We start from the raw sequence: 144,179 nt of genomic DNA, 5'->3' as shown, positions 1-144,179 counted from the left end.
ACCGAGACAGTGGTCAGTGTTTCTGAGAGTTTTCAGTGATAGGTTTCCTTGTTGAGGAAAAAAAGTTTCAAGAAAGCAAAAAACAAAACCTCCAAAATTACAACGGCGAAGTCAGCACAGCATGGATTCAAAACATTTCAGTACTTGAAGCAAGCCTTAGATTGACCTCTCTCAGCACTCTCATTTTTTTTGATGATGAAACTAATTGTTTAAATAACTTTTCAACTGCTATAGTCAGAACCAGAATCCTAACCTTCCAAATTTTCTCTTTCTGTTGTACTTATCTCCTTTAGTACATATCATTTGACTTTCTGAAAACTGAGGGAAAGCAAAGGAATTTTGTGGCCATATTCATTAAAAAAATCATTGCTTCAAGACAAAGAGAGCTAGGTATTAAAATGAAATAGTTTATTTTGGCAGAGTTCAAATAGAGACGCATTCCCCAAAGAGCTATGACAGAGACATTGCTTCCTTTGGAAATTTTCAGCTTGACTTTCTAATCACTGGATGATGCCAATGGCTTCACTTACTCTAGTTTAACATAAAGGTAGAAGAAACAACTATGATATTAAGATCATATCTGTGGTTGATGTATGTTCTATTCCTGCCTAGAGGTTTTGGGGGGCAATCTTTGCCACCATATCCAAAAAGCATGCCTAAGAATGCAGCAAAAATTAGAGGAAACAGAACCAAGAGATGGAAAGAGAGAGACTAAAGCCTGACACTATGAAGCGTCTGGATCCAGCCATGCCTGAAGCTAGTGATACACCTGAAATTTTGGCTTATATAAATCAATAACTCCCCCTTTTTGCTTAAGTTGGGTTTTTGCAAACCACAACCAAGAGTCTCAACTTTCCAGCTAATGAATAAGCTAAACTGGTTATTTGAGAAAAGATCTGGACCTTGATGGGTATAGTGTCAAGCTCCTAAGTTGGGTAGTTTCATACACATTTCTTACAACATTTCTAACTGCATCATAAAAGTTCAGGTAATAGGTCCCAAGTAAACATTTATAACCAAGATCTCTCTCTCTTCAGTTTGTATTTAGACAAAAATAGATCTGTAGTTTGAGCATTGTAAATTGATATTTTACTTAAAAAATGACAGTGTTTTCTAGTGTATAATAAAATCTTGATCTCCTTCATGTAAACGTTGGGCATTTGTCAAAACTTTCACTTGAGGAAAAGCTGTTCTGTTCCAAAATTGAAATTGATTCTCCATTAAGAAAGGAAAGCACAGAGATTGAAATTGTAGACTTTTAGTACTGGAAGAGTAACCTTAGAGATGGGCCCAAGACTCAATTTACAGGTAACATTAAAACTCAGAGGATTTAGGTGACTTGACCTCAGCTGTAAAGATAGTTTAGCTGCAGAGCTGACACTAAAGTTTCCATGCACTTTCTATTGCTCTGACTTTCTCAGCCTGATGGACTTGTTTGTCTATTGCTGGGAGTTACTTTCTATTTACTGGGTTGCCTAGGGTCAAAAACTTCTCGTGTTTAGATGATATTGGACTGCAGCACAACTCACTGACAGCTGCAGAAGTAATTTAGTTTATGCCCACATTCCCTAAATGCAAGCAAAGGTATAGTCTCGGCATTTCAGTCCCAGCAGAACTTAGGAATGTAATTAGAAAATAGAAGTTTAAGCCAGGCAAGAAGAATTAAATTAACTGGAACAAATACAATAAACAGAATCAAATCTTTTGTCTCAGCACCTGGTTACAAAATGAAGCATGGGGATCAATGACAAAAGCCACACTTTCTTGGTAGCCTTAGTGCTAAGAGTGGGATTGGGGGCAGATTTGATCATTCCATTTCTTTGGATGATTTTTATTCACATCACGTAGGCTTCCTGGCAAGTGCTCTGCAGTTACGTGCAATTAAATGTAATCACTTATTGACATAAAGGGGGTTTGATGGAAAAAAAATTGTATATTGACAACTTTTGCTTCTTTTTTATACTGGTTGTAGTGTACACAGAACAAAATTCTTTAAAATTTAACATCGAAATTATAAAATGTCTTGATGTGAAGTTCATAAAGCTGAACATCCTTTTTTCTTAAGCAAAGGCAGATATTTTGTGTAGATGGATATCTCTTTTCTGTGTTCTAGGCATTTACTTTCATTTTTGATACCCTTTTAAGTGCTACATGAGGCACCTGGCCCTGGAGTGAAAAGAGGAGATTAAAAACACGTTGGGGAATCTTAATTCCCTCTGAATCACTTTTTCCCTTTTAAAAAAAGAGACTTGGTCTTGAATGAAATATGGAATATCTACCTTATGAGTAATCTGTTCTCTTCTCCCCTCTTCTACTACCCCAGAGTTCCTGGGCTCACTGATAGATGGGTAGTGATTAAAAATTCTCATCATGCCCATGTGCTGTGTGCCCTCTCCTTTGTCATTCGGCAGTTGGATATCAAAGCTGTAGCATCTATGTTCTTTGAAGACTAAGCAGGTTGGACATGCAATTTAGATGAAAAACAATTACTCTGGGTTAGCTTGCTTTTGGCAAGAGTGTATAAAGGCTCATCTCACTGATGGGAAACAAAAGCTGCACTTCATCTTCATGAATTTCAAATGAGAGAGAGAGAGGCAAGGAAACGGCGAGTTTTCTGGCAGGAGCTTTTCTGCATAACCTTTTTCTGACTACTTGGTTTCTTTCTTGATAGAATACCCTTAGCATCGGTTTGGATAATAATGCATTTCTCTCCCATGCACAGATGGTGCAAGTGATCATGTGTTTCTACTGGTGGGGAGACTTTGAAAGACACACAAAAAAAGACTAAACAGCTGACATACACACTGTGACATTTTTTGAACTTTTGAAAGGGAGAGAATTAATGGACATGTTGCACTGATACCTTTTGTTATGAATGTGTTTGGTGTTGAGAAAACAAGCCAACAAAAGGCCTACTTGTGAATCATCTATGCTTGGTTAGGTTAGATCTGAAGAAAAAAACAGCTTATCTTTAGGGGCTCAGTTTAAATCTTCATTGAGAGCTACCCTGGATCTTCAACTTCTGAATAATGTATTGCACATTTCTTGTGGTGACATGAGTTCTTGGCCTTGACCGTAGAAGACAGAGCATACTGAGCCAAGTGGGGCTGTTGCTGAGGGAGGACCAAAGCTTCTCTTAGGAGGCCCACACTTGCTGGTAATATTACCCAGTTAAAGAACACAAAGGAAACATCAAAGGCAGTACAGAAAGGGAGTAAGTCACCAAGCTCAGCAGGCATCCTGAGTGTCTGTATGAATGTGTGTGTGAGGCAGAAGCAGGACAGGCTTCCTGGGCTTGGGACCTGTGCAGTCACATAGTGCCCTGTGTTTGCTTTCATGCTCTTTTTTACTCGCTTGGAATTACTAATAATTTTTTAACAAGGAGCCCCTCATTTTCAATTTACATGGGCTCACGTATTATGTAACTGGTCCTAAGGAGAAGAGAGACTTTATTATGGAGGATGGAGGTTGAGAAGTGTTTCCGGGTGGATCTGATGGCTGCCTGCAGTCAGAACTTCCAGGCATGACACTGGGTACAGCTTTCCTAGTGTAAGCAATGGTGCCAAGTGTTCCTTCCCTTGAGGGGTGTGTGCAGCTGCAGGAAGGGCAGGCTGGGTGAATGGGCGCCCTCTGGAGGCGGCTCTGTATGAGAGGCAGCGTGCTCCAGGTGAGTTAGTGTCTCTGCACCTGTTCGCCTCAGCATGTCACATCCTTGGATTCAAATGCTGTACAGTGTCTGAGCTTAATACTACCCAAGTGACTTCAAAAGAAGGCATGTTTTGTAGACTCATGGCTAACATGGAAAATTTGTATTTTTTTATAGAGAGCATAGCCAGTTTAGGCTAAGAACAGAGTTCTATACCTGTGTGGCATTTTTGGTTTTAAGTTAATTTGCAGTTTTGCCTTATAACCTCTGGTCAAATTCTAGTCCCTAAGCTGGTTAATGTTGGCAGTTTGGTAAAATTCTACTGAATTTCTCAACTTCAAATGCATTCTGTAAGTGAATAAGTGAATATGTTTCTGTAGACTGGATGAGATATACTTTAGGGTATTTTTGAGAAACAATACAGCATGGAGCAAATATTTTGAAGTGAGACAGACCTGGGGCTGAACTCTGGCTCTGTCACTTAAGAGCTGCAGGCTTTTAGGAAAATCATTTTATTTCATTAAGACTCTGTTTCCTCAACAGTAAAATGGGGCTAAAAATACTTATTACCTTTCAGGGTTCTTTAGCTATTGTTAGGCATTGAAGCATGTCTCCCACAAAAGTCATGTTCAGGTTGTAACCCCTGTCCTGTGAGTGTGAACCCATTTGTAAATTGGACCTTTGAAGATGTTATTAGCTAAGGTGCGCCCATATTTAATGAGGGTGGGCCTAACCCAATATGGCTGAAGTCCTTATAAGCCAAGGAAATGGGATATGAAAAGAAAGTCACGGGGTGGAGCTGGAAGCCAGAAGGCAAGGGGAACTGGATGAGAAAGCAGAGAACATTGACATGTGATGGAAAAGCCAAGGAACCCAAAGACTGTGGGCCAGACAGAAACTACTGACCCTGGAGGAAGCAAGCCTTCTAGCATAAGAAACCAAGAGCCAATAAATTTCTGTTGTTAAACCAGCCCACTTTGTGATATTTGTCATAGCAGTCTGGAAAATAAGACAAGTATTAAATGAAATAATACAGTGATGAGAACAGTTCCTGGCATGTGGTGAAAGTTATTTATAACTAAATACATTTAGTTATTTAGAGTAACTGGTTATCATTCTCTCATCCTAATCTCAGCCCTCTGATATGGACTAAACATACTATTCAAAGCCCATTTTCATATTAAGATTTCACCCTAAATGATTTAGGAAAGAAAGGAGAATAAGCAGAAAAGTATAAACTAACTTTATCTAATTTTTAAGGCTATTTCTTAATAAAATATTTCTCCCTTTCCTATATAAAGTCTGTGGCTTCCTCTCCAATGGGCTTAGAATTAGATCTATATGGTGTGTAGCTCTAAAGATTTCTGATTTTGAATTTGAATGCTTCTCTTTATATGATACAGCTTTCCAAATGTCCATATATAGTATCAGCTCCTAATGCAAATTACAAGAATGTTATTATTTTTAAAGGCGACAAGAAAGTGATCAAGCTAATCTAAAACCCACAACAACAAAATAATATTAAAATAGTTTCCATTTATGGAGCATTTTGTTCACCCCTAAATAGTAACCACAGCAATTACAACTTTACTGCCATGTCTCTCCCTCGGAAGAGTCCCTATTTCATCGTTAACATCACAGCTGTGAAATTGAAACCTCTGGTTTGTATTATATGAATGAGATCTGAGTGTTTGGTGGGGTTTTATAAATACAGGGTGTTTATAAATTCCTTTTGCCATTTTAAAATTTAATAACTTGTTGTACATGAATAGAAGCAAACTGCAAGCATCTCTTGCAGACCTATTTTATAGAGTTTTTAACACCATATGATTCAAATATCTAGACTTCAGCTAGCCACCATCTTTGGTGATGCATTGTTCATTTTGATTTTCCAAGCCATTGAAAACATTCTCCATTTGGTGCTGAATGATTTCATGAACTGCATCTGTGAGCACAATCCTGAATTTATTCAAAGTGTGTGGTATTGATGAGGAGGCAGGTTTATGTAAGTCCCATAAAAATAGTCTGAGAAGAACAGGTGTGATAGAAGGTAGTTCATTCAGGTTTGCTGACACATTTTCTTAAAAAGATGTCTTAGTTTCCCAGCTGTTAAAAACACACACAGTGGGTTGGCTTAAATAACAGGAATTTATTGGCCTATGGTTCTGAGACTAGAAGTCCACAATTGAGGTGTCAGGAAGCCTATGCTCTGTCCTCAGAGACTGTGGTCTTCTGGGGCTGGCTGATGGGCAATCCTTGGGTTCCTTATCACATGACAATGTTTTCTTTCTCTTCTGGGTTCCCTTGACTTCCAGCTTCTGGCTCCTCTCTGTGGCTTTCTCTCACTACTACTGGCTTTCTTATGCTTATAAAGGACTCCGATAATCCAGATTCAGACCCAACCTCATCCAGTTAGTTGGGCCAACTGAAAATAATATCTTCAAGGGATCCTATTTACCACAGCTTCACACCTGCCAGAATGTGGACCAAGACGAGGGACATGTCCAAACTGGGGTCCACAATTCAATCCACGAAGACATCATGGATAGGCCATTAATCAACTGAAATAAAATCATGCAAGAAGAAAGTAGAACAAAAAATAGTGAAATATTTCATAATTTAGGGGAAAATTTTGTAACGTCTCAAATTAGCACCACATAAACTATATATTTTACACAAAAGGATCAATTCACTCACACTTTCCTGAGAGCAGACATTGAATAAAATGCACATTAATATTAAAATATTTCTATTATGAAAATTTTAAATTGCTACTTTGTTAAATCCGCTGATACATATATATCTATATACTCCCATCTTTATAAACAGGTACACATGTTTCATATCACTGCATAGATATAGTAACAATATTTTTCTGCCTTCCAAGGCACACACATTTTTTGAATGAATAAATCATTCAAATGAGTCAAGTGATTGGTATGCTGACTGTATTAAGAGAGAGAAACTTCTATTGCTTTTAGAAAGTACATCTCTCTTTCACAGGATTCTTCTCTTCCTGGAAACTCCTGGTTAAACCTAAGGGAAAAGAATTCAAAGTAAATGAAAATTTTACTGGAAGAGTTCTAGTTCCAGTATGGTGGTTGTCTGTAGTGGTGGGGGGTAGCAATTAAGAGAACACTTTGCTTTATGTTCCGTATTTCTTTGAACTCTGTTTACTTGTTTTGCTACTTCGTTATTTTTTCCAGGGATTTTAGATAGGCTTTCATCTAATTTCATCACACCTTTTTGTGTCTTTTAAAAATAGGGCTCTAAGCTATATTGAGTGATTCACACTAGGGTGTGAATGAACATTTGGGAGGCACATGATTTAGAAGAAAGAGGTCAGCTTCACAGTCAGAAAGATCTAGGTTTTTGTCCTGCCAACGTTCTTTAGCACCATGTGACTCTCAGGCAAGTGTATAAAATTCTCTGTCTTAGTTTCTTAATCTGAAAAGGAGGATGCTAAGATGAGAAGTGATGTTCAAAGCACCTAGTATGCTAGATGGAATGACTTGGTAGACAGTAGCTAACAATACTAATTACAAACAGGTTTTTTCAGAACCATCTAGACCTCCTTTTCTGCACACAGTTTTTATAAAGCCAGAGTACCCAAATGCTTATGAATTGTACTTCCACTCCTTTCTACAAAGTGGATTTTGAAATGTTATGGTCACAGAAATCCATATCCTACATAATAAAGTTATTTTCAACAATAACCTGCTGACCTTTCTTTGGTTTTGCTTCTAACAGAAAAAAAAAGACATTTTTAGGCTTTGGAATACAGCATGATACTTAATTTAGTAGTTACTTTTACCAATCAGTATGGATATTGTGTTGCTGTTTTTTTAGGAGAGCAATTTCCACTATAGAAGAGTATTTCCATAGATTTCTTACATTATAAACATGTAGAATACAGTTATATTTCATTGCTTGTAATCAAGCTTTTGTTTAGCTTAAATGAGCAGAACTTGCATTCCTGCTATTCCCAAATGCTGTGCTTTCTTTTGGATAGAGACTTTAGAGAATCTCCGTACTTAGAGATTAGAACACAACATGGCTTATTTCTTCCCTAAAAGCGATTCTGAGATCTAAATCTCTTTTTGATTATCCCAAATTTCTGCTTAACCAAGAATTTTAATAAGCAGAGATCAAACCTTTCTATATGGATGAGGCTGTCAGCTATAATTAAACAAAATGCCTGGAGTTTGCTGGTAGAACAGACAAGACAATGAATTTGTGATGAGAAAATTTTGTCAAACCAAACAATACCTACTGGCGACACTCACTTTTGCTCAGAATCTCCTATGGCTATGGCATATATCCACTTTTCTATAAATCTTGTCTTCAAAGAGACTGAAAATTCTTTTTGTATTGATTTTTCCTGTTTGACTTTGCTTAATAAAACTAATGTGCAGCTGTTGAGAATAAACATAGAAAGGGGCATTGGAAATGTGGCATTTGTCTAATTTCTAGCATAATAGGCTAATACTTCTGAAAAGAAAATAGATTCAGAAAAATGATATGGAACATACGCTAGGATAAATCACTGAGTCTGAATTCATCTTGAGCTTGAAATCTTTGAACCTGAGAGTAATCACTGGACATCCAGAAGAGCTGTCTGGTTCTGACACATTACTTCTTCTTTCAATAAAAACCAGATATGGGCTGGTGCTAGCTTTCAGCCCCATGGTAACTAGAATGAGGCTGACATCAGGTGACATTTCACCTATTTATCATACCAGCTACATGGGTAACTAAATACTCTACCACCGCCTCCAACATTTTGACACAATGCAATTACTTTGCTTTCCACAGACGACATTTGTTTGTTTGAAAAGGTTACTGCTAAAAGTACCATCTTCAGATAAAATGTGCTCAGATTTGTATTTTAGATGTATTTCACAGCTGCACTTTTATAAATAGGTTGGAAAATAGCTAGATACTGATTTATGTTTGACAGCTAGTTTTAGTTGTATTCAGAATTTCTGCAAGGATACTTTGACTTGCTCCCTTGAGTCTTCACAGCTCACAAAAACTCCAAACAGCATTAAAGACAAGAGGAAAAAAATCTTTAACACAATATGTTCAAATCTCTGTGGATTATCTTGCTCAGATTTTCCAAACTAGTTATGAATAGTTACTTCAGTTGTTTGAATCACTGCAGTGAAAAGTAAAAGGCCCATTCTGTGCTTAAATTAGAGATGAAAATGTGCAGGTCAAAGTGCTAATATCCATGGCAAGTGTGTATGTGTATGATATTTGTTTTTCCTGTTGGTTAAGAACATGGATTCTGGAGACTGACTGCCTATTCTCTAAAAGGGGTCTGCAGGGAATGTTGAGAGTAAGTTGCTTAACTTCTTTGATTTCCATTTTGTTATTTGTATAATATGCATGATAATAATACCTACTTCATGTGGTGTTATGAAGATTGAATGAGATTTTACACATCAAGCATTTAGCTTGACTTATAAGGGGGTCTGTGATAAATATTAGTTGTTATTATATATATGTATGTAAATGCATAAATAAACAATATATAGTACAAATAGAAACTGATAAATTATGTTCAGTGTCCTTCTTATATCTTATCACTGTCCCTGTCATTGATTATATGAAAGTTGCTGTATTACCAAATATGTGTTGAATATCTTGTAACATTTTAAACTAGCCTTTTAGTCAAAGATATAAAGAAAATAAATGAAGCTGGATGCTTAAATTTTTTGGATTATCTCCCTTTCTCTCATTTTACCCTTAAATATTTTCAAATCTTTTGTAGGTCTAGAGAGTTTTTAAGTTTCTGAAATGATCCATCTAGAGTCTTTCAGATATGTTAACGTAATTGGTGGCATGTGGGTTTTTCTATGTGGTGATTCCTTATGGGTATCAGTGTGAACAAAAACTCAGTAAAGGAAGTAATGCAACATCTTTGTTTTTTCTACTTATGGGGAAAGAGCTGACTTTTTTTTTCCCAATAAGTTTTGCTCCTCCAGTATTTCTTGTAGATTTCAATAAATGATTCTTTTCCACCATTCCTTCCCATGCCAAGTGTTTGACCCTCATTTCCCCAAGTTCTTGTGTTTTTGTGTGTCAGCACTTGTTTGGAGAATGGTGATGTGAAGAGAGATGAGTACAGGAAAGTCTGGGACTAGTTGCCCTTTCCCCATAAAAATGAAAAATGTTATTCCGTATTCTTTTTCCCCTAAAACTTCAAACTTGACTCTTGTTTTAGGCTGTGTGTTTCACTCCACTTGCCTCTTTGTGTTCTCAGGAGTGAGCAGTGCCAACTTTTCCTGTTTTGTTTTTTTTTTTAAACTTATGATTACAGCTTTATTATAGTAAAAAGACACAAATAAGAAGCCAAAAGAAGAGGTGCAGAGGGTAAGGTCTGGGAGGGTCTCAAATGCAAGCTTCTGTGTCCTCTGCACATGGAGTCAGAATGTGTCACCTTCCCAGGACAGTGATGTATCTTCTCGATCATGATAGCTCACCTGGGCTTCAAATGTCTGGAGAATTTTTCCCAATGGTTGCCGGTTGGGAAATGGAAGTCAACGATCTGCTGACTTTTCCTTTTTACAATTTTCATTTTAAAGATCCAATTACCTCAAATCCTTTTCTTGAGTATTGCAGTGGGTCTGCACACTTGATAATTCTCTCAACTCTAATGTTCATCATTATCACTACTTGAAATCACCTCTTGCACAACCTATGCCAGAGACAGCACGTGAAGCGTAGAGACAGCTCCTCCCACTCCTCGCAGGAGGAAATGGCTCATGTCAGCCAAGAGCTGAGCTTCAAGAGCATAATGAATGTTATATTCTCATGTTTGGTGGCTTTTTCCAGGTCTGTTATTTTATATTTAGCTGTGGTATCACCAATCACAGTAGCACAGCTATTCTGCTCTACAGGAGGAAAGTTCATTACTCAACGAGTCTACAGGTTCAAAAGTCTTAAATCTTCTCTCTGGGACCATTCCTTGTCACTCTCTGTGATTGCCAAAAGCCACTCAGTAGTTTTCTGTATTCTCTTTTTGATGTACTGTTGTCAAATCTCTGATAAATTTACAATTCCCTGTACTTGGGATTCAGCAATGAGAACAAGTGTCAATTTTCCTGATGATGTTTTAAAGGATCACTCTTTGATCCCCATTGACAGGTGTAATGCTGGTATAATAAAGATAATATTAAAATAATAATAATAACAGCTACCATTGGCAAGTGTCTGCCCTGTGCCAGACACTATTGCAATTATTTTATGTATCATATAACCTTTGAGATGCACAAAAGCCTTGCAAGATAAGAGTTACTATTCCCACTTCACTGAGGTTAGCTGAAGCTCAGAGAGCTGAAGATTCTTGTTTAATATGGCATACCTACTAAAGAGGAGGTAAAGCTTCCTTGTGACTAAATCCTCTTTTTCCCCTGCAGAGAAGATTAGCTGCTGAGATGCTCCAGTGTGTTTTGAGTGTCTGGTACATTTTGTTTTCTGGAGGAAATGCCTATTGATGGAGATGCCAAAGGAAGGGCAGACACACTCAGAGATTGCATGAGTTTGTGTTGGCCAGACTTTCTGCCTCTTAGCTGGTTAGGGTCATCTATGAGTGTGCAGTTCTTAGGGGAGGATGTGAAATGAGCTGCCAGGCAAACAGGATTTCTTGATTTCCCCATTCTCTGCTCATCACAAGGGCCTGGGTTACATTTGGAGAGGAGGTAGTTGGATGATTTATTTTTCTAAGCCCTCAGGGAACCTCACCTCACACTCAGTACACCTCACAGGTATGTTTTAGGGAGTGTGGAGTGAATGCTGGGAGTTCTAATACTTCCAGGATGGAGTATACAGGGTAACGATTGGCAGATTAAAATCAATTTCTGCCAAGTAGTTATTGAGCTCCAACTAGATATCTGAAGTTCTGTTTCATGAAGGAATGCCCATAAGCAGTTAAATTGAGTACACTGCCTGCCCTCTGGTGAAACTCACAACAGGCCCACGTACATGCACACACTGATAGTATCCCCTCACCCCCAAACACCATCCCCACCATACATGAGCACATTCCTCTGTACCTCCCAACCCTTTTTCCAAACTATTACCTAACCATGGAATTATGTGTCCAAATGAGTTAGAAAATTTGCTGTTGGAAAATCCAAGGAGGAAAAGGTGGCTGCTGTTTTGAGTGGTTGGGCATGCTTTAGAGAAGAGATGCAATATGAACCAGGTCATAGAGGATGGATATGATTTGTGTGGACAGAAAGGTGGGGGAGGGGGTTTATCAGGAAGAAGAAACTTGTGGAACAAAGTCTCAGAGTCCAGAATTGGGACAGTTGGGAATGTGTTGGTGTTCATAAGGAAGGTTTGTGCTGGAGAGGAGAAGGAAGAACATACAGTAGAAGGCCTTTGATTCTGGGCTGAGGAGGTTGGACTGTACCTTGAAAGCAGTGGGGAGCTTTGGAGCAGATAAATGACACAGTCAATCCATGAAATCTGTAAATTGATCAACCTGCATTTACTGAGGGGCTTTTATGGCAAGGGGCAGTATTGCATTGGGCTCTGGGGATGGAAAGATGAACATAGCATCATCTACGCCATCAATGATCCACCACTTTAGAGGAGACAAGGTACATATAAATAAGCTTAAAATGTAAAAAATGCCATAATTGGGTGTAATGGAATTCCAGAGGCAGGAGCAAAAATTTGGCCTAGAAAATAAGGGTAGATTCAAAGGATGCATAGGTTATTTTTGAGCTGCTACTTGGAAAAGAAGAGGCAGGAAGTCCATGGAAAAGGAACAATTTGAGCAAAGAGAATGACATGTAGATATGGAAGGATGACAGTGAGTTATTTTGGAGGAAAGTTCTTGGCATAAGGAATAAGTTGGGTTGACTTCATAGTATTAAAGGTCTTCATAGATACCTCAAGGAATCTGAACTTTATTTTGTGGGAAACAGACTTTTTTCTTTTTTGGGAGTCATGGGAGGGATCACTTCAGAATCATTCCAGAGAACAGATTGGAGGTGGTAGAATCTAGTGTTGGAGAGACCAGTTAGGAGGCTGTTAAAATAGACCAGGCCAGAGGTAAAGGACATGGACTAAGGTATGGGCAGTGACTGGGGTTTTCAGACTAATTTCACAGAAGGGTGAAAACAAAGATTAGGGTAGGGCACCAGATAGCCAAGCTAATATAAGGGCAATGGTCCTGAAATTATGCTTGTTTTGTAGAGGCAGAACAGGAGATTGGTCAAAAGTTCCTCCCATCCCAGATGCACTTCCCTTTATGATATGATTTTTTAAAAATATTTTTTATTGAGATTGTTCACATACCATACAACAATCCAAAGATCCAAAGTATACAATCAATTGCCCATGATACCATCATACAGCAGTGCATCCATCACCGCAATTAATTTTTTTTCAAGTTTTAGAACATTTTCATTACTCCAGAAAAGAAATAAAGACAAAAAAAAAAAAAAAAAAAAAGAAACTCAAATCCTCCCATACCCCTAACCACCCCCCTCCATTATTGATTCATAGTTTTGGTATAGTACATTTCTTACTGTTGATGAAAGAATGTTAAAATACTACTAACTGTAGTAAATAGTTTGCAGTAGGTATCTATTTTTTCCTATATGCCTCTTTATTATTAACTTCTAGTTATAGTATCATACATTTGTTCTAGTTTGTGAGAGAGATTTCTAATACTTGCACAGTTAGTCATGGACATTGTCCACCACAAGATTCACTTTTTTATACATTCCCATCTTTTGACCTCCAACTTTCCTTCTGGTTACATATGTGACTCTGAGCTTACCCTTTCCATGAACTTCACACACCTTTCAGCACTGTTAGTTATTCTCACAACATGTTACCATTACCTCTGTCCATTTCCAAATGTTTAAGTTCCCCCTAGTTGTACATTCTGCTCATAACAAGCAACTGCTCCCCATTCTTTAGCCTGATTCTATATACTGGTAACTTGTATTTCATGTCTATGAGTTTACATATTGTAATTAGTTCATATCAGTGAGACCATACAATATTTGTCTTTATGTGTGTGTCTTACTTCACTCAATATAGTGCCCTCAAGGTTTCTTTATCAACCCATTTTTTTTAATGGTTTTGTTCACACATCATACATTCTGTCCTAAGTAAACAATTGTTGGTTCCCTGTATAGTCATATATTTATGTTTTCAGCAACATTGCCACTATCTATATAAGGACATCTCCATTTCTTCCACAAAGAAGGAGGAGGAGTCAAAGAAGGCAGAGATACAAAAGAAATAGAAAAGAGAGAGTAAATAAAAAAACACATGGCAGCTAGAAAGCAACATAAGGAAAGATAGCATTAACCTAAAGTAGAATAAAGAGTCAGACAACATCACCAATGCCAGAAGTCCCATACCTTTCCCCTATTCCAACCCCCCCCACCATATGCATTTAGCTTTGGTATATTGCCTTTGTTAAATTAAAGGAAGCATAATACAATGTTTCTGTTAATTATAGTCTCTAGTTTGCATTGATTGTATTTCCCCCCCCCAATCTCACCCTATTTTTAACACCTTACAATGTTGACATTCATTTGTTCTACCTCATGTAAAAACATATTTGTACCTTTTATTACAATTGTTGAGCATCCTAGGTTTCACTGAGCTATACAGTCCCAGTCTTTATCTTTAGTCTTTCATTCTGGTGTCCCACATGCTCCTAACCTTCCTCTTTCAACCATACTCACAGTCATCTTTGTTCAGTGTACTTACATTGCTGTGCTACTATCTCTCCAAATTGTTTTCCAAACCTCTCACTTCTATCTTGTCCTTTCTGTCTGCAGTGCTTCCTTTACTGTTACCTGTAGAGCAGGTATCTTGTTCACAAACTCTGTCATTGTCTGTTTGTCAGAGAATATTTTGAACTCTCCCTCATACTTGAAGGACACTTTTGCCAGATATAGGATTCTTGGTTGGTAGTTTTTCTCTTTCAGTATCTTAAATATATCACCCCACTTCCTTCTTGCCTCCATGGTTTCTATTGATAAATCCTCACATAGTCTTATCAAGCTTCCTTTGTATGTGATGGATCGCTTTTCTCTTGCTGCTTTCAGAATTTTCTCTTTATCTTTGATGTTTGATAATCTGATTATTAATTGTCTTGGCATAGGCCTATTCAGATCTATTCTGTTTGGGGCACGCTGTGCTTCTTGGATCCATAATTTTATGTCTTTCGTAAGAGATGGGAAATTTTCATTGATGATTTCCTCTATTATTGTTTCTGCCCCTTTTCCCTTCTCTTCTCCTTCTGGGACACCAATGACATGTACATTCTTGCTTTTTGTTTTGTCCTTAAGTTCCCAGAGATGTTGCTTGTATTTTTCCATTCTTTTCTCCATCTGTTCTTTTGTGTGTAGGCTTTCAGGTGCCTTGTCCTCCAGTTCCTGAGTGTTGTCTTCTGCCTCTTGAGATCTGCTGTTGTATGTTTCCATTGTGTCTCTCATCTCTTGTGTGGTGCCTTTCATTTCCATAGATTCTGCCAGTTGGTTTTTCGAACTTCAATTTCTACCTTACGTACTCCCAGTGTTTTCATTATACAGTGCATCTCTTTTGCCATATCTTCCCTAAACTTTTTAAATTGATTTAGTATTAGTTGCTTAAATTCCTGTATCTCAGTTGAAGTGTGAGTTTGTTCCTTTGACTGGGCCATAACATCATTTTTCTTTGTGTAGATTGTAGATTTCTGTTCTCTAGGCATGGTTTCCTTGGTTAACCCAATCAGGTTTTCCCAGACCAAAATGGGCTCCAGTTCCAGAAGGATGAAATATTCAGTATCCAGTTTCCCTGAGGATGTGTCTTAGAAAACTGGTACACCCTGTGAGGCCTTGGGTCACTGTGCTGTTTTGCCCAGCAGGTGGTGCCTGTCAGCCTGTAACTCCAGACTAGTGTGAGGAGGTGTGACCTGTGGCTGTTTTCCCCCAGGCTCTGGGGTCTGGTTCTGAATGGAAGGTGGGTAGTAGAGCTGGGCCCCACCTCTTTCCTCTTAAGGAAGATAGATCCCTTAGGGAGAGGTCATTAGCATTTCAATGGTCTCTCTCTGCCTGTGCTATCTCCACCCTTGTCTGGGTCAGAGTGCTGGGAACTGAAAATGGCTGAGGCTATCTCCACTGAGTTGAAACAGGGACAGAGAGCCCCTTTCAGGGCCAGTCTGTGGACACCCTCTGGCTCTCCAAGGCCAGTCATCACCAGAAGCCTCTGTCTGCTTGTTGGGGATTGGTAGCTTGCATTGAGCAGTCCATGTTTGCTAATTAAAACCCCAGTTGGAGCTCAACTGAGCTGTATTCACTTGCTTGGAGAGAGCTGCTCTCTAGCACCATGAGGCTTTGCAGCTCCAGCCATGGGGGGAGGGGGCTCCTGGCCTGGATCTGCAGTTTTTACTTACAGATTTTATGCTGCGATCTCGGGCATTCCTCCCAATTCAGGTTGGTGTATGATGAGTGGACTGTCATGTTTTCTTCCTACAATTATTTGGGATTATTTACTAGTTGTTCCTGGTTGTTTATTAATTGTTCCAGGGGGACTCCTCTCTATGCCACCATCTTGGGACCTCCCTGTGATATGATTTTGTTGCTCCTTCCATCTGGAGGTAGAATCTATTTCTATACCTCCTTGAATCTGAGTAGCCCTTGTTGTTTGTTTTGACCAAAAGAATATGGTGAAATAATTGTGAGTTCTGGAGCTTAGCCTCAAGAAGTCTTACAGTTGGTCTTCTCATTCCTGAAACATTTCCCTGAGGCTATCTGTTATGGTGAAACCTTGGATGAAAGACCAGGTGGAGAGAGAGGCCCAGCTGTGCCCAAATGTGGCTCAGTGAATTTGTCCAGGTGAGAGAAGCTAAAGCATAGACTCATGAAAATTAATAAAACCCTGTTGTTTTAAGATACTAAGATTTAGAGTAGGTTTTGAAAATGTAGTAGTAGATAACTGGTGTATATATATAGTTATATTGAATTCTCAAGGGTGAGAAGACAGAGTAGATGAGGCTGGTCTACAAGAAACAGATGTTACAGCCTGTTCTCACTGTTAGGAGACTTTGCTTAAAGCCTATAGCCTAAATATCTAAGTAAGTAACAGGTTCAGCTTCACTAACACCCCCATTCCCCAACCCTGCTTTACCCCCCCCCCAGGGAAGTTGTAAGAAGAGGACCAATTTCTATGGCAACTATTTGATACCCACCTGGCCTCCTCTCTGTAAGTCTGGTCTGGAGTGGGGCTCAGTGCCATGATATCCTCAAGCAGAGGAGCTTGAGCAGGGCACGTACCTCAGCTCCCTGAACTGGGGATTCGGACCTATAGAGGCTTGAGAAATTCTGTTTTAGCCAACATCCTCAAACAGTCAGTGAGCATCTGAATAGTGACCACTAAAGTTAGAAGGCCAATTTGATTAATTTCTTGGACCCAGGACGGTTGACTAACTTGGAGGCTGATTGGAGGCTTCATTGGGCACTCAGCCACTGGAGTTGGCAGCAGTGAAACAGAGTCACAGGGATCAGGAAGCCTCCTCCTAGATGGGTGCAAATGTCTCCTATGACCTGGGACCAAACTGAGGAGCCCGAAACTGATGTCATGTCTGAAGGGCAGTAATTAGAGAAAACACAAACATGTTCATGTGCTTGGGTGGATGCAGCAAAAAAGGAGAAGGTAAAGGACATTATACTGTGAGTATTCAGGGCAATTGTTCTTCCCCTGTAGAAATCAGTTTTCTGGGCATAAGTGTAATGGCTGATGTTGCTTGTTTTGAAAGACATAAGTTCAAAGAATTGCTTTGGAGATGAGGGGAAGAAAGTAAAGATAAATCCACATTTTATACTATGGGAGAATGAATAAATGGCAAGAGATTCGAGTTTGGGAATGGTGAAGTAGATGGCAATCTTGAGTTTCAGACAGGTTGTGTTTGATATGCCTAAGGGACATCCAGGTCTGTAACCACAGTCTTGGAAGGCCTTAGCACATAGATGATCATTACAATCATAGAAGTGGATACAATCACTCAAGGAAAGAAGATTGGAATGATATAACACAGGATAGAACCCGGTGAACACCAAAGTATAAGGAATAGGATGAGGGGAAGCCAAAGCAGATGGAGGAAAATAAAGATCTAAGGGGAGGATGAGTTGAGAGTGTCATCTCAAAAGCCTGCATAGGGATTTTCCAGGAGAGCTTGGTTATTAGTGTTAAAAGAAGCACTAAGATCCCAAAGGGCAAGGATGGGATTTCTGCTGTTGGTTTTGACAAATAGAAGGACACGGACAGTTTCAGTAGGGAGAACCTCGGTAGAGTAGGGTAGTGTGAGTAGAAGTCAGTAGGCAATGGCTTGAAAAGTGAGAGGGAGTTGAGAGAATGAAGATGCTGAAGACTACACTCTCCAAATGTATGAATGGTAAAGGGAAAGAGATAGTTATGGTGGTAGCTGGAGGGGGTGATATGATTAAGAGAATAGGTTATTATTATTATCATTATTATTGTTTTTAGAATAAAGAGAAAGCAAAGCATGTTTTACATTAGTGGGAAAGAATGAGTGAGAGGGATAGTTCAATAAAACAGCCAAAAGAATACTTAATGGAACAAGTTGTTTTAGAAACGATGACTTAGAAAGATTGGTGTGGCAGTGGCATGCAGACTGGGCTAAAGTTTGGAAGTCACAAGAAATCAGGAGATGATTTGGGGAGTTTTTACAGGCAGCAGTTTAGATATCAGGGTACTGCAGCCTGAAGAGAAATGGAAATAAAGGGCAGTGATATGTATCAATGATGCTTCAGGAAAAGAAAGAGCAAGTCTTAGTATTTGATTAAAGACTGAGATGCAAATAAAATCAAAGAAGTCCCCAAGTTTGGCTTGGGTGCTCTTGTACATTTAATATACTGGAGCCATCCTACCACACTCCCTAAAACACTGCAGGCTCACTGAATCCACTTGCCCAGTGCCTCTGACAGTGACCCTGCAGGAGCTTTCTTTGAACTGTGTCCTTTTGTATTAGGATCAGTATTATGTGATCTCCCAAAACTAATTGCTCTGATTGCTGTGCATGTCTTCTGTCATCTTTCCTCCCACGAGTGTGCAGCCATTGAAAATAAGCTGAGCCTTTAGGGGAAGAAAGACACAAAAAGGCCGTGTCTGCAGGGGCTAAATGACCTGTCAGGATAAGAACCTTGAGCCATCACACAGTGTACCTGTTCACATAATCATTTTGTTGTCAAAGCTGCATTTTCACGTTCTTCCTTTTGCTCTTGCTTCAAACTTATTTTTGGAGCATTTTAGTGACCTTGAACATGAAATGAAATGGTGGTGCCACTTCTCAAAGGAAATGAGTTTAAGATGCTGGTTCATGAGAGACAGAATCATCAGTCAGTTTCCCAAGGACTTCACCTTCATCCGTTTTTCAAAGAGAAAAGCACTCCATCAGGTTCCTTTCTCTCTCCTCTTCCCACTGCCTTCCTGCACACCGGTAGATTTTTTTTTTCTTCTGAGACTTGTGGTGCAGATGTGCCATCTGTAGTCCAATAATGTGGTAACTTTTCCTCCCCCTTTCCCCCTTTCCCTCTGTACTTCCCTGCAATGTCACCAATTTGCATCATCGTATTGCTGTAATGAAGAAAAAAATGAAGAAATGCGCGCACAAAATGCTAGCTCGATTGTTGCTCACAAGTTTGGTACATGTTCGACAAATCTTTGTTTTTATAGAAGAATATGAATGTTGCATGTAGTTTGAAGGCAATAGTAATTTTTTCCTTTGTTACGTAGGGAAGAGGCAGAGAGGGGGGTGTAGGGAACAGATGCGGGTGATTGTGTTTTTTGATGATGGAGCTATGCAATCTCCTCCCCTCCTTGACACACACGTACATATCAACCATCCATGGATGGGGAAACAGTTTTTGTTGCCCATGATTTTGAATCTTATTTTATGGATATTTGAAGCTTTTCCTAAATAGTCATTCAGGCTACCATGACAAGAAATAGAATAAGACTTTGGGTTGCACAGGATAAAGAGAGTGTAGATGGGAAGCTGGTGATGCTGAACAGTAAGTAACGGAGAAGGAGGCTGAATGACTGGGACTCAGAGCTGCGATTAAATGGTACTAAGTGGCCTGGGACAGAGACCGCAATGAGGGAAAGGGCTGGTTTGAGTGCCCAGGAGCCGAGTAGGGTATAAGAAGACCCATTTTAGCTGGCAGTCAGTCTTCATGTGAGTGGAAACTTTGTTCTACCTGCTCTAGGTAAGCTCATTTGCAGCAATCCCAGAAGTAGTTTAAGGGCATGACTTGGGCCCCTAAATTTAACTCATCCAATCTATGGATGCTCAGTGAAGATACTCCCCTGTTGTGCCACAGGAAAAACTGAAGGACCCAGGTGAGCCCTGCACTCCTTGCGGGAGGAGGCCTGCAGTTAGAGAGTTTTCCAAGCCATATCTCTGGGCAGTGGAGACCACTGTTACATTCTGTAAACACATGTATGTAGTGTGAGTCTTTACCATGCTGTGCCTACTTCTGCAATATCTTTTCTTCTTTTGTTCTGGGTGTCCTAGTTCAAGAGTCATCTTTTCTGGCAGAACTACTGCTCCCTCCTCTCTGTTTCCAACTTTGCTTATCCTTTCCTTACTATTGTATGTGAAAGGAGGCTCTCGGCTTGAGGGCAGGGACCAGGTGTTATCTTTGCATACTTGGTGCCTAATGCAGAGCCTGGCACACAGAAGCACTGCAGTGGATGGTGCTGAGATATTTATCGTGTTATTCACTGCTCCTCCATTTGTCATTCTGGACTTCTCTACCACCTCTCCCCACCTTGCTGATTTCACTTTCTACTTCACCCTTTCACAGACACAACATTTCAGCTCCATTAGACTTCTCCTGCTCTCTAACACTTTCTCCTCTTTAATACCCGCTCTCCTCCTGAAACATGCTCCCCTCCCCCACCATGGTTTCCCCTGCCTCTTCAAAACCAAATCCATTCTCAAGTTCCAGCTCAGACTGAAATGGCTTCCCCTTGTACTTCTCCCTTACACTTCTCCTTACACTTAGGACTCTATGCCACCTCTGCTCCTTGCCCCGCTATAAACTTCAGGAACTGGCCCAACCCACAACTCCAATGTCATCTCATACTACTGTCCACCTCCTTAAAATGCTCAAGCCTTACCATTCTTCTTTCTGCTTTCTAGGCTCTCTACCCCCTGGGCCTCTGCACATGCTATTCGGTCTAACTGTAAAGCTCATCTCTGAGATCTTTGCATGGCCTTGTTGCATCTCATTTCCCAGACTCAGGTCAAAGGCCACCTCGTCCTAGAGTCTTTCCTAATCAAACTATATAATGTTGCCTCACACCCCACCCCAGCCATTACCAAATCATCTATTTTAGTTTCTTCATAGTATTTGTCACTATCTGAAATTGTCTTGTAAATTTTATTGATTGTCTTGTTCATTATCTTCCTTACTAAAACAGAAGCTCCACGAGGTTTCAGTTTTGTTCCTGCGTGGATCCTCAGGAAGGAACATGGGGAGGGACGGCCATAATGGCCTGGAACTGAGAGGCCCTTCTCCAAGTTTGCTGGGTGGAATAGCCCCTGGAATTCTTATAAGAAGTCTCAGCATCTGCAGATTTTCTGCCAAATCTGGAGAGAAGATGCCAATGTAGATTTAATTTCATTTAGAAAAATAAATAAATTTAATGCTTTTTTGTTAAAAAATTCCCTGGAGTTAGGGAAAGTTGGAGACTACCTAGAAGAATGTCTGGCACATAGTAGGCACTCAGTAAATACCTGGCACATAGTAGGCACTCATTACCTCTATAATGCCTGGCATTATAGGGGCTATTAGTGAGTCTCTATAGCCCTTGTGGACTATATAGCTAATGCTGGCCATTAACCTTCATAATTATAATAAGTAGAAACTTATTCTATTTTCAAAATTTAGATACTAGAAAATATAGCACCAATATCCTTATAGTGTACTTTAAATATTAAATTTAGTGATGATTTGATTCCTAAACCCTCAAACATAAGAAAAAAATTGGTTTCTTCTTCTGTGTAGTCTCTTCAATTTGCATAGTAGAATGTATAACATTCTATTGTAATGATTTACATTTATGACTGTTGGTCTACATCCTGGTATGTTTGCTCACATTTCATCATGTATTTCTCATTTGCAACAGACATCACACTTGGGATTGTTCATGCAATTGTTTAACTTACCTCCTTTGATATACTCTAAGTAAGCTTTATTATGGCATAGATTGCATGTCTTATACAATCAGTGAGGTTATCCTATTTTTCTATTTACTACTTTTTGTTCCCATTTCTTAGTTGCATTATTTCTACTATGTTAAGCATGCAATATGTATAGTAATATTCCACCCTCACACCCATCTTTGTTTTAATCTTAGATCTACAATTAAATATATTAAGAATTCACTATCAGCCCTTCTGCCAAAGTTTCCCCAGTCATTTCTTAGTTGGATTAAATTCATCCTCTAGTAGACATTTCAATATGAGATCTAACTAAAGTATTCCTAAATTCTTGTGTGTTTAATATTGTTGTTCTCTAGCCTTGATCTTTGAAGACTAGCTTGACAGGATATTAAATCTTTGTTCTAAATTTTCTTTGAGTTTCTTAAAAATACCGCTTCTTTGTTTTCACCTTGTTTTTGTATGTTGTTTTTGAAGAATCTGTTAGCAGTTTAATTTTCTTACCCTTGTAAGATATTTGCTCTTTCTGCCTAGATGCCCTGAGGATTTTTCTTTATCTTTAAGTCTAGTGGTTTTATCAGAATATGTCTCGGTGTTGATCATTTGTTTCAATTTTTCTGGACCTTTACAATATATAGATTCAGATCTTCTTTTATTTCCAAAAAGATTTCTTGGATTTTAATTACAAATATTAGTTCTATTCTATTGTTTTGTGTTTCGTCTTCAGAGACTCTGACTATCCATATGTTGAATCTCATTGCCTATGCTCCATTGCAACCGCTTTCTCTATCTCATCTTTCTTTTCTCATTTTCACTCTTTTGGTTTCCTGACTGCCTTTCTTCAGTGTCCCTTATTAAATTTTCATTTGAATCTATTTTCCTTTGGGCATGTTGTAACTTAGTCTTCATTTCTGATATGCTTTTGTTTTTTGTTTCCTTTCATTTCTATTATGAAGTCAATCAATTCTTGTTTCATTTCTCTAATTTTTTGGGTTTCTTTCTGTTTTTAATTTTATAATTTCTGATTCAAGTTATTTTTTCATAACCCCCAATGCACTATTGAGGATGTTTAATTCAATTTGGAGTGTTTTGCTTCCTTCTGCTTAATGGCTGTTTTTTGAGAGAATTTTCATCAGCTGAAGTGCTGTCATTCCCATTGTATCTTTTCTTATGAAATGTTTCTCTGTTGAAGATCACTGCATATCTTGCTTATGTCTATGCATTTCATGGACAGAGTTGGTGGTTTAGGATTGTTTACAAGATTTTTGGTTTGAGAGTGCCCTATCTGTCCACTGTGGTGAAAAGCACTTTCTCTAATGAAAGGCTTTTTGGGTGGTGGTGGGGAGGTGGGGAAGGGGTAGGGAAAGGGTAGAGTCTCTTTAGATGTTGTTGGTCCTCTTTTCTCAAATGGGTGGAATTTTTACCTCCCAGGAAACATTTGGCATTGTCTGAAGACATTTTGATTGTTATGGCGGGGGTTTACTACTGTTTTCTAGTGAGTAGGAGGCCAGGGATGCTACTAAACATTCTATAATATACTAGGCAGCCACCCCACCCACCACTTCCCCAACAAAGAGTTACTGGTCCCAAAGGTTACTAACACTGAGGTTGAGAAAACTTTCCTTAGGGGACGCTAAAATTTCCCCATTTCTTCTTATTTTTCACTTTATCATTCAGATACCAAAGAATACCTCTCTTTTTCTATTTTAATTTTTCCTCCAAGTGTGGTGCTTTTCTGAGGTCTCTACTACAAATCTCATGCACTTATTATAAATCCCTTCTCTATAATCAGAGCTCTGATTTTATAGGACTCTTTTCATATATTTTCATGTTTAGTGGGGACTATCTCTTGCTGGGGGTGATTGTCGGTTAATCTCACACAATTTCCCCTTCCTTTTCTCTTCCACACAAGTGTTCCAAATCCACCAGCTCTCCACAAGTGCTGAAGGCAGGAGATGGAGGGATAGCTTTGCTGGAAACTGGTATTTATTTTTCAATAACAAGTAATTTGATGTCTACAATATTCTTTGTCTTCTAGTTATGCTGAAAGCATGAGATTTGAAAGACCTCATTTGTTCTTCTGATTGATAGGTATAATTTTTGGAGGATGTGCAGAGAGATTTAGATTGAAGTAGCTGCCATTATTTTGATTATCCAGAAGTCCATAATTCTCTTTAAAAATTTTTTTGACTCAACAATAAGAACTGGAGATTTAGAAATTTCCAAGCAATTAAATTTCTTTTCTGTTGTTGATTTCTAACTTAGTTGCACTGCAGTCAGAGAATGTGATCTGAAGATTGGCAATTCTTGAAAATTTGCTGAGCCCTTATATAACCCAGGGCATAGTTGGTTTTGTAAATGGAATATATGTTATTGAATTTAAATTTCTTTTGCATTTATGTCTTGTGAATTTTGAAAATACATTAACATTTTTTTCTTTGATCAGTGTCATCTTCAATCAGAGGGTTTAAAAAATAATTATTCAAAAATCACAAAATTATTTAATTTAATTTAAGTATAAAAGCAATTTAAATAATAAAAGTATCAAATGATGTTTTTGAATATTTATAGTATTTATATGCCTGAGACTTGTGTGTGTTTGTATGCTCTCATGTACATCTATGTGTTTATGTGTGTGAATGTGTATGCATATGTATATGTATGTATATGAATGCTTATATGTATTGGTAGGATATACATGTGTGTTTGTGTATGTGTCTGTGCGTGTGTATATGTATCTGATTGATTTCAAAAGTCATAAGCTGGTGCATACATTCTTTACTTCATAGGATGCCCCAGTGATTCACACAAATTAAAAATCACCAGTTTGGCTTTTAAATTTACTACCCTTGATGAATCGCAAAGAAGAGTGGACCACACGCATGTTTGCTAAAGGACACAAGTCAGATTACTTATCTTATTAAAAAAACACATTTTTGGTGAATGACAGATACAAATATCTCTCTTTGAAGAATTTACTTAATTCAATATCTTCTAACTTTAGAAAGAAGCAATGCGGGAAAAGCTGGGGCACACCTGATGAAGGAAACCTACTTGTATTTCATAGTTCAGATAGGCTAATGTGTAAATGTAATACCTATTGAACATATTTGGTTTTATGAAATAAATTATTCTTGCTCCACATGTCAAGACACAGAAAGATGTGTCATCTTAAAAACGATATGATTGGTCTCTTTCTAACAATATGTATAATCTATGTCTCAAATTTATGAGACTTGGATGTTCAAGGCCGTATTTGTCAAGGACATCTATGGCAGGGCGATGAAAGCAGCTCACATGAGAGGATGGAGATAAATAATTCTGAAAGATTTCTTAAAATTTTGAACAAATATTTAGTTAGTTTTTCATGTTGACTCTAAGTGAAACTTGATTTTACTTTTCCAGTATAATTTTTGAGTGGGGGTATTTTAGAAAAGAAGCTTCTTTTTTTAAAACAGAAACTTCAGTTTCTCAGAAAATTCCTTCTTCCCTTTGAAATTCTATGAAGGCTGTTGCTTCCCAAAGCATTACAAACTAGCTTCTTTTAGACTCTTTCCTTTTTTCAGTAGCAAGGTGCAAAATTCATTTTTTAAGAATATAATCATAGGTAGATCTCTCCATGAAATTATTGAGAAACTGTTTCCTCTCACTCCCTTCTATTCTTTCCTTCCTTTTCTCTCTATCTGCTGTGTGTGTGTGTGTGTGCGTGCATCCCTCAAGAATAGCCATTATAAAAATAACAAACTATCAAAAAACCCCACAACCTATAAGAACACTAGTAAATGTGTTAATTTATTTTATGTAGCCAGAATGAGGGCAATGGAGCTGCTACAATTGACAGTTATTGTGTAACATTGGTAAAATTCATTATCTGTGGGATGTTTTCTATATTGCAGATAAATTTACTATGAGCTGATCCTGCATAGTCAGGCATGTGAAGAAAATGTAGCAGCAATTTAGAAAGGGAAATGGCCTGGGATGATAGCCCAGCTGGAAGTAAAGATGTTCCTGTGTTGAAGTTCAGTGCAGTCAAAAGGATTTAGCAGCCAGATTATCAAGGTAATAGCTGGAGGGTTTAATCACTGGCTTGGACATTTCTGCTGCTGTGATGATGCAAGTCAGAGTGATAATGTAACAATCATAATCCCTTGGATGAGGTAGGTTTGAATTCGACAGCTTCACATTAACTAGGCAAATTCAAGACCCAGTGTTCAGGATAGAAGTGCTGTGATGTTCTAAGAGGTTTGAGGGGTCAGGGATGGTGAGTGGAGGGCAAAAAGTTAACTATGGGAACATCTACTTCTGTCAGTTGTAGGACTTGAAGTACTAGAGTATTTCTCTGGAGTGCTCAAGTTTTATTGAAAATTTCTAATGAACTTGAAATCTCCAGTGTCTTAGTATTCAAGGTATTAGATATGCTAGACAATTCTAGAAGTATAATTTGTCATCGCTCGTATATTAGAAGCTAAAATTATTTTTTTGTAACCTCAAGTTGGCATGGAAGAATGGAATAAGCTTTGGACTTGGAGTCATACGATGTAATTTCCAGACCTGTACCTGCTACTTCAAGATCTCTGGACTGGGACAAATTGTTTTTCTTCTATCTGCCTTAGTTTTTGTCTATAAAATGGCACTATTGCAACTAAGAAATTAAAATTTAATAAATTATTACGATTACTGAATCATTAAATAGATATTTCTTTTTACTTTCTAGTATATTAGACTAGCCAGAGGGAAATAACTGAAATACCTGATCTGTAATCTAGCTGCCTTGATCTTTGATAGTGATTGTATAATTATATAGTCTTTATCTTGTGATTGTAAAACACTGTGACTGGCTACCACTTATACCCCCTTATCCTGGTTTTTCAACTTTAGAGTCATGATCACTAAAGACAGCTCCTAATGTTTATTAATGAAAGGACTTGAGTCAGCCCAGAACCAACCCACCCCAATGCCAAATCATCTCTAACCTTGACATCTCGAGCCATTGTACTTGTTATCCTAAAACCTGCCCATCTTTTGGTACTATAGACCATCAGAGTTACTGCAATTCAGAGAGACAGATTTTTAGACCAATAGGCCATCTGATTTCCTGATTCCCACCTAGCAATAAACTCATCTAGCTATAAACTCTTTGAAACACCAGTGTCTCAGGAATTGGTCATTGGAGAGCACTGGGCAGAGAACCTACCACTTTTGATCGGTGTTGCTATTGCCCTGGTCCCTGCCTTCTCTAGGGGAGGCTGTGAAAATCAAAGGATATGCTCTTCTTGAGAGAGTTTTGTAAAAAAACAATACACAAAAGGGAAATTTTCCTCCTCTCATTTTCCTTTATTTCACTTTTGCCTTTTCATCCTTACTGTAATGAGTTTGACGATTGATTTTGATGATTTGTGTCAGTGATCCAAGCCAGCTTAATTCCATTTTTGGGAGTCCACATAACACATTTTAAAACAAGCTATTATTACTATTATTATCATCTACCTCTTTGAAGTTCTAGAGACTGTTATTTTAGCTCTTGAAAATATTCAGAAGAAAATTTTCTGCTAACTGGTGATTAAATAACATAGTTAAATTTGATTTATATGTTAATAGCTTGTATTTTGCCTCTAAACTAAAAGTATTAAGAATCTAATTTATGTTATCTATATATGCCAATATGAGAAAAAGAAAAAGAAAAGGACACCACTCCTGTGGTTTGCTCAGATGTGGAGAAAATATATATTTTACTGTTGTCTCCCTTCCCTTCCATACTTGCTGTGGTGGATGAAGCATTGTCTAAGAATTTTATCTGGGTAGGCTAAAGAAAATGGTAATTTCAGCATTCTGGCTGGTTCTTCCTCTGTAAGGATGGAAATCCAGGACAGATGGCTAAATTATTTAGCAACACATTTCAATGACTTTTCTGGTTATGAGGGTCAAGTCCTGTTCTCCCCCATCTTGACCTTAGCTGGAAGGAAAGACTTGACAGAAAAAGACTAAAGTACTCTGTGAAATTTTAGTGTCCTCCTGAAGGGGTGGGATAAGGATATTTAGGGTCCCTGGAACTAAGAGAAGTGGCATGGGGAAAAGGCCACTGATGATGGTAGTGGGACAGGGGCCAACAATTTGTCAGCCAGCAGAGATCTATGGAGAAGAGCAGCCAGGGGAAAATTCACATGGGCAGGAATCACCAAATAACCTTTAAGAATGGTTAAGATGTTGCTTTATGCTGTTCTATAACTTCCTCTCTTACTCCAAAACCCTCAGGAGTTGTCTGTTAAACCTAACAGTGGTGCTTTAGGGAGTAAGGAAAGGGTTAATCACATGGAGATGAGTGCAGGATTTCCTATGGTTTAGCGCACAGGGCTCAAGATATTAAATTGTATATTAAAGAAAAGTGAAAACCCGGAAGACTGAACTAGGGTTCATCCAGATTATAGTAGTGTTAGGAAAAACTGTGAAAGACTTATTAGAAATGAGCACAAAATTACTGAGCCATGCAAAAGTTCGTGTTCATAGTAAAGCAAATGGTCTCTGTTCAGTGAGACATAAATGCATTTCAACAGGTGAGTAGTGATACAGTTGTTGTTCTTTTTTCCCCCAGATGATTTTAAACATTACATATTTTTTCATTTTTATGTATTAATTTATTTTTTATGCATTTTTATTGAGATATATTCACATACCATACAATCATCCAAAGTGCACAATCACTTGTTCACAGTATCATCACATAGTTATGCATTCATCACCACAATCAATTTTTTGAACATTTTCATTACTCTAAAAAATAAGAATGAGAATAAAAGTAAAAATAAAAGTAAAAAAGAACACCCAAAACATCTCATATCCTTTTTCCCCCTATTACTCATTTATTTTTTGTTCCCCTTTTTTTTACTCATTTGTCCATACAGTAGATAAAGGGAGTGTGAGCCACAAGGTTTTCACATTCACACAGTCACACCATATAAGTTACATAGTTATATGATTGTATTCAAGCATCAAGGATAATAGATCACAGTTCAACAGTTTTAGGTGTTTCCTTCTAGCTATTCTAGTACACTAAAAACTAAAAAGGGATATCTATATGATATGTAAGAATAACCTCCAGAATGACCTCTTGACTCCAAGATCTCTTAGCCACTGAAACTTTATTTTGTTTCATTTCTCTTCATCCTTTTGTTAAGGAAGGTTTTCTCAATCCCACAATGCTAGGTCCACGCTCATCCCTGGGAGTCATGCTCCACATTGCCAGGGAGATTTATACCCCTGGGAGTAATGTCCCATGTAGGGGGGAGGGCAGTGAGTTTACCAGCCAAGTGGGCTTAGAGAGGCAGGCCACATTTGAGCAACAAAAGAGTTTCTCTGGGGGTGACTCTTAGGCACCATTATAAGTAGGCTTAGCCTTTCCTTTGCAGTAACAAGCTTCATGAGGGCAAGTCCCAAGATAGAGGACTTGGCCTACTACAATGGTAGTCCCCAGTGCTTGTGAGAATATCAGGAATTCTTCAAGTGGGAAGTTTAATGTTTCCACATTTTCCCACAGGCCCTAAAGGGGACTTTGCAAATATTTTTTATTCTGTGCCCAAATTACTCTGGGATGTATCAGGGTTTCATGCTACCCTGTACAAACCAACCAGATCTCACCCCCTTTTTGAGGTTCTATGTAATTATGCTGTTTAAATAAACTGACCATACAAGTTAAATTATATAGCATGCTACAGAAAGTATAGATTTTGCACCAAATAAACATCTCTTCCTTTGGTCTCACCTAGAAATTGACATTTTAAAACACAGTCAATATCAGCTTTTTTTCTTTAGTCTGGTTTACCTTAGTTCGAATCAAGTACCTTTCATTCACACCACTAATTGGAGTCTGATCTCTTTTTCAGCTTTTATAACATTTGCTGTGTGGAGTAATGCTGACATTTGTAGTTGCCAAACTCTGGATCTGAGTCTGAGGTGACACACAGATACCTAAAGTTACAGGGACCAACTAGCTCAGCAACTCAGAATTTAGAGATTACCGTTACAACTCATGAATAGATGTGACTGTTTTAAGAGCTCACATTCTAGCAACCTTTACCATAAACCTTCCCCTGATACCCTGTGCTCTCAGATTCAATTCTCAGAGTTTGCACATTATAGTTAGTCTGTATTAGTGAGGCGTTATAATGTTTGTCTTTTTGATTCTGGCTGATTCCACTCAACATCCTGTCTTTAAGGTCCATTTAACCTAGGTGCATACCTCACAACTTTATTTCTTCTTGTTGCCACTTGGTATTCCATTGTATGTATACTCCACAGTTCACCATTACGTTTATCAGTCAATGTACCCTTAGGCCACCAACATCCATTGCAAATTGTGAATATGGCTGCCATAAACACCAGTGTGCAATGTCCACTCATGTCCCTGCTCTCAGTTCTTCCAAGTATATACCCAGTAATGGGGTTTTGGGACCATATGGCAGCCCCATAGCTGCCCTCCTGCTGGGCTGCACCATTCTACTTCCCTACCAACAGGAAATAGTTACATCCCTCTCACCACATATCCCTCTGTTTATTTTTTTTTTACCAGTTTTATTCACACACCATACAATCCACCCTAAGTAAACAATCAATGATTCCCAGTGTAATCATATAATTATGCATTCACCACCACAATCTGTATGAGGACATTTCCATCTCTTCCCTAAAGAAAGAGGAAAAGGAGAAAAAAAGAAGACTAAACATACAAAAGATAGAAGAAAAATAAAAATAAAATACAATTAAAAGGTCAGACAACCTCACCACCACCAAGAACCCCATATCACTCCCTTATATCCCCTTCTTATTGACATTTAGCTTTGGTATATTGCCTTTATTACAATTAATGGAAGCATCTTACAATGTTACTGTTAACTATAGACTCTAGTTTGCATTGATTGTATTTTTTCCCCGATACCATCCAATTATCAACACCTTGCAATGTTGACATTATTGGTTCCCCATCATTTAAAAACATTCTTATATTTGTATGTTTAATCACCATCATTGACCACTCTAGTTTTTGCTAAGTTATATAGTCCCAGTCTTTATCTTCTATCTTTCCTTCTGGTGTCATACCTGCCCTTAAACTTTCTCTTTCAACCATATTCACACTCATCTTTGTTCAGAGTACTTATAATATTGGGTTACCTTCACACACTATTATGCTATCCATTCCATTTCTGGATCTATACAATCAATCCTGTTGAACCTTCTGTACTCCTTCAGCACCAAATGCCCAATCTCTAACCTCTTTCTTTCTTCTGATAACCTATGTGCTCAACTCTCAAATTTCATTCATCAATGTTAGTCCATATTAGTGAGACTATATTGTATCTGTCCTTTTGTTTCTAGCTAATTTCACTCAATGTAATGTCTACTGTCTATCATTTTGTCTTTTGGATTTTATGTCATATCTCATATTATTTTTATTTTTTCCTCTCTCTTTCTTTTTACCCTTACTGATAGTCTTTGTTTCTACACTCTTCACTAAACCTCTCTCTCCTGTCTTTTCCTATCTGCCTGCAGTGCTCCTTTTAGTATTTCTTGTAGAGCAGGTATCTTGTTCACAAACTCTCTCAGTGTCTATTTGTCTGAAAATATTTTAAACCCTCCATTTTTGAAGGACAGTTTTGCCAGGTATAGAATTCTTCATTGGCATTTTTTCTCTTTCAGTATCTTAAATATATCATATTATTGCCGTCTCACCTTCATGGTTTCTACTGAGAAATCCACATGTAGTCTTATCAAGCTTCTTTTGTATGTGATGAATCACTTTACTCTTGTTGCTTTCAGAATTCTCTCTTTGTCTTTGGCATTTGATAGTCTGATTATTAAGTGTCTTGAAGTTGGTCTACTTGTATCTATTCTGTTTGGGGTATGCTGTGCTTCTTGGGTCTGTAATTTTATGTCTTTCATAACAGATGGGAAATTTTCAGTGATTATTTCTTCCAATACCTTTTTGCTCCCTTTCGCCTCTCTTCTCCTTCTGGGACACCCATGACATGTATAGCCATGTACTTCATGTTGTCATTCATTTCCCTCAGACATTGCTCATATTTTCCATTCTTTTCCCTATCTGTTCTGTTGTTGTATAGGATTTCAGATGTCCTATCCTCTAGTTCATGAATCCTTTCTTCTGCCTCTTCAAATCTCCTGTTGTTTGTCTCCATTGTGTTTTTCATCTCTTCTATTGTGCCTTTCATTCCCATTAGTTATGCTGATTTTTTTCAAACTTTTGAGTTCTTCCTTAAGTTCCTCCAATGTCTTCTTTATAGCCTTCATCTCTTTTGCCATTTCTTCCCTCAACTCACTGATTTCATTTTTGAATTGATTTAGGAGATTTGATTAATAATTAGTTCTTTCAATTCCTGTATTTCAGTTGAAGTGTAAGTTTGTTCCTTTGACTGGGCCATATCTTTGTTTTTCCTAGTGTGATTTAAAATTTTTTGTTGTCTAGGCTTCTTAGGCATCTGGTTTTCTTGATTAACCCAATCAGATTTTCCAAAATCAAATGTGCCTAGGCCTCAGGAGGAGACTGTATTCAGTATCACGTTACCCTGAGCTGAGACCCAGCAGATTGTCAGACGTTCCTGTGAAACCTCTAGATTCTGTCCTTTTCCTATCCTGCCCAGCAGGTGGTGTTTGCCAGCCCACAGGTCCCCACCAGCATAAAGAGGTGTGGTATATTTAATTCTCAGTGGATCCTATCCTGGCCAGGGATCCACGGGGTCAGAAGCCAAGCTTAGGCTGTTTCTTTTTTATTCCCCCTCCCCAGGCCCTGGGGTTTGAGTTCTCTGAGGAAGAGCCACCACTTGAGCTGGGCCATGTCCCCCCACCTTTTCTTAGGGAAGATAAGCCCTTTGGGGAATTGTCTCCTACACTTGAGTTTTTCCTTTGACTCTCTGACTATCTTAACTCCACCCTTGCCTGGGTTAGTGCTGACAATTGAAAATGCCTGAGGATTTCTCTCATGAGCTACTTAGAATGAGAGAGAAAAAAAGGAAAAAAGCAAGATGTTCCCTTTTCAGAGCCAGTCCCCAGCCCTCCACATTACCAGGCTAGAACTGGAGTTTGTACTCGATTCTGTGCCCTTTTCTTGGGGCACAGCCCTTTTCCAGTATTCTATGCTCAGTGGACTCCAAAAGCCTCTGTTTTAATTTATTTATGCATTTTTTTTCCATCAGCCCTGCCTCCTTTCTGCAAGGATAAACCTCTGTGTTCCTTTCCTGCTTGCTCCAGTTTTATCTGTGCTCATAGCATGTATTCAGTAGTCCAAATTTGTTAATTAAAACTGTAAAAAATTGGAGCTTAGTTGAGCTACATTCCCTTGCTCCCAACAGGGACTGCTTCTTCTTCCCATAGTGAAGTTTTGCAGCTCAGCCTGCCATGCCGCTGCGAGAGGGTGCCAGGTCTGCAGTTTGGGGAGCTTTACTTACAGTTCTATGCTGTGATCTCAGCTGTTCCAGCCCTTCAGTACTGGTGTATGATGTTGTTCAGTTGTGGATGTCCCCCCATCAGTTGTTCCAGACTATTTTCTAGTTGTTCCTGGCTATTTACTAGTTGCTCTAGGGGACTAACTAAATTTTGCACCTCCCTATGCTACAATCTTGCCCTGCCACCAAACATTACATTTTCTTGCCCTTAGATATTGACCAATTTTGCATCTATTAGCAAATTGATTTCAGCATACCTGATTGCCTATATACATGTGTCCTTTGAATAGCCCATTTGAACTGGTTTTAACATTTTCCAGATTCCTCATTAATTAATGAGTTAAATAAAGTCGTTTTAAATTTGTATGAGAGGATTTTATCTTTTTAAAAACTATCCTTTAACACAAGTTTCCACAGAGCTGATGTGAACAAACTGCTCCTTCTGATGACTAAATTCCTGACTGCTTCTTTCCTAACTTCTGTAGTATCACATTCCTCTCCCTTGTGGAAGACACTGAATGATTTCTACTTTTAATCCTCCCTCATGAATTAGTGCTCACTGACTATACCCCCACTTTCTCAGTCTTCAAAAGGCCAAAGGAACAGGGATTAGCCACTCAATGCCCTACTCTGAAAAAAAGAGGTTGAAAGTGTGACCCAGCCTGGGGCTACACAAAAAATATAGTGCTCCTGATTTCCACTCCTTTCTTCTATTTGAGAAAGTTATTGTTTGTGGGGAAAGATGTAGACTGAATTATTAAAAACATACAAGAATTATACTACTCAACAGCTATTATGAATGCAACTGATTGGGTTCCAATCAGTGATAAAATTAAGCAGTTAAAAAAATAGAGGTTTCAGGAAAATAGCATGAAATTGACAGGGTTGTGGAAACATAGAGATACACCTATGGATTCACAAAGAGTTTCCCATTAGAGATATTGTCTTTTTCTCCTTCCAACTGTTTGATTTAATGTTATGTTGTCCAGAGATAAAGGAATCTGGAACATATAATTTCCTCCCAGAAGTAGGTGAGAGATCACATCTAAGGATTATTCTTTGTTTGGGAATGTTAATATCTTGTTAAGATGAATGGGCTCTCATCTTCACATAGCTAGCATAATAGTCCTTGTCTTTCATCTGTGAATTGTAAAAAAATGGATTCATTTCTCCTTCCTGTTAGCTAAAATGCTTCTCAGAAAATTCTGGATTCCCCAATTGATATTATTAACTATTTCAACTGTAACTACAAGACTTTTAGATAGTACAGCCTTTATTAATCCATACCTATTTCACATTCTTGTAATTTTCCTCCAGGAAAATTATTTCTTTCGGTTTTCCTTTTCTCTACTAAATTCATAATTAAAATATACTTACATCATGATTTCTTCTTTGTATAATGTAAACTCTGCTTTGCTATTTTTATAACCAAAGTAATCTTGCTTTTTAAATCAAAGCAATGTATCAAAAATGACACAAATCATTGTAGAAAATTTAGAAAATATAGATGAAAAAGAATTACCCCTCCCCTATAACTCCATTCTTCCCTCAGAAATAAGCACTATTAAATGTCTCTGATATTTCATTTCAGATCTTTTTCTATGTACAAATGTGGGTGTAATATATTTTATGCATATAAACATGTGTGTTTCAAAATATATGATCTTGCTCTTTTTAAAACTTTTTTTTCCCACCAAAAAGAATTTAATGAAATCTTCCCTTGTACATACAGAATGTTCTGGAGCATATTCTGAACCATGGGTTCTGGAGTTGGAGTGGTTCAAATCCTGGTTCTATTTGTGTGGCTTTCAGAAGTTACCTGCTCTTACTAAGACTCATTTATTTCATCTATAAAATGGATTTAAAATTAAGTGCCTGATTATAGGTTTGTTGTGATAATTAAAGTATGATTAAACTACCCAACACATAAAAGCATTAAATGAATTTTAACTATTATAATTTCCCTGTCATCAAAAATATCTGTATTTTGACCAGTCTTACAGGTTTGATTAGAAATTGAATTGGGGATGAGGAGATGGGGACAGAGGAGTTTGTTTTTCTTTCATTACCTTTAGAGATACTCTTAAAAACGTTTTTGATAATCTGATGCTGTAACAAAAATATCATGTATAGTTTTCTCGATGCCGTTATCCTGTTTTAGGGGGCTCTGATTCACTTACCTGCAAGGTTAAGGGTTCTAATCTCTAAATGATTGTTTATAGCTGGGAGTGAGCTACCTTTATTATTGGATCAGAGTAACTCTAGCATTTAGGAGACAAAAGAACTTTTGTGGTTGGCAGCTGTGGAAATTTAATTTTGGCTGAATGGGGCCATTAATGATTAACAAAAGAACTATATGCTTGAGTTCTTCTTAATAGCTAGGCTCCCTACTGGGTTTCCAGAGATGCAAAAGTCATGGCAAATTAAATCACATCTAATTCAAAGCAATATTTATTGCAAACTGGTCATACAATTGATTTTTAATCCTACGCCATTTCTCTATTGCAGCAAGGAGATGTTAAGCATGGCAGGTAGCACATTTCTGGAATTTGATCAATTTTTGGTGGTAAAATCAGCCTTGCTCTTTGATTATGTTGCCAGAAATACTTAAGGCTCTTTTTACAGAAAGATTATTTTGTACTTATATTTTGTTTTCTCTTTGGGCCTATATTTATGGTAACTTTACATTTGATTCAGAAGTTGGAATTTGTTAAAGCACAGAGAACTAATTTTTTATGCCTTAATTGAATCTGCCAACTCAAGTTTAATGCTTTAAAGGTGAAAACTACATGGGAATAAAGTACAGATTAAGAGTAAAAACTGCAGGTTTTTAAACGAACAAAAGTGACATATATCATATATGGACATTTGGAAGATAAATGGAAAATCTTTTATAATTATAATTGATAAGTCACTACTTTCATATAGGATGGCTTATTTTTGTGGCACTGAGTCTAATTCTTTTCCTTATATCAAAGGGAGGTTTCATTTGCAACATTACTGTGCCAAAATGAAAATAGAGAACACTCTGTGCAGGTTAGTGTTTTGTTCTACTATACCACAACCCTTCTTTTATGAATTATGAAGATTCAGTTGATGTAAATTTTGAAATGTGATGACATTTTGCATAAAAAAAGTAAAATTATATTTTATTAAAATCCTTCAATTCTAGCATGTTTATGGATGCCACCGAAGATGTCAATTCCACTGTCCTGTGTACCTTGTCTGAAAAATGAGAAGCTCAGGTTTTTGTGACTTCCCATGCAATGTTGTTGAGATGCTTCCTTTTAGTCAAAAATCAAATAATGGTTTTCAAGAGTAGCCATGACAGAATTTTCTGTCTATGGATTTTTTCCAGAGTTCAGCATTGGTAGATTGAATTGTGTACTTCCATTTAGGTATGTTCTTAACCAAATTGGCATTTCTGGTGTTGTGAGCCAATTGTAAATGGGGTATCTTGAAGATGTTATGGCTACTTAAGGTGTGGCCCAACTGAATGAGGTTGGGTTTTCATCCGGATTACTGGAGTCCTTTATAAACAGAAGAAATTCAGATTTAGGTAGAGAAATCCATGAGAGGAGTCCAAAGCTAGAAGTCAATGGAAGTCGAAGAGAAAGGAGAGGACACTTCCCTGTGATGCGAGGCAGATACCAGCCAAGGAAACTCAAGAATCACCTGCAGCTAGCACCAGAATGTTCGACTTTCAGGAGAAAAGATTGCCTTGTTGACAGCTCGATTTTAGACTTTCCCTAGCCTCAAAACCATGAGCTAGTACTTCAGTTGTTTAAGCCAACTCACTGTGTAGTGTTTGTGATAGCAACTCAGGAAAACGAAGACATCAACTATTAGCATTTTATTTATCATGTTATAAGTTAGTAATATACTGATAAGTCATCTTTCACCACTCTTCATTTTTATGTCTACTGTACATATATATTTATTTATATTCAGGGAAAGCATCATGGCAGAGTTCACTGCTGCGGAAGTCACAGACATGCCTAGTGGTGATTTCCCAGCCCTCGCCTACACCCACTTCCTTTTCTATTCTCTGCAGATGTTTCAATATGCTTTCATTCCACAGCCCCGGGGAGACATTTGGGCTAACCTACCGGCCTGACCTTACCTTGAACCTGAAACCAGGAACGGGCAGGAATTCTCAGGGCCCCTTCCCCGTGGGCTGATTAAATACGTCACACTCAAACAGCACAGGGTCTCTCCCCTTAAACGTGAGGTAGGACATGTGGAGCTGCCATCACCGACACTGACCCGAGCAGGTCTTCCTCGGGGACTGATGATGAGAGCTCATCCCTTGCTGTTTTGGACCCTTTGTGCCATGTAAGTAATGAAGTGCTCATTTGCTCAGTTTGTGCCTGAGGCTGTGTTCCCAGGACACACCAAATAGCAACTTTGCTCCACATATGTATGTTTCTCTGTAATTGAGTTTTCTGGTGCAAACACTGTATTAATAACTGAAAATTAGAATTTAAAACCTTGATAAATAACAATCTCCTACATTCTGAATAATACATAAATAAGTATACTAGTTGTAGGATCTTAAGATTTCACTTTAAATATATCATAAAGTCAAGTTTAGAGGTAAGCTCTTTTGTTTGTTGCTTTACTTGTGATTATCCTTCCTCCAGATGACAAACTAAATGTTTAATATAATTTATTGATGCATTGAATTATTCTATGTATTCCGAAAACACATTCCAATGTGCCATACAATTTTACTTGCTAAGAAAGCATATTTTCCCCTGAGATTTATCCTTGTATACTGTATTAAGTGTATCAAAAACTAAGTGTGAATGGAACTGTGCTGTCAGTGAAACTTGTATTCATATTCAAACTTAGCCTTTTATTAGTTCTTATCACTCAACAAGTTATTACCTGGTTTAACAGGGTCTTTGATTCCTCATTGGTAAAAACGGGGCATGTGCGGATTACAGCATCATGTACAGATGGAGGCATAGAGAAAAACCTCAGTATGTGCTGGCTTCCTTTCTATAAGCCAAGTAAAAAGAAGAATAGAGTCCAAGTGGGCCTGGAAACACAAGGCTTTCTGGCATCAGATCCTAGCTCATTCTCCTTCACCAAGCACTTTGGGAGTCGAGGACTGAGATGCACACTCTGCTACTGGAAGAAAGTGTGAACACATCCTTATCTTCTCCATTGAAGGTCTTTATTTTGGGGGTCATGAATCTGTTTGAAAATCTTATGGATGCTATAGATACACTCTAAAGAAAAGAATGCACGTATAGGCACACCCTCTTCTGCATTCACCTTTTTGACATTCATAATCTCTCTAGGGGATTCATGATACAAGGTGAAAAAGTCCCCTTCTAGAATTTCATAGGGTGCTACTTGTAAAAACAAAAAATAAACATAGCCAAACAGACATCAAACAAGTGCTGTAATAAAATTCACATTTAACACAGTAATGGTTATTAGAAGTTGATGAATGAAGAGATCACCTTGGGACTTTTCTGTATGAACACAGGAATTTTGCCTGTGAACTTAAATTTACATATTTGCCTCATAGTATTGTGTGAAGTGAGTAGGAACGAATTGTTTTTAGAACCAGCATTTATTATGTTCTGGGCACAGTGATAGGTGCTTTACATTCATTGTCTCGAAAGATGGATCTATTTTGACAAGAGGGTGGCAGGAGGGCCATTTGGACTTTCTCTCATTCTCATTCTTTAAGGACCCCAATTCAGACTTCTGACGTTATCTCCAAATTAAGTTATATGTACAGATGCAGCGACATACCAACAGGATCTAAGAACACACTCATCAAGCAATTTTAAATTTGTGGTCCATTATTAGATTATATAACCTATAGTGTAATTTGGGTGAATATTTAAAAATAAACCCTGAAATTTTCATATGAGTAGCAAAATTATATAAATGTATTATGTGTATGTGTACATATATATGTATATTTTGCAGGTGTTAGTTCATCAAGTATAAATTTTTAAAACATCCCACAATTTTTGAAATCATATTTTCATATTTCCCCCTTACTTCAAATCTCAGAAACTGGCGGTAGCTTTCCTTGAGCTCAGAGAGGCCGTCCCCGCCAAGCTCCTTGCGGTGCGGTGGGACTCACTAGATCACCTCAGCAAGGTTCAGGAGACCTGGTGGTCTTACCGGAGCCTGGCTGACACCAGAGGTGAGCTCCAGTATAGGCTTGTTTTCTTGCCTCAATAAAGAATTCAGGGACGAGAGGAAGAGTAGCAAGCAGTCAAGTTTTATTTGAAAAGGCCAGCACACGTGGAGAACAGCAGAGGTTGGTAAGAAGGAACGCATGCTGGAGAGGTCAGCCCGGGTGTGCCCGAGAGAGGGACGCACCGGGTGGAGCTATGTCCAGGTTTTACATTTTAGTCCGTTGTTGTGCTTCAGGCTCGGGTTGGGGGTGGAAATTCCCATTCTCCCCCGACCCTGGCTTAACCCCTCCTTTCTCCCTCTACCTGGCTATCTCAGCTGATTCTGAGAAACAGGGTTTGGTCCTCCTTTTGCTCGACCCCTCCTTCTTGCTCTCCATCTGGCTGACTATGGCTTGATGCTGACCCACCGTTTGAATGGACCATACCCCTGGCCTGCCCAGAGTGCCCTATTCTAGCCTGTCTCAGGGTTGGCCTCAGCAGATTGATTTCTAATGAGCTCCTCAAGGAATTGTGATAAAGACAAAAGTCTGGGAACCACTGGACTAAGAAGAAAGCAAGGGCTTGAGGACGTCATAGGGAAGATTTTTGGTTTTCCCAGGTTGCAAACTTCTAGAGTCACTATGCCTCTGAGATCCCTCTGAGATCCCTGCAGAGGTTTCATTTTAGACAGCATCATAGTTATGAAGGCCTTGGCTTCAACGAGCACCTGAAATACTCAACTGATTTTTGCTAAGTAGAGAGATAGTGTGGCTCCTTTGCCCGCCTCTGCAATGGGAAGTAGAACTCATCGCTCAATTCTGAATCCTGTGTCTGAACAACTTACTACTTGGTTCATGCCTTAGTTGGCACATTTACGGAAAGGGAGACCATTGTTTGAAGAGAAAAAATGTCTACAAATGATCAAAAGAACTGAAGGAACTAGATTAGATCATAAAGAATGAATTAAAGCAGCCACAAGTCCCCACCTAACAGGGCCGATTGAAACTTGAAAAAGAACTGAAGATTGAGTGCTGAGGGTCACCCAGTCCATCTTATAAGGCAGGAAAAATTAAATGTTGTGCTCTGGGCTATTGTCGTTGTTCCAGGATGACTATCCTTAAACAGTAGCTGGAGAATAAGCAGGTGTAGAAAATTGCTTAGAGCAGTGTCTCTGCCTGAAAGTTAATAATTTAAAGGCAACCGCTAGTGTTATGAGAAGTCTAGGCACAAGGAAAGCTAATGTTTATTAACTTTGACAGTTTAAAGGATGCAAAAAATAGTCAACTAGTCCAAACCTTAACTTTTCCTTCCTTTTGTCTTTGTGTTTAGTGTTTAGGTATGTTACTGTGATGTGAGTTTTGTTAGGTGTATTACAGCCTTTTTTCGCTTACCAAGAGAAGCCACCACAAAGCAGTCATAACAAAGAGTGAACTCTTTGTTTTAGAAATATTTACCTGGGAACTGTACTAATTTATTAACTGTGAACTCTTCTTTGTTCTCTCTTTTAGAGATGACTCCTGTTGTTTTCCTCTGTACTCTTTCATCACTATTTGACTCTTTGCACTGTTTGTTGACCATTGAAACATCCTATTAAAAATTATGGTGTGTGGGAGTCTTTTAAAAAAATTATTGACATAACAATAAGGATAATCTTTCCTTTGACATATGATTTCCTTTTCTGCCCCACAGAGGCTTTTGTAGCTATAATTTTAATCAGCCTTTGTTTTATATATCTGCATATTCATCAGAGATCAAATTTTCTTTCCTCAAGTCCTTTATTTAAAGGTACCAGTCCCATTACTTCCTTTTAATATAGACAGCATTAAAAAATACATGTTCACACCAGAAAGATAAAATATATAGAAAATTTACTTAGGTAAAAAGAGGGAGAATAAAACATTGCATATACATCCAGTGACAATTACTGTTGGATTTTTAGTTTATTACATTACAGAGTATTAATGTATGTATATGTACCACATATAAAATACAAAATTGGATTACACTGTACTCTTTTACTCCTGTTTCTACATAACTCTTTTCACATTAAGAAATATACTTCCAATATCATTTTTAATGTTTGAAGGATATTTCATAGTAGGCTGTACCATAATTTACTTAACTAATCCCTACAAATTCTGTTGGATATCTAGTTTGTTGCCAATCTTTCTCTATTTTAAACAATGCTAAAACATTCCTATAACTCAATCTTGACATAAACCAGTCTCATTTTTAGATCATCTATAAATTTCCACCACTCTCTATTTCTGAAATATATTATCCATTTTTAATTTGTTACTGTTTTCACAGGTTTAGTATTAGACTTCAATTAAAAAAATTTGACAAACATGTTAATTTTTACTATATGCAAGTGTTTTAGCTTTCCTTCATATGGAAGACTCAGGCATATTTCTTCTTGATTAAACCCATGGGTGCTGTGGAACTGATCAGTAATACTTTCTACATAAAAATAGACATTCAAGCATGTGCGCTCTTTATTGCTTGCACTCATCAGCTCTAAATAACAACCCTTGATGATTACCTGGAAGGTTTTAGCACAACTCACAACACACTTTTACTTCTTCGTCAGTGCAGTAAGTGGAGAAAAGTGAGAGAAGGAAAAGTCCAGGAAATAGTCTGCCCACCTGCTTCTGGCTTGGGAGACCTTAGCCCTCCCGGGGTAGAAGTTCTTCAGCAAGAGACAACCAGGGCTCAAGACTCTCTTCTAGTGACTGCCCTCTTTCTGTTGTGATAAAGCAGTTTCTCCTATGGGGCATTAGGGATTTGGTCAATACCTCATTAATTAGGAAAGATGTGCCTGGGTGGTTTTCTTATTTTAAATGCACTTATATTTAATCTGTCCTGTATCAAACCTTCAAACTTTAAATCCTTTGTTTACCCTATCAGTTATTGCCTTACCCCAACATCATATCCTTCTTATAAGCCATTAAAATGAATACACTTTAAAATTCAATTTATGCCAATTGACAATTTAAATCATTTCTCCAAAGTAATTTATTTACAATTAATAAAATAATTTATTAAAACTAATGGCTCAAATATTTTAGAAAACTAGAAAACATTTTTCTAGGGAGATAATGGTCCTTTAAGGGGGGGTTTTAAATATCATCTGGGATTTCAATGTACTCTGCTCAAGTTTTCCAAGTAGGTAAGAGATTCTTCTTGTTCTTGAAGATCTTACAGTTTAGAGGGGTGTGATTGTTAGGTTCATGTGTCAACTTAGCCAGGTGATAGTACCCAGCTGTCTGGTAAAGCAAACACTGGCGTAACAATTGCTGTGAGGATGTTTGTGGCTGGTTAATAAACCTACAGGCTGGTTTATTTAAATCATCAGTCAATTGACTGCAGCTGTGACTGATGACTCAACAAAGGGCGTGTCTTCCACAATGAGAGAATGCAATTGGCTGGATTTAATCCAATTAATCAGTTGAAGACTTATAAGTGAGACAGATAGAGGACCTTCACTTCTTCGACAGCCCAGCAAAGCATTTCCTGAGGAGTTCGTCAAAGTTGCTGGTTCATTTCCTGAGGAGTTCATCAAACATGTTCCTTGAAGATCCCAGTTCATTTCCTGATGAGTTTGTCGAAGTTGCTGGTTTGTATCCTGAGGAGTTCATCGAACATCTTCCTTGGAGTTGACAGTTTGCTGACTACTCTACAGAATTTGGACTTGTGCATACTCACAGTGGCGTGAGTCACTTTTATAAATTTTATAGTTGTAGACTTCTCTCATTGATTCTGTTTCCCTAGAGAACCCTAACTAATACAACTTGGTACCAGAAGTGGGGTGGTTCTTGAGAAACAGAATCTTAAAATGGGCTTTTACAATTTGTTTTCTACTCTGATTAGATTCAAAGGCACTAATGACTCTATTTCCAGTAATCAAGAGGGCACTGACAGTCCATGGCATGAGTTGACAAAGGAGATATGCAAAATAGCACCATTTGATTCTCCTAATCATACTCTAGTATGAAGCAAGGCTCTGGGTGACAGTGATTTCGACACCTTCATAGAGTTTTGCAGAATTAAGAGGTATGATGTTGGCTGGCTGCTCTTAGATACATTGGATAAAGTTGTAAGGGAAAGAGATGAGCTAAAGTCTTTAAATTTAAAACTTAAATGCCGTATGACTGATGTAAAGGTTTCTATGTGTGCCCTGAAAGAAAATCTTATTTCCTATCCCGCAGACTTGACATTTCTGAAAACCAGACACAGACTCACTGTGTGAGTAGCAGATTTACAACATAAACTAAAATCTCAACCTCTCAGGGTGTCTGCTGTTAAAGTAAAGGCATTGATTAGAAAAGAATGGGATCCCAAAACTTGGGATGGGTACATTTGGATTGACAATAATGGCAGTGAGGACATTGGAACCCTGGATTCTGCTGAGTCATTATTAGATTTACCTGTAGAAGACTGTCCTGAGGAAACAGCTTCCCCACCTCCAGTATGCCCTAAGGAGCTTGCTATCCAAACTCCACCTAAAGAGATTAGCCCTTTAGTGCCTGCTAATCCTGTAAGTTAACAGATCCAGAGCCCCTTGAATGAAGAGAAGGCTGAGTACCCTTGAGGAAGGACACTGTTAACACTGCCAAAAATTTATACTGTTAATCTTCCTCCCAGCCTTCCCCAGGGGGACCTACAGCCTTTTACCAGGGTAACTGCATTGGGGAAAAGGAAATGATCAGATATTTCATGGATTATTAGACACTGGTTCAGAAGTGACATTAATTCCAGGAGACCCAACACATCACTCTTGTCCACCAGTCAGTGTTGGGGCTTAGGGAGGTTAGGTGATTGATGGAGTTTTAGCTCAGGTCTGTCTCACAGTGGCTCCAGTGGGTCCCTGGACCTGTTCTGGGGCTTATTTCCCCAGTGCCAGAATGCATAATTGGAATAGACATCCTCAGCAACTGGCAGAATCCTCACATTGGTTCCCTGACAAGTGGAGTGAGGGCTACTATGGTGGGAAAGGCCAAGTGAAAGCCACTAGAGCTGCCCCTGCCTAGCAAAATAGTGAACTAGAAGCAATACTGGATTCCTGGAGGGATTGCAGAGATTAATGCCACTCTTGAGGACTTGAAGGATGCAGGGGTGGTGATTCCTACCACATCCCCATTCAACTCTCCTGTTTGGCCAGTGCAGAAAACAGATGGGTCTTGGAGGATGACAGTGGATTTCATAAGCTTAACCAAGTGGTGACTCCAATTGCAGCTGCTGTTCCAGATGTGGTATCATTGCTTGAGCAAATCATCACATCCTCTGGTACCTAGTATGCAGCTATTGATCTGGCAAATGCTTTTTTCTCAATTGCTGTTAGTAAGGACCATCAGAAACAGTTTTCATTCAGCTGGCAAGGCCAGCAGTTTACATTCACTGCTACCTCAGGGTTATATCAACTCTCCAGCCCTATGTCATAATATTGTCTGCAGGGATCTTGATCATTTCTCCCATAGCCAGGATTCATGGGTCCAGGAATCAAGGGGTGGAAACAGGAGTGGCACCACTCACTATCACTCCTAGTGATCTACTAGGTAAATTTTTGCTTCCTGTCCCTGCAAGCTTAAGCTCTGCTGGTCTACAAGTCTTTGTTCCAAAAGGAGGAGTGCTTCCACCAGGAAACACAACAATAATCCCATTGAACTGGAAGTTAAGACTGCCACCTGGCCACTTTGGGCTTCTTATGCCTCTGAATCAACAGGCAAGGAAGGTGATTACTGTACTGGCTGGGGCAATTGATCCTGACTATCAAGGGGAAATAGCACTGCAACTATACAATGGAAGTAAAGAAGAGTTTTCCTGGAATAAGGAGATTCCCTAGGATGTGTCTTAGTACTACCATGCCCTGTGATTAAAGTCAATGGATAACTGCAGCAACCCAATCCAGGCAGGACTACCAGTCACCAAGAAACTTCAGGAATGAAGGTTTGGGTCACCCCACCAGGCAAAGAACCACAGCCAGCTGAAGTGCTTGCTGAGGGTAAAGGGAACATGGAATGGGTAGTGGAGGAAGGTAGTGATAAATATGAACTATGGCCATGTGACCAGTTACAGAAACGAGGACTATTATTACAGCATGAATATTTCCTCCTTGTTTTGTTATGATTATGTTTGTATTTGTCTGTAAAGCAAATATCTTTGCTTTCTTCTCTGTCTTATCCCCTTATCACATGGCATAAGCTGTACTGTTCATTTTGCTGTATTTAAGCTAAAGGAAATCAATTTTAAGAGTTAATGTCACCCAAGGACTTGCACCCTATTCTGGAGAGATTTAGTGCGTTTTCAGTTGTATGCTGCATGGCAGAGTATTGTTAGGTGAAATATATGTCTGTTATTGTTCTCTACTTAGAGATAAAGTATGGTTTTAGGTGATGTGTATAACTGCAAAGTTGACAAGGGTTGGACTCTGATGGTTAGGTTCATGTGCCAACTTGGCCAGGTGATGGTACCCAGCTGTCTGGTCAAGCAAGCACTGGCCTAAGCATTGCTGTGAGGATGTTTGTGGCTGGTTAATAAACCAATAGGCTGGTTTATTAAATCATCTGTCAATTGGCTGCAGCTGTGACTGATGACTCAACAAAGGGCGTGTCTTCCACAATGAGAGAATGCAATTGGCTGGATTTAATCCAATCAATCAGTTGAAGACTTTTAAGCAAGACAGATAGAGGACCTTCACTTCTTCTTCAGCTGCCCAGTGAAGTGTTTCCTGAGGAGTTCGTTGAAGTTGCCAGTTTGTTTCCTGAGGAGTTCATCAAACATCTTTATTGGAGTTGCCAGTTTACTGACTGCCCTATGGAATTTGGACTCATGCATACCCACAGTTGTTTGAGTCACTTCTATAAATCTTATATTCATAGATATCTCTCATTGATTCTGTTTCCCCAGAAAACCCTAATTAATACATGGTACAAAGCAAATATAAAGACATACGAGCAGTCAGAGTGAGAGGGCACATCAATTTTGGAGATCAGAAAAACTTCCATGAAAGAGGAGACATTTCTATTGTACTTGAAGACATGGATAAAGTTCAGTTTATTGGGCTAAAGGAGGAGGGCATAGTCATAGGTTTGTGTGTGATCAAAGGCAAGGAAGTGGAGATCTGCTAGGTGTGCTCAGGAAACTGTGAATCACTCACTTTTTCCAGGGGGCAATGTCATCATGCCTTGAAAGTCAAACTAAGATATTTACATTTGGTTATTGAGGCAGTGGGTAGGAGGAAAGATATATACATACATATATATATATATATATATATATATATATGTGTGTGTGTATATACACACACACACACTCACCCATACACATACATACACTGAAGTTATGCGATTGGGCTATAATTGAAAAAGATATGGTGATTGGAATGACTAGAATGGGGATGCAAGTTGAAATGGTTTTTTAAGAGGGCCTGAACTAGAACTTTGGCAGTAGGAATCTTTCCTGGAGGGACATCAAAGGTAGAGCCTGTGGCATCAATTAACTGAATACCTGGCAATGAAAGGTCAAATACTTGGGGACTGGGAAAATGATAGTATCATTAACAGAGATAAGGAGGTAAGAAGGAAGAGGAACAAAGCAAAGAAAGATGATTTTCTTGAGGAAATGCTGGGGAGAGGGGTTGGTGGTAGGCAAAGACAGGGGAAGAGTTAAGAAAGAGATACACAGGGAGAAAACAAGGGAAGCTGGGCAAATTATCAACATCCATTGAAGGGAAGTTGAAGGGTTAATGTATTCATTTAGTAAATATTTATTCAACCTACCATGTTCTTATATGGCACCAGGCAATGGGATAAAAGAATGAGCACAACAGACATTGTCTCTGCCTCATGAGCCTGGAATGGGGGAGATACATATTTATCAAATAATCCCAGTTATTTAAATACAAGCTCTGGACCAGTGCTAGGAAGGAAACATACCGAGGACAAAGAGAGAGTATAACAGGGAATCTGATGTACTGTGGTGGAGTGGTGTTAAGGAAGACATCAGTGAGAAGAGGAGCTGAGTGCTGAAACATGTTAAAATGGCAAAGGGGTGGGGACAGAGGAAAAAGGGCAAGAGGCTGAGGGGACAGCTTAACAACAAATTTAAGAGCCCTGATTGGGGGATTGGTGGGATATGGAGGCATGGTTAGACACGGCCCATTGCCAGAGCCCAAAGAAATCCAGACTTAAGAAGTCTGCCTTCCTTTGTATTTTTAGGTGGATTAAAAAGGCAGATTATGGGTGTGAGTGGTAGGGAGAAACCAGTGCACATGGAAGGAAAATTGAAAATTTTAGGAGTTATCTTGCTTTATGTTAAATTAATAAATACAAACTGGTGATTGTTAACTCTAAGCAGCTGTTTTATTTTACCAAATATCCTGAAGTATATGTTTCTTGGGGACTAATTTTCTGACCTGCAGCTTTTAGTGGGAGTGCCTTACTTTATGCAGTGGTTTTATTTCTGGAGAATTGTGGCTAATTCATGTTTTTGATAATTGACTCATTTAAAACACAGCAAGAAGTATGCTTTTTAAGGGAAACCTATGGTGCATCCTTTTTATAATCTTTTTTGGAAAACAAATAAGCTTTGTAAATCTCTCTTTAGTGGAAAGGAAAGATGGCACAACAATGCTGAGCAACATACATATTCATATATACTTGGTATTCAATAAATAGTGAGTAAGGCCCTTTGGAAACAAGAGCAGCTTCCCTTCAAATTCTCTGATCTGTAAATATTTTAGTAGAGAATCCCAATCTCTTCTTCATATTTCTTGTTTTTAACAAACTCTTCAACATAAACATTCTCTGGTTTCATTTTAATTGGAGATCACAACTTCTCAAGAATTCTAAGGCAGTAGTTTCAGGGGAATGGTGCAAGTGTCTGTATTTTAAAAGACGTGCGCTTTTCTTTCTTCATGTTCTTCTGTGAGTAGCTGCTCAGGAAAAGAAATTCTGTCTTTGAGGAAAGAGGCAGCATCTATCTTGATTACTTATTCTCAGGGAACTGATGTAATAGCGCTACTGCAACACAATTCTGCGTTGTGGAATTGTATTGTTGGGGCTTCCAGGGTGACACTTTGCAGACGTTACCCTGAATTATTCTGATGCTTTTTAATTCTTTAAGTGTTTACTTCTAGGTCTCCTTGATGTGGAATTTACTGAGAAAAGAGGAAGTTTTTCCAATTGTTCATCTTTCTCGGAGAAATCATAGACTTCTAAGAGAGTTCTGTCTAGTCTAGGGTTTGGCATGACAGATATTTATGTTTAATGCAGAATAAAACACAAAATACACTTAACCTTTATTCAGTCTGCATTATAAATTTTATGTGCTTTCAGTTACAGTGAATTATATTAATAACTTGTTATTGTAAAAATGTCAAGAGTATTTTCTGTCTCTTGGAATGATTATTTATCTGCAAAATGTGTAGGGTTTATTTTAACACTCTTGACAAGGAGAAGAAAAATACACCTTTTTAGTGAAATGTTTGCTTTTCAAACAGTCTTTTTTAGATTAGTAAAAAAAATTTAAAGATGACACAGGGAAATATCTAAATAATACATACAATCTGAAATATCCCTTTCCTCCCTTTGAACATACAGTGGACAGAGAAGACCTGATTTATTCTCTTTATTTACAGCTGCATTATCACATTGATTTTATTGTCTGTAAGCAGGTTTGTTATTTAAAAAGAAGAAATGAAATGCTTGAAACATGTATGGAAGGAAGAAAAAAGCCTCAGTGTCTTGTCCATCCATGCCCATCTGAGAGTACATTCTTCCTAGCACAACTCAGTCAAATATTAGATTAGACATTCTGGGATATCTTAATTGATTCTTGACCTGGATGTGAATGCTATGAGGAATTAAAGTGAAAAGTTGCACTTATGTCAGAGTTTAGCATGCTGGCAAATTTTTATGAGCACCTACAGTGTAATGTTTGCTGGATGCCGTGTGTGTGTGTGTGTGTGTGTGTGTGTGTGTGTGTGTGTGAATGTGTAGTGCTGGTAATTCATTCAGTATTCCAGGCTCATGTCAGCAGAACAATCTTTGGTTGTCTCATATAGATGGAACAATGACACCACTGAAAAAAAATACCATTTATTCCTGCCATCTGGGGGTCAGGTTCTAGATTACTGCAACAACTCTCTGAGTTGTCTCTCTATCTTCAGGCCTTCCCCTACCCAACTCTTCCTGCATATTGCTGCCAGATTCCTGTTTCTAAGACAACATTTTGTTGATTCTTCTCTCAAGAACCTGTAACTGCTTTCTAATGCCTATGATGGTGAAGTACATTTATTCCTGCATTCAGAGCTTCTATGACCTTGTTTTGCCTTATTAATCCAACATGGTCTCCATGTATTAAAAAATAAACCCTTTTGACCAGCTGGGAAATCTCTCTAGTTCACTGGTCTTCCTCTGCCCATATACCTTACATGCATTCTTTTTTTTAAATTCAATTTTATTGAGATATATTCATATACCATACAATCATCCAAAGTGTACAAACAATTGGTCACAGTACCATCATATAGTTGTGCATTACTTGTGCCAGAAAAAATGAAAATAAGAATAAAAAATAAAATCAAAGAAGAATACCCAAAACACCCCCCCACCCTACTTTTCATTTAGTTTTTTGTCCCCATTATTATACTCATCCATCCATACACTGGATAAAGGGAGTGCAATCCACAGGGTTTTCACAATCATACTGTCACCCCTTGTAAGCTATGTTGCTATACAATCATCTTCAAGAGTCAAGGCTACTGGATTGCAGTTTGATAGTTTCAGGTATTTACTTCTAGCTATTCCACAAATGCATTAAAACCTGAAAAGGGTAATCTATATAGTGCATAAGAATGCTCACCAGAGTGACTTCTCAACTCCATTTGGAATCTCTCAGCCACTGAAACTTTATTTCGTTTCATATTGCATCCCCCCTTTGGTCAAGAAGATGTTCTCAATCCCACAATGTTGGGTCCAGATTCCTCCTCAGGAGTCATATCCCACATTGCCAGGGTGATTTGCACCCCTGGGAGTCAGATCCCACATAGGGAGGAGGTCAGTGAGTTCACCTGCCAAGTTGGCTTAGCTAGAGAGAGAGGGCCACATCTGAGCAACAAAGAGGTATTCAGGGGAAGACTCTTAGGCACAATTATAAGCAGGTTTAGCCTCTCCTTTTCAGTGACAAGCTTCATAAGGGCAAGTCCTGTGATAAAAGGCTGGCACATCAAACTGCAAGTCCTCAATGTTTGTGAGCACATCAGCAACAATCCAGGTGAGGAAGCCCAACACCTCTGCATTTTCCCCCAGCTCCTCAGGGGGGCCCTGCATATATATTTTTGTTCTCTATCCAAATTAGTTTGGGATGTGTTTACATGCATTCTTAATTTCTTTCGTTGCACATCTTTCCTTTTACTTTTCCCTTAACACTGAGTAGCTCCTTTGTCTGTCCAACTTCTCACCAGTGAAGACACATCTCTTAGTGGGTGGGTATGAATACCTCTTACTATGGTGAGATCGAGATTTTGTTTGCTGGTTTAGCTACCTTGTATTAAATAGCCAATGAATTATGTTGCTGCTACATTTGTATATAAAAACTAGATGAGTTATCCTTAAACCCAAGTAGAAAAGCAAATGAAAGGGGAACCAAGGGTAGGAGCTGAAAGAAAATTGAGATAGACAAGTGGGAGTTTTTTGAGAATGTTTGCTCTTGGAAAAAGGAGACGGAAGCCTAATGCACGCTTTTTGAACATTAGGACTGGTCAAGGTATATGGCTCTCTGTCACAAAGGATTCCCAGGGAGAGCTCATCTGCAGATCACAGCAGAGAGGTACAAGGCATGTGTGAGCATTTATACCGGTCTTTAGTCATCCATAGTCCCATGATTCTTCCCTCCAACCCCCAACATCAGGGGCTCAGTACTATCTGCCGAAATTAGAGAGAGTTGAAATGTTTAGATAATCTAGAGCTGGGGCTGGATGATATAATGGGAAATTTAGGTAAATGGTACCTTGATGGGTGCTTACATCTCAAGCTTTGATTCAACCTTTGTAGGTCCAGGAGCTCCACTTGCTCAACAAGGTATCCAGAAGCGGATAGTCTTCCAGATACTAACTCACACTATCCAAACTCACAAGAGGCAGCTTTGTGAATCAGAATGTCGGCTTGTTAATTTCCAGTGGTGGATATTCCTTTCCAGGGACCAGAATGCTCCCACTGACCATTTGGGCTCTCCCGAGAACCTGGAAATCTGAGTGAAGGACTGGGGGTTGCCTGAGCACAGAATCAGAGAAAGTGCAGTAGGCCGTCTTGTACAGTAGATCACTCAGCCCAAGAAAAAGTCTGGTTAACTAAAAGAAATTAATAATATTAATGTGAAGAGAGGAATTGAAACATGTGTACCCTCCCCCACTAGAATTAGGAAGAAGCAATTTGGCTTGTAGAATACTTGATGATGAAACTTAGGAAAGAGGTCAAAGAAACATAATAAGGCCATCAAGTATTACTTTTCAAAGTAATAGGAGTAATATTAATCTCCCATGGGAACAGATAGGTTTGTTTTTTTTTCTTTTTTTTTTTTTAATTCAGTTTTATTGATATATATTCACAAACCATACAGTCATCCATGGTATACAACCAACTGTTCACAGTATGATCATATAGTTATGCATTCATCACCACAATCTATTTCTGAACATTTTCCTTACATCAGAAAGAATCAGAATAAGAATAAAAAATAAAAGTGAAAAGAGAATACCCAAACCATCCCCCCATCCCACCCTATTTGTCATTTAGTTTTTACTCCCATTTTTCTACTGATTTTTTTTCAATTTTTAAACTTTTGTTTATCAAAAAATTAAACAGGCAAACAACAACCAAAAAAAACCCCACAACATTTCAAACAAAGCAATGGATTAAGGAAAACAAATAACCTAAAATAACTACTTTGCTTCCAATATGTTCCTACCATACCCCAAGAAAATTAATAAACCATGTCCAAACAGAGGAGTAAGAAAAACAAATAATCTAAAATAACTACATTGCTTCCAACATGTTCCTACCATACCCCAAGAAAATTAACAACCCCTAAGAAAACAAAGGAATAAGAGAAAAAAAAAACCTAAAATAACTCTATTGCTTCCAACATGATCTTACTATATCCAAGAAAGTTTACAAACCATAATCATTCCTGAGCATTCCCATAACATTGAGATTACCCTCCATAGTTTATCTGTTCTTATTAGATTATCATTCCCCCTCCACTAATTGGTATCTCTAGGTCCCGTACATTCTACAGTATAAAACATTGTACATTTTTCACAGAATTCACATTAGTGGTAACATACAATATCTCTCTTTTTGTGCCTGGCTTATTTTGCTCAGCATTATGTCTTTTATTTTTTTATTTATTTATTTTTTTAATCTTCATTTTATTGAGATATATTCATATACCACGCAGTCATACAAAACAAATCATACTTTCGATTGTTCACAGTACCATTACATAGTTGTACATTCATCACCCAAATCAATCCCTGACACCTTCATTAGCACACACACAAGAATAGCAAGAATAATAATTAGAGTGAAAAAGAGCAATTGAAGTAAAAAAGAACACTGGGTACCTTTGTCTGTTTGTTTCCTTCCCCTATTTTTCTACTCATCCACCCATAAACTAGACAAAGTGGAGTGTGGTCCTTATGGCTTTCCCAATCCCCTTGTCACCCCTCATAAGCTACATTTTTATACAACTGTCTTCGAGATTCATGGGTTCTGGGTTGTAGTTTGATAGTTTCAGGTATCCACCACCAGCTACCTCAATTCTTTAGAACCTAAAAAGGGTTGTCTAAAGTGTGCGTAACAGTGCCCACCAGAGTGACCTCTCGGCTCCTTTTGGATTCTCTGTGCCACTGAAGCTTATTTCATTTCCTTTCACATCCCCCTTTTGGTCAAGAAGATGTTCTCCGTCTCACGATGCCAGGTCTACATTCCTCCCCGGGAGTCGTATTCCACGTTGCCAGGGAGATTCACTCCCCTGGGTGTCTGATCCCACGTAGGGGGGAGGGCAGTGATTTCACCTTTCAAGTTGGCTTAGCTAGAGAGACAGGGCCACATCTGAGCAACAAAGAGGCATTCGGGAGGAGGCTCTTAGGCACAACCATAGGAAGGCCTAGCCTCTCCTTTGCAGCAACCGTCTTCCCAAGGGTAAAACCTGTGGTAGAGGGCTCAACCCATCAAACCACCAGTCCCCTATGTCTGTGGTCATGTTAGCAACCATGGAGGTGGGGTAGGCGAATACCCCTGCATTCTCCACAGGCTCCTCAAGGGGGCACTGCATCTTTTTTTTTTTTCCTTGTTTTTTTTTTTTTTTTTAACTTTCCCTTCTTTTTTAAATCAACTGTATGAAAAAAAAGTTAAGAAGAAAACAAACATACAATAAAAGAACATTTTAAAGAGACCATAACAAGGGAGTAAGAAAAAGACAACTAACCTAAGATAACTGCTTAACTTCCAACATGTTCCTACTTTACCCCAAGAAAGTTACCTAATATAGCAACATTTCTGTGAACTTGCTCCTACTATATCCATCAGAAATTAACAGACCATAGTCATTCCTGGGCATCCCCAGAACATTAAATAGCTTATCTGTTCTTCTTGGATTATTGTTCCCCCTTCCTTAATTGCTCTCTATTGCTAGTTCCCCTACATTCTACATTATAAGCCATTTGTTTTACATTTTTCAAAGTTCACATTAGTGGTAGCATATAATATTTCTCTTTTTGTGCCTGGCTTATTTCGCTCAGCATTATGTCTTCAAGGTTCATCCATGTTGTCATATGTTTCATGAGATCGTTCCTTCTTACTGCCGCGTAGTATTCCATCGTGTGTATATACCACATTTTATTTATCCACTCATCTGTTGAAGGACATTTGGGTTGTTTCCATCTTTTGGCAATTGTGAATAATGCTGCTATGAACATTGGCGTGCAGATATCTGTTCGTGTCACTGCTTTCCGATCTTCCGGGTATATACCGAGAAGTGCAATCGCTGGGTCGAATGGTAACTTTATAACTAGTTTTCTAAGGAACTGTTTGTTTTCTACAGACTGTCTTCCAGAGTGGCTGAACCATTATACAGTCCCACCAACAGTGAATAAGAGTTCCAATTTCTCCACATCCCCTCCAGCATTTGTAGTTTCCTGTTTGTTTAATGGCAGCCATTCTAACCGGTGTTAGATGGTATCTCATTGTGGTCTTAATTTGCATCTCTCTAATAGCTAGTGAAGCTGAGATAGGTTTGTTTTTAAAAGATGTTTGTGAGTGTGGTGTTGAAATGTTTTTGATTTTAGATCCTTCTGGAGAAGCAGCTGCAGCTTCTCCTCTCTGTGGACACTGAGCTAGACATTCCTCACCTTCTGTAGAGTTTCGCTGCACAAAGACCACTGATATTCAGAGCCTGGAGTTGAGGAATTGCAAGACAGAAGAACAGAGAGAGGGACACTCACACAGGAGGAGTGGCCAGTCCCGGGGAATGGGGAGTGGGGTGGCTACTCCCAATGGTCGCATGGTGGGTGGGTGAAAGGCTGCAGGAAGTAATGGAGCAAGAGGAGAGGTAGAGAACGAGTATGGTGCAAGTGGAATGTCCTTGAAAGATAGGGGGAGCACATCTTTCAAGCCCATCCCTGGAGACCTTGCCCCTGTTGGTATTAAGAGAAGCAAGTAACTAACCAGAGGCAAATGCCTGATTTTCCGCTTCCTTTACCCCAGCCATCTCCCACTGGACACTGGACTCTATGTGACTTTGGAACAGTCCCTGAAAGTGTTTCCTTTAAGAACTGTTTAAAACTACCCAGGTCCAGACTGTGCTTGCTGTTGAGAAACTGTGGTAAGACTGAACAGATAGAAAAAGGTTTTTGAAGCTTCAACTTCAAACTGGTTTTAAAAAAAGGTTTTTATATAATAAATGTTTTTATATAATAAAACAGTCCATTGGTCAAATGCAACTTTAGGGAGCTCAAATTTCTTGCCATAATCCAGTCTCTTACCCTCTTTGGACTCATCTTCCCTCCATGTGGTCTGAACATGGGGTTCCTTATAGGTTATTATTTACCCTATTTCAAATCCAGTGTAAAAAAATGTATCACTTCTTGATGGTTCCACCTCTGGTTCTAGGATTCTTGTTTATGGGACCATGCCTGGTCACCTACACTCACCCCTAAAAATCACTACAGGTAGGGAGCTTGATTTTTGGATGGGGCAGACTTGCTTAACTGGTAACATGGGCTGAAAGCAGGGAAGGATGGTTTCCAAAGGGAAAGTCAGTTACTTGAAGACTGAGCAGTGAATGTGGGACAGGAGAAAACACCACTGTCCATTGGACTCCTCTCCACTGACATCGATGGTTACAGCATTGCTCTTAGTGTAGATTACTTGGCAGAAGACTCATCTAGCTGCAGATAAGGCAGAACTACAGAGTTATTCAGATGAAGTTTCCCAAATTTTCCATCCCCACAGGATTGCTAGGAACAACCTTTATGGGACAGGAAAAAAGTGTTACAGCAGTAATACATGTCTTACTTGTGCAACCATGTCATGCCAGTACTATCCTAAGCATTTTAAATTATATAATTAATTTCTTCGAATAACATTATGTGTTAGGGACTGTTCTCATACTCATTTTAGAGATAAGAAAAGAGGCTAAAAGACCAGCAATGATACAGCTGGGAAATGTCTTTATTTTCTCCTGAGCACTTTAACTACCTCTATTGTTTATCTATTTACTTGTGGATTGTCTGTCTCCTTCACTAGAACATAAGCTCCACGAAGGAAAGGACCTTATCTCTCTTGTTCACCACTGACTTCCTGGTGCCCAGAACATTGCCTGTAAAACAGGAGGTCAATGAACTCTCCTGAATACTTGACAAAATAAGGACTTTCAAATACCTTCTCAGAAAAGAAGTGAAAATTAAATGCATTAGACATAACTTTTATTTCTCATTCCACCAGATTCCACCCTTTCTTGAGCTTAACATTTCTCTTTGATATCTATGCTAATTCTACCCGCCAACTACATTTCTCACTAACTCCAGTGTAGTTGCTTGTTTGGTATCTGACATGTGTATCTGTCTTTGCCTTTTCACCATCCTGACTCATTTGGAAACTTTTGCCTCCTTCTCTTGTCTTACTTGTCTGAATGTGCTCCAATAAAGAAGCACAAGTTGATGAATCCTGTAATATTGAAATAATATCCCGACTCCTTTATAAAATCTCAACCATCAAAGGGTGGACCATCCTCTGAAAAGTCCAAGTAAACTTTCTTTATGCAAAACATTGAAGGGATCATGAACAGTCTTTGTAGAGTTTTGGTGGGGCAGATACTTGTTATCAGGTATTTAAAGAATTGAAATGAAAAAGATTAGATTTTCATGTGGCTCAAAAGTACAGAACTCAAATCAGGGGATGGAAGCTTTTGGGAAGCAAACTTTAGTTCAATTACAAAATAATTTTCAAATAATCACAACTTCCCCAAATGGAGTAGGCTGCTAGGAGAGTGAGTTTATCATCACTGGAGGCAGTTCAGCATGGTATGGGGGAGACTCAAGAATCACGTATGTACAATCTGTAGGTGTCCTCACTGTAGTGGGTCTTTCCCTGATGGTGGAGACTTTGGACAGGGCTGAGATGTGTTAGATTATGCATAGATGTAACATTAACTTTAATATTAAAATTGAGAAGTAGAGTGAAGAATGAGTACCAAAGAAGGAGAAAGTAAGAGGAAGAGTGAGAGCATAAAAGTGCAAGCATGAGAGAGAGGAAGGGCAGAAGGGTGGTGTTCTGGTTTACTAATGCCGCCATTCTGCAAAACACCAGAAATGGATTGGCTTTTATAAAAGGGTTTATTTGGTAACAAAGTTTGCAGTCTGAAGGCCATGAAAATGTCCAAACAAAGGCATCAACAATAGGATACCTTCATTGATGGTGTCTGGAAAACCTCTGCTAGCTGGGAAGGCACGTGGCTGGTGTCTGCTTGCTCCTAGGTTGTGTTTCAAAATGGCCTTCTCCCAGGACATTTCTCTCTAGGTGTCTGGGGGTGTTCTCTTAGTTTCTCCCAGGCAAACTCTGGAGTAGCACAAGTCTACTGTCTTCAAAATGTCTCTATTGGCTGCAGTTAACATTAGGTGTCCACAACTCCTAGCATGTCTAAGCATCAGCATCTAGAAGTGTCTGGGCCTGTGTGGCTCTCTTTTAAAGTACTCCAGTGATTTAGTTAAGACCCACGCTGAAAGGGCTGGGCCACACACCTCCTTGGAAATAATCTAATCAAAGGTGTTATCTACAGTTGGGTGGATCACATCTCCATGGAAACAGCCCAATCCAAAGATTCCAACCTAATCAACACTAATCTGTTGGCCCCCACAAGACTGCATTAAAGAGCATGGCATTTTGGGGGACATAATACATTCAAACCAGCAGAGGTGGAGAAAAAGATGGGGGAGGGGGTGGTGGATACAGAAACAGAACGATCACTTCGGCATTTAGCTTTTTTCTTCATTCATAGAAGATGTACATTCTTTGCATCCACTATGGAGCCATTGTTACAGTTATTGTGGGAAAATGCAATTCCCCCCAAATACGGGAAATAAAACCTAATTTCTAGGCTTCTTCTTTTGCAATCAGTAACACCTGGAAGAGAGACATGATTTGTGACATGAGCAACGTGGTAACCGTGTCGGCTCAGTAGGCCAGATTCTAGCTTGTGTTGTATCTTGTAATATTTAATACTTAGCTCCAGAGCACTTTATAATCATTAACTGATGTTCACAGCAACCCTGACAGGTAAGCAGAGCCATTCCCAATTTAAAGAGGAAACAATGGAAGTGATTTAAGATTCAAGGAGTAAAGTTTCAGGGCTACAAACAGAAGCTTAAATGACTTGGCTGTTAGTTTTATTCTTGAGCTCTTTGATGAACACTTTTCAACCAGTGATTCTTGAATTGGCATTGGTGCAAGGATGTGACTCTCTGTGAGTCTGGGCGTGTCTGCCATTGCCTTCAAACTGCTGACAATGTCCTGGTAGCAGGAAGACTCCCAAATTTTTTTGAAGGTCCTGAGGATGCCATCATCCACTTTGTCCTGATGTTGATTACTCATTCAGAAACTTAATCCTGTGGTCTTTGGCCTATGATGCATTTCTTTGGAATTCTACAGTCTCAGTCTGAATATACTTGTGGGTATAGAGCTGTATGTATGTGTGCATGTGTATACACTGTCTTATCATTCTGCTTTAACTCTGCTTGTGCTTCATTGCTTACCACTTTCAAAGAAAAACTGAACTTTTTTCACTGTATCATTCTACTATCAACCTTCAGAATATTAACAAGAGAAAATTATTTTTCCTGGGAACAATATTGCTGTGCATCCTGACATTTTTGGCAAGGCATTTTCTACTCATAATGGGAAGTTTTGATAAAGCGAATTATCTTTTGTGCAGACTTGTTTTCCTTTGTATTTCTTGATGCCTACCATTCTCCAAGTTTTCCATTAAATTACTATTTTCTCCATATTACTTTACAAGTTGTAATTGCTTTGTTATCAGAAAGAGAAAGGTAGATTCATTTTATCCTTTCATCACCGAGTGTCTTGGTGAATGAATTTGTAGCGCTCCTCATTACCATATCTTTGTTCTGCTCAGTTTTTAATGATAATTGCCCTTGTCATTTCTTGTAATATAAGCTATAGAAATCTTCTGGTTAAAGAAGAGAGAGACTAACAAGTCAGAATGTATTTTCAAAATGAATTGAAAAGGAAATTTCATGTTTCATTTCAAAGCATTAATTAAATGACAAGGAGCTCATGAAGTGAAATAAACAAAGGATGGACAAATGACATTGATGTAGCAAGTCCAGGAAACAAGCACATGAGCCACATATTTAAGGGAGACAGAACATTATCTATGGGGGGACTAATGACTCACTCTGCCTCCTCTAAATTTATAATCCTTTCAAAGGTTTAAATTCTTTCTTCTTTCTTTTTCACATGGGTGCTCCTCATCTTTTTCTTTTCCTTTAAATGCCAAACTTCCTTCTACTTTTGTACTTCATGATAAGAAAACACACACTTGGGTTTTTGTATTCACGCTGGTTACACTGAAGAAAATGGACTAAGCGAGCACAAGACCAAAGCTCCACACTGGCCCCTTCTGTCAAACGGGGGTACTGCATGCCATACCAATCTCATCGAATATGGTTCAAGCTGTAGGAGTATTTTGGGGAGTAAGAAAGTTACGTACTTTTGTGATGGAGTTACTCTGTGGAAAGGATAAAGAGATCAAGGAGCAGAGAGAGTGAGTTTAATGCCCAAGATCATCACAAGGTGAGTTCCTAAGAAAGTAGAGCTCTGCTTCATTCTTCTTTGGTTTACATTTCTGCCTAACTAAACTCGGCCATTCTTACCAGATACTGGGCTAATCCAATTCCAGGTCTTGCTTTGGTAAAAAGGGAGAAACCTCAGCCTCTGCTACTGTCACCGTTTTGACCCAGGTGAGAACAATTTATAGCCTCCCAATTCAACCAAAATAAAGCTGTAGTTTTCAAAAAAGTGTTTCTTCCCAAATCCAAGAAAGGAGCTTAAAATTTAAAAGAACATAGAATTAGGTACATTTGTAATTTTCTGACCTATACTCCACTCTGTCTGGTTGCAGATGAGATCTGGCTCTCCTGTTTCTAGTATGAGGTAGATTTTTATTTTAACTACTTCCACATTCTAATCCCCATTTAGGATCACCAGTGGAAACCTCCATTTCTACTAGAAACTGCTTCCTGGTTTTCTCACAAGGTATGAGGAAATAAATCATTTGTTTCTTAGTCAGAAAGACATTTTCATGTTTGTCTGTTTAGATTCTTCTTCTGAATCTCAGGTGGTCCTCCCTGCCTGGAAGTAAAGCCCTTTTCCATTAAAAAATGTATTTATCTATACTGTTCTGAATAGATATGTACAGATATAGTGAATAACATTCACTCTTCCATCTCTTATACCTAGCATGGAGACTAATACGTTATCAGGATCTCAGTAAATATTTGTTAAACATATGAATTGAAGATCTGCTTTCTGTTTTCAAGGTAATTGACATCAGATGGAAGAGCTTATATTTAGGGCTGTGCGGCCCTGCAATTCCTATCCTCACACTTGACCTTTTCCCTTAAACTCGCCTCAAGCTTATTAACTAGATGTTTCGGGCTTGTTTGACTTTTTGATGATGCTCAGCTGTCCAAGCAAACATCTGGTGGTAGTTCTCTATAGAGAACATGTGGACCAAGTCAATGCCAACTTTCCCTGTAGCCTGACTGTAATAAATTACTTCCTTGCAGTAACCAGAGGCAGACGCACATCCTGCTCTATGCTTGGTTACGTGTTCCTGTTTCTTGTTTGAGGAATCCCTTCAACTCCCTGCTCATCTGCAAAGCAGAAATGTCTGATGTGTCATGAGCCCAATGGTTGAGCAAGATGTTACATTTCAATCTCCTTGTGCTCTTTCTTGCCCAGATTTTTGCCATTTTTTTTAGGTACTGTGGGGGAAGAATGATCCAAAATCACATTCCTATAGTCTTGTATCTTCAAAACTACTTTTTTTTTTCCACCAAGGGAAGAAAGTAGTTATCATCTCAAAGTTAATGTTTGAAATTGGAATTCAGATATTCTGGTTTCTAATCCACAATACTCTTTTGAAGATTTGGTGACATTCAGGAATATTGAATAGACTCAGTGAAACTTACTATGATATTTAATGATTAATCATTATGACAATTAATTGTATTTTCTCAATCAAGTCTCTCTCCTGTCCTTGATGGCCGAAAACCTCCCAAGAGTTGCCTACTATATTATTGCCACTTCATCCTTGACCACTTTCTCCACACTTTTGCAGTTTGGCTTTTGTATCCATCACTCTACTCAGACATTAACTGTCCTTGAAATTGATAAACTCAATGGCTTTACTAATACTCTGTTTCTGGAGCTTTCGTAGTGTTGGAGGCCAATGCTCCATTTCCCTTCTTTTTGCATCAGAGATATGGCTCTTTCCAGATGACCTCCTCTTACTTTTTTTTTTTTTTTTTTTTAATTATTGGGTAATTCCTTTTTAAAAAAACCTCTATAGAGGTATAAAACATAGTACAATAAAAATATAGTGCTGTTTCATGTGTGGCTTTGGATTTGACCATGTAACCACTCTGTAGAATGAGGGAGAAGTGACAAGGTTCCAGATTCAAGTCTAGACTTCAAGAGGCCTTGCATGTTTCCACTTGCTTTCTTATGCTGCTGCCATCACCAAGCAAAGGACATGCCAATGCTGACCTGCTTGTCCCAGGAGGAGGACAACTACTGTTTTCAGTTTGTTGAATGATTTACCTCTGAAAGTATTTTGCTTGCTGCCATGATGTTGGATATCAGTAAATAAAATATGACCTGTAAACAATATAGCATGGGATACTGTGGAAATAGCATCATTAAAAAATCTATTAAAAATGCAGATACTTTGGCTTCTCCATAGATTCTGAGTCAGTAACTTTGTGGTGGGACCCAGGAATATGAATTTATAAAGAATAGCAGTGATTTGGATATGGGTAGTTTTTAGATCACAGTTTGTGAAATACTGGTTCTGTGCTTTTCTCTGTAATAAACCATGATAAATATATGTGGATATGAGATTTATCTATCATCTGTCCATCACCAATCTATTTCTCCCTCTCATATAGCTCAAACATATTACCTTTTAAACATTCAATTAATATGTTTTAGAAACATATAGCCTGGTGGAGATTTAAGAATCAGATTTAAATGGATCCTTTATAAGGGATGGCTTATTTAAAGGTGCCAGTTCATCAAAGATCTCAACCATTGATGTGCTTCAGATTCTACCCTATCATGGAAAAATCTCTTCTTCTGGGTTACTAATTATTGACCTTTAAGCCATCCCCCAAAAATCAATTTTCTGATTAGCCCTTTCAAACGGATATTGCTGGTTTATGGATAGATAAAATAGAAAGCTGACTAGTTGATGTGACTTAACAGAAGCTTAAGTTCCCTTTGCCCTGAAATATTTGCCTCATTTATTCTGTTGTAAGTCCCAGGAGTCTCACTAGCCCATAGCATTGAAAGTCCCCGATAAAATGTATTTGTTATTTGGGAAGGGGCAACACACTTCCCTTCAATGGTCTTTGATACCTTTAGTTGAAAGAGTTTCTCAGATTTTTAGAAGTCTCCCAATAGGGACTTAGAGAATGGGCAGTTTTGATCACAGAATAGGGGACAAGAAATTATCAGGGGTATAGATCACTTTATAGGACAGTCTTAGCCATAGGTATACCTGGACAAATAGGACAAGGCCAGGACTACGGGAATGGAGATTGGATGGCCCTTTGAATATACTTCTACTTTGCATTTTTCTCCCCCTAGGAAAAGAAGCTTTCATTTATAATAGTGGACTTTCCTGCTCTCTAGTAATAGATGTCTGTGTTCAGCCCAATGGTGCTATATACAGTTTTTAAATGTTGTAAGCTTTAAAAATAAGCAATAGTCTTTAAGTACAATTATTATTTTAATGCTAAAATTAAATAAAGTCTCAATAATTTTTGAGGGAAGTGTGCCTAATTTGCATGTTGATTAAAAAGGATCTATGAAGATCGGGGCAGGAATTGAACAAATAAGCTTTGCATATGTTTGTGCATATGGATCATATATATTTTTTTCTGGTTAGTTTGGAAATAATTTTGTCTGGGAAGGCTTTGGAGTGTCTGGAGGGAGAACTGGTCATTTATAAAGATATCCTTAGTGAATTTCAAATAGCCTCACTTGCTGTGTTTGCCGGCATGCCAGTGCCTATCAGGTGGTATGTGATGAGTAGATGCTTGCCACTTATCTTTCTCTACAAGGATTCAAAACCTGCTTTCCTCAAACCTGCTTTATAATGTTGCACATCTATTTTTGTTAGAATTAAATTCTTTTTACAAGTGCCAGGGGTTATTATTGTCAATCTTCCTCAATCTTGGATATACTATGATTTGTAAGATTTGATTTTTTTTTCCCTTTGTACCTGGGCATTGGAATTATAATCATGTAGTATCTGATAAGAACTGACCAAGTCAATCCTAAGGTTTTCTTCATGAAGTTGGAGGATTTCACTTGTTGTTGTTATTTTTTGGGGGTCACACACCACACACTTTTCCTTGTCACTTGTGATTTTTCATCCCTTTTGGTCACATCATTAGTACCATCTAAAATGTTATATTTCTTTCACAGCCATCAACAAATATAATTAGGATTTTTCTGTAGAAGCTGATCTGATTTTTGAATCTTACTTAAATCACTTTTTATCTACACTGTCAGTTCATTTTTAAAAAGAATCTTAGGAGAGTGTTCAGTTAGGGCCCATGAGCTCCAAGTTTCTTAATAAATAGGATTCAACAGTGATTAAGGTGACATTTTCCAGCAAGTCATCTGGTCCTTGCCAAGTGCTAATCTTTATGTTTATACAGTGTCACTATTTGAAGCTCTTAAGCACGTTAGCCGCCTTCTAAATTTAGGTGTCAGTTTCAACTGTCGTTGAGATATTGCCGCAAGTTTGCCCCTTGACATTATTTCCAAAATGTAGCAAAAGAATATGGAGTTCTCTATTTTGATGGAGAAATAAAGAGGCCAAATATGTTAGCTCTATCGAAGGGGATCTTACCAGGGATTGTTGGCTTTATTGTTGTTTTTATTTTATTAATTTGTGTATGATGGGAAGGGAAGAGGAATGGAATTGGTGTACATTAGCTCTTATTTGATCAGGTCTTATGTAAAAGGCATTTGAACACTAGGAATTATGAATATCAATAATTGATGGTTTATTTTCTAATATTATAATATTAGATAAGGAACAGGCTTTTAAAAAATAGTACGTGTTTTAATGCCCTTGATCCTTCAGGTCTGGGCTGGCAAACTATAGTCCGTGGGCCATTCACTGCCCACAGCCTGTTTTTGGAAATAAAGTTTTATTGGAACACAGCTACACCCATCCATCCATGTCTGCCTATGGCAGCTTTCATGTTAAAATGGCAAAGTTGAGTGTGACTTGCAAAATCTAAAATATTTATATTGGGCCCTTTACAGAAAAAGTGTGCTGACCCCTATTTTAGTTGAATCAAGTGACTTAGTGTTATAACCTTGTTGGGGTGTTTGCCCATTTTGATCACTGTATTTGGAAAATCTGATAAAAAGAGTTTTACCATTTTTTCCACATTTTATGTCTTTGAACATACAATTTATTTCTAGAATAAATTAATTTTCATCCAGGCATTCATTTTTTGAGTCTATGAAGAAGTAGCCATTACTTTGACTATGTTGTGTGTCAGTATCTGAAGGTCCAGAACAGACTACAGAGAGATAATATACAGGCAGATTCTGTGTGTGTTTAAGAGAGAGAGGGAGAAAGGAAGAGAGAGAGTATTCAAGCTGTTTCTCTTGTTTGAATTTCTATCCTTTCTTTTGAGTTATTTACTTTGACTGTTTTATCCCTCAGTCAGTTTCTGGCTAGGTTAAAATCTGCTTTCCATACGTGGCTCTATTCTTGATCTCAGTCAGCATTTGGGAAAATGGAGACAGCTGGTATGTGCTTAATATTTAACTTGTGGTGAGATCGCTTTTATTTGTTTGTTTTTTCCAAATAATGCATGTGCAAGGTAAGAAACAAATTCAGAAGAGCTTATGAATGGACATGAAACTCTCTTCCTCTGGCCCTCGCACTCCCAGGCTCACCCAGTGTCTCCTTTATGTTTAAAAAACTTCTGGTAGTTCTCTAAATAAAATTTGTGAGCTACTCTTTCTTGATTTAATGACCTTGTACAATTTCTATATATTCCCTACTCTGACAGATGAGGATTTGGCTCATTCACCTCCATATTTATTACCTTCTCCTAAACTTTGATAGTTACATTAACATGGTTAGTTCTACTTCTGGTTCTCTTCATAACTTTAGATAATGTATTAATAATTCATTTCTCATTCCCTTTTCTTTAGTCCATAGACTTGATTTTGCTGTGTGTAAGATGAAAACATTAATGCTAATACTCTTTCCTCTGCCTCTTTATGTTTTTCTCTTCCCACCCTTGTTCAATTTGATTTTTGCTTTTACATTGTCAAGGTTGATAACATTTACTTTCTGTTCTGCAACTACAACTGTAATTTCTGTGCTTTATCCTTATGTTTATGGCCTTTGAGGCTAAAAAAAATCAATTTTTATATTATTATGAGTAAATAATTATTTTTACTGGCGAGACATGTAGTGTGTTACAATTGGGTTTCTTTTCTTCTGGATTCCATTACACGTCCCCAGGCCACTCATCAGAGTGAAATGCAATCCTTTCTTTTGTGTCTCTCTGTTTACATTTTATAGGATTCCTGTTAATCAGATGCTGACTGACGTGGATTGATCTTGTATGTCTCTTATCTTTTTGCTCATATTTTCAATTTCTTTGGCCTTTCTGTTCTATTTCTTAAAAGATTCCTCAACTTTATTTTCTATCCATTTGATTGTATTTTAAAAATTTGGCAATTAGTCCTCCTGCTCTTTTACTTGCTCTTTCTGGAGGATACCAGGGTATACAGCACTTCCTGTTTCGGCCCTCACTTCCGGTTCTGGTTTGTGTGACAGCTCCCTTTGCTTCTGTGTATGTCCCGTGCTATCCTATTCCCTTCTCGCTCATCCAGGAATTTGCAAAAATATCTGGTCCATTGATGTCCCGTATGTTCTCCGCAGTTTTACAAATTTACTTCCTTGTGTCCTTTTTAGCTGCCATTTTAATGAGTTTTAAAGGAGGAGCAGCAAAGGCATATGCAGATTCTCCCGTCTTAAACTATATTACTTTAAACTCTCACTGTGATTTTTCTTCCTTTCAGAAGCCCAGTTCAAAATAAATAACCATTGAATTTGCCCATTATATTTTAGTTTCTTGTTCTTTTGAGCAAGCCAAGAATTTTTTCTCCAATATTTGGTTATATATCAGGTTCTTGTAAATGCGAAAAATGTACATTTTCATTTTCACGGTCTATAATTTCTGTCTTGATTCAAGCCAGTTTTATTTTTAACTTCTCTGCATATTTATATATTCTTCAGACTCAAAGTTTTTAAGTTTAAGGTCTTACTTCATTTTTTAACAGGGCATTTTTATTTAACTTTATTTTCTGCTACAAATGAACCATAGATTCCATAAGCCTTCAGCTAATTATATAGTTTCTTATGAACATAACAGGCTCAAGCTGAGATAATTTAAATTCATATTTTCTTTCTCTTTTCTCCTCATTGTGATTTGCTTTTCTAATGAATTTCCATTTTGATCCATTTTTGTATTTACATATAATTTAAGAATTCTTCTCCTCTGAGAAACTTTAAGCACAAAATATTCTTTCTCCTCACTTCCATTTTTGGGTGGCAAGATTTTTGTGAGTGTGGCTATAGAATACCTTTGATTTTTTCTTATTAGATGTCTTCCCCAACTTTTTTTGAAATACCTACAAATGTTTTCAGTTATTTTTCCACTTTGTAGTCCCCTCTATCACATAGGTGCTGACCCAGCTAGAATTATTGATTTATTGAATGAGCTGAACCAGTTGAGAGAGGAAAGACTGCTCTTTTCATCCTATCTTGGAGCAATTTCTTTTGAAATTTTCTTCCCTGACTCTATCTTGGAAGACTCTATAGCTTTTTGGTCATTTCAGCTGTAAAAATAGTCTGATTTTAAAGTGGCTTAAAAAAATCCAATCTAGTTTAATTTATACTTCAATTTTCCACCCAATTAAAAAAAAATTTCTGAGCCTGTATCTGTAGCTAAAGGACCCAGAGGGGAAAAGGGGTGTTGGTCTCTTTTTTTGCATACCTTGCTCTCCATTCCTCTCCCATTTGCTTTGCTCCTGGGCTCTCCCAGGATCAGGTTTGTGGAAAGATTGATTTAGAGAAAGGAGGACAAAGACTGATGTCGCTGGAGCTGCTGTAATCTGGCCACAGATGCCCCTGCTATGACAAGTGTTCAAATGGTAGCTCCCATGTACTCTTGCTAATCTCTGTAAGCCATCCTCATATATCTCTGGCCTGCACTTTATACCTGTGGGTCAGAAGAGGAGACACCTAAAGAGATGTCAACCCACTCCAGTACAGGTGTTGGGGTCACCAACAAAGGCATGACTCATACAGGCTCTGATGGAAAGATGTTTTACTTATGTAGAGAAGAGACAGAGCAAGATGAGCTTCACTAGTGGGTGTTGGTTCCCCATAGCCAGTGGGTCTCAGTCCGTGTCCTCTGCAAGGGGATGTTCTGGGTGCAGCAACCCTCACTTGTATCTGTGTGCCATGGTGGAGGAGCCCTGTTCCCTCCCCTCCAGGGACAGATATACCACTGGGGTGTGAGCTAGATATCATAAAACATGCCCACTAGAGAATATTCACATATGCTCAGAACAATAGGGGCAAGAATGTACCCACAGTCCCCTCATCTACCAGGGGATTGTGCTTCACCCAGCCAGGGGGACACACTTGGTCCTGAGTATAGGATGTATTTGTGGTTCCCAAGGAAAGGCCACACTGTCCCCTACCACAATATCCATAGTTCCTTCCTTGTAGGGAGCTCTTCCCTAGCAGTCACCTTTCTTAGGTGGGATCCTTCAGAGTATTTCATGCTTCTGCAAGAATGAGGCAGACTTCTTACTGATTTCCCCTACCACAGGATTTGTGTTAATTGCTTCCAAAAATATTCTTGCTCTCCACCTCAGTAGTGACATGGGGCTGGCCTCAGATATATTCAGCAAGGAACTGTTACTGAAAGCCAACTCTGCCTACAGAAAACCCAGTTTTTTCTGACTGATTCTCTTGACAACCTTCTTTACTTGGCTTGGAGGTGGAGCACCTCCAGAAGGCAGAGGGACAGCATTAGTGAGCAACACAACCTGTCCGGCGCCGCCCCGCTCGACCCCTGTTCCCCGGCCGGCGAGGGGAGAAACAAGGGATGAGAGAGAGAGAGATGCAGACCACGCAAACTGACCTGGCTGGAAGTCACGACTCGAGCCACACGGCGGTTGCGAGAGCAAGTCTTTTACTGAAGCTAGATAAGCATTCTCTGTTACAGGTTTCCACGTGGGGCAGAGTGCCTCGCGGGAGAGCAGCCTCGATGTGGCCGTCAGGTACGGCTCCTAGTGGGCTGTCTCCCCGAGGTTCGCTTGGGCAAACTCTTAAGTACTCTACTCATAACCAATGATCTAGCGCCGCGCATATGCACTCAATTGGCAGATAGGAATAGTGAGTGTGCACGTCATAAGCGGAAGCAGGATATGGGCGCCATCTTGGCTCATTCGATGGGCGGGGGGACTTTGGAGCAGGTTTACAGTGCATGCGCTATGCCCGTCCCGGGAGACGGCTCTCCACATCTCCCCCTTTATTATTTATATCGACCCAGTGTCCCCAGTGATGAGTGTGCTCCCGTGAACCCAGATGGCTCACAATTTGTTCCGGTGCTTTGGGGAGTCTGGACTAGGTCTCAGCCATTTAGCGGCGGAGCCTCTAGCACCGACCAGAATGCTCACCTCATATGGAGACAGGAGAGTCCGTGAGCTGGAAACAACATGACTCTCCCTGCAGTGCTTTGCCTTGCAACTGGGGGACAAAGGCGGGGGCAGGGATAGCATTAACCAGAGTCGGAGGCGTCACTAGGCGTCCCTATGCATTGGCTAGAGTCAAGTCTGGCCACAACTATGACTCTGCCTTAGGGACCTACCTGAGACAAAAATTATGACTGCTGGCGTCGCCCGTTATACCCGGGACACAGCTGCGCGCTTAGCTACAAACCTCGCTCCCGAGTGCCCCGCCCGAGGCGGCCAGGATGGGGTATGGCCATCAGAATGGTCGCTGTTGGGGGTATCAAAGGTGGAGGACATAGCCATCATAGTGGTAACACGGTACTGCCGCGCTTGAAACAGGCGTTCTAGCAAAGATTTAACAATGACTAATCCCACCAATGGTCCCACCATCAAGAGAATCCAATTAGTCAAATTGGGCCAAGAGAACCAAGAGGTGACTTGGTCCCACAGATTTTTTACAGTCTCGCCCAGTGTGGAAAGGTCGAAACTAACAGGCTTCAATTTCCTAATGTTCTCAAGTCCCTGAAGGTCGGATTTCACTTGGTCGGAGAGATTGGTGAAGTTGGGGAGATAAGTGTCCTTGAGCCACTCGGCGACATCTTGCTGCTCCTCTGTCAAGTTCACCCTAACCGGGGTGACACAAAGCCTCCCGAATAACCATCGGGTATCACACGTCTGCTGGAGAACTCTCCAGAGTCCATCTATTTCTAGTCCAAGTTCATCTATCTCCGCTAGGAGTTTCTGAATGGCCTGGAAATTTAAGTTCAGCATCTGATTGTGGCGGCGTAGCACGTCTCGGGTAAGGTATGCCTCTTGGACGCCTAGACTTAGAGAAGGGGATATTGTTAAGTGAAACAACTTGAGAAACAGGGCCAACCCAGTCGGTTGCCTTGACGGGGAGCCAGACATAACTTGGGCGATACACTAGGATAGCGGGGCGGCGAGGCATCCGGGTCTTTGGAACGGTCGCAGACTGTAGGAGCAAACCCCGGAAGGAAAAGGCACCTTTGAGTCTCATTTTTACTCAAGATCCCTTCACAAGACTGGCGGCTCTTCCCTGTAACGTTAAGAAATTCAAGCAAGACTCCCTTACTTAACTCGCCATTACCAGTTTCACAAGTAGCATTCGCCGCAACTGTGGTGTTGACAACCTTGACAGAGAGGTTAGCAAAAGAGAGGATCAGTGTGTCATTGGTGAGGGGGAAGGACTCGTTGAAGCTTGTGGAGGAAATATTTCTGTCAGAAGGCAGGTGGTGGAGACCTAGAGACAGGGTACGAGTGAAAAACACAGGAGAGGCGGGAGACCCAGCAGAGAATGGGGCCAGGGTCGGGGGATGATGCCACAGGCCCCAAAGACCACTCTCCTGCGCTACCACAGTTCCACTAAAAAAAGAAAAAGGCAGATTAGAAGGATTGCTATAGGAGAGCAAAGAACAGAGTTACCGATCCTCTTTTTGGGCAACCGCGGGGTGGTCAGTCCTACTATTATCGTCTTGTCGGTCGTCGCCATCATCAGCAGGGTCGGAGGCTTGGTCTAATGGTTCAGGTTGTATATTCGTTGGCGTTTCTGACAGCTGTTCCTTGGCTTCTTCAGGTGATGTCACGGTTCTCACCAGTCTTTCCGGAACCCACACTGGTTGACGTCCTGGTTCCTGGGGAAAAACACAAACAGAGCCTCTGGCCCAGCTGAGCACCGGGTCAGGGCCTTTCCACTGCCCCGACAGGACATCCTTCCAACGGACTAGACCTCTATGCTGAGGACTCGGGGTGGTGTGTTGCAGGGCAGGTGTCACTCCCTGTGAATTTTCATTTAAAAAATTGTATGTAAATAAGGCTATAGACAATTGAGCCTTTGGGGACAAGCCGTGACCTATCCCCCCTTTCTGTTTCCTAAGCAGGTCTTTGAGCGACCTGTGCGCTCTCTCGATGATTCCTTGCCCTTGAGGGTTATAGGGGATGCCATGTTTCAATTGGACACCCATGTTGTCACAAAATTTTTGGAAGGATTTACTAGTGTAGGCTGGTCCGTTGTCTGTCTTTAACGTTTTTGGCTTACCCCAAGCCGCCCATGCAGCCAAGCAGTGTGCAACGACGTGGGAGACTCTTTCTCCTGGTTCAGCAGAGGCAAACAAAACTTGGGAATATGTGTCTATCGACACGTGTAAGTACTTGACCTTACCATACTCTGAATGATGAGTGACATCCATCTGCCAAGTATCCCCTGGGGTGAGACCCCTAGGGTTGACCCCAACCGAGGAGACTGCTCTCTGCTCCGCACAATTGCTGCAGGCTCGGACAATATCTCGAGCAGCTGCACGTGGTATGCTGAACCGCTTAGCTAGGGTGCCTGCATTGATGTGAAACTTGGCGTGGAACTCTCGGGCCTGTTGATATGGCACCAGTGTGGGAAAGATGTGTAGCTGTCGAGTGGCCACATCTACGATGTGGTTTCCCTGGGCCATGGGGCCAGGCAAGCCCGTGTGGGCTCTGATATGAGTTATGTAGAAAGGGTGTCGCCTGGCCCATATAACTTCCTGTAATTTGATAAAGAATGTTCTTACTGTAGATGAATACCTAATAGTGCCCACTGTCTCTAGTATCTGTACAGAGTTTACAACATAAGCAGAGTCCGAGACAACATTCAAGGGTTCAGAGAGGCTTTTCAGAACAGTGATGATAACCTGTAGCTCTACCCATTGAGGCCTTTGTGGATGGAAGAGTACTGTTTTGGGAGTGTCCCCCTCGACACAATACGCCCCTGTGCCGGAGCTGGAGCCGTCTGTGTACACAGTGGGGGCATCCGCTAGCGGCTTAGGCGAGGTCACCTTAGGAAAAATCACTGGGTGCCGAGCGACAAACTGCAAGAGGGGAGCTTTAGGGAATTGATTGTTAATGCTTCCGAGAAATGTACACCGGAGGACGGCCCATTGATCGATACATCCAGTGAGTATCTCAAGCTGTTGGGAAGAATAAGGCACTCGGAGATTTCTGGGTTGCTGGCCGAAATGCTGTACCGCTCTTTTAATACACTCCAGGGCTAACTCTGCAACCGCTGTAGGATAATGCTCTAGAACCTTCCGGGGGGAAACCCCAGGGTGGATCCAGAGCAGCGGTCCTTGCTGCCACAGCACTGCAGTGGGCTGTAATTCTGTTGGCAGCACGCAGGCCTCAAAAGGCTCATTGGGGTTTATTCTTTTCAGAGTGGCGCAACTGAGCGCTTGCTCTACCCGGTACAGTGCTTGCCTCGCCTCGGGAGTAAGGTGCCGGGGCGAAGTTATGTTTGAGTCTCCTCTCAACAAGTCAAATAGGGGCACCAACTCAGCGTTGGGTAATTTCAAATACGGGCGGATCCAATTGATATCTCCCAAGAGCCTTTGCAGATCATTCAGAGTACGTATATTGTCTAATCTGAGAGATACCTTCTGGGGGGAGACATGAGTAGGCGTGAGTTTCGCTCCCAGGAAAGTGGTAATGTCAGTCATTTGGATTTTCTCAGGGGCTACTTCCAGGTTAGCTTTTCTAAGGTCACAGACCAAGTGTGACAACACAGTTTCAAGGATTACAGCATCCTTATGGGCTAACAGAATGTCATCCATATAGTGAATGATTTTTACGTGAGGGAATTGTTGCCGGGCGCCAACTAGCTTTGTAGCAACATACAGCTGACACATGGTAGGACTATTAGCCATACCCTGGGGCAGGACCGTCCATTCAAAGCGTTGACAGGGCTCCTCTTGGTTACGAGAGGGCACAGTGAAGGCAAACTTAGGGGTGTCTTCGGGGTGGAGTGGAATAGAAAAGAAGCAATCCCTAAGATCTAAGATGACAACCGACCAGTGCCCTGGCAACGCCGAGAGGAGGGGCAGTCCCATCTGAACGGGTCCCAAAGGCTCCAGGCAATCATTGATAGCCCTTAAATCATGCAGCAGTCTCCATTTTCCAGATTTCTTTTTTATTACGAATATGGGGGTGTTCCACTGTGACGTGGAGGGAGCAATACGGCCCTTTTCTAGTTGTTCTGATACTAGGGCGTGCAACGCTGCAAGTTTTTCCTGTGGCAAGGGCCACTGAGGCACCCACACCGGAGCCTCGGTTTTCCATTTTAGTTTTATAGGTGTGGGTGGGAATCTCTCCTCAGTGGCCCCTATGAAAAACCCAAGCCTCGTCTGTCAGACTTGGGGGCAGCTTGTATAGGCTCCGCACGTCCGTGCAGTGAAGCTCCTAAACCCTTGCCGGGGGTATACCCCATTTCTTTTAGCAGTCGCTTAGAGGTTGGGGAGTAGCCGCTAATTAAAGTAACGTCCATTTGGGTCAGAATGTCTCTTCCCCACAAAGACACAGGCAGGGCTAATACATAAGGCTGGAAACTGCCTTGGTGTCCTTCTTCATCGGCCCAATGAAGGGCAGCTGCACTGAGCATGGGCGCTGAAATTTGGCCTATTCCTCTAATGGGCTCTTCCGCCCTGCTCGTTGGCCAGGTGGGGGGCCATTCTTGTTGTCTTATGATAGACCGATCGGCCCCTGTATCGAGCAGGCCCAAGAAAGATCTGCCTTGCACCTTAATGGTTAGCATAGGTCGAGACTCCAGGGACATATGGAGTCCCTCAAAAATCGCTCCACTGGATCCGAACCCTTTTTCCCCTCTCTGTCTGATTCTGCTTGGAAAGACTGCATGTAAGCTGGGTAAGAGCAGGAGCTGCGCCAGCTTATCACCTTCTGCAATGACTAAGGTGCCCCGCTGAGATTGAACCATAACTTGGGCACGGCCTGTGAAATCTGAATCTACAAGTCCTGGTATAACTGTTAATCCTCTCAGGGCCGTGGATGCTCTCCCCAATATGAGCCCTACAGTACCAGCCGGTAAGGGCCCCTTGAAGGAGGTCCCTACTAACTGGACACCCATGGAGGGGGTTAGTACGAGTCTGGAGGTGGCACAGAGGTCCAGTCCTGCTGAGCCGGGGGACGCACGAATTTGATCGGATCCTGTGTTGTCGAATGGCATGCAAGGGGGTCCGTCGAAAGGGCGGACCCCCTCTTCCCGTTTTTTGGAATCTGCTCGGGGCGGCCAGAGAGGCGTCTACCCTGCGCATCGAAAACCGATTTACAATCTTCTGCGCGGTGGGGGCCTTTGTGGCAACGGCCACACGGCCTGGTTACTGCACCTGGTTCGCCAAACCGTTGAGTGGCAGGGGGCTGACGTCTATTGGGACAATCTCTCTTAAAGTGCCCTGATTGGCCACAGCCATAGCACCCGTTAGACTTTGCCCCTAAGGTTCTCGGGCCTTTTGTAGCCACCTGTAGGGAGCTAGCTAGCATGGCAGCTAGACCTGCATTAGTTAAAGGGCTGCCAGTATCTCTACAGAGCCTGACCCACTCTGTCAAATTTTTTGCTCTGTTTTGTGCCAGGATAACTTTGCACTCCTTGTTGCACTGCTCAAAAATCATTTGCTTAACCACAGTCTCTGCTACTCCTGGATCTGAGAAGATTCTCTCAGCTGCGGTTTGCATCCTGGCTACAAAATCCGCAAATGGTTCTGTGGGGCCTTGGTGTATATTGCTGAGTGAGGCCTGAGCCTCTCCCTTACCTGTTAGCTTTTTCCAGGCACCCACAAAACAGCGGAAGATCTGGGCGTAGACCTCTTGTGGGAAACCCGTTTGGTTCTGGGCATGGGCGCCTCTCCCCAACAGCATGTCAGCATTCCACCCGCCACGTCTCCCCGCCGCATTCCTTGCGGCCTGCTCTTCAGCTAACTCCTCAAACCATGCTTTCCAATCTATGAATCGGCCTGACGGCAAGCAAGCACGGGCTAGCTGAAAAATATCTGCGGGTGTATGATTTAGAGCAGAGAGGTTCTCGATCATGTTCAAGGTATAAGGGGCATTGGGGCCATACTGATGGACGGCCTGCCTCAATTCCCTCAATAGTTTGTAATCATATGATTCGTGCTGATTGCCACCTTGGGGATTGATAATAACCGGGTACATTTCTGAGACTGGCTGCGGCTCAAGTGGCTGGTAGCCACCCAGCATGCCAAAAGGTGTGAAAGGGTTCCATCTCCAGAAATGTCTCCCACCACTACCTAATGGCAAAGGGTCCTGAGGGCCTGTGTACTCGGGCGGGGGGTACGGCAAAGGTTGCCCCTCCCCTGACCGGCCCATCGGGGTTTCCGGGTCTGGCAGCAAAGGATAATTACATTTACTGGGCATGGCCACTAGAGGGAGCTCTCGGCGAGGTCCTTTGGTGGGACCGCCCAAGGCGTCAGTTGGGAGCTGGGGTGTCCCTGGGGGTGCAGCGGTAGACATTGGCGGGGCGGAAGGCCGCACGGGTGTGGCGGGAGGCTCCTCCCACTCAATTAGCGGGGATGCTTCCGCCTCCTCGTCGGTATCGCTATCTGACTCTGAGTCAGAGTCACTGGACTCCGGCGGTTTGCCCTTATAGGAGCCGTCCGCTGACGAAACTGACTGGGTTTCTTGGAGCGCGCACCGTGCTTCTTGCAAGGCAGAGGACGGGCTTAGGCCGGCAGCCGATTCTAGTTCAAGGACCGCACGGACGGTCTCCCATATGGGTACTAGAATCGGGTCCATACACACGCCCGTCTGGCGCGCTCGGTCTATGTCGCGACCGAGCTTCATCCAAGAGGGTAGGCTAAGGCTGCCGGTGCAGGCAAACCAAGGGGCAAAAGTATCAACATCATCAAGAAAACGCTGAAGGGAGCTTTTCCTGACCGAGATACCCCGTTGTTTCAAAAGGTTCTTTAAGGGAGCTAAGAGAGGTGAACTTCCGGACTGCCCCATGATTGCAGTCGGCACTATACTTCAGTCACTCGGAGAGCTCTTCCGAGTCCCCCGGGGTCACCTGAAAACCCACGGGCCCTAACTATCATGTAATAAGACGCACTCACCTTCTCGCATTGATCAGGCGCGGGAAGTCCGCCGTAAGCTCGATGCGCAGCGCTGCTCTCCTCACAGAGGGACCGTCGAGAGCGAGGCAGGAGGAGGAGCTTCCCCGTACGGGCCACCACTTGTCCGGCGCCGCCCCGCTCGACCCCTGTTCCCCGGCCGGCGAGGGGAGAAACAAGGGATGAGAGAGAGAGAGATGCAGACCACGCAAACTGACCTGGCTGGAAGTCACGACTCGAGCCACACGGCGGTTGCGAGAGCAAGTCTTTTACTGAAGCTAGATAAGCATTCTCTGTTACAGGTTTCCACGCGGGGCAGAGTGCCTCGCGGGAGAGCAGCCTCGATGTGGCCGTCAGGTACGGCTCCTAGTGGGCTGTCTCCCCGAGGTTCGCTTGGGCAAACTCTTAAGTACTCTACTCATAACCAATGATCTAGCGCCGCGCATATGCACTCAATTGGCAGATAGGAATAGTGAGTGTGCACGTCATAAGCGGAAGCAGGATATGGGCGCCATCTTGGCTCATTCGATGGGCGGGGGGACTTTGGAGCAGGTTTACAGCGCATGCGCTATGCCCGTCCCGGGAGACGGCTCTCCACAACAACCCTCTTTACTTCTATAAATTCCTTTTAGTAAACAACTTCATGAATCTTCAGCCTTCTCTTATGCGACTGTAGGTTAGAGATGGACACTGATAGACTATTTGTGCCATCTTTAATATGTCTTGTGAGAATTCTCTATCTCTCCTTAGAAAAAGGGGTTCCTCATCACCCATTGTCCTCAGATATGACGCTTCAGCTGAAATTCCAAGATTGCAGGAAAAGTCCTATTTAACATTTTGTTACAGCTCTCTAGTGCTTAACATTCATTTTCACCAATGCTTATCCTTCTTGCCAATCAGATGAGAGGAATACTGAACCGAAGAGAAGGGGAAAAGTAACCTTCCTTCGACAGCAATTCACACCAAAGTGAGCTAATGCATTTGGGCCCGGAGAAAAGAAATACTTGTCAGTTTCTTTTGCACTGTTCTCTTTTGATCTAGCTCCTTTAGTTGAGCATTCTGCTTCTATGTGTTTCTGTGTTTTACTCACACAGACATCCTCAGCACACAGCCAGGTGCATAGTGTGTAACTGGCACTCCATAAATGTTGGTTGAAGTGATTGGCTTACTGTAAAAGGGAGACTAATATGAAATGACCATTTGAATAACACTTCTTAAAGATCCAAATTGAAGTAGTGGAAAGAGTAAAGTTGTACTGAATGCAAGCACTGTGAAGAGGAAAAGAATGTTTATGCACTTCCAGAGAGCAATTCAAAGGATGAGTCGTCTCTCAGTACCCCTCAGTTAGCTCCCCCTAATATTCAAAACTTAGAATAACTCTGAAATTGCTTGAACAGTTAAGATAATCCTGAAAGAAGCAGTTCATAAACTAACAAGGAGTTGGGGTCAGAAAAATACTTTTACCTACCTATTAGGATACTTTGGAGAATCACTTGACATCATATTAAAGTCACAAATCCTTCTTCATTCCACACTTAAAAGGCCCCATATCAGATTCTGTAGGTAGGAAAACTTTCCTTTTGGGGGTTATGTGTATTCTGTTGATGCAAAATTGACAAGATTGGCAGCTGTTTTGGATGGATGTGTGGCAGAATACTATTTTTCATGGTAACATATTTTTGTATTGCCAGTGTGGGATTGACTTTGCAGTAGATTCAAGCAAAAGTGTGTATCGACTCAGGAAATAAGCTGTTATTGAAATTCAACTCTTTGGAGCAGGTACAAACCCAACAGAGAAAATTGCATTCCTTACAGGATATTGGTGTATTCAGTCTGTTCTGGTTTAAAAAGTCTTATTGTGGAAAAAAACAAGTTCTAACAACCTGTTGGGAAAAAAGATCAGAACAAGAAAAAGTGGTGTGGGGAGGGAGACTGGAGGAGCCTCTGACAGCAGTGCTTATGGGGAGGGCAGTGGAACGATGGCTGTTGTGGCAATGCCACTTCCAACCCCCACAGTATCTAAAGGACAGCAGCATAGCAATCTGTTTATGTAAATAAAAAAGTGTCAGTTTTGGAAAGACGTGTACTCAGCATGCTCTTAAAACATCTGCTCTAGTAAAACACTTGAAAATAATCATGCAGGAACAGGAGAAAAACAGCTGTGCATGAATCAATAGACTCCACCATACGTGCGCCTGGAATATATGTGCAATAAAATCTTCAGTAATGGGCCCTTGGGGTATTTGGATCAGTGGACAGACTATTGATTACGTGTAATTTTACTTTGAGCTGTTGTTATTTAGCTGCATGGAATATATTAAGCAGTCCGTGGGAAAGCTTCCACTCATGAATGGGTTACTTAAAGCCTTTTGTATCAAGTACTTCCATAGCAATACTAAGGCAAAAATTACCCTCAAGGGAAGCTTTTGAGGCACCAAGAGGTGGCATGTCGGAGACATAGTGGAGCTGTGGAGGTGAGACTATATCCAAGTTTCCCCTCCCCCCTGCTTTGCTCTACATTGACTCTTGGTTCAATCCTTTTCTTTATCCCTTTCTTTTGTCACCTCCCACCAATATAATCCGATTTTCTTATTTGTAGATGTGGAATGGTTACTTGGGCTCCAAAGTATAGTCCATAAAGATCTAAAATTACCTTTCTTTTCTCATCCTGTCCCAGGAAAGTGGTTGGAGTGAAACAAAAGGGACTTTTGCTTTTCCCAAGCAGTAGAAAATATGATACATAGAAAAAGTAAACACCCATCTATTCTTTCCTCACTGATTCTTTAAAAAGTTTCGTTGTTGAAATATCACTATTAAAATTATTTTTTTAAAAAATTATTAATCTATTGCTTATATACTATGATTGCAGTTACCACTTCAAAAACCATCTGAGATTTTAAAAAAATGGGTCAACTCTCATCCCCCAGATGTTTGTGATTACTGAGAAAGTATGTGAAATGCCTTTTAGCTTTTCCCGCTTTATATTCAAATGGTGAAATGTACCAATTTCTAGGGTTCTCCTGTAAGGTGGAAAGTGCTACAGTAAAGTATTCCATCTAGATGCTATTTTTCTTGTGTTGAAAGAGCATTCCAAAATTTATCAGCCTTTACCAGATTCAATCAGGCAGCCACTCAGAGCTGCTCAAGGGAAAGTTGTGCTTTTCACCACTGACATGTGGAAAAGCAATCAGACACTGAATTATATGGCTGGCTTTCTTTGTCTTCATCTGTTTAAAGTACCCACAGAGCCCCAGTGAAATAACAGTGCTGTGTGTAAAAGCCCCTGGAAAACCTCATTCATCATGAAGTTGGTAGGGAAACCTGAACAAATAGCTGAAGGGCCGTTTTCACAAAAGGCAAGAGCAGACAATGTTTTGATGTTTTCAAGGATCGTGCTGTGAACATGATTTGCTGCCCCCACACCCCCCACTTCCACCTTCCAGACTTTAAACATTTGCACCCTTAGACTTCAGACGAAAGCAGAGTGGGAACTACTCAGAGGGTAAGTGTCACAGCTGTTAAAATAATAGCATGTTCAGGCCTTGATTATCTAGTTTGTGAGCCTCAAATATATCATTAAAAGCAGTTTATGCTCCTCTATGTATCAAGGTCTATGCTGCCAGCAAGGCCAGCGGGTATCATCCAAGACGAGGTGGAAGAGACCAGACCTGTTGGAGCCTGTGGAAGACGGAACAATGCTGGGTTAGAGCAGCCTTCCCCTGGGGGCCTTTACCACTCTGTGGGCTGTTGTTAGTGGTTTAAACATTAGGTTGGCTTTCTTCTGGGGCTCAGCATGACTCTGGCTTACACTCATGTCTCTTCATTTGGTGTTTGTGTTTGGGGGATGTAAAGAAGTGTTAATATTTGCTGAAGCCAAGCATAATTAATACTGTAATTTGGTTTCAGAAAGTTATAAGGCTTTATAAAACCAAAGATGCAGATAATTTGAAGTAATTTTCAAGTGTGTTAGAAATGATCTGTCAGTTTAGCTTGGTTTGGGGAGTGAAAGGGATGCCAGAAAAACTTGAATTTTAAGGAGATATCACTAAATCTCTTCTGCTTAGGGTAAAAATAAAGTTTCTAGAGATCCTGGAGATAAGGTATGTGGCACGCTACAGCTCCCTGTCTTGGCTTTGGAAACCACTTGATACTGGATGTGAAGTGGGGTGGGTGTACGTGCGCGATATGGTGGGGGAGCACTTTCGTGAAATCCATGTTTCTGCACATTAGTGGATTTGATTTCAACTTGGAAATCAGAGGCAGAAAGGCTACTTGCCAAAGAATGATTAGTATGAAAGACTTCCCATTGCCATATCATGCCAGAGAATGAGCAATCACAATTTTAAGATGCGGAGAAGTTAGGGTACAAATGCTCATGGTAGTGAGACTGTTCTAGAGGAGACAGGTAGCATGTTAGTGCCAGACATTTTGCAGAGTGTATTGGAGGGAAGCAAATCTTCTGAGAATCTTAATGAGTGTTTGAACAATATTGGTTACAGAAAGGGGCAGTTTTTTTGCAAAAAATTATGGCTCTGATATATGAGGGAGACATGAAGACAAGGTCAGCATGGGACAGAAAAGCATTTTGCACATAGATGAATATCAGCAACACTTGATAAATTCAAGAAATATAGGATTTCAAACTGATCCAAAAATAGAAACTAAACTATAAGCTGTTGCTAAGCATGAAGGAGTTGGAAGTTGACAGTTGAACGTGATAAGGTAAACTCTGAGTTGAAGTTAATTTTGTAATAAGCAGATAGTTCTCATTTCCATAGTGTGAGTTCAGTCATTCTCAATAAATCCTTTTATTTTTTTCACATAGTCTAGATTAAAGAACTTTCTAACTGTTATAAATACATATCTGTGAACTGGCTTCAGTTAAAATTCTGGGGTTCAGTGCTGCAAAACCAGCTGAGCAGCACCGCTCAAATAGATGTAGTTTGATCAGACTTATTTCCCCAGGGTGTTATATCGTATATTGGTTCTATCATCACTTGCTAGATCTTTGAACTCTTTCTCTTAAGTTGACTCCACCACTACCTGAATTCCTTGTCATGTTCAGTTATCTCAGTACTAATAAATTATAAGGCCCTCAAAAACCAAACACAATCCAAGTGTGATTTTTCTTAAAAACAAAAAAACAAAAAAACAAAAGCAATCTGTAACAAAAATAACATCCAGATGATCAAAATGCCATAAATATATTATGGTGGAGAGGGCATTGAGCTGAAAATTAGGACAGGTAATTCTTATCTCTGCTCTCTTCCTAACTGACTCTTGGTGATTCCTTTAACACTTCTGGGTATTGGTTTCCTCAGCTGGAAAATAATGGGATTGGATAAGATTATTATTCCATTCTATCTAGCTGGAACATTATAGGAATCTGAGAAGAATCTATCATGCTATGGAGGAAATGTTATACACACACACACACACACACATACACACAGATACACAGACACACACCTTCCATTAGTCTGGCTGATTTAAGCAGAAAAGGAATATAATAAAAGAATATTGGGTGGATCACAGAATTGATGAGAGGGTATGAAAACCAGGTTGTGGGCTGTACATTCAGAAAAAAAAATGCCTAAGATTGTGCTATGGAACCTACTTGGTGCACAAACTGCTAAAGAAAACTGCTACTGCCACCTCTGAGTTAAACCTGCAGTTTACCCACTGCTGCTGCTGCCCTAGGAATATGGTCTTCCTCCCTTAACCCTTCTATCAGTGGGAATTCCCCACAGTCCTTGGGTCTTGCACATTGCCTTCCAGCTTAAAGTCTGAGACAGGAGCATCTGGTGGCTGCAGCCTAAGGAGCATAGCATGCCTTTGCTCTACCTGCTAGAGAAGCCCAGCAGTCAGTTTTTGGCATTTTCAGCATCTCTCTGGGATATAGCCCAGTTTTCCATAAGACTCTTATGTGGAAAATCCCCCAAACATAATCAAGAATTCTGGAAAAATGTCCTCTGTATCATTATTCAAATACAGACAAGTAGTCTATTCTATGATATAGAATTTCTCTATTGAAATACTCAAATTCTGCCCATCCCAGACTAAAGCTTTCACAGGTCTATGTGTCTTCTTGTTAAGATTGTTTTCCCTTTATCAGGTGATTAAAGCCATTTTTCTGGGTTTATCTCCAGTTTCTACCCAAACAATCTCTCTCTCCCTCCCTCCCCCTCTTCCTTCTTTCCTCTCTCCCCCCCCTCCTTCCCTGTCTCCCTTCCTCCATCACTCCCTCTCTCTTCTTCACCATTTGCAATAGATTGAATAATGTACCCCAATTTAGACATGTTTTTAATTCATATTCCTGTGGGTGAAACCTATTGTAAAACAGATCTCTTGAAGATGTTAAAGTGTGGTCCAACCGAATGAGGTTGGGTCTTAATCTGGATTACTGGAGGCCTTGAAAAGAGAAAGAAATCAGAAGCGAGAATGACAAAAAGCTACAGGGAACCTGGAAGTCATTGGGAACCTGGAAGAGAAAGGAGAGGACACGTCATGTGACGCGAGGCAGGTTTGCAAGCCAGGGAATCCTAAGGATTGCACTAGCCAGCACCAGAATGCTGCCGGCCCAGGAGGAAGCAAGCCATCTAGCCTCCAAAACCATAAGCCAATGAACTCCCATGGTTTAAGCCAACTTATTGTACTGTAGTTGTCATGGCAGCCCGTCAAGCTAAGACAACATTCTTTGGCATAAACAAGAGAAAATCATTCTTTTTAACAAACTACCAATTCACTTGTAGCTTTTAAGTCTGAATCTTTTTTAAAAAGTTATTTATACATTATCTGCATAGAAATGAACTATTCAGGCATCTGCAGGGATTTAGGAATATTTTATTGACTGTTTTATTACAAGGGCAACTTGGAGAGGATTTGGAGGTGGGAAGGGTGTAGCTAGACAAGGGCATATTGAAAAAAATTGCTTAGATGTAAACTGGGTAGGGTTGAACACGTGAAGGACATAGGGACCAGGAGGTATGTTTGAATAGCCCCTTAAGAGGAACCTCTTTGAAAAAGAGGATGAAGTTTGAATCCTGTTCCATAAGATTGTGAGAATGTTTCTGCATTTTTTAGTCATTAGTTGTGAAGACAGTAATTCAGAGTGATGCGAGTTCCTTAACTCGTGGAATCCATGAGATGTTATTGTTGCATTTCGGGTGAAAAATTACAGTGCTTACATGCAAAATGTGGCTATCTAGCTCAAATGGGAAATTGCTATGAAGGCACAATAAAACAAAGCATAAGCCACCCCCCCCCCATATGACTGAAGAACAGCAATAAGAGGAAATGACTGCTAATAGCATATTGTCAGTGATATAATGTTGCTGCCCTTTGGATGTCAGAACTGGATCCTTTCTGAATTTATTATAATACTCACAGGAGGAAAATGCATGTTCATTACTAGTGCTTAGAGCATCTGGTAGGGTAACCTCTAATTCTGCTTAAGTGGAAATCGACAAAGCAGGTACATGTTATCCTGGTTCTTGTGAATTAGTCCCCGGGGATGGCTCTTCTGATGCAGCATTGCTGAATTACATGCCATCCTCAGAACAAGGTTTGAACATCAAATGGCATTCAATAGTTCAATCTGTGTAAATAAATCTAAGCCATCTGATTCTGACACAAATTGCTTCATTCAGTGAATTGAGTGATTGCTAAGGAATGCCATGGTCTGAACAGTGCTTTATGTATTGACTTTATAGATCTAACCCCCCCTGCCTATACAAGGAGGGAAAAATTAGTGATCATCAGAGGTCCAGATTATATTTTGAACAGATAGTGCTATCTGGTTAGATTACAGACCTTGGAAACAATGGGATGGCTAAACCAGGAAAAAATTCCTTCCTTCAAGTCAATAGTCATTATATAACAACGAGGCTCTGTGTTTCAACATCACCATGGAACAAGGTTGATGGTAGTGAATATTTCATATGTAGAACAGCTGGTTTCTGTTGTGAAAATTGTTTATTTCCTCCATCAGCCAAGACATCAGTAAGACTCCAGAAAAATAGGCTAAATTATTTTATTTCTGTTTTTTTAAAATCATATTTCCTTTATCTGTCATATTTTCTGTATGGTACTAAGGGAATAACCTTCAGGTGGACCCAGTGTAAAAGCATTTCAAATTGCTGACAGCCACCCAGCTGTGTTCAGAAGGTGACTTCTGAAATAATTTAGATGGAAGTGAGTCCCAGAACAGGCTTGCCAACCTTTGTAGAGCCTCAGGTACTTGTTAAACTCAAATTTGCCATTGTTTATGCGCTGGAGGGATATCCCAGTTGTCATAGACAAATGCTATCAAGTTGATTGGGGGAACATGAAGTGGAAAAAAGGAAGGAAAGAGAATTGTTATCTTCAAAAAACATGATAATGAAGGGGAAAATGAGGAAAGGCTAGTGGCAGAGGCTAAGTAGATTTCCCGAGGGCTCAGATGAAATGTCACAGGTCAATCCCACACGCAGGAAACACAGAGAAGTGCTGACCTTTAGGAGGAGGGGGTGGGGAGGTTACCAATACGTTCTTGGTGGCTTTTTGTGCAGTGAATGGTTTGGATCCAGGCTTGATCTGTTTCTGCTACTTCTGCCACCACTAGAACCACTACCACCAACTCGCACTTGTGGAGCATTTAGTCTTGCCAGGTATCATGCCAAAGGATATTTGTATATTATCCAGTACCAAAGATTTCTTCAAAATGTAGTCAGATACTGAAAGTTGCATGGCCTGGTGGCCAGGAGACTCACCTCCTACTTCATTGTTGCTATCAGCCATCAACCAAGGGCAACTTACATAACTTCATAACTATAAAATTAAATAGCAAGACTCAATTCATAAAGTTGTTGTTAGGAATAAATGAAATAATTCTAGCACTTAGCACCACATTGGGCAGATAACAGACTCTCATGCCAAGTTTCTCTCTACTTCTCCAATCTGGTGCCAATTTCTTTTATCTATGAATATTAAATTTTCAAAATTCCTTCCAGCTCTAATATTTAATTAATATAATGTTTTAGTAGAATTTCTGCCCTTACCCTTCATTAGATAATTTTGGAGTTCTTCAATGCAGATGTTGTGTTTGATTTATTATTATATCTTTGTATTTGTTTATAAAAGTGCCTAATGTAATACCTTGTATGTAAGTGGGTACTCAAAACATTTAGAAAGGTAATGGTGTAAATACCAAAACACAGACATTCTTATTGGAAATAAATCTTTTTGGATTGGAAAACATTATATATATATATGTAATTGAGATTGTTCACATACCGTACAATTATCCAAAGATCCAAAGTATACAATCAATTGCCCATGGTACCCTCATACAGCTGTGCATCCATCAATACAACTAATTTTTTTTTCAATTTTTAAAACATTTTCATTACTTCAGAAAAGAAATAAAGACAAAAAAAAAAAAAAAGGAAACTCAAATCCTCCCATACCCCTAACCACGCCCCTCTCCATTATTGATTCATTGTTTTGGTATAGTACGTTTGTTACTGTTGATGAAAGAATGTTAAAATACTACTAACTGTAGTAAATAGTTTGCACCCAACATAGTGCCCTCAAGGTTTCTTCATCAACCCATTTCTTTTAAGATTGTTTTGTTCACACACCATACACTCCGTCCTAAGTAAACAATGATTGGTTCCCTGTATAGTCACGTATTTATGTATTCAGCATCATCCTCACTATCTATATAAGAACATCTCCATTTCTTCCACAAAGAAGGAGGAAGAGTCAAAGAAAGCAGAGAGACAAAGAGAAAGAAAAAAGAGAGAGAGAGAAACAAAACAAAACAAAATACATGACAGCTAGATGGCAACAAAAGGAAAGATAGCAGTAAACTAAAGTAGAATAAAGAGTCAGACAACATCATCAATGCCAGGAGTCCCACACCCTTCCCCTATTCATGCCCTGCCCCACATGCATTTAGCTTCGGTATATTGCCTGTTATGTTAAAGGAAGCATAATACAATGTTTCTGTAAATTATAGTCTCTAGTTTGCATTGATTGTATTTCCCCCCAATTTTCCCCCCTATTTTTAACACCTTGCAAGGTTGACATTTATTTGTCGTCCGTCATGTAAAAACATATATGTACCTTTTATCACAATTGTTGAGCACTCTAGGTTTCACTGAGTTATATAGTCCCAGTCTTTATCTTTCCTCTTTCCTTCTGGTGTCCCACATGCTCCTAACCTTCTTCTTTCAACTATACTCACAGTCATCTTTGTTCAGTGTACTTACATTGCTGTGCTACTATCTCTCAAAGGAAAGCATTTTTATGAAGCAAAATATCATGGACAACCAAATATTCTGAGTGGGATATTTTGAAGCCATAGTTTCAGGAGTCAAGTGAGCATTTATAACATAATAAAAGGTAGCATTGCTTGGCATGTTTTCTCTTCTGATAAAAAGTTTCTTTTCTGGAACATAAAGGATTAGTTTGGTTTGGGGCACAGAACATCAAGAGGAGCTCAGTGAGGGTCTATGTGCAATACTTACTTTGAAAAAATTCGTCTTTCCTAAAGCAAATAAATATTCAAGTCATACATCACCTTTGCAAGGTGGACTGAAAGGCAGATGGTCTGAAACAAGCAAGCTCTTCTTTTTTTCCCTAAAGTAACACTTTCCTAGAAATAATGCTTTCAAATACATCTCATAAGAAGTTTTTCTTTGTCATCTTTTATATCTAGACTTGGGTATGCATGTACAAATTCTCCAAAGAGTAAAATCAGATCTACTGAGTGGACAAAGATTATAAAGAAGACAAATTTTTGTACCTCTTTGTCTTTAATACTTTTTACACTTTTGGAAGGAGGCCTTAATTCTCTAACTATTCCCTCCTGGTGGGTAGTTCTGGTAACTGAAAGCTAAACTGGAGTAGGACAAAATTCTGAATATCATAGACCACTTCATTACACTTGTTATCCATTGTAAAAACTGGCTGCAGTCACTAGATATAAATTATATTTGCCCTTCTTAATGAGGAAAGGAATATAACTGTAGAAATAATTTTTAAAAACATGGTACTCTGGGCACAGATGCCTTAGGGTTGGATCTAGTCTCTGCATTTACTGTGTGTGGTCTTGGGCAAATTACTTCACCTCTCCATGTTTCTGCTTCCTCATCAATAAAATAGGGAAAATAATAGGACCTATCTTAAAGGATTTCATGAGGATTAAATGAATTAGTATATGTAAAGCATTTGGAAGAGTGCCAGAAAAATAGGTAAAACAATGTTAGTGGTGTTATTCTTGTGTGTGGGTACTAAGTTTGGCTTTTAAATTTCCAATCTTCTTTTTTATTCATAATTATATCAAGATGTCAGTTCAAAAATTGGGGACTATTATGTGCATGCATGTATAATTTTTCTCTTTAGGTGAGTTATCAGGTTTTATTTCAGAAAGTTAAAGTCATTAACTTTGAAATATCCATCAACTAATTCATTTGAGGAAGAGCCAGACCATAAAGAACCATATTCTTCATCAAATGGGAAAATGTACAGTGGGTATGTGTAGTAAATGAACATATTATGGAGTGAGGATATAAAATTAAAAAGTGCATAGGTGGATAACAAAGTTCACCTAAAAGGATTATGATGTGGGAGTTCCAGAACTTTATAGAGGAGGTTTTGTAGGTCTTTAAATACAGTGTTATAGCATTCTCCCCACTGAGGTCTTCTTAATCTATATATACTTCTGTTCAAAATCTGGATGTTCCAAAAGCTAGACTTCCAGTCAATCAAGATAGTAGTGTAAGAGGCTATAGGGCACTATTACCTCACAGAATCCTTCAACAATTATATAAAAATTGGCAGAGCCATCTTCCTCAAGACTCTGGAAAATAGTTAACAGGTTGCAGTAACTGGGCTAATGCCTAACCAAGAAAACATAGCTTAAAAACCTGTAATGGAAGCTTGTGGCACCCTTGCTGGCAACCTCCCCCATCTCTTTCCCAATGTGGTATGGAGTCACCCTGCACTCCTGTTGTAGGTCCCCAGTCCTATTCCGGAGGGACCAGAGTAATCCCTAAGAACACACTGGGATGCCTGTATGTGGGAGCCATTCTATTGAGTGGCAGCCTGAAGGACTGAACCAGGAAACTTGTCTCTGGCTTACTCTCCCAGAACTTGCCTTGCAGGCAGACACAGCTTGCAGACAGTTAAAGCAATGTAAGAAACAATTGAGTCAAAGTGGCCAAGGGCACAGGTTACTGGCTTTAAGACATACAATAAAGCAACTGGGAGGGGGGTGAGTCTATTTCATAGGGAGTAGAGGGAACATTTGGATTACTGTAAACAGGAATTCTCAAGGCCATGAGTGTGAGCCCAAGTTCAGGACAAGATGCAGGCTCAGAAAAGATGGAGAGGATCCTGCACTACATTTTCAACTTGGCTGATCTTCTTTATATGAAGGCTAAACTCTAAATGAGACCAGCAGACAATGTAGAGCTAATTTGCAAAGTCTGTGAAAGGTGTTATTTTGCATTTGTTTGTTTTTGTTAGCTCCTGGTACTCAAGGACTGAAAATGTATAGGAACAGTGTTTGTGTATGCTATTCACTTTAAGTTGGTATTTATAAAATGTGATTGTTACAGTTTAAGAATGTTAAATTTAAACCCGTTAGTAACTACAAAGAACACATTTGAAAAATATACATTGAAGGAAATGAGAAGGTATTCAAAATGGCATACTGCAGAAATCAAATAAATATAAAAGTAAGCAATAATGGAAGAATTGAGGGACCAAAAAGATATAATATTACAAAAACCAAATAGAAAAATGGCAGAAGAAAATACTGCACTATCAGTAGCTACTTTAAATATAAATGGATTAGACTCTTTAGTAAAAAGTCAGAGACTAGTGGAATGGACAAAAAAGCTTGACCCAACTATAGGCTGTATATAAGAGACATCTTAAATTCAAAGAGACAAGTAGGTTGAAAGTGAAAGGATGGAAAAAATATACCATGCAAATAGTAACCAACTCACACTTCCTAATTTTAAAACTCTTTACAAAGCTACAGTAATCAAAACAGCATAATAATGGCACAAGCACAGACACATAGACCAATGGAATCTAATCGAGAGTTCAGAAATAAACACTAACAGTTTGACCAACTGATCTTTGACAAAGGTGCCTAGTCCACTCAGTGGGGAAAGACTAGTCTCTTCAGAAAATCATGCTGGGAAAATTGGATATCCACATGCAAAAGAATGGAGGTGAACCCCTACCTCATACCATATTCAAAAATTAACTCAAAATATAACTATATAGCTTACATGGAGTGACCGTACGATTGTGAAAAACTTGTGGCTCACACTCTTTATCCAGTATATGGACAGATGAGTAGAAAAATGGGGACAAAAAGTAAATGAATAATAAGGGTGAGGTGGGATATGAGATGTTTTGGGTGTTCTTTTTTACTTTATTTTTATTTTTATTATTTTTATTTTTTTGAGTAATAAAAATGTTCAAAAATTGATTATAGTGATGAATGCACAACTATATGATGATACTGTGAACAACTGATTGTACACTTTGGATGACTGTATGGTATGTGAATATATCTCAATAAAATTGCATAAAAAAAACAAAAAAAAATCTTTTGGGTATAAAAGGACTTTATCACGTAAGTGAAAAGACAGCCTACAGAATGGGAGAAAAATATTTGGAAACCACATATCTGATAAGGGTTTAATATCTAGAATATATAAAGAAATCCTACAACGCAACAACAAAAAGAGAAACAAGTAAAGAAAGGGCAAAGGACTTGAATAGACTTTTTTCCAAAGTGTACAAAAGGCCAAGACAGCACATGAAAAGATGCTCAACATCACTAGCTATTAGGGAACTGCAGATCCAAGCCATAATGAGATACCATGTCACACCCACTAGAATAGCTACTAGTAAAAAAACAACAACCCCCCTCCAAAAAAAAAACCACCCCAAAACAAAACATAAAATTGCAAGTGTTACATAGGATGTGTAGAAATAGGAACACTTGTTCATTGTTGGTGGGAATGTAAAATGGTTCAGCCACAGTGGAGGACAGTTTGGCAGTTCCTCACAAAGTTAAGTATAGAATTGTCATATAACTTGGTGATCCCACTTCTAGTTATATACCCCAAAGAACTGAAAACAGGGACTTGAATAGTTATTTGCACACCGATGTTCATAGCAGCATTATTCATAATAGCCCAAAGATGCTAATAAATTACCAGTTTACATGAAAAACAAAAGAGGCCTCTGCCCCTTTACCCTGTTCCAGGGCCTGCCTGCTGGGTAGAGCTGGCCAGGCTGGGATTTGGGGACTGGGCTTGGTGTCACAGGGCCCTGGGTCAGGGGTGGCGGTGCAGTGACCCGAGCCCGAGGCTGCAGTTGGAGGAGATCCACGAGTTGATTGCATGCTACAAGACCCTGGTGAGCGTGCACCATGACCTCATGCAGTTGGCTCAGGAAGGCAGGAGAAGATCTAGCACACCAAGGCCAGGCTGGCTCACTACATGGAGGAGAAGGACAACAAAATCCTGCAGCACAACGAGGAGCTGGTTGGGCTACAGATGTGCTTTGACCCTGCCGGTGGCGTCATCATCTGTGATGGTTGCACAACATTCTGAATGTAAATTAACACCACTGAATTATATATTTGCATGTTTTTAAAAGGAGACATTTTTAGGTTGCATATATATTACTAGAATAAAAATTAAAAAAAAATAAACATAGGACTAAACAACACAAATAGTGAACCCTAATGTAAACTGTGGACTATAGTTAATAGTATAATTATAATAATATTGTTTCATCAATTGTAACAAAGTTCCTACAAGAATGCAAAGTGTGAATGATAGGGAAAATTGCATGTGTGAGGGGGTATACGGAACTCTGTATTTTCTGCATAATTTTTTCTGTAAGCCTACAATTGCTTTAATAAAAAAATTAAAAAAATCTGAATATTCCAAATTTTCTTTTCATAACCATAATGGAAGGTGCGACAGAATGATGAGGAAAGCAACAAGCCACCTATGCTTCAACAATTTTGACAATGGAGGAAAATGCAATCTGCCCTTGTTGATTGGTAGAATTCAGATGCAATTTAGGGCATAAAAACCTTCTTCAAAGAGATATGTTCTTTTTCAAAGTTGGTTTCACTGAAATAAATCAAGTCTATTTTCTTTATAAAAATTGGCAATATATTAGAATGCTTGAATTCAATATTCTGTAATTTATTTTTTTCCTCACTTATAAAAGAACTTGTGTTTCTCTGATGAAGACGTGGCTTTGGTTCATGACTCTCTCTCACTTACTGATTTTAGGACTGTGGGCACGTGGCTAGACCTTACTGAACACCAATTTCAGAATCTGTTAAATAGTGTGCACAGTGGTGCCAACTGACAACCCTGGGGGCAGGACTCAGTGAGATCCCTGCCTGGGAAGAAGTAGACATTCAACAAATGTTAGTGTTATTGTTGGTCTGACCAGCCCTGCCCCAACAGTCTGTCAGTCCTTCTCCCAATCCTACCTAGTTTCCATCTCAAAGTCTACAAAAATAAATTAAGTTGATAGAAAAATAGGAAGTTGAGGGATTTGGTGAATGCACCTGTAATTCTGTTTGCCCATATTACTGTAAGGACGTGTAAGTTTTTAAAAGAGAGAAAAAATAAATCTCTTTTTGAGCTTGCTTACCACATATCCCACTATGTACTCTTGAATGTTTTTCACAGTGGCAGTTACACTAAAGGTAAACAATTGGCAAAGAGAGGTGAGCACTCCTTGGTACTTCAAAGATGAGTGGTTAGCAACAGATATTTACTTATCCTTACATATATTCATATTGTATATCAGTTTCTTGATAACTCTGTGAATTTTTAAAAAAGGAACATTTTAATTTGCTACAGTATTTCATGAAAATCATTATTAGAGCAAAGAGAAAATGCTTTTGGAAGTGATTACACATAGGTTTAATTTTTATTTCTAAAGGAAAATGTGTACATGCAGTTAAAGTAATAAAGGAAAGCTGAATTTCCCTTGAGGTGTACAAGGCTGAATAAAATCTGCTACATTATCCTTCAATCAGCCCCTTAAGATTTTTTAATTGTGTAGACTCCTAATCACAAGGAAAGTAACCTTTGCACAAGCTTTCCTTTGTAGAGAGGATTGGGGGATGGATGGCTACTATCCTTTTCCAGCTCATTTGTAATAACCCTTTCTTATTTCAACATCTCTGTGCAATTCCCCTGTTCCTCCAGCTTTTGAGCATTGACTTGCAAGTTCATTATGCTGTATTACATAGGAAAAAGCAGAGCAATAATAAACAGGCCTTAAACAAGCAGGGGCTCTGTTACTGTAAAATGCCTCTAAGCTAACCCACTCGGAATCCCCACAGTGTGTACAGACAGGGCCTAGCACACTTTGCTACTCAACAACCCCTGACTCAGCATACCTAACTGTGCAGTTCCTCTTTTGTGCACTCCTTCCTCCTATTCCTCCTACTCTTTCTTTCAAGTGTCAGAGTGACATTGCATATGCCACTTTGGAAACATATTGCAAATTGATGCAATATGTAGACCTGATTTCTTTTTTAAAGCTTCAGAGGCAATCAAGGGAGCTAGATAGTATGCTAATGTTACATGATGATTTTATGGCTCTTAAATTTTGATTTTCCATATATCTTGTGAAGAAACTTACACTTAATTGAGATTCATGCAGTTTGCTGGGTTTTGGATGACCTGGGAGCTGAAAGGATGATGAGACTCAATGAACCCACTCCTCCACAGTCCAAAGGAAGCATGGGGCAAAGCAAATTAACCACATAATCCCAGCAAAGAATCTGTGTGAAGAATAGGTTTAGCCTTAGTACTTTTTCTCCATGCCATTAGTCTCTTCCTACAGCTCCATGGGTGAAGTTTGATACTGAAGTGATGTGCCTTTAGAGTTTCTCCCAGTATTGCTTGTAGAGTCAGTAGATGTCAGCTGCATTAGAACAGGACATGTCTTGTTTGTTGAGTCCTTAAACCCAAAGGGAAGTGAGGAGAGCATAGCACAGGAAACAGTTAATGGCAGTTTTTCTTTGTTTTTTTTAAAAAACAGCTTTATTGAGGTATAATAGACATACAATAACTGTAAGCATTTAAAGAGTACAATTTGATAAATTTATATACTATAAATACATATATATGTAACCTGTGAAACTACCACCACAATCAAGATAATGAACACGACAGTATTAGTCAAGGTTCACCAGAGAAACAGAAACAACAATGTGTGTGTATATACTTATATACACATATACATACATACTTACATATATTTATTGTAAGAAATTGGTGCACATTACCATGAGGATTGGTAAGTCCAAATTCTGTAGGGCAGGATGCAAGCTGGAACCTCTGATAAAATGATAGTGAAGTTTAGTCTGAAACCCCCAGGGGAAGCTGTCTGACTAAAGTTGTGGCAGAAAATCTTTCTGGTTCCTGAAATCCTTAGTTCTGGCTTTAAGACCCATAACTGATTGGATGAGGAGACTCCCCACTTTATTGAAGGCAATCTTATTTGTTGATTGTAGATGGAATTGACTGATTATAAATGCATTCTATCTACAAAATACCCTCCTAGTTACAATCAAGCAAGTGGTTAGTTGACCAAAAAACTAGACACCATAACCTAGCCAATCCGACATCTATCACTCTCAAAAGTTTCTTGGTGCCCCTGTAGTCCTTCATTTATCCCCAGACAACATTGATTCCCTTTCTGTCACTATACATTAGTTTGCATTTCCTGGAATCTTATATACTTACTTCTCTTGTAATTTCTTCCTTTACCCACTGGTTGTCCAAGACTGTGTTGCTTAGCCTCCATATATTTGTGAATTTTCTGACCTTCTGCCTATTACTGATTTCCAACTTCATTCATTATGATCAGAGAAAGTGTTGTATATAATATCAATATTTTAAAATTTGTTGAGACTTGTTTTGTGACCCAACATGTGGTCTATCATAGAGAATGATCCATGAGCACTTGGGAAAAATGTGTATCCTGTGAGAGGTAGCGTTCTATAAATGTCTGTCAAATCTAGTTCATTTATCATAGAATTTAACATCTGTTTTCTTATTGATCCTTTGTCTACATGTTCAATACATTGATGAGAGTGGTGTATTGAAGTCACCAACTATTATTGTAGAGGTATTTATTTCTCTCTTCAGGGTTGTCAGTGTTTGCCTCATGTATTTTGGGGCACTCTGGCTCAGTGCATAAATATTTATGATTGTTACTTTTTTCTTGATGAATTGACCCTTTTATTAATATATAGTGTCCCTCTTTGTCTCTTTCAATTGTTTTACATTTGAAGTCTAATTTGTCTGATATTAATATAGCTACTCTCACTTTTTTCTGGTTGTTGTTTGCATGAAATATCTTTTTCCAACCTTTCACTTTCAGCTTATTTTTGTCCTTGTGTCTAAGGTGAGTTTCTTATAGATAGCACATAGATGCATCCTGTTTTTTTAATCCATTCTGCCAGTTCATGTCTTTTTATTGGGGAATTTAATCTATTAACATTTAGTGTTATTATTGTAAGGGCAGTACTTGCTTCTATGATTTTGTCTTTTGAATTTTAAAGGTCATATCTTATTTTTATCTCTCTCTCCTTTTACCCTTCCTGAGAGTCTTCATTCTACACTCTTCTCCCAACCTCTCTCTCCTGTCTTTTCTTGTCAGTCTGTAGCACTCCCTTTAGTATTTCTTGTAGCACAGGTCTCTTATTCACAAACTCTCTTAGTGTCTTTCTGAAAATATTTTAATCTCTCCCTCATTTTTGAAGGAAAGTTTGCCAGATATAGAATTCTTGTTGGCAGTTCTTCTCTTTCAGTATCTTAAATATATCATACAACTACCTTCTCACTTCCATGGTTTCTGTGGAGAAATCTGTACATAATCTTATTAAGCTTCTCTTGTATGTGATGAATCACTTTTCTCTTACTGCTTTCAGAATTCTCTCTTTATCTTTGACATTGGACAATCTGATCAGTAAGTGTCTTGGAGTAGGTCGATTGGGATCTATTCTGTTTGGGATATGCTGCACTTCTTGAATCTATAATTTTATGTCTTTCATAAGAGTTGGAAAATTTTCAGTGATTATTTCTTCTATTATTCTTTTTGCCTCTTTTCCCTTCTCTTCTCATTCTAGGACACCCATAACATGTAAATTCATGCACTTCATGTTGTCATTCAGTTCCCTAAGACCCTGCTCATAATTTTCTGTTCTTTTCCCTATCTTTTCTTCTGTGTGTATGATTTCAAATGTCCTGTCTTCCAGTTCACTGGTCATTTTTTCTGCCTCTTCGAATCTACTGTTGTATGTCTTCATTGTGTTTTTCAGCTCTTCTATTGTGCCTTTCAATCCCATAAGTTCTGCCATTTGTTTTTTCAAGCTTATGAATTCTTCTTTATGGTCATCCAGTGTCTTCTTTATATCCTTCATCTCTTTTACCACATTTTTCTTCAGCTTGTTGATTTGATTTAGGAGATTTGTTTGAACATCTTTAATTAGTTGTTTCAATTCCTGTATCTCAGTTGAAGTGTTAGTTTGTTCCTTTGGCTGGTCCATATTTTCATATTTCCTAGTATGGCTCATAATTTTTAGCTGTCTAAGCATCTGATTTTCTTGATTGGTTCATTCTGGAGCTCATTTTCACTCTTTTACCTAGGGTGTTTTTTTTTTTTTTTTTTTTGTCGGCTTTGTTCTCTGTCTTTGGCATTCAATTAAACTTATTCTAGATGTCTAACACAGCTTCTGTTAAGTTGATCAGAATTTTTCTCCTCTTGTTTTTCTGATTCTTGCCCTGCCTCTATGTAACCATTTTGTGAAAGAGTCTCCCCAGATTTCATCAATACCCATCAGATTTTCCCAGTCCATACAGATCCAGATCTCAGGAGGAGAATGCAATCTGTATGGAGTTTCCCTGAGAACAAGACCCTCCTGTGAGGCCTCTAGACTCCCTTTTCCTATCCTGTCCAGCAAGTGGCACTTGTCAGCCCACAGCTTCCCACCAGTGTAAAGAGGTGTCACAGTGCTTTTAATTCTCCACAGACCCTGTCCCTGCCAGGGACATGGCCGACTCAAGCTGGTTTCTGTTTTCCAGTCCCTGGGGTCTGAGTTCTCTGGAGAAGGGCCACCACTTGAGCTGGGCCCTGCCCCCCCTTTTCTTGGGGAAGTTATGCCCTTTAGGGAATTGTCTCCTCCACTAGATTCATTGCTTTGTCTCTCAGACCTATCTTAGCTCTGCCCTTGCCTGAGTCCAGTGGCCAATTGCAAGTATCTGAGGCTTTCTGTAATGAGCTACTTAGAGTAGTTGTTAAAAAAAAAACAAAAACAAAAAACAAACCTCTTTTCAAGGCCTTTCTCCAGCCCCCAAGTGTTTTGTCAGTCCCAGTATAGACTATTTAAAGAGATGCCCTATAGGCTATTATCTCTTTCACCTGAATATTTACTCTCAGACAACTTTAATTCCACCCTTGCCCGGGTCAGTGCTGAAGCAGGAGCTCTGATGGGCTATTTGAAAGTAAAAAGATAAAGAGAGCAAGAAAAGAAGAAGAAAAAAACCTTTTCAGAGCCAGATTCCCATTACTTATTTCTATATGCCCCTTTTTCTTGGAGCCCAGCCCTTTTCCAGCATTCTGAAAACCTCCAACTCCAAAAGTTTCTGTTTTTTTTCCTATTTTTCTTTTTCTTTCTTCTTCTTCTTCTTCTTCTTTTTTTTTTTTTTTTTCTGTTGTTGTTAGCCCTGCCTTCTCTCTGCCAGACTAATTTCCTCCAGTTTCTTTTGTGCCTACCCTTTGTTCATCTGTGCTTGGAGCTTTTATTCAACAGTCCAAATTTGTTAATTCTGCAGTTGGGGCCAGGTTGAGCCAGCACAGATTGTTTCTTTTTCCCTCAGGAAACCATTTCCAAGACAGTCTGCTGTGCCTGGGGAGTAAGAGTGCCAGCACTCTAGCCAGGGAAATTTATAGATCTTTGCTGTGATCTCAGCCATTCCACCAATTCCAGACTGATGTGCGATGCATGACCAATCACAGAAGTCCCTGAAACAGCAGTTCCATAATGTTCCTGGCTATTTACCAGCTGCCCTAGAGGAGTAACCAAATTCCACACCACACTGCTATGCCATCTTGCTCTGCCCTTCTGGAATTTTATATAATGAATCGAGAATAATACATTCTTTTTTGTTTGGCTTCTTTCACCCAGCATACTTATTTTGAGACTCATCCATGTTCCATATTTGTAATATCAATCATTCATAACATTTATTGCTGAGTAGTATTCATATATATATATACATGCACACACACACATATACACACCACAGTTTGCTTTCTCTTCTCTAACTGATGGAAATTTTGGCTATTTCCATTTTTTTTTAATTTGCTATAAACATTTGTGCAAGTTTTCATATGGACATACATTTTTGTTTTTCTTGGGTAAATACCTAGGAATGGAATGGTTGGACCATATGGTGAAGTACATGATCAATTTTATTTTCTTTTTTTGAGATATAATTCACATATTATAAAATTCACCCTTAAAAATATTAAGTGGATTTAGTAGATACACAAGGGTGTGTAATCATCACAATATCTAATTCCAGAATATTTTCATCATTCCAGAAAGAAACCCTGTACCCATTAAGCAGTTACTCTCCATGTTCCCCTCCTGTGAGTTCCTGGCAATCGATAATCTATTTTCTGTCCCTACGGATTTGCTTATTCTGGACATTTCATATAAATGGAATCATATAATATGTGACTTTGAGTGTTTTGTTTCTTTCACTTACCATAAGTGATCCATGCTGTAGCTTATATTATCACTATGTCCTTTTTTATGGCTGAAAAATACTCCATTTTGTGGATACACCATATTTCATTTATCCATCAGTTGGTGGACATTTGGGTTGTTTCTATTTTTTGTCTCTTATGAACAAGGCTTCTATGAACATTTGAGTGCAATTTTTTGACTTTTCATTTTGAAATATTTTCAAACTTACAGTACAGTTGTTAAAATAATACAATATCTATACAGAGAACTTTAACATACCACCCACCCAAATACCCATATACATCAACTTTTAACATTTGCCACATTTGCCATATCATTCTATCCATCCGTCTGTCCATTTGTCTGTCAGTCCATCCGTTTGTCTATCTATCTATTCATCTAGCTATTTTCTAAGCATTTGAGAGTAGGCTGTTTACATCATACACTTGAACGCTTCATACTTCCCTGTATGTTTCCTGAAAATCAGGGATTTCACTCATGTAACCACTCTAAATGCAATCATAAAGTTCAAGAAATTTAATATTAACATAAAGTTTATAGTCTACATTTCAAATTTTTCATATGTCTAAATAATGTCCTTTTGACATTTCCCCCTCCATTATCATATCTAGTCCAGGATCATGTATTGCATTCAGTTGTTATTGTCTCTTTAGTCTCTCTCTCTCTTATTTTGTAAATGTGGAAACATATATATAACATAAAATTTTCCATCTCAAATACTCCCAAGCATACAACTCAGTGGTGTTGTGGTCACCATGTTGTGCTACCCTCACCACCATCCATAACCAGAACTATCCCATGACCCCAAACAGAAATCCTGCAACCATTTTGCATTAACTCATCATTTCCTACCCTCCCCCACCAACTCTGCTTCTGGTAATCTGTACTCTACTTTCTGACTCTATGAATTTGCACATTCTAGGTATTTCACATAAGTGGAATCAGGCAACATCTGTCCCTTTGTGTGTGACTTATTTCTCTCAACAGTTTTTTTTTCAGGGGTTATCCATGCTGCAGCATGTATCAGAACTTCATTCCTTTTTATGGATAATATTCCATTGTATGTATATACCACATTTTGCTTATCCATTCATCTTTTGATGGGCACTTGGGTTGCCTCCATCTTTTGGCAATTGTGAATAATGCTGCTATGAACACAGAAACCTCTCCCAAAGAAAACTCTAGTTATACAGGGCTACACTAGTGAATTCTAGCAACCAATTAATAAATAATACCAACCTCACAAAGTCTTTCAGAATATAGAGTAACAGGGGACATATTTCACCCATTTTATGAAGCCAGTATAAACCTGATAGCAAAACCTGAACAAAAAAATTACAGAACTACATGCTTCCTGGATATAGAGGCAACAAACAAGTAAATATTAGCAAATTGAATCCAGCAATATACTAAAAGGATAAAACAAGACACTTCTGCTATCTTCTAAGTTGGAGTATCAGGGACAAGATTTACCCTATTACTTTAAAACAACTACAAAACAAACTAACAACATAAATGAAATAACAGTTTTCAGACTTTGAATGACACAGCAGTGCACATCAGTGATTTGTAAGAGAGGGTAAACAAGCAAGGGGAGCCCTGCAATTGCTCCAGCTTACCACATGGCTGGAGTTTCCAGGACATACTACAGGGAGGAAAAATACAGCTTGAGCCCAGCAGTTTCTCTAAGTTAAGGAGACAAAACTGGGAGCTTGGAAGGTCAAGGTAGCCAGAGTTCACAGGGCAGAGTGTCAGAGAGGACAGAGCTGCAAAAAGAGAGAGTTTCTAGAGTTCAGCAAAGGGTTACTCTCAAGCTTTCCTGAGTACTGATTATTGCATATGTGTAAGGAAGCTCCCTAAGCCAGGGAAAGAATACTTTCTAGAACTCACATAGAGCCAGGAATAGTTCATGTTCCCAATATCCAGAGTGGAGATGCCTCATAAAACACAGAATACTGGGAACCATACTGAGAAGTGTGGTTCCTTAGTAATGAGGCCAAATTAGGCATAGCCTACAGGCTGCTCTCATTCTATCTAACCAATCAAGGCTAGAAATGATCAAGCTGCATCCCAGGATAAAGCTCAGAAACATTTAAAGGGATACAAATGATCCATACCCAACAGTATAAAATACAAATTATCTGCTATCTAATTAAAATTTACCTGGCATGCAAAAACCAGGAAAATATCCATTAATAGAAACCAACCCAGAATTGACACAGATTTTAGATATATTAGGTGAGACGTTAAAAGCATTATTATAAATACACACCACAGGTTCAAGGGGGTAGAGGAAAATGTGAACATGTTAAAGATAGATATGGAAGACATTAAAAAGGTCTAAAAATTTCTAGAGATAAAAATGCATGTCTAAGATGAAAAATACGCATTAGACATTGTGAAAGAAAAGACTAGTAAACTTGAAGACTTTGTAATAGAAATTGTCTGAAATGAAACACACAGAGAAAAAAGACAAAAATAAAAAATAAACAGAACATTAGTAGGACAGCTTCAAGTGGCCTAATAAATATATAATTGGAGTTCCAAGAGGAGAGGAAAAATAGGAGATACAGAAACATGTTTGAAGAAAGAAGGGCCAAATTTTTTCATACTAGATGAAAACGATTAACCCACAGATCCAATAAACTCAACTGACCTCAAGCGTAAGAAACAAGAGTAAAACTAAACCAAGGATAGCATAATGAAATTACTTAACACATGGATAAAGACACAATCTTAAAGTCAGCTAGAAGGGGAGAAAAGACACATTATGTGTAGCAGAACAAATGTGAGAATGATAGTGAGCTCCTCAGAAATGATGCCAGTCAGAAGACAGCAGAGCAGCATTTTTTTAAAAAAATGTATCTTCAAATATTTATTTTTGCCAGTTTTAAATAGCAAGTAGGTGACAAGAGACATTTTTCTTAAAAATTTGGAAGAGAATGACGTCTAAAAACAACATATTGGTGTATTTAGTTTGAGAGGGGAGATGGGATTGTGGCTGAAGAGAAAACATGATGATTCTAACTACATTGCTCGTTTGTAGGAATTTCTGAATTACATAACATGATATGTAAATGGAGTAGCAACCTGGGAAGAATAATATTAAAATAACACAAATTGCTATATAGAACAACAAATTTATAGTATTCATTCCTGAGCTCCTATACAACTGTCAAGTATATGGGAATGTCTCATAACCCTTGTCCATTTTTGTCTGGGGACTCTGGTATCCCATAGCTTTAGCGTCTTATTGGGTCATTCAAAATAATCCAAGCAAACAGAATAAACCATCGAACAATGGGCTCACACTTTGACCACCATCTTGATTGCTATTTCTTCCATTTGGCTCAGGGGACTTTTCCCACTTCCAGTCGTATTTCTAGCATTCAGGAATTCTCACTTCCAGTCCTGAGTTCCTGCTGGGTCTAGTTTAGCTTCAGATTGATCTATACTAAATTCTGAATTAAACAACACATCATTAGTACAAAAACAGGCAAAGAGCAAGAGTGAGATTTCACTGGTAGTCTGGATTAAAGAGAAAACAAGCAAAAAACTGTATTGAGGATTGAAATCAACTTCTCTGGGCTTATGGTTTCTCTATAAAATGAAAGAATTGGACTAGATAATTTCTGAGGTCTTAAGATCTTCACTTCATTCAGATGAAGACGCTTTCTCAATTGCCAAATCAATAAGTGCCAAATTATTCATTCGGTGACTCTGGTATATTTTGAGTTCCAGGTGCCAGGCCCAGGGATTCAGAGGAAAACAAATACAATTCATGCCACCACTGAGTTCACAGTTTAGAGCAGGAGACAGAAAAAAATACAAAAATTGAAATAGAGTGTGACAAATACAATAAGAGAATTTTGTAGCAGGCTGTCAGATAAGCACAGAGGAGGAACAACCAAGGAGGCAGAAAGGAAGTCATGAAACCATTCCAAAGATGGAGAATGTTCAGCTTCAAGGAAGGAGAGCAGATACGGAGACAGCCACATAAAATATGTTTTCTGTAACATTAGGCAGGTGAGATCATCTTCCACACTGAAGCCATCTTCTTCTTCTATTCAGCTTCAAGCACGGCATTGTTGATTCAGTGGTTACTGAGAAGCTATGCTTGGCGAAATGCTAGGTTCCTTCTCCCCTTGACCTGTGCCAGATTGGTCTCCAGGCATGCATCACCCACTTCCTTCCCTTCTGCTCCCAAGGTAACAAGAATGCCTGGGTCAAGTCACAGCCCTATCCAATGGGCCCACTCCATCGATAGAGCTCCTGCTACCATTGGGCATTTAGCTTAAAGCATCTCTCTTTTTTTTTTTTAATGCAATTTTATTGAGGTATACTCACACACCATATAACCCATCCACAGTATACAATCAATGGCTCACAGTATCATTGAATGGTTGTGTATTCATTGCCACTATCAATTTTTTCAAACATTTTCATAACTCCGAAATAAAGAAAAAAAAAAAAAGAAATAAAAAAGAACACCCAAACTATCCCATACCCCTTACCCCTCCTATTATTTATATATTTTTGTTATTATTTTATTACTCATCTGCCCAACAACTGGTTAAAGGGAGTGTCAGTCATTGAGTTTTCACTATCATACAGTCACACGATAAAAGCTATATAGTTATAAAATTATTGTTAAGAATCAAGTCTACTGAATTACTATTCAACAAATTCAGGTATTTCCTTCTAGCTACTAGAATACATTAGAAACCAGAAAGGAATATCTATGTAATGCATAATAATAACCATCAGGTTGACCTTTCGATTCTATTTGCGATCTCTCAGCCGCTGAAGCTTTATTTTGTTTGATTTCTTTTCCCCCTTTTGGTCAAGATGGCATTGTCAATCTCATGATGCCAGGGCCAGGCTCATCCCTGGGAGTCCTGTCCCTCATTGCCTAGGAGACTTACACCCCTGGGAGTCATGCCTCACATAGAGGGGAGGGTAGTGAGTTTATTTGCAGAGTTGGCTGAGAGAGAGAGGGCACATCTAAGCAACAAAGGAGGTTCTCTGGAGGTGGTTCTTAGACATAATTATTAGAAAGCTTAGCTTCTCCTTTGCAGGAATAAGTTTCATAAGGGCAAGCACCAAGATTCAGGGCTTGACTTATGAAATTGGGATTCCTTAATGTTTGTGGGAATATCAGGAATTCCCCAGGTGAGGAAGTTTAGTATTGCCACATTTTTACCCTCAAGAGACTTTGCAAATTCTTTATTATTTTCTGCTCAAAGTACTCTGAAGTACATTGGGGTATCATATTAACCTGTACAGAATAACAATATCTCATTTTCCATTCTAGGTTCCATGTAACCACATTGTTTAAATAGACTGACCATACAGGTCGTATTAAAAAGCATGCTTCAGAGAATATAAATTCTGGACCACATAAACATCTCTTAAATAAAACTTAAAACTCGGATAGATGTGACTGCTGTAAGAGCTTACAGTCCACAAACATTTACAACAAGCCTTGTTGGACACTTCACAATCTTGCATCATCTATTGGCCAATCTCTGTCCACATTCTATCCTCTGGTACCTATGCTTTTGAATTCAATTCTCAGCATTTGCTCATTACAGTAATTTTATATTAGTGAGGACTTACAATATTTGTCCTTTTGTTTCTGGCTTATTTCACTCAACATAATGTCCTCAAGTTTCATTCACCTAGTTGCATGCCTCATATTTCATTCCTTCTTGCAGCCATTCAATATTCTGTTATGTGTATATCACAATTCGCCCTTCTGTTCACCAATCAATGTACCCTTAGGCCACTTGCAAATTGTGAATACTGCAGCCATAAGCATCAATGTGTAAAAGTCTATTTGTGTCCCTGCTTTCAGTTCTTCCACACATATGCCAAAAAACGGGGTTGCAGGATCATATGGGAACCCTATATTTAGCCTCCTATGGAACCCCACACCACCCTCCAGGAGGCTGCACAATTCTACTTCCCTACCAAAACGGAATAGGTGTATCTGTCTCTCCACATCTCCTCCAGCGCTTGTATCTTTCTGTTTGTTTTTAAACAATTTTATTCGCACACCATGTAATCCTGAGGACTAGTCAGTAGCTCCCAGTATAATCACATATTTATGCTTTCACCACCATAATCTATATGAGGAGAATCCCATTTCTTCTGCAAAAAAAAAAAGAAGGGGAAGAAAAAAAGGTTAAAAGAATAAAGAATAATAAAAGAAAAGAAAAGAAAAAAAGGAGAAACAACAAGAACAACAAGAAGAATCCCATACCCCTTCCTTATATTCCCCTGTGTCGACATTAGCTTTGGTGTATTGCCTTTGTTACAATTAATGGAAAAATATTACAATGTTATTGCTAACTATAGACCCTAGTGTTCACTGATTATATTTTTTTCCCATATACCATCCCATTTTCAACACCTTGCAATGTTGACATTCACTTATTCTCCCTCATGTAAAGATTCTTATATTTTTATGTTTAATCACCATCATTGTCCACTCTAGTTTTTACTAAGTTATATAGTCCCAGTTTTAACCTCTATCTTTCCTTCTGGTGTCGCACCTGCCCTGAGCCTTCCTCTTTTAACCATACTCACACTCAGCTTTGTTCATTATACTTACAATATTGTGCTACCATCACATAGTATTATGCTGTCCATTTCTGGATCTTTCAGAGCAGCATCTTTCTACTGAAAAATAAAACAGTATATCTAAAATTCTGAAACAGGGAAAATATCTGTCAAAAACAAAGCTTTTTCAGATGTGTAAAACCTGAGATAGTGAATCATAAACAGACCACTATTACAAGAAGTGTTCAAGAAAATCCTACAGGCAGAAGGGAAATGATTCCGGAAGGAAATTTGAATCTACACAAGGGAGTAAAGAGCACAGAAAATGCTGAGTATATGGGTAAGTATAAGCTACATTTTACTTTTAAATCTCTTTAAATGATAGATGCTTGTTTAAAGCAAAATAAAAAATGTGTTTTGGGGTTCTTAACATATATAGAAATACAATACCAAAAAAAATCAGAAGCAAGGAAATAAAATATACTGAAATACTCTTAACGATATTATATGTGAAGTGGTCTAATATTTCTTGAAAATAGATGGTGATAAAATAAAGATGTATACAGTAAACACTGTATATCTTGCAATAATTATGAAATATGTGAAGAAGGAAAATTTGACCCTAAATCATAAGATACTGTGCTTACAGTGTCTCCAAAGATTAAAAATGAATCTTATTGCTTAGCTAAATAAAAATATGATTATATGTATACTACAGAAAAATAAAATGAAATAGGAAAATAATAAAAAAATGAGTTTGGATTATGTGGATTAGAGTTTCCTTATTAACATGGAGAATATATACTTACACATTTATTTGTATTTAAGGTTCTTAGAAGGAAAAGTCTTTAAAAATGTGTGTGTGTGTGTGTGTGTGTTCTGTAATTAGTTTGTAGAAGTAGACTAAGCTTCTTAAGGATAAGGAGCATATGCTATTTATATCCTTAGCCTGTCACGTTGTAGGCCATGAATAAAGTTTTGTAGAAAGGCAAATGAATTAGAATTACATAGTGATATTTTTTGATGAAACTATTCTGTTAAACTGAGATTGTATTTCAAAGGTTTTAGAAGGAAAAATAAAGCCAAAACACATTTCAGTGAATACCTTTGCCCTCATTCCAACCTGGAAAAAAAAAAAAACAAAACATAAAAAATTTAAGGTCAACTTTTTCTTAATTCAATTAAAGAAAATGGCAGTAGAATCTTTGTACAGAGCTATAAAATGAGGTTTTTTTCCCTTTCTATCTTGTTTTGGATACAGAAGAAAGGGACTTATAGTAGGTTGCAAAACGGCCTTGAATGTAACTTCAGGTTTGTTTTTTGTTTTTTGTTTTTTTTTTAAAACAAACACCCAGTTAATCCCAGATTAACTGAATGTACTTACACCTAAGATTCTTGTAGGGAAATCTGAATATGAAAGTAATGGTTCAGGTTTCCATGTTTTCTCATGAAGCTGGGACTCTCTGTTGCAACTGAATTTGGTTGACTTCAGTGAGAGAAGATGCCCAAGTGTATTTGTGCTTTCATTTCTTACAACATTGTTCCATGTTTTAGTCCTTAGAGCAAACATTTAAAAGGGATTATGATACTTGATACTTGATACTTTTAATTGTTTATGTTATGAAGAAATCTTAGTTGATTAAATCATGCGTATTCTTTACCTTCCTTCGGATCTGGGAAGATCCTAACATCTGCCAATATGTGACACTTCTCTTTTCTGTTTTTATTTTAATTTTTAATTAAAAAATTTTTATCAACAAGCACATCCCCTTCCCCTGCCTCCATTTCCCTTACCCCCACCAAACCCTCAATACCTCTAATTGGCTTTCTATCTCTGCCAATTTGCTATTTCTGGTCATCTTTTATAAAGTGTTACCACACAATTTTTGTTTTTATATGTCTTGCTTATTTCACTGAGCATCATGTTTTCAAGTTTCTTCCACATTGCAGCATGTCTCTTAACTTCATTTTTTCTTATGGCCAAATAAAATTCCATTGTGTTTATGTACCACATTTTGTTTATACATTTATTTGTTGATTGGACATTGGTTGTTTCCAGCTTTTCTGGCTGCTATAAACATTGGTGTACGAATACTAGTTTACAACCCTGTTTTCACTCTTTGGATATATACCTAGAAATGGGATTGCTGGGTCAAATGGTAATTCTATACTTAACTTTTTGAGGAATTGCCATATTGTTTTCCCCTGTGGCCACACCCTTTTATATTCCCAATAATCACTAGAGTTCCAATTCCTTCACATTCTCTCCAACACTTGTTATTTTCCATTTTTAATATAATAGTCAAACTTGTGGATGTGATGTGGTATCTCATTGTGGGTTTTTTTTTGTTTTAATTCTGCTCATTTATCTTTTTAAATTCAATTTTATTGAGATATATTCACATACCATAAAATTACCCTGGTGTACAATCATTTGTTCACAGCACCATTGTATAGTTGTGCATTCATCACCACATTCAATTTTTGAACATTTTCATTACCATACACAAAAAAGAATAAGAATAAAAGTTAGAGTGGAAAAGAACACCCCAAACATCCCATTCCCCTCCCTCCCTGTTATTCATTTACTTTTTGTCCTCATTTTTCTGTTCATCTATCTATACACTGGATAAAGGGAGTAGGAGACACAAAATTTTCATAATCACACAGTCATACAGTGTAAGCTATACAGTTATACAATCATCTTTAAGAATCAAGGCTACTGGGTTGCTGTTCAACAGATTCAGGTATTTCCTTCTGGTTATACCTGGTTATATTTTTGAACAGTTTCCGTATACCAGAAAGAATCAGAGTCAGAATAAAAAATAAAAACAACAAAAGAACACCCAAATCATCCCCCCCCCCATTTCATTTAGGTTTTGTCCCCATTTTTCTACTCATCCATCCATACACTGGATAAAGGGAGTACAATCCACAGGGTTCTCACAATCACACTGTCACCCCTTGTAAACTGCATTGTTATACAATCATCTTCAAGAGTCAAGGCTACTGGGTTGGAGTTTAGTAGTTTCAGGTATTTACTTCTAGCTATTCCAATATATTAAAACTTAAAAAGTATTATCTATATAGTGTGTAAGAATGTCCATCAGAGTGACCTCTCAACTCCATTTGAAATCTCTCAGCCACTGAGGCTTTATTTCATTTCATTTCGCATCCCTCTTTTGGTCAAGAAGATGTTCTCAGTCCCATGATGCCAGGTCCAGATTCATCCCCAGGAGTCATATCCTGTGTTGCCAGGGAGATTTACATCCCTGGGACTCAGGTCCCACATAGGGGGGAAGGCAGCGAGATCACCCACCAAGGTGTCTTAGTTAGAGAGAGGGCCACATCTGAGCAACAAAGAGGCACTCAGGGTTAGGCATAATTATGAGCAGGTTTAGCCTCTCCTTTGTAGTAACAAGCTCTTCATGGTAACAAGCCCCAAGATAGAGGGCTCAGCACATCAAGTCAGGCAAAATTTTAAGTAGGCTTAGTCTCTCCTTTGCAATAACAAACTTCATAAGTGCAAGCCCCAGGGTCGAGGGCTCAGCTTTCTAATTTGGTAGCCCCCAATCCTTGTGAGAATATCATTAATTCCCCAGGTGGGGAAATTTAATATTTCCACATTTTCCCACAGTTCCTCAAGAGGGCTTTGCAAGTACAGCTTCATTCTCTGCCAGAATTGTTCTGGGATGTATTGGGGCTTCACACTAACCTGTACAAACCAACCAGACCTCACTCCTCAGTCAACGCTACATATAATTATGTTTTTTGAATAAACTGACCATACAAGTCAAATTATGTAATGTGTTACAAAAAATATAGATTTTACAGCTAACAAACATCTCTTCCTTTGGTCCAACACAGAAGCTGAAGCTCCAAAAACACTGTCAATATCATCCTTTACCCTTCAGTCTGATTTACCTTAGTCCTAACCAAGTCCATTTTGTTCATATCTCTAATTGACTTCTGATCTCTTTTTTCAGGCTCTTTAACATTTGCTGTTTGGAGTAATGCTGACATTCATAGCTGTCAGACTCTGGCTCTGAGTCTCAGGTGTCACACAGGTACCCAAAGTTCCAGGGACTGGCCAGGTTATACACAAACATCTCAGCATCTCCAAGTTTAGAAATAACCCTTACAGCTCAGGGATAGATGTAACTGCTATAAGAGCTTACAGTCAAGAAACCTTTACAATAAACCCTCCCCTGATAACCTGTGTTCTCAGACTCAATTCTCAGAGTTTGCACATTATATTTAGTTCCTATTAGTGAAGCATTATAATATTTTTCTTTTCATTTCTGGCTTATTTCACTCAACATACTGTCCTCAATATCCATTCATCTCACAACTTCACTCCTTCTTGTAGCAGTTCAATATTCCATTCACAGATTGCCATTCATTCCTCAGTTGATGTACCCTTAGGTCACCTCCATCCACTGCAAATCTTGGATACTGACACCATGAACCCCACTGTGCAAATGTCCCCTCATGTCCCTCTTTTCAGTTCTTTGACGTATATATCCAATAACCAAGTTGCAGGACCATATGGCAACCCCATGCTTAGCTTCCTGTGATACCACCATACTGCCCTCCAGATGGGCTGCACCATTCTACTTCCCCACCAGTGGTGATTAAATACATTGCTTTCTCCACATTTTCTACAGCATTTGTATCCCTCTGTTTGTTTTTTAGACAGTTTTATTCATACACCATACATTCCATCCTAAGTAAACAATCAATGGTTCCCTATATAATCACATAGTTATGCATTCACTAATACTATCTATATAAGGACATTTCCATTTCTTCCACAAAGAAAGAGGAAGGGGCAAAAAAAGTAAAAAGAAAAGAGAGAAAAAAAAAAGACAGAGAAAGGTGACACTACAAAGCAACAAAAGAAAAAATAAAATTAAAATAAAATACAACAAAAAAGTCAGACAACAAAATGAACACCAAGAATCCCATACCCCTCCCTTATATCCCCCTCATATAGACATTTATCTTTGGTATATTGCCTTTGTTACAATTAGTGGAAGCATATTATAATGTTACCATTAACTATAAACTCCAGTTTGCATTGATTGAAATTTTTTTCTCCAATACTACCCCATTTTTAACACTTTGCATAGCTGACATTCATTTGTTCTCTCTCATGTAAAAACATGTTTGTACATTTAATCGCAATCATTGACCACTCTAGGTTTCACTAAGTTATACAGTCCCAGTCTTTATCTTCTGTCCTTCCCCCGTTGTCCTACCTATCCCAACCTTTCTCCCTCAGCCTTATTCACAACTGTCTTTGTTCAGTGTACTTACATTATTGTGTTAACATCACTCAATATTGTGCTCCAAACCTCTCTTGTCTTTTCTTATTTGTCTGTAGTGCTTCCTTTAGTATTTCCTGCAGAGCAGGTATCTTGTTCACAAACTCTCTCAGTGTCTGTCTGTCAGAATATTTTAAACTCTCCCTCATTTTTGAACGACAACTTTGCCAGATATAGAATTCTTGGTTCATAGTTCCTCTCCTCCAGTATCTTAAATATACCATACTACTGCCTTCTAGCCTCCATGGTTTCTGCTGAGAAATCCGCACAGTCTAATCGAGCTTCCCATGTATGTGATGGATCACTTTTCTCTTGCTGCTTTCAGAATTCTCTCTTTGTCTTTGACATTTGATAATCTAATTATTAAGTGCCTTAGCATAGATCTATTTGGTTCTTTTCTGTTTGAGGCATGTTGTACTTCTTGGATCTCTAATTTTATATCTTTCATTAGAGATGGGAAATTTTCAGTGATTATTTTCTCCACTATTGTTTCTGTTTCTTCCCCCTTCTCCTTCTCAAACACCTATGACATGTACATTCATGCACTTTGTATTGTCATTCAGTTCCCTAAGACACTGCTCATATTTTTCCATTCTTTTCCCTGTCTGCTCTTTTGTGTGTGGGATTTCAGATGTCCTGACTTCCAGTTCATGAATCTTTCCTTCTGGTTCTTTAAATCTGCTGTTGTATGTCTCCATTGTGTTTTTTATCTCTTGTATTATGCCTTTCATTCCCATAAGTTCTGCCAGTTGTTTTTTCACACTTTTGATTTCTTCCTTATGTTCACCCAATATCTTCTTTATATCCTTCACCTCTTTTGCCATATCTTCCCTCAACTCATTGATTTGATTTTTGGATTGATTTAGGAGATTTGTTTGGTTAGTAATTAGTTGTTTCAATTCCTGTATCTCAGTTGAAGTGTAAGTTTGTTCCTTTGACTGGGCCATATCTTTGTTTTTCCTAAGGTGACTCAAAATCTTTTGTTGTCTAGGCATCTGGTTTCTTTGAATACCCCAATCAGATTTCCCCAGACCAGATGGGCCCAGGTCTCAGGTGGAAGGTGTAATTAGTTTCAGGTTTCCCTGAATAACAGGTTGTCAGACTTCCCTGTGAGGCCTCTAGACTCAGTGCTTTCCTTATCCAGCCCAGCAGGTGGTGCTTGTCAGCCTGCAGCTCCACATCAGTGTAAAGAGGTGCATTCCCTTTACAAGGATGATGGATCAGTCCTGGCCAGGGGCCAAAGGTGTCAGAAGCCAAGCTTAAGTTGTTTCTGGTTTGTTTGTTTTCCCCCAGGCCCTGGGGTCTGAATTTCCTGAGGGAGGGCTGTCACTTGAGCTGGGCCCTGCCCTCCCTGTCTTAGGGAAGAAACACCCCCTATGGAGTTATTGTCTACACTTGAATTCCTCCTTTGTCTCTCTGACTCTCTTAACTCTACCCTTGCCTGGGTCAGCAGCTGCCAATTGAAAATGCCTGAGGCTTTCTCTAATGAGCTGCTTAGAATGAGAGAAGAAAAAATGGAAAAAGAGCAAAAGCCCCTTTTCAGAGCTTGTCTCCAGTCCCTCAGTTTTGCTGGTCGACCAGAGTTTGTACCCTTTTTGGGGGCAGCCCTCTGAGCTCAGTCATCTCCAAAAGCTTCTGTGTTTATTTAGTTTTTTTTTCTCCAGCCCTGCTGCCTCTCTGCTGGGAGGAACCACAGATTCCTGTTTGCTCAGGGCCTATCTGTGCTTGTATGTTGTATTCAATAGTCCAGATTTGTTAAATTAAAACCACAATTAGAGCTTTGCTGAGCCACCCCTCCCTGCTCTGACAGGGACTGCTTCTTTCTCACACAGCAAAGTTTTGCAGCATGGCCTCCCATGCTGGGGGGAGGGGTGCCGGTCCACTGTTCCACCCATTCCAGGATGGTGTATGATGTGTGAACACAGATGTCCCCCCAAAATTGTTCTATAGTCTTTACTAGTTGTTTCTGGCTATTTACTAGTTACCCTAGAGGACTAACTAAATTCCACACCTCTCTATGCCACCATGTTGCCCCGCCTCCTCATTGTGGTTTAAATTGCATTTCCCTAATGGCTAATGATGTTGGACATCTTTTCAAGTATTAATTGGCTATTTATATATTTTCTTCAAGTCCTTGCCCATTTTGAAATTGTGTTTTCTTTTTGTTGTGTTGTAAAAGTGCTTTATATATTCTGGTCATTAAACCTTTATCTGATATATGGTTTGAATGTATTTTCTCCCCTTCTATAGGTTATCTATTCATTTTCATGATAATTTCTTTTGATGCACAAAATGTTTAATTTTGTTGAAATCAAATTTATCTATTTTTCTTTTGTTGCTTGTGCTTTTGGTGTCATATATAAAAATTCATTGCCCAACCCTAGGTCATGAAGATGTTTCCCCTATGTTGCCTTCTAAGAGTTTCATAGTTTTAGCTCTTATATTTAGGTACTTGAGGCATTTCAAGTTGATTTTTGTATATGGTGTGAGGTAGGGGTCTAATTTCATTCTTCTAAGTGTGGATATCTAGTTTTCCAAATACCATCTGTTGAAGAGACTATTCTTTCCCCACAGTGTGTACAAAAGTAAATTTACCATAAATGTATGGATCTATTAATGGAGTATCAATTCTGTTCCACTGATTAATTTGTCTATCTCTGTTCCAGTACCACACTGTTTGATTACTCTTGCTTTGTAATACAGTTTGAAATTGTGAAGTCTGTATCCTCCAACCCTGTTCTTTTTCAAGATTGTTTTGGATCTTTTGGGCCCCTTGGAATTCCATAGACCTGAGGATCAGTTTTTCCATTTCTGCTAAAAAGGCTGCTGGAATTTTAATAAGGATTGTATTGAATTTGTATATTTCTTTGGGTAATGTCAACATATTATCAATTATAACTCTTCTAATCCATGAACATAGGATTCTTCCCATTTATTTGGGTCTTCTTTATTTCAGCAATGCTTCACAGTTTTCAGTATTCAAGTCTATTGTATCCTTATTAAATTTATTCCTGGATATTTTATTCTTTTAGATGTTATTATAAATGGAATTGTTTTTAAAAATTTCCTCTTCAAATTGCTTATTGCTGGTATATGAGAACACAGCTGTTTTCTGCGTGTTGATCTTGTTCTCTGCCACTTTACTGAATTTATTTGTTCACTCTAATAGTTGTCTTGTGGATTCCTTTGGGTTTTGTATATACAAGGTCATGTTGTCTGCATTTAGTGATAGTTTTACTTCTTCCTTTCCAATTTGGATACCTTTTCTTTTTCTCGTCTAGCTGCTCTGCAAGAACTTCTAGTATAATGTTGAATAGCAGTAGTTAAAATGAGCATCCTTGTCTCGTTCTTGATCAGAGTGGGGAGAACTTTAGGTCTTTTATTGTACAGTATGATGACCACTTCCCTTTTCTTAAGCACTTGGCGTATATTAATAATTGGATTATCAGTTAATAATCAAAGTATGTTTTTTACCCCTGATAGGCCTGATGCAGGTCAGAGTGCTATTCGACACAGTAGTGAAGGCAGCCTTTACATTTATGTTGGTGTTGGATTGTGAGATGAAATTTATTTGCCATGCTCTCCCAATTGTAGGGTCTATAGTCTTATTAATTATGCATCTTATTTCACTTTGTGGGAGCTAATGGAATTAGGGACATATTTTTTCAATAATCATTTAGTAAACACTTCCTCTGTATCAGGTTCATGTAAAGCATTGGATATAGAAAATGTATAGGACATGTTTCCAGCCTCCATGAGGCTCACTGAGCTATGGGGGATATGCATAATTTCTATGGAGACTGGCGTCTCAATGTATTCCTGTTTAGGTTATGAAAAACTTTGAAGTGATGATGAAAAATTCTATTCTGTATAAATGTTGACACAGGGTAAGAAGTACTGGTTATCAGACATAGCAAACTACTTCCCATGATTTCTTCAAGAAAGTGAGTACTCTTTTCTTTTATGAAGAATTTGAATTCCATACTGGTAAATAATTGTATTGAGTAAAACCAAAGGTGATTAATAAACTACCAACTTTCCTGATACTTTTCTTTTCCCCACTCCTACTTTCTATCCTATCTCCTGCAAAAGAACAACAGCTTTTGTCTCTCCTTGTCTGTTTTCTGTTTTTTGTGAAATAGGGAAAATATTTGCATCTATTTCACATGACTACTGTGAGGACTGAGTGAAATAATGCATATAAAGTACTTAGAAAAGTCCAGGGCTTAATAAATTGTTGGTTTTAAAAAAAGAATTATTATTATTATTATTGTTTGCTTGAAACATTTGCTTAGATTTTCCTCCATGTGCATTTGGTTTCCACTCACTCCATTTCCAGTATAACCTCTCATAGTATATGCAGCTCAAAGGGGTATTAGAATTTGTGAACTCATGGTCACACTGAACATGGATATTGTCTTAGATTTGGGCAAGAAATTATTGGCAAAACCACCTCCAAAATCTGAATTTGGCACTTAATTTCATTAGCTGTGAAAATGTGAGAATTATTTGCTCCTCAATATCAACAAAAATGAAGCAACTGTTAATAAATGGAGAGAACATCAACCACTGTGCCAAGAAAGGCCCAGCTGCGTGCTGACAACAGTCTTGGCAAGGAGCACATGTGACGGTTTAGTACGGCATGCCATTTGTCCTTAGCATATTCACTGGCAGCCAGTCCTATCACAAGCTCTGCTGACAGGCAGTAATCTTATCTGGTATCCCATTTATTCTCTGTTTTTCTCTTCCCAGCACAACTTCAGTTTCCTTTTGATTTGGCATTTTGGTATTTGTAATCAGTACATTGCATTCCATCTTGTTGACTCTTTTGGCCTTGGCATAATCAAGATTGAGAATCTTCACAGTGAGTTTGACTAGCATATATTTGTCTATTTGGTCATTATTTCAGTCAATAAGCATTTAGCCTCCAGTGGTTCGTAGACTCCATTGGCCTCTTGGATACATGTCAGGTAACTGACACTCTATTCAGTTGCCCAGTATACATGACAACATTCACAAGGTCTAAACACTCATTTGGAAGAGGTGGTGTGTGCCAAGCCTCCTAGCGTTTTCTTGGCTTCCAGTACTTGTCTAAGTCATGAGAAAGAGAAAACAACTCAGGATTATTTCTGAACAAATGCCCAATGGGTTATTTTCATTAAAAAAAGATCTCCTTTTGATATATGATTGGTTTGTTTACTGTCTGTCTCCCCCACCACAGGGTAAGCTCCGTAAAGGCAGGGACTCTGGCTCTTTCATTTACTGCTATATCCCCATTGCCTAGAACAGTTTCTTGTAGGACTTTAAAACATGTTTGTTGAATTAATGAATCTAATTAGTAAATTTTTTGAACTTTGATTAAGCACTAGCATTTTGCTAGGACCTAGACATGTCAGTTAACTAGCTCCTTGTTCTGATGGATCATATATTCTATTGTGAAGCAAGATAATGGTGAATAAAGTAATTACAGATTGGGATTATAGATTGTGATTAACTTTAGAAAGCTATATGATTAAATGATGAAAGATTGATTGGAGGGGATGGACAAAGCCAATCTGAGAGGAACATTCCAGAATCTATAAATTGCACAGTGGGGAAATGACTTACTGTGTTAGAAAAAAAACAAAGGAGATCAATGTGACTGAAATTCAGTGAGCAAGGAGGAGAATGAGATGAGGTTGGAGGATTATGGAGGAACCACTTTATGAGACCTTATAGACCATAGTAAGATAAAGTGTAATGTGAAGCCATTGCAGGTTTTTGAGCAGGAGGGCGACATCTGATTTATAGTTTAAAAGATCGCTATAAAAGCCATGTGGAAGTTGTATTGGAATGGATTAAGAGTGCAAACAGGGGAACCAGTTAGAAGTCATTTCAGGAGTCCATATGAGACAAGAGTAACTTGACTAAGGTGATGACACTGAAGTTAGAGAAAAGTAGGTTGATTTTAAATACAGTAGAAGGAAGAATTGACTCATTGTGGTGATGAATTCAGTGTATGGAGAGGAGTGAGTAAAAGTTGTATGAAGGATTATTTCTAGATTTCAGTAGGTACACGAGTAAATGGAAGGAACAATCAGTGGCTAAGTGGTGGTACCATTTATCGAGATCAGGATAACTTGAGGAGGGAAAGATTGGGTGTGGAAATCACTAGCTTTATTTTATGCTTAGTCAGTTTGAAGTGTCTATAATCCATAAGCATGGAGAGTTTAAATAGCTCCTTCGATGTATTAGCCAAGAGAATAAAGGGGAGATATAAGCTGTAAACATAATTTGGGAGTGTGGCAGAGATGGCTACTGCCTGACTAGTGTCATTCTTTCCTTCTACCTTACAAATGTAATTCTCATTGTTGTGGGAGTGGAAATAGGTCCAACTGTGAGAACTGTATTTCCTAGCTTCCCTGGCAGATAGGATAGTCAAGTGACACCGTTATAGCTAATAAAATGTATGTAACAATTGTTGTGATGTACCTCTGAGAAAATTATTTAAAAGGGAAGCAGGCTTATTGACCCTTTGCTCTTTGCCCTTTCCTTTCTTCATAAGTGAAATGCTGATGCAGTCAACTTCTGATAAAAAGATGACAAGCACATGCTGAAGTTGGCTAAACAAAACGGTAGAAGAAGGCTGGGCTATAGTAATTGCATCAACCCCAGACTATCTACCTCCAGATGCTGCATTTCATGAGAAAAACCAGAGCCCTATTGTGTTTAAGTCAGTTATTCAAGTTTCTGATACTTTTATCTGATTGTAATTTCTAACTGTTAAAGGGTATCTTGGGCATGTGGATAGTATATTTGTTAGGGTATTTCTAGCTGCAAGTAAGAGAAAACCTGACTTAATAGTGTTTTTAATTTCACATAATGGAAGTAAGAGGAAACACAGACTCTAGGATTCGCTGTTCCAGGGGCTCAAAGAGAATATCAGGGACTCATGTACTTTTCCTATTTCTGTTGTCATATTCTGTGGTGGCTTTGTCCTACTGACTTCCTGTTCATATCCAGTGGGAAAGAGAACAACTGTCCACCAAACATTAAACATAAGTCCTTATCCTTACTCTGATGGAAATAATTTAGGTCACAACTTCATTCCTGAAGGAATCATTGGCATCAGAGGAATTTGCTGATTGGCATAATCCTGGGTTTTGAACTAATCACCAGCAAGGCGGAAGGGCTTATCCTTATTGGCTTGGAACTTTTCCTGAAACAGATGAGTATTCAAACTTTATTGCTATTACATACTGAGGAAAATTTGGGATGGATATTGAGGATTTAATCAAATTTTAAATGAGTCTACCCTTTTGACTACTGTAGTATATTGAAAAATCTTGGCTGGTCTTTGTCCCTAGATTCCTGGGGAAGCAATCTCTGAATCTTTAGAATTTCCTGTTATAGGAATGTCTTTTGATCTTCATGGTGGGCCCAGGACCACATCTGACAGTTACAGTTCAGGGCCTGCCACATTGCATCTCTGGGATGGGGGCTGGCCACACTAGAGAAACCAACCATGTGATTAGACAGTTGGGTCTTCGAACCACTTCATATCAACCCACATCAGCCCGCCTCCCTGACCCCTGGGTGGGGGCGGGGAGCTGGAGATTGAGTTATGTCATATAAACTTGGGACGCTTGAAGCCCAAGAGAGCTTCCATGATCGATAATGATACCATTGTGCTGGGAGAGGACCACAAAGCTTGCCTTATGCATCTCTACTTTCAGCTTCTTATTTGTATCCGTTTACTAAATAAAGCTATTATTGTAAGCATGACACTTTCAGTGAGTTCTGAGTCATTCTGTTAAATTGTTGAACTCAAGGGGGTGGTGGGGACCCCTGAATTTGTAGCCAGATGGTCTGAAGTGCAGGCAGGCTGGGCTTCGCACTTGCAACTGGTGCGTGAAGGACCATTTTGTAGAGGATTGCCCTTATTCTGTGGAGTCTGGCCTAATTCTGAGTGGTTAGAGTCTGAATTGAATTGGATTGAGTTACCACAATATTTGCAGTTGGTGGCAGAAGTTGTGGAAGCTGTAGAAGTTTCTGCAAAACTTACACACAACACAGCATCCAAACTTAGCTCCTTTTCAAATATACCACTTAAAATGCTCACACCAGCATGAAATACAATCATCCTCTTCCAAAATGAGACAGCTCAAAGCCTCACTGTTAGGATTCCAGGTCTCGGGTTGGTTGGCTGTTTCTTCCATCTCATCTAGATGTAGCTTCTCATTGTACTAAGGAAAAATCACTGTTCTCTACCCTAAACAGAATAACCACAATGAAAATTCCTATTTGGAATTGGGCAGAATGGAAGGCAACATACATTTTTCACCAAATACATAGCATAAACTATAAATTGATGGTTGGAAATATTGAAGACTTCCTGATCTGGTAGTGCAGTGACTTCTCATGTTAGATAATGTAGTAGTATCCAGATTTGCTCTCTGGAATAGACTCACTTGTCAATCCTCCTCTATCATCCAAGGTCCTACCCTCTGGGAAGGCCAGTCTTTTCCACTGTAATTTATATGAGATGGACATTGGGTGGGATGCCCTTTCTTTAGTAGTCCACTTCCTGAAAATATATATCCAACGGGGATTTCTGTTCATATTTGTTTGTGATTTTCATTGTGTAGTAACCATATCAGAAGATTTTAGTGTTGTCATGGTATTTTAGTTTGCTAAAGCTGATGAAAACGTGATATACCAGAAATGGGTTGGCTTTTTCAATGGGGATTTATTAACTTACAAGTTTACAGTTCTAAGGCCATGAAAAATTGTCCAAATTAAGGTATCAACAGGACTATACCTTCTTACTGAAGACCAGCTACTGGTGATCTTCTACTCCTCAGTCCTGTGACCAAACACATGGGCAATGTCTGCTGATCTTTCCCTTCTCTCCCAGGTTCCATTGCTTCTAGCTTCTAACTTCAGCTTCCTCTCTGAGCTTCTCTGTGTGTGCTTGTCTCTCAGCTTCTCTGGTTTTTTCTCTCTTTTAGCTTCTCTGTGTGCTTCTCTGAATTTCATCTCTTAGCTCCTCTGGGGCTTTTTTTCTGTGTCTTCTCTCTGCCTTTTATCCTCTTATAAAGGACTCCAGTAAAAGGATTAAGACCCACCCTGAATAAGGTGAGTCACATCTTAAATTAAGCTGAGACTCTATTCAACAAAAGATTCTACTTGCAATGGGAATGAATTAGGTTTAAGAACGTGCTTTTCTAGGGGTACATACAGCTTCAAACCATCATACATGGACTTGAAGTTTGGAACTTTTCCTCTAGCAAAAGTCTGTTTACTTGGAATCTAAGTTTAATGGCTTGTATCTACATTTTGCACATTTTGGCCTATCCCTTGAGGAGATTTCAAACAACAGCCTTGGGTTGGTGAATATCAAAATGTGTCTTTTCTCTGGCAAAGAATAAAATATGAGTTGCCCGAGTCTTCTGTTTTTCTTGTGCTTCAATCTTATATCCTTCCAAATAGCCTACCTCTCAGTCTCTATTAGCATTAAATTTGTTAAGTTAGATAATTCCATTTCTCTAACCTTCAAAGTTGTATCATTTTGGATAATGAAGCTATTTTTTCTTCTTTCTATGCTTACATTGGGCCACATTCAGCCTTTTTTTGTCTTTCTTATAAGGCTTTATTGGTAGCCTTAAGATATATGCATTTCTTCCCAAGTCCCTAATTGCTATAGCCTCAGTAGGCACATTGACTGAGTTTTAACATAAAAAAGGCCGTAGTTTGACTCCTTCAATGTGGTATAAGTCTTAGATTGTCAATTTACCAGAAAGGAATAATTGAGTCTTTCTTTTCTGTTCTGTATTCTTCATCTTCCATTAAGCCTGACTGTACTCTGTAGTGCTCCATTTCCTGGTATCAAAATATGTATTAGTTAAGATGCACTTAGCTGAAAATAATAGAAATGTTGCAGTGGTGGTGCTAGTCATGGTTCAACAGGGATAGGTATGTGCCCCAGGCTCAGCTAATCAGGGTATATTCTATCTCCTTGGTCATAGTGATGCAGTGTTATATGTGACATCCAAAATAGTCCAGTCAAGATAATCCTAGGGGATTATGAACTTGGAGCTGTCAGAGGCCATGATGTAGAGCCAGAGAATGAAGCCAACTAGATAGAATTCAGAGCCAAAGTCTGGAGAGAAGCCAAATTCTGATGACATCATTGGGACTTTGAATTGAATATGTATAGAGCCAGGATTATTTCTGGCCTTCTCAATTAAGTGGGTCAATAAATGTGTTTTTCTTCTTAAGCTTGTTTGAAGTGAAGTTTCTGTCATACTCAAGTGTTGAGGCTTCTGGATTTATCTTAATAGTTGGACTATGAGGAGTCACTCAAACTCATCTAATTAAATAATTTTGGAGATGAAGGGGCCATCTAAGATTTTTCATCCACTTGCTTCAGTTTTATGATGTGAACTCATAGCTATTTAGCTTCAAAGTCAGGATAGATCTTCTTGCTCCTAGTTCTCTCCAGTAGGCTGTACTTGTTAATGACATTAGAAATGCATACAATTGCTGGGGGGCTCAATATTAATATTTCTAGATATATTTTAGTTTGTCAGAAAAATTAGTCCCACATTGTGATGGTTAAATTTATTCATCAATTTGGCTAGATTATGGAGTCCAGTTCTTTGGGCAATTACTGGCCTAGTTGTTAAGGTGGAGATATTTTATAGATAGGATCAGCATCTACAATCAATTGACTTAAGTAAAGGAGATTGCCCCCCATAATGTGGGTGGGACTTAACCAATCAGTTGGAGATCTTAAAAGCAAAGAACTGAGGGTTCCAGAGATCACAAGGAAAACTGCCTCAAGAATATACGTATCTACCACTCCTTCCTGAATTTCTAGCCTAAAGAATTTGGACATCAGTTCAACATCACTCTCTGAAATTTCCAGCCTCTTGTCTGCCCCTGGGAATTCAGACTTGCCAGCTCCAACAATTGTCTGAGCCAATTCCTTATAATAAATCTCATACACACATTCACACACACACATTCTTCTACATCTTTAACTATCCATCCATCCATCCACCTATCCATGTATACTGTTGCTTCAGTTTCTCTGGAAGACCCTGAATGATACTATATTAACAATAACATATTTTCCATTAATTTATGAACTGATAAGATTTACTTGTGGCGGATGGTATGCACCTCTTTGGTCACTTGTATTTACCTTTTTTCACACCAACATAGAAGTTTATGTTAGATTATAGGGGTATATTTTTCTAACTTTTTATTTGAAACAATTTTAGATTACAGCAGTGGCAAAGAAAGTTCTTAGATACCTTTCACCCAGATTCCCCTGTTAACATCTTATGTAATTATAGAACAATGATCAAAACTAAGAAATTAGCATTGGTATAATACTATAAATTAAGCTCCTTTATTCAGATTTAACCAGTATGTTGACTAATGTCCTTTTTCTGTTTCACAATCCAGTCCAGAATCCCACACTGCATCTGGTTGTCATGTTAAAGAGATATTTGATTTGAATTATTAAAAATGCAAACGGTTCTTTGTAAACTTGTCTTCTAAAATGTAGGGAAGCCTCTTCAAGATCTTGTGGTAGGAAATTGTTTCTTAGACTTCATACCCAAAGCACAAGCAACAAAAGACAAAATTGGTAAATGGGACTGCCTCACAATTAAAAACTTTTGCGCTTCAAAGGACTTTGTCAAGAAAGTGAAAAGGCAGCCTACTCAATGGGAGAAAATATTTGGAAACCACATATCCAATAAGGTTTTATATCCAGAATATATAAAGAAATCCTACAACTCAACAATAAAAAGGCAAACAATCCAATTTAAAAATGGACAAAAGACTTGACTAGGTATTTTTCCAAAGAGGATATACAAATGTTCAAAAAGCACATGAAAAAATACTCAGCATCACTAGCTATTAGGGAAATGCTAATTAAAACTACAATGAGATATCATTTCACACCTGCTAGGATGTCCTCTATTAAACAATCAGGAAACTAAGAGTGTTGGAGAGGATGTGGAGCAATGGGGGCACTCATTCACAGCTGGTGGGAATGTGAACTGGTGAAGCTGCTGTGGAAGACTGTAGCGGTTTCTCAGGAAGCTAAGTATAGAGCTGCCATATGATCCATCAATCCCGCTACTAGGTGTATACCCAGAAGAATTGAAAGCAGGGACTCAAAGAAACATTTGCACATTAATGTTCATAATGACATTATTCACAATTGCCAAAAGATGGAAGCAACCCAAGGGCCCATTTATGGATACATAAATGTATATACATATGATAGAATATTATTCAGCTTTAAGAAGGAATGAAGTCCTGATGCATGTGTCAACATGGATGAAGCTTGAGGACATTATGTTGAGTGAAAAAAGCCAGACACAAAAGGACAAATATTATATGATCTCACTGGTATGAAATAATTATAATAAGCAAACTCATAAAGTTAGAATCTAAAATATAGGTTACCAAGAGATAGAATGGGGGTAGAGAATGGGGAGCTGTTCTTAATTTGTGCAGAATTTCCAATTAGGTTGACTGAAAATATTTAGAAATGGATAATTGTGTTGGTAGCACATTCTTGTGAGTGTAATTAAGAGTGCTGAAATATGTGTGTTTGAATTTGGTTGAAACAGGAAGCTTTGGGTCTTGTATGTTACTAGAAGGATAGTTAGAGGATAAAACAGGGGACTGTATGATACAGTGAACCCTGTTGTGGATGACTAATGTAGTTAACAGTACAAATGTAAGAATGTTCTTTCATTAGTTATAATAAATACAAGTCACTATTATAAGGTGACGATACCAGGATGGTATATGGGAAAAATACAGCTAATGCAAACTATGGATTATAGTTAACAGCAGTATTTTATTATTCTTTCAACGATTGTAACAAAGGTACCACACCAGTGCAAAGTGTCCACAATAAAGGGATATATTGGAATGTTGTATTTTTTACATGATTTTTATGTAAACCTACAACTTCTCTAATTAAAAAAAAGTAATAATTTAAAACATTATGCTAAGTGAAATAAACCAGACACAAAGTACTACATACGGTATGATTCTGGTTATTGAAAATGTAAATATAAATAAATCAATAGAGACAGAATTAGATTAGTGGTTACGTAGGGCTGGGGAAGGATAGAGGGATTGAGAGGTGACTGCCAAGGGGGAAGGGGTTTTTCTTTTTGGAGTAATGAAAATGTTCTAAAATTGATTGTGGTGATGAATCCACAACTCTGTGATTATACTAAAAGCTACTGATTGTACACTTTGGATGGATTGTATGGTATGTGAAAATATCTCAATGAAACTGCTAAAAAAACATGCTGGCTTCTCTGACTACAACGCATTTCAAGTCAACATGGCTGATTATACTTGGTATTTTTAAACTGTGAATGAACTGTCAGGCCATTGTTTATAGCCTGCTATGCTACTTGGAACAGAGCATTCAGTGAGTACTGATGGTCAATCTTGCTTTGTTATATAATAAAGGAGTTGTTGAAAAGGTTTAATTCAACTTTCTATAAATACAGATATTTTCCCTTTTAAAGACATTTAACTTTTTTTTTTCAACGTCAGGATTTATTAGGTAATTCTCTGGAGTGATGAGATTCAGGGGATATAAATCTCACCAAGAAAGGTGAATTGTGTATGAATATTGAAATACTAAAGCTGGAAATTAAATTAACCCACACTGTACTCTCCTCACCTCATTTTGTAGTAGAAAACTGGTGATAAATGCTATGAGCTGGAGCATAATATTTTGTTATAAATAGAACTCATGGAATATAGTTGTTTTGGTTTGTTAATGCTGCCATTATGCAAAATACCAGCAATGGGTTGACTTTTATAAAGGGGGTTTATTTGGTTACAAATTTACAGTCTGAAGGCCATGAAAATGTCCAAATTAAGTCATCAACATGATTATACCTTCACCCAAAGGAAGGCCAATGGCATCCAGAAAACCTCTGTTAGCTGGGAAGACACATGGCTGGCATTTGCTGATCCCAGGGTGTGTTCCAGCTCCTCTCTCAGCTCCTATGCATTCTTTAAAATGTTGCCCTTGAGGTGTTTTGTCCTCTCATAGCTTCTCTGGAACAAACACTGGGCATCTCCAAAGTGTCAGCAAAAGTCTTCTTTCAATGGCTGTCTCCAAAATGTCTCTCTCAGCTGCTCTTAGCTCCTTCTGTTTGTGAGTTCTTTTACAGGACTTCAGTGATTAAATCAAGACCACTCTGAATGGGCAGGGTCCATATCTCCATGGAAATTATTTAATCAAATGTTTCACCCAGAGTTGATGAAGTCACATCTCCATAGAAACACTCAACCAGTATGTCCCAACCTAATCAACACTAATACATCTCCCCTCACAAGACTGCATTAAAGAACATGGCGTTGGGGGACATAATGCACCCAAACTGGCCCAATAGTCTTTGGACTAAATTGCAAATCCTAAGAAGAGAAAATTTTGTTATTAAGAAATTGTCTAGGTATTTTTAAAGTTGGAGGAGCTACAGCATTTGGATAAATTTCATTTGCATATATTTCACCTTTATATCCACACAGTACTTAAGGTAAAATATTTTTGACAGATTATCTCAAGAATCTGCCACACTCACTATAATTTTATTTCAATTTAAAAATTGAATCCATTGTCACTCTTCTCAATATTATAATTCTATATATCTTATTTACTGCTGAATGAATTCTTTTGTTTATAATTTATGGTGCAAATTTTTATTTATCCTGGAGTTAATAATTGCTTCATTTTTTCATTTGCTTTCTCTCTTAAACATTTGATGAAATGATAAAATATTACCACATCAGCAAGTAACTCTGGAATATGCTTCCTTTAATACAATTTGCCACAGAGTCAGGCTTGTCAGATAATTGATCAGTTTTGTACTTTTTCCTGGAAACATCAGTCCTGATTGAATTGTTCTTCTGCCTCACATTGGACTGGCAGCTTTTTAAAATTGCTGTCTTTGCTGTTGCTCTGGGAAATCCTTTGGCCTGTTTTCTGTTTTGGATCCCTGGTTTCCTGGACCTCACTCCTTAATTTGCTTCCTCATTTTGGGAAATCATATTTCAAATGATATCCTGAGAATGGGTGTAGGAAAGATGGATTTTCTTACGTTTTACATGCTTTTGTTGATTGTTTAGCTAGGTATAGAATTCCAGGTTAAAAATTATTTTTAACAAGACATTTGAAGACTTTGACCTATTGTCTTCTAACTTTCAGTACTGCTATTGAAAAGCCCATTATTTTACATAATCCTGCTCTACTGTATTCAGCCCCTTTCATTTTCTGGAAGATTTTAAGATTATAGCATCTTATCTTTTTCTATAGTGCTCCTTAAATTTCATAATGCTGTGCTTTGCTATAGGTAACTTTTTTCATTTATTTTGCTGGACACTAGGTGGGCCTTTTCAAATGGAAACTCACATTATGCAGTTCTAGGAAATTTTCCTGTATGTTTGTACTTATTAAATAATTGTGGGTATTTAATAGTTTTCAATTCATTATTTCAGTTCTTCATTCTTCAGTATGAATTATGAAATTCATACTAGTGAGAAATTCCTACTAGTCAATTCCCCCCCGAATTGATCTTCTAATTGTCTTACCTTTTATCTTCTAATGTTAACTCTGTTTTTTTAATTTCACTTTCTAGGAAATTTCCTCAACTCCTTCCTCTAATACTTCCTTTGAATTTTTCACTTTGGCTATCATATTTTAATTACCAAAAGATCTTCCTTGATTTGTTATTTTTTTATTTTAAGATCTGTTTTTGCATGTTATTGGTGTAGATTTCTATGGATGCATACATACCGTGACACATATAGTTAGGTAACTACTACACAATCAAGGTGTCAAACAATTTTATCACTTTTCCACATTCCATCATGCCTCTTTTTAGCCAAACCTTTGCCCCACTGTTAGCCTCTAATAAATACTGATTTGTTTCCTAGCCCTATAGTTTTGCCTTTTCTAGAATGTCATATAAATGGAATCATACAGTATATAGCCTTTTGAATCTGTTTTTTTTTTCATGAGCACAATGCATTTGATATCTATCAATATTATTACATGTATCAATAGTAAGATCCTTTTTATTGCTGAGTAGTATTCCATTTGTTTAGATGTACCACCAATGTTTATAATCTTTCTTTTGCTCCCAACTTTGTCCATTTACCTCTTAGTTCTTTTTTGTTTGTTTTTTGTTTGCTTTCATGAAGGAGGGTTTCTTCATATGTATAGTGATCTTTTGTTTTCTATGCCTATTGCATCTTGAAAGAGTAAAAATCTCTGTGGGTGTGTTTGGGTGTATGAAGTTAGGGGTGCAGTAGCCGCTATTTTTGTGGGGGACACTAAACATGTCATTTTCTGTAGATCTTTTCTTTGATAAGTATAATTTTCTCCAGAAAAGAATCCTTCAACAGCCACCTTCACTGGGTCCTTCATTTTCTTCTGTTAAAAAAAAATTGAAAAAAAGGAGATATAAAATTTTGGTCAAATTTTACAAAAATCTCAGTGAGGCAGGGAGGCCTCAAGTGACTAAAGGGTTATTTGTAGATTACTTTTATAATGTCAAATTCATTTGAGCCTGTATTATAAAATATAAAATACTTTAATAGAGATTTTAAATAAAACTTTTAAAGATTTGAAAGGCAAATACCTCTTCTGGTGTCATAAAATCCTCACACAATGAGGACAATACTAAGTTTTATGTAACCAATGAAAAATTAAGAAAATACTTCTCATGCCCTATATTAATAACAAACTTGAAAGAAGCTTACTATTTTTCCCTAGTTTTTATATAAATAAAATGAGAAGATAAACTGTATAAAACCCAGGTGAAAAAAACCTTATGGGGATTATATTAGTCTGTGTGTAATTGTTTTTGAATGGGTCCCATAAGGTAGAAGGCTAGTATTTCCTGGTGGGACTTGTTTCCTTTGCATTACCCAGAATAATATTAAATTGATTTATCATATTAGATCAGTATTTTTTGTATAGATGTCCTGGCCTGACTCAGTATAGTGCTTATTACAACTTAAATGCTTTTCTTTCTTTCTTTTTGTAAAATCTTTTATTGGATGCGAAATCAAAATGTTGGAACCATCCCCTACATTATTCAGGTAAGTAAGATCTGGATCAGTAAATAGAGAATTTCATCTCTTGCATTTTTTAATTGATGTGTTAGTGCTCCATTACTACTGAACTCTGCTGTTATTTCCTTGGTGTACCACAAAATGTAAGGAGGCAGTAAATGCTTCATCTGTTTCCATCATTAGGTTAGCCATTTCCTTTGTGAGCTGCAATCTTGAACTGGGGAAAATGAAGTCTTGCGCAAAAAGAGGGTTGCCTTTACTTAACATACAAATGTTTATGGTACTTTGGATTAGTTTTGGATTTCTTTGAATTTCAACAACTTGGAAAAGCTTGAAATTCAGTTGGAATCCAACTATTTGAAGATTTAATGGAACACCATTAATAATTTAAAGATATGTAAATGATCTTTTCCTAATTAATTAATACAGCTCATTATTACATATATTATCCAAAATTCCAAACCAATATTACATGTCCAAAAATTAAAGCCTGAATATTTGAATTGACAACTCTGTGTGAAAGTTGTGGGCTGGAATATGCAGGTGAATTCCATGATAGGAGGATTTGAAAGCACTATGTAAAATTTTCATTCATAAAGTACAACAGAAGTCAAGGGGATTTAAATTCCATAAGCCCACACATAAAGTTGTCCCTCAACTCTAAAAGCCTTACTTTTTTTAAAGCCTCCAGTTGAAAAGTCTTCTTTGACCTTAACGTGCTTAAGTATGAAATTATCTACAAATAACTTAATTTTAAAAGTTTTAAAATATTAATTTAAATTTTAAATTTGGTTTTTAGGTTCAACAGTGGGCATGCAATAAATGCTTGTTGAAAGAATGAACATCATTAATTTAATCAAACAAGAAGCAGAGCCATTCAACCCTTGGGGTGACAAAGGGGGTGGTTGCCTTAGGAACAAAGTGTGTGATACTTGATTTTCACCATATTCTGGTATAGGGGCAATGATAACCAGGAAACAGCTGGTCAGGCAGAACAACTGGTAAAATAAAACAAGGAAAAGGAAACACACACACATTTTGTCTTTTTCTTTCTCATATACAGATAGCAATAATTTTTTTTTCCCCAAATACCTGCTCAGGCAAAGGATATGGATCCACCTTTCCCCAATGTCTTTTAGGCTGCCCTGAAGTTCATTTTAATCTTTTTAATAATATTGACCATAATAAGAGAGGAAGCAAAGATTCATCAATTGCTCTGGGCATTCCCTATTCCCTTGTTTAATATATTTCAACATGCCATGGAAAGATAAAGCTCCTGTATCAGAACTATCAAGAATATTGATAAAAATGTGGATTCCTTAGGTCACACATCTAAGTTACTGAATTGAAATTTCTGAGGGTGGTTCCGAGGTATATGTGGGTTATATAAGCTTCCAAAGTGATAGTGATGTACACTTCAGCCTGAGAATCTCTGCACTATCTGTGACACTGCTTTCAGATACGATTGAACTTCTGTCATGCACACAACTTAATATATGGTCCCTATCTAGTTGAGATACAATAGCCAATAGGGAATAAAATAGTAATCTATTAGAGGTAGAAGGAAGGGTGCAATGTAATTGGAAAAGCTGAGCCCTGTAGTCATTCATTCACTCACTCAGTCTTTCATTCACTCATTTATCCATTCATTCTACAGATCATGTGCCAGAAATTGTTGGGTGCTGTGTCTACAATAATGGGTGCCATGTCTACAATGATGAGCCAAAAGTGGAAGGCCACTTCCCCATGGAGTTTCTGGTCTAATGAGGGAGAAAATATTTGGATTGTTAATAACTAGGGGACAGGTATTCCAGGTAAGGAAAGCAACCTTAGTGAAGACACAAATTCATAGTCATAGTGAGACTGACATTTGGAGGAGACTGATGGTATTTTTTTTAGAAGATTGGTTTCTTTAATAGAGTAGGGCAATGCCATTCAGGGCTTTGAAAATCAGGCAGAACAGTTTTGATTTGTTAAAGGAAGCTATATAGTACATTGCAGGTTTTTGAGGAGGGGAGTGATAAAATAGATGCTTCATTTGAGAGAAATAACTCGAGAATTATGCAGAATAGATTAAGAGAAGAGAGATTGGGGGCCCAGGTTTAGGTGGAAGTTAATATGATTTTGAAAAAAAGGTTTCAATTAGTAGTACCAATGGGTGTGGAGAGAAAGTGATAAATAGATGTATGCCATGATGGGAAATTACTTTGATGCAATGGTAGCTTCCAAATATGCTATCAGAAAGACTATTCTGTAGGTTATGAAAATGAAAGTTTCACAGACCAAATTAGGAGATGCTTAAATCATGTGGTTTATTGAGTCATTTTACACTACCTTGTGAGAAGCAAGGGGAAGGAGATGAGATAGGTTAATATGCCAAGGTGCAATCAGAATGGTAGGAGCACACTACCTGAATCCTGAGGTATGCACTGTTCATATATTCTGTCTTGCTCTCTGCCATATCAGCTTTCCCCACTGATGGTGTAGTTATGAGAACCAGTTGAGGTCTGAGCAAGAGGTCTCAGCAGATGGAATATTCGTGGAGTCAAACATGCTTGCTCTGTGAGAGAGATAAAAGGGCAAGTAGATCTGGCCAGTATCTATAGCTCATAAATGGTTTACAGAACTAACTTCAATTTTATCTGTGAGTTTCAGGGAGATGACATGTGGGGCCAGAAAGGGTGTCACCAATGGAAACCCATATAGAATGCCTCATGAGTATTTGGTGACTATTTTCTCCTTCCATTCTTTCATATCTAGACTCTATCTACTTTATCTATGTCTAACATGTTTCACAAGATACTTGTTTCTAAATATAGTTCCATCTATCTTCCTTCTTTGTCTTATTTTCCATAGCAGAATTGAATATTCCTAAATAATACAGCAAACACATGACAATATGAGCCATTTCTAAATAAAGTTAACATAGAACAGGGATGAGTTATTGATAATCTCAACTAGTATGGAAATAGAATAGGACATTAGGCATCTGAATCAGGGGTTCTTAAAGTGACGTCCACAGAATCTTAGGAGCGTATGGGTCTGTGACCATTGAGACTGGATGCAAAATTGTTTGCATGGGTGCCTTCTGGGAGCACTGTGCTTTTTATCAATCTCCAGAAGACTTTAAAACTAATACTCTGGATGCCATTAACCTACATGCCCACCATAGGCAGGCAAGTAGAAAAAATATTTGAAATAGAATTCAGGGTACTAGCCAATAGGTAGGGTTTCTGGTGAATTAGAGAGGTCATGCCCCATCTTACAGGAATGCTGCTTCTGCCTCATATCATTGTTGCTCTGTAAGAATTCAGGCTCTGATGGCCAGGAATTCTGATTTTTCAAGGAAAGCCAAATACATTTTTTTTTTTTTTTTTTTTTTTTTTTGGTGAAACGTCTAGGATAGACTTTGATAGTTCTTTTTCTTCAAATATTTTTTTCAGCTCTGCTCTCTTTTTCTTTTCCTTCTGGGAGTTTCATGACACAAATGTTACATTTTTTGTTACTGGCCCACATATGCCTGAGGCTCTCTCTTCTATTTCTCACCCTCTTCCTCCTCTTCCTGCTTCTTTTTCTTCTTCTTTTTTCAATTTATTTTCTTTCTGTTTTTTGGATTAGATAATTTCTATTGATGTATCCTTATGTTCACAGAACTTTATGTTCTGCTACTCATTTCTGCTATTGAGCCTATTCAGGGAGTTATACGATTTCACTTGTATTTCTTAATTCTAAAAATTTCATTTGCTTCTTCTTATATCTTCCATTTCTTTGCTGGGTCTTTCTATTTTTCCATTTATTTCAATAATGTTTGTAATTGCTTGTTGGAGCATTTTTATGATAGCTCTTTTAACATTCTTGTCAGATAAGTCCAACATTTTATCATCCCTGTTGATTATCTTTTCTCATTGAGTTGAGAATTTCCTGGTTCTTGAAATGACATATATTTTGGGCTTTTTTGAGTGTTATTTTATGAAACTCTGGTTCCTATTTCAATCTTCTATTTTAGGTTCAGAGCACATGACCCGTCCACTTTCATGGGCTGTGGTTTCAATGCCGATTTAGTTTTCAACCCTTTGCAATGTTGTTGTCTGCCCTGCTTGCCTGCTACCAAGGGGCCAGTTTGAAACCTCTGTAGTATTTGACACCATGGCTCAATTCTCAAGGATTTTGCTCTATTGATTCTGGTCAATTTCACAGTTTCACACATGGGTTGCATGGGGGTGTGCCTGCAACTTTATATACAGATACAAAGAATTCTTTCCTACTCTCCTTAATTCTCCCACTCTCCATGTAGTTGGAGGGGGCAGGGTGCTGTGTCTCTGTTGATGTGCAGATAGTGGACAGTGGTCTCCCTACAGTCTTCACAGTGCCTGGCAGGGGAGGGGGAGAGGAAAGCTGCTTCTGTTTTGTTCGTGCAGGGCAGGGAAGTCTCCTGGTTGGAGAGGGGGAGGTTGACAGGACTCTACCCTACAATTTCCATAGCACCCAAGCAGGGGGCAGGGGGACTGCAGCCTCTGCTTGGTTAGTGTAGTGTGGGGACCTTCAACATGGCTCTCTCCCCCAGTCTCAGCAATCCTTCGTGAGACTGCTTTTGTGGTGATTGCCTGGAGTAGGGTGGGTAGAATAAAAGTATTCTGTCCTGCAGGCTATCTTCTTCTCAGTCCTTTGGCAGGGGAGAGCAGTCTTTTTTAGGGCTCTTTTTGTTTGTTTGTTTGTCTGCATCTGTTTGTGTTTGTGGGCTACAGCTGCCCTAGTGCCAAAACCAAAATATGTAGGAGACAAAACCAAACCAAACCATGGAACTCACTACCATATTGTTCCTTGAGTTAAGGATTCCCTTTTCTCTCTGTCTTTCATGGTCTTCTGATATCTATTTTGTCTAGGTGTTTAGTTGTAATTAGCAGGAGGAACAAGGTAGAATGTGCTTACTCCAACTTTTCTGAAAGCCTTCACCCCTTTCTTGTGGCAATGTCATATACTTTTTAAAAGGCTGTGTGGGATGTGATGTCTAATCTAACATCGTCGTATTTATGATGGATTTTTAATTAATCACCATAAATAGAAATGATAAATAACCTCAAACACTTAGTAAACTAAGTTCAATGTAAATATGATGTTATAAGTTCTGTTAATTTAGGGATATAGTTTATGTATGTCTCCCTCTACCAAGTTCTGCTTCTCAAGTTTTTATGAACCATTTCAAAGGCCATGGGACCTAAGCTTGGCCAATTGCATGCTATTTACTGGGATTTGAATCATTAGCTGAATAACAAAAAAAGAAAACAGTTGGAATTCATCCACTCTGGCATTCACAGAGCCCTGTAGATAACCATTGTCTTAGCTTTTATTTTCCCCTAAAATGGAGCCTGGCACAAGGGCTTGTGGGCAGGTAGGATATTTTGTGAGTGATCCTAAGTAACATGAGTAGGGGGCTGGGAAGGGCTAAATAAGGAAGGAGAGAAAACTCATTCAGAGCTGCATGTCAAGTTTATCACTACTCTGGCAATTGGGGTTTAATCTTTTCAGAACCATAGGATCATCCATGTAGAAAGCAACTCAAAATTATCCAGTTGGGCGATGGGAGATGGGAATATTTTTCCAGCACCTCATATCCCTATTGGTTGTCACATGAATTGCTACCTTTCTCACACTTCCAGGTTTGTACCTGTGTTGGAATGGGTGGGTGGGTGCCCACAGGCACCCTGTGTGGCTAGGACAACCCTGTAGAGAAGATGCTGTTATGTTACACCTGTGTAGCTGCTTTCTTCAGCAACAGCTGGAAGAAAAAGTTGGTCCAAGAGATGTGAGGCAGGTCCAAGAGTTTTCTCACATACACTTCCATCAGTGACCCTTTTAAAAATCTCATAGCTGTCTTCATGTCCTTCCTCATCTTAATCGGGTGAGAAATCCCCAAATCAACTTCTAATAAATTCTTTCTTTTTTTTTGGCTTATGTTAGCCATGAGTTTCTGTAGGTTGTAACCAAAGAACCCTAACTGACACATCCATTAATCTGTTCTCTTTTACTAGGAGATCGTTTCATCTGTGGTGAAAGTCTATATTCTCCTTAGGTAACTCTTAGCGTGTTTATCAAAATGCTCAAGCTATGCTTCAGGACCACATGGGTGTTGTTAAAACAGAACCTTCAGGCCCCATATGTGGAGGTTTCCCAGTTGGTTTGTGATTCTTCACAGTCCGGCCTAACTTATTCACACAGTATTTAATGACATGCGATGCTTCAGTTTTGAATAGATGCAAATAGGCAGCAAATTGAAAATACAAGTTAAAGGGATACAGGTGGATGTTATCACATGAATAGTATTTGGTCTTCTGAAATTATAATTATGACACTCCTGAATGATCTCTGATCTTACTGTATTATGATGTGACAGATGTGTATTGCTGTGATTTCTCTAGCGATGCTCGCTGTTACTTTCTTGTCATCTTTAATAACAAAGCAACTGGACAGATTAAATTGAAATGATTTATCCTCTATGAATGCCATAGTCAAAGCATGCTGTCATAGTAACAGGTTAAAGTTTTTCCATAAGAAGGTTATTATGCACAATAGAGTGGTACAGCTAACAGCCCCTTTACATCCCATTATGCCAATGATACAGTAATGCATTTCCGTATGGGAATTGATGGAGCAGCCCTTTGTGATCACTTGCGTCAATTTTTTAAATGCTGATTATATTGAAGAGCAACATATAATAAAATTCCCATATCATAAGTGTACTTGAAATTTCACACAGTAAACACACCAGCATAACCAGCGCCCACATCAAGAAGCAGAACATTAGTAGCCCTACAGAAGCTGCCTCCTGCCTGTCAAGTCACAATCCCACCCCTTGGGTAACTACTATCCCAATTTTTGCCACCATGGATTAATTTTGCCTGATTCCTTTATTTATTTTGAGTATTCTATTTAATTATTTCTTATTGAGGTGTAATTTACTTTTAGTGAAATAAATCTTAAATGGTATAGTTTAATGGGTTTTGACATGTGCACACACCATAAAACCAACACCCACTCAAAGGATAGGACATCCCCTCACCCCAGAAGATTTCCTCAGGCTCTTTTCTAGTCAATCTCAGTCCTCCCCAAAGCAATCATTGTTCTGATTTGTTTCACTATACATTAGTTTTCTTGTTCTTGAAATCCACATAAATGGAATCCTACAGTTCATACTCTTGGATCTGGCTTCTCCTTTTTCAGCATAAAGTTTTTGAGATTCATACATGTTGTATGTACAATTGACTTGTTTTCGTAACTGATGAGTGGTATTCCATAACACACATGCACATACACACTACAATTTGTTTACCCAATCTTCTGTTGAGGGACATTGGAGTAATTTTTGCCTATGGCGAATAATGCTTCCATGAACATTCTTGATCAAGTATCTTTGTGGATATAGGTTTTTATTTCTTTGGGTGGAATTGCTCGATGATGGGAAGGTTTATATGTAACTGTTTAAGAAATTTTCAAACTGTTTTCCAAAAGTGATTATACCATTTTACACTCCCACCAATAATGTATGAGATTTTTGTTACTCTAAATTCTTTTCAATATTTGGTGCTGTCAGTATTTTAAATTTTAGTCATTCTTGTTAGTGTGTGGTGGTAACACTTTTTGGTTTTGGTTTATAATTTCCTAATGGTTAATGATTTTGAGTACTTTTTCAGGTGTTTTTGGGCCATTGAATATATACATATTTTTGTGACGTATCTGTCTACTGCTTACTTTTATTTATTTATTTTGTCTTTTTAACATTTAACTGATAGAAATTCTTTATCTAGTCTAGATAAAATCCTTTGTCAAATAAATATAGCATAGTATCCCATATGTGGCTGGCTTATTCATTCTTTTTGAAGAAAATATTTGATGAGAATATGTTTTCTCAATAAATGTTTTATCATTGTTGATGAAATCCAATTTATCAATATTTTCTTTTAAGATTAGTGCTTTCTGTGTCTGCCTAAGAAATCTTTGCCCATCTTAAGGCAAAAAGGATATTTTTTAAAATTTTCTTTTAAAAGATTTGAAGATCAGAAGATTTGGGAATGGGTGAATGTTTCTCCCGTTGTTCCAACACCATTTATTGAAAAGATTCGCTCCTCATCCATTAATCAACTTGTCCATTGTTAAGCCAATATCACTCTTTGCTGATTACTGTACCTTTATAATCATGAGTCTTGAAATCAGATAGAATGAGTTGTCCAAATTAGTCCTTCTTGACAGGATTGTTTGGCCATATTAGATCTTTACCATTTCCATATGTATTCTAAATTTGCTTGTTGTGCTGATTTGGATGTATATGTCCCCCCAAGAGCCATATTCTTTAAAGCAATCTTTTGGGAGCAGATTTATTAATCTTTCTGATTAGGGTGTGACCTCTTGATTGAATGTTTCTATGGAGATTTGACCCTGCCCATTGATTAGTTTACTGGAGTCCTTTAAAAGGGGCAGACCCAGACGCTTGCTGACACTTTGAGATGTTAGCCCAGAGTTTGCTCTGGAGAAGCTAAGAGAGACAAGCCCAGAGACATTTTGGAGAATGCCATTTTGAAACACAACCTGGGAGCAAAGGAACAGCATAAGTCAACCATGTGCCTTCCCAGCTGACAAAGGTGTTCTGGACGCCACTGGCCATTCTTCAGAGAAGGTATCTTCTTATTGATGCCTTAGTTTGGACACTTTTATGGCCTCAGGACTGTATATTTGTAACAAAATAAACCCCTTTTATAAAAGCCTATCCATTTCTGGTATTTTGCATAAAGGTAGCATTAGCAAACCAGAATACTTGTCAATTTTTACAGAAAGTCTGTTGTGATTTTGACTGAGATTGCACTATAAAGAACAGACAACTTAGCAACAGTAAGTCTTTAATTCCATGAACATGATATGTCTCTCTTCATTTAGGCATTTTTAAATATCTCTCAGCAATATCTTGTAGTGTTCAATGTAAAAGCCTTGTAAATCTTTTGTTAAATTTGTCCCTAAGTATTTAACATTTTTTGAGGCTATTGCAAATGATATTAATTTATAAAAATTTTATTTTCCTTTTGTTTATTGCTAGTTGATAGAAATACAATAAATTTTAATATATTGATCTTGAGTCCTATAACCTTACTAAGTAAAATACATCTCCTACTAGATTTTTGCAGATTTCATAGGATTTTCTGGATCCACAATCATGTTGTGTGGGAATAAATGATAGTTTTACCTCTTTTCCAATCTTTATGCTTTTCATTTAGTTTTCTTGCTTTAACTGTTGGCTATTATCTTCAGTACAGTGTTGCATAGACGTGTTAAGAGTTGACATCCTTGCCTTATTTACAATATTAAGGAGAAATAATTAACTTTTACCATTAAGTATGATACTAGTTGTAGCTTTTTTTTTTAAGCTTAAAAAGTTTCATTGTTAAAGTCAGCAAACATTAAATTGCATTTCCCTAAACAATCAGAACAAATAAAACACAAGAAAAAAGAAAATAGTTTTTAACAACTATTGGTTCGTTGAAAATCTGCACATAGGTAGTTAATATAGAGAATTGCTATCACACTCCTAAGTCTTTGTTCCATAATGTTAATTCACATTTTTAACGTGGCACATGAGTGTGCTATTTGCATGTTAACTTGAGGACCTTGTACCCTAACTTGAGCTTGATAACAGTTCTCCCTGCTATGGATGATATATCCCTAAACTGATTTTAAGTTTGCAGCTACAGGCTTTCCCTCAGTTACTTCTGTTAGTGATTTCTCAGCAAATTTTACAATTTTCAAGGATACCTGCACTGCCAAAATCTTAAAGAATTGGGGAGGTGATAGGTAATGCTGGAATAATTACCAAGGTTTTCTCTTAAAGAGTGAAAATACCACCTCTTTAAATAGTTGGTCTCTTAATCTCTGGAACTCAGATGTTGTCACTTTTTTCTTTCCTATGTGTTATGTATTTATTAACATGCGATGATGTGGTTTTGTTTATATGGTAATGCTAGGTTCAGATATACCATACATTTGTGTAAATATAGGTAATATTTTCTGTTTTTCAGATAGTACCCTTCCTGATGCCAAGCTGCAAAAGTTTTTTCCCTCTTTGTTGGTAGTGCCAAGTTGGACTGACAGCTTCTAAAAAACAGTAATTGTAGATTCCATTGTGCCCACGGGACTCATTTTGTAGGCAGTGATTTGGGTTCTTTTTCCATGTATATTAACTTTAACTTGTTTACATTGGATGTATGATGCTTTTCTGTTTTGTCAGAATCTCCAAAATTTTTCCTACTAACCAACATTGACTCAGCATTTTCAACAGAAAGAAATTTTGTCCATCCAAAGAAGTTGATCATTTGTCCTTAAAAACATTGTCATGTTTTAGTGATGGCCATTTAAGTAGCATTAGTTGTGAAATCTTAAGAAAGATATTATTAACTAGCCAAAAGGTATTTCCTTAGAGAAAACATGTTGCATTCCACTCAGTAGGTTTTGTTTCCTCAAGGGTCCAACCTTCTATTTTGGACTTCTCAGCTCATTCTGTATAGAAGTGAGATTCTGGTTTACTCTTATTTTTTAATATTCATTTTATTGAGATACATTCACAAACCATGCAATCATCCAAAACAAATCGTACATTCGATTGTTCACAGTACCACCACACAGCCATGCACTCAGCACCAAAATCAATCCCTGACACCCTCATTACCACACACACAAAAATAACAAGAATAATAATTAAAGTGAAAAAGAGCAATTAAAGTAAAAAAGAACACTGGATGCCTTTGTTTGTTTGTTTCCTTCCCCCATTTTTCTACTCATCCATCCATAAACTAGACAAAGGGGAGTGTGGTCCTTATGGCTTTCCCAATCCCATTGTCACCTCCCATAAGCTACATTTTTATACGACTGTCTTCGAGATTCATGGGTTCTGGGTTGTAGTTTGATAGTCTCAGGCATCCACCGCCAGCTACCCCAATTCATTAGAACCAAAAAAGGATTGTCTGTATTGTGCATAAGAGTGCCCACCAGAATGATCTCTCGGCTCCTTTTGTAATCTCTCTGCCACTGAAGCTTATTTCATTTCCTTTCATTTCCCTCTTTTGGTCAAGAAGATGTTCTCCGTCCCACGATGCCGGGTCTACATTCCTACCTGGGAGTCATAATCCACATTGCCAGGGAGATTCACTCCCCTGGGTGTCTGATCCCCTGTAGGGGGGAGGGCAGTGATTTCACCTTTCAAGTTGGCTTAGCTAGAGAGAGAGGGCCACATCTGAGCAACAAAGAGGCATTCGGGAGGAGGCTCTTAGGCACAGTTATAGGGAGACCTAGCCTCTCCTTTGCAGCAACAGTCTTCCCAAGGCAAGTCCTGTGGTAGAGGTCTCAACCCATCAAACCACCAGTCCCCTATCCCTGTGAGCATATTAACAACCATCGAGGTGGGGTAGGCCAAAACCCCTGCATTCTCCACCAGCTCCTCAAGGCGGCTCTGCATATTTTTTCCTTTTTTTTTTTTTAATTAACTCTTTTTTTTAAAATCAACTGTGTAAAAAATAAAAAAAAATTAAAAAAACATACAATAAAAGAACATTTCAAAGAGACCATAACAAGGGAGTAAGAAAAAGACAACTAACCTAAGAGAACTACTTTACTTCCAACATGTTCCTACTCTACCCCAAGAAAGTAACCTAATAGAGCAGCATTTCTGTGAACTTGTTCCTACCATACCCATCAAAAATTAACAGACCATAGTCATTCCTGGGCATTCCCAGAACGTTAAATTTATGCGCGATAGCTTATCTGTTCTTATTGGATTATCGTTCCCCTTCCTTACTTGCTCTCACTAGTTCCCCTACATTCTACATTATAAACCATTTGTTTTACATTTTCAAAGTTCACATTAGTGGTAGCATATAATATTTCTCTTTTTGTGCCTGGCTTATTTCGCTCAGCATTATGTCTTCAAGGTTCATCCATGTTGTCATACGTTTCATTTCACGACATCGTTCCTTCTTACTGCCGCATAGTATTCCATTGTGTGTGTATACCACATTTTATTTATCTACTCGTCTGTTGAAGGACATTTGGGTTGTTTCCATCTCTTGGCAATTGTGAATAATGCTGCTATGAACATTGGTGTGCAGATTATCTGTTCATGTCACTGCTTTCAGATCTTCCGGGTATATACTGAGAAGTGCAATTGCTGGATCGAACGGTAACTCTGTATCTAGTTTTCTAAGGAACTGCCAGACTGACTTCCAGAGTGGCTGAACCATTATACAGTCCCACCAACAATGAATAAGAGTTCCAATTTCTCCACATCCCCTCCAGCATTTGTAGTTTCCTGTTTGTTTGATGGCAGCCATTCTAATTGGTGTGAGATGGTATCTCATTGTGGTCTTAATTTGCATCTCTCTAATAGCTAGTGAAGCTAAACATTTTTTCATGTGTTTCTTGCCATTTGTATTTCCTCTTCAGAGAACTGTCTTTTCATATCTTTTCCCCATTTTATAATTGGACTGTCTGTACTATTGTCATGGAGTTGTAGGATTTATATATGCAAGATATCAGTCTTTTGTCAGATACATGGTTTCCAAAAATTTTTTCCCATTGAATTGGCTGCCTCTTCACCTTTTTGACAAATTCCTTTGAGGTACAGAAACTTGTAAGCTTCAGGAGTTCCCATTTATCTATTTTTTCTTTTGTTGCTTGTGCTTTGGGTGTAAAGTCTAGGAACTGGCTCCCTAATACAAGGTCTTGAAGATGTTTCCCTACATTATCTTCTAGGAGTTTTATGGTACTTTCTTTTATATTGAGATCTTTGATCCATTTAGTTGTAGCTTTTTAAAATGGATATCTTTATCAGATTAAGGCAGTTCCCTTCTGTTCCTACTTTGAAAAAAGATCTTTGTTTTATCATGAATGGATGTTGAATATTTACAAATGCTTTTTCTGCATGTATTGAGATGATCAGATGATTTCTTCTTTATTTGAAATATGATAAATGACATTGATTATCAAATGGCAAATCAATTTTGTATTCCTGGGAAAATTCCTACTTATTTATATTATATTATTCTTATTATATATTTCTAGATACGATTTGCTAACATTTTGTTCAGAATTTTTGCATCTATATTTATGAGGGATATTCGCCTGTAGTTTTTTCCTTGTAATATTTTGTCAGATTTTGGTACCAGGATTATGTTGGTCTCATGAAAAAGGAAGTGTTATAAATCCCTATATTTTCTGAAACTATATGCAGGAATAAATATGTGTTTCTCTCAAATGTTTGACCACATTCACTAGTGAAGCCATCCTGCCCTGGAAAGATTTTAAGTTAAAAATTTAATTATTAACAGTTATCTGGCTGTTTAAAATTTCTCTTTCTACTCTCTCAGTTTGGATACTTTATTTTGAGTATTTGTCCATTTACCTTAGTTGTCAATTTTTTTGTTATAAAAGTTCTTTTAAGTATCTGTAGAATATAGTGATGTCACCCTTTTTGTTCCTAATATTGGTAATTTGAACTTTTGTTCTTTTTTTTCTTGAAAAAATGCTTGAGTTTTAGGATTCTGCCTTCATGGAGGAGAGACCCATGGTAGAGAATAAGAAGTTGGGCGTTGAATTCCAGTGGTTCTCAATGAGGGGAGGATGGGTGGCTTTGCTCTTCCTAGGGACATTTGGCAATGTCTGGAGACATATTTACTTGTCACAACTGGGCAGGGGGTGGTACTGAATTCTAGTGGGTAGAGTGTAGGGATGCTGCTAAACATTCTGCAGTGCCCAGGAGGTCCCCACAACAAAGAATTATCCTGACCAAAATGCCAGTAGAGCTGAGGATGAGAAATTTTGTTGTGTTCTGATGGACTTGGGTTCAAAAATCAGCTGTGCCCCCTTCTTACCTACATGATCTTGATAACGTTATTTAACATGGGACTTATAGTTACTTTCATTGTTGTGAGGATTAGTAATAGGAATAGGGAATTAGCACAGTGCTAGGAATATAATAGACCTTTAGTAATTGGTAGTTTTTATCATTGCTACTGTTGCTTTGTATTGGGTTGATTTTACATTTAGATAAGAGATTCCTTAATGTTCAGTTTGTAATTATATCACCTCAAGAAGGGAAAAGAAAATGTGAAAAAAAGGTACTAGCTTGTGGATGGGGACTTCTCACAGAATTTTCCATTGGGACAAAAAAAAAAAAAAAGGATCCAAGGCCTATACTGACAATGTATAGGGCTACATATTGAATATATTTTGGTTTAATATGGACCACAAATCACAAATAACTTTGTGCTGTACAGTGAGACCTGATTAGACACGTTTTGATTTTTAGTGTTACCAGTCTGCATCCAAAAGGAAGATAAAGCATTTGAGCAAATAATTAGAGCCCATTTCTCTGGTGAGAAATAGAGCATTTTTATCATATCCTTTATAATATGTTGTATATTCTGAAAATACACTATATTATATATTCCCTATTTTAAAAGTGTCTTGTTTGGGAAATATGACTTGCTGCTTTGCACATAGTGCTTATTAAAATGAAAAAGTGAAATGAGATTCATCTCTAAAGACTTTCCATGCATAAAAAGACAACTGAGAATTGCAGGGATTATGCTATCAAATGGACTTACTTTTTTATGGCAGGGTTTTCCTGCTGTATAGAATAGGATAGAATGTCTTAGAGTTTTGATATCTTCTATTTAAATGAGCTACCCTCCTCTACTTTTCATCAGTATTTACTGAGTGCCTAACATGTGCCAGATCCTCTGTAGGGGATGGGAGTATCATTGTGAGCAAAATAGTCCAGCAGGGGAGAAAGGCATTAATCAAAGATCACATGAACATGTCATTTCAAACTGTGAGAGGTAGTATGAAGGAAAAGTATAGGAACCCACCCAAGGTAAAAAAGTTCTGTGGTATTTATGTTCTCAATCTGAATAGGTTAAGTTATTCCTAAAGACAATGTTGTGCTATTTCCTGCATTCATTTGTTCATTCCTTCATTCATTTGAGCTATCTTTATTAAATATACTCCAGTTGTGTTGCAGGCACTGTGCTAGCTGCTGGAGATAAAATTGTGAGCAAAATACTCATGGTACCTTCATGAAACTTATGGTTTAGCTATTTGAGTGACCACATGTTTTAAGAAAGGAAAAGAAATATTGCCATTCCCCTTGCAATGTCACAAATAAGGGGGCAAATAGAAAACCAGACAAATTACCTGCAGACCAAATGAAAGCTTGTGGCTATTGTTAGTGATGCCAATTACACACTGACCTTTGTGACAACACATGAACAAATCTGCCATTTACTGTAAGCGTTTTCAGGGAGAAAGAGGAGACTCAGTTGACATTATTAAATAATGACCTTGATTATTGAAAAAGAGAGGATACAGAGATGAACATCAGCAGAATCTCCTGATTGTGTTATAGCTTCCTAGCCAGCAGGAGATTGTCTCTGACTAGAAGAGATATCCTTTGTCATCTATTTCTAAAATGAATTATATATGTTTAAGTGTTCACAAGATATATAATTTCATGCTTTCTCTCTAGTAAATAGAAATTATAGATAGATTTAAAAAATAACAGCCCTCAAATTTAGTAGTATATTTATATGTGATTATTTAAAACTCCATTTATTAATGCTTAATTACTGTCTTCTATATGAGTCCACTGCATACTTTGTAAACGTTTTCAATAATCACATGAAATTTTAATGAATATATAATAATGGTCTTAAATTTAAATTAAGTGTACTTGTTTCCCTTGAAGATAAAGTTAAAGTGCTACTAAGAATTATTCAGGAAAGTGAATTCATTTTATATGAGAAATACTATTTATTACTTTGGGTAATAGTAACTGCTAATACATTTTTTCTTCTCAAAAAATAGAAATAACTGACAGAGTCTGAGTGTTTTTTGTGTGTCATGTACATGTGATTATTGGATACTTTGCATGGATTGTTTAATTTAATCTTTAGTACAATTTTAAGAGGCAGACCCTGGTGTTATGTTCAGTTGGAAGATGTGGAAAAAAATGTTTAGAGAGGTTAAGTGATAAATTCAAGATTGTACATCTTCTAAGGGCTGATAACAGGATTTGATTCTGGAATGTCTAAAATCCCAGGGTCTTAAGCACTGTTTCATTAAAGCAAAATCATTGGCTTCATTTCTGATTCATGATTAATTTAAAATTAATTAGATGGTTCATCAAAGCTGGACACTGTCCTGGTAAATGCATTGTTGGAAAACTTTGGCTTTGTCAGTAACAACAGGCAAAATGATAGTAATAAAATATGAACACCTTTGTCTTGTAGGGAGGAAACTGTGGTATGCTGGAGCTGGCTCATACTGGCCCAGAAGAGCCAATTGTTAATTTTTCAGGAATGATGCAAGTCAGTTGCTAGAACATTGGTAGTTTGAGTCTGGTCAAGGTCAGAATATTCACGCCATTGGAATCTGGAAAACTCTATGAAACACCACCCCTTCCTCTAATCTGGCTGCAGAGGTGGTAGTTAAATATTAACCTGCACACCACCGAGTGAAACTAGAATCAAAGTGAAAACTCCAGGATGGCATGTTAGGGGAGTAGTTCCCTGATATTGATGGAAATTTAGTCCTTGAGAGACATTTGAAACTTCTATCTACTTTTATATTCAATCTAATGGAAACCCATAGCCAAATGCCCTATCAAAAAATCCCTCAGTTTCTACAGAATTGTTTTACTTTCATATACTTGTTTTCATATATTTCATTTTCATTTATACTTTATGCCAAATGTCCAGAAGATTTTTATCTAAGATCATGTATATAAATACAAAGCAATATATTATATAATTTGAAACCAAATTGCTAGAAATTTTTCTGCATATTTTTAAATTAAATCAGTTTGAGTAAGATTTCTTCATTGTTCAGCAGCAAAATGAGTAACTTTTACTCATTTAAATAATAATAAAATATTATTTCTTCTCCTTTCTTTTCTTTCTTCTTATCTCTCTTCTCCTCTTCCTCCTCTTTTGCCTTCCTTTTCCTCTTTCTTTTCTTCCTCTACTCCTTTTTATTCAACAATTTAACACAATTAACTCTTTGAATGAGACCAGAGCAAAAATTCCCTGTTTCGTGAAGTTGGCTGTTTTGAGTTTTGCTGATTCACAATGCCTCTAAGCACTGAATGACATTATTTATATAAATTTATTTAGAAAGAGGAGTAGTCAAATAGAATCACATGCATAGTTTTCATAGGAAAACAGTCCTTTTTCACTTGTTCAAGTTCCTTTAGTTAAAATATGCAACTCTGGAGAGCAGACTTTATTATATGAAA

This window comes from Choloepus didactylus, chromosome 13 (assembly GCF_015220235.1).
Source record: "Choloepus didactylus isolate mChoDid1 chromosome 13, mChoDid1.pri, whole genome shotgun sequence".
Taxonomy (NCBI): Eukaryota; Metazoa; Chordata; class Mammalia; order Pilosa; family Megalonychidae; genus Choloepus; species Choloepus didactylus.
The sequence above is the reverse complement of the archived record's forward strand: the minus strand, read 5'-3'. Positions refer to the sequence as shown.